The sequence below is a fragment of the Oryza brachyantha genome, chromosome 2, assembly GCF_000231095.2.
Source record: "Oryza brachyantha chromosome 2, ObraRS2, whole genome shotgun sequence".
Taxonomy (NCBI): Eukaryota; Viridiplantae; Streptophyta; class Magnoliopsida; order Poales; family Poaceae; genus Oryza; species Oryza brachyantha.
The window spans coordinates 16595777-16705526 of NC_023164.2; the positions used below are offsets into that span (position 1 = coordinate 16595777).

General features: G+C 40.9%; 14 protein-coding genes across 17 annotated transcripts; 8 read left to right on the forward strand and 6 right to left on the reverse strand.

The window, feature by feature from the left end:
- Positions 1 to 2028: 2028 nt before the first annotated feature.
- Positions 2029 to 7470, reverse strand: LOC102714157 (CTL-like protein DDB_G0274487). The gene is made up of 7 exons (XM_006648722.3): positions 6858 to 7470; positions 4351 to 4534; positions 4036 to 4260; positions 3826 to 3942; positions 3330 to 3563; positions 2542 to 3165; positions 2029 to 2407 (listed from the first exon to the last, which is right to left on the reverse strand). The coding sequence occupies exons 1-6, from the start codon at positions 7448 to 7450 to the stop codon at positions 2956 to 2958; spliced, it is 1563 nt and encodes a 520-aa protein (XP_006648785.2). The 5' UTR covers positions 7451 to 7470; the 3' UTR covers positions 2029 to 2407; positions 2542 to 2955.
- Positions 7471 to 8584: 1114 nt separating this feature from the next.
- Positions 8585 to 9551, forward strand: LOC102706074 (transmembrane protein 234 homolog). The gene has a single exon (XM_015833632.2). It carries the CDS (start codon positions 8817 to 8819, stop codon positions 9219 to 9221), a length of 405 nt encoding a protein of 134 aa, XP_015689118.2. The 5' UTR covers positions 8585 to 8816; the 3' UTR covers positions 9222 to 9551.
- Positions 9552 to 18188: 8637 nt separating this feature from the next.
- Positions 18189 to 23006, forward strand: LOC102706631 (14-3-3-like protein GF14-E). 2 transcript variants are annotated; one of them, XM_006647358.2, is made up of 6 exons: positions 18189 to 18283; positions 20557 to 20999; positions 21086 to 21164; positions 21547 to 21669; positions 22420 to 22536; positions 22637 to 23006. In XM_006647358.2, the coding sequence occupies exons 2-6, from the start codon at positions 20599 to 20601 to the stop codon at positions 22694 to 22696; spliced, it is 780 nt and encodes a 259-aa protein (XP_006647421.1). In that variant the 5' UTR covers positions 18189 to 18283; positions 20557 to 20598; the 3' UTR covers positions 22697 to 23006. The 2 variants fall into 2 exon arrangements, with proteins under 2 accessions (XP_006647421.1, XP_040376198.1); XM_040520264.1 differs by lacking the exons at positions 20557 to 20999; positions 21086 to 21164; positions 21547 to 21669; positions 22420 to 22536; positions 22637 to 23006 and adding an exon at positions 18584 to 20222.
- A 944-nt stretch (positions 23007 to 23950) lies between these two features.
- Positions 23951 to 25200, forward strand: LOC121053431 (non-specific lipid transfer protein GPI-anchored 3-like). Of its 2 annotated transcripts, none has more exons than XM_040520266.1 (2): positions 23951 to 24544; positions 24723 to 25200. In XM_040520266.1, the coding sequence occupies exons 1-2, from the start codon at positions 24121 to 24123 to the stop codon at positions 24863 to 24865; spliced, it is 567 nt and encodes a 188-aa protein (XP_040376200.1). In that variant the 5' UTR covers positions 23951 to 24120; the 3' UTR covers positions 24866 to 25200. The 2 variants fall into 2 exon arrangements, with proteins under 2 accessions (XP_040376200.1, XP_040376199.1); XM_040520265.1 differs by having other exon boundaries at positions 23952 to 24548.
- Positions 25201 to 25550: 350 nt separating this feature from the next.
- On the reverse strand, positions 25551 to 27490 carry LOC102706913. The gene is made up of 2 exons (XM_006647359.3): positions 26880 to 27490; positions 25551 to 25727 (listed from the first exon to the last, which is right to left on the reverse strand). The coding sequence occupies exons 1-2, from the start codon at positions 27294 to 27296 to the stop codon at positions 25566 to 25568; spliced, it is 579 nt and encodes a 192-aa protein (XP_006647422.2). The 5' UTR covers positions 27297 to 27490; the 3' UTR covers positions 25551 to 25565.
- Positions 27491 to 29149: 1659 nt separating this feature from the next.
- On the reverse strand, positions 29150 to 30460 carry LOC102714435 (prohibitin-3, mitochondrial-like). Its single transcript, XM_015833797.2, has one exon. The coding sequence runs from the start codon at positions 30389 to 30391 to the stop codon at positions 29540 to 29542; it is 852 nt and encodes a 283-aa protein (XP_015689283.2). The 5' UTR covers positions 30392 to 30460; the 3' UTR covers positions 29150 to 29539.
- A 3496-nt stretch (positions 30461 to 33956) lies between these two features.
- On the forward strand, positions 33957 to 44655 carry LOC102714709 (flavin-containing monooxygenase FMO GS-OX-like 8). Its single transcript, XM_040520627.1, has 8 exons — positions 33957 to 34593; positions 34681 to 34751; positions 34842 to 35396; positions 35509 to 35669; positions 37954 to 37955; positions 43147 to 43578; positions 43665 to 44056; positions 44146 to 44655. Exons 1-8 carry the CDS (start codon positions 33957 to 33959, stop codon positions 44170 to 44172), a joined length of 2277 nt encoding a protein of 758 aa, XP_040376561.1. The 3' UTR covers positions 44173 to 44655.
- A 3785-nt stretch (positions 44656 to 48440) lies between these two features.
- Positions 48441 to 50483, reverse strand: LOC102707188. Its single transcript, XM_040520914.1, has 3 exons — positions 50190 to 50483; positions 50009 to 50078; positions 48441 to 49617 (listed from the first exon to the last, which is right to left on the reverse strand). Exons 1-3 carry the CDS (start codon positions 50262 to 50264, stop codon positions 48704 to 48706), a joined length of 1059 nt encoding a protein of 352 aa, XP_040376848.1. The 5' UTR covers positions 50265 to 50483; the 3' UTR covers positions 48441 to 48703.
- Positions 50484 to 54196: 3713 nt separating this feature from the next.
- On the reverse strand, positions 54197 to 59914 carry LOC102715271 (protein NRT1/ PTR FAMILY 6.4). The gene is made up of 5 exons (XM_040521363.1): positions 59656 to 59914; positions 59387 to 59498; positions 59059 to 59276; positions 58406 to 58959; positions 54197 to 55324 (listed from the first exon to the last, which is right to left on the reverse strand). Exons 1-5 carry the CDS (start codon positions 59656 to 59658, stop codon positions 54403 to 54405), a joined length of 1809 nt encoding a protein of 602 aa, XP_040377297.1. The 5' UTR covers positions 59659 to 59914; the 3' UTR covers positions 54197 to 54402.
- A 5695-nt stretch (positions 59915 to 65609) lies between these two features.
- LOC102715547 (GPI ethanolamine phosphate transferase 1) lies at positions 65610 to 73773 on the forward strand. Its single transcript, XM_006648726.3, has 18 exons — positions 65610 to 65923; positions 66080 to 66271; positions 67237 to 67392; positions 67683 to 67976; positions 68167 to 68384; positions 68489 to 68563; positions 68642 to 68708; positions 69234 to 69553; positions 69960 to 70193; positions 70291 to 70478; positions 70654 to 70789; positions 70883 to 70991; positions 71766 to 71868; positions 71970 to 72156; positions 72245 to 72343; positions 72447 to 72505; positions 73063 to 73168; positions 73282 to 73773. Exons 1-18 carry the CDS (start codon positions 65701 to 65703, stop codon positions 73444 to 73446), a joined length of 2931 nt encoding a protein of 976 aa, XP_006648789.3. The 5' UTR covers positions 65610 to 65700; the 3' UTR covers positions 73447 to 73773.
- A 1037-nt stretch (positions 73774 to 74810) lies between these two features.
- On the forward strand, positions 74811 to 75387 carry LOC121053588 (photosystem II 5 kDa protein, chloroplastic-like). The gene has a single exon (XM_040521151.1). It carries the CDS (start codon positions 74826 to 74828, stop codon positions 75165 to 75167), a length of 342 nt encoding a protein of 113 aa, XP_040377085.1. The 5' UTR covers positions 74811 to 74825; the 3' UTR covers positions 75168 to 75387.
- A 7350-nt stretch (positions 75388 to 82737) lies between these two features.
- LOC102707464 lies at positions 82738 to 83474 on the forward strand. The gene has a single exon (XM_006647361.3). The coding sequence runs from the start codon at positions 82876 to 82878 to the stop codon at positions 83128 to 83130; it is 255 nt and encodes an 84-aa protein (XP_006647424.1). The 5' UTR covers positions 82738 to 82875; the 3' UTR covers positions 83131 to 83474.
- Positions 83475 to 89194: 5720 nt separating this feature from the next.
- Positions 89195 to 93752, reverse strand: LOC102707745 (ASC1-like protein 1). Of its 2 annotated transcripts, none has more exons than XM_006647362.3 (6): positions 93373 to 93752; positions 91292 to 91521; positions 91052 to 91207; positions 90679 to 90864; positions 89976 to 90157; positions 89195 to 89789 (listed from the first exon to the last, which is right to left on the reverse strand). In XM_006647362.3, the coding sequence occupies exons 1-6, from the start codon at positions 93538 to 93540 to the stop codon at positions 89758 to 89760; spliced, it is 954 nt and encodes a 317-aa protein (XP_006647425.1). In that variant the 5' UTR covers positions 93541 to 93752; the 3' UTR covers positions 89195 to 89757. The 2 variants fall into 2 exon arrangements, with proteins under 2 accessions (XP_006647425.1, XP_015689609.1); XM_015834123.2 differs by lacking the exon at positions 93373 to 93752 and adding an exon at positions 92675 to 92791.
- A 2177-nt stretch (positions 93753 to 95929) lies between these two features.
- Positions 95930 to 108490, forward strand: LOC102708030 (protein PHYLLO, chloroplastic). The gene is made up of 26 exons (XM_006647363.2): positions 95930 to 96120; positions 96204 to 96321; positions 96780 to 96896; positions 97027 to 97128; positions 97739 to 97795; positions 98277 to 98345; positions 98566 to 98676; positions 98740 to 98934; positions 99259 to 99357; positions 100062 to 100628; positions 100728 to 100952; positions 101347 to 101649; positions 102015 to 102082; positions 102312 to 102470; positions 102707 to 102832; positions 102906 to 103037; positions 103407 to 103515; positions 104825 to 104977; positions 105052 to 105294; positions 105403 to 105570; positions 105728 to 105871; positions 105953 to 106414; positions 107163 to 107459; positions 107537 to 107694; positions 107812 to 107919; positions 108147 to 108490. The coding sequence occupies exons 2-26, from the start codon at positions 96292 to 96294 to the stop codon at positions 108391 to 108393; spliced, it is 4449 nt and encodes a 1482-aa protein (XP_006647426.2). The 5' UTR covers positions 95930 to 96120; positions 96204 to 96291; the 3' UTR covers positions 108394 to 108490.
- The last annotated feature ends 1260 nt before the right edge of the window (positions 108491 to 109750 follow it).

Consider the following 109750-nt stretch of genomic DNA (forward strand, 5'->3'; position numbering starts at 1 on the left):
ATTATTACTACCTCGCTCCCAAGTCCCAATCTGATCATTAATTATAGGGAGGGGAAACAGAAACCACAGTTTGATCATCATGTAAAGGAATAAACCTACTGTGTCTTGATTAATATGCGCAGCACATAGTCATTCTGTTTACACGCATTAAATGCTTAATGCAGTCCAACCGCCTTCCATATGATTTATAATTTTTTGTTTTGTAAGCATGTATTTTGGATTTGTGACCTTCCAACTCTTTTAATACAGATTAAATACATTTTTTTTGTTTGTAACCTTATATGATGATCAAATTTGAATGAAGTTTTATTATCCAAAAATGATGATGACAACGATGCACGATATTTGCTAATAAGGTTTAGTCGTAGCCTAATTCTTGGATACTAATTACGGTTCCTTCTTGGTCTAGCATATTTACAGTATATCAAGTTATTGACGACCATTATCGATCGACATTACTATCGGCTAACCAAATCCTCACCTATACTAAAAGTGTCTTAGTCATCATATGGTTACAATAATGGGTGCCTATCTATTTAAGAGAGCCTAGGATAGTTCAACTCTATTGCTAGCACAACTCCAGCTCCTTTACCGTATCCAACTATGCATATATATTCGACATAAACTCTAACATAGGTTGAGAGCAAAGATAGTTTTCAACTGATGAAAGCTTACATGATGCCTTCTACCTCTATTGGTCCAACCAAGAGAGAGATGGAGAGAACCCACCGGTGAATAGTGTTAGTGACTTCCTTGTCGAGCCCTTAATGCTAATTGCATCCATTTTTCACAAGTTTTGCTGGATTCGATATTAGAGTTCATGGCAGTGAGATGGTGGTAGAGAATGGTAGGGATGACTTTAGCATGAAGACCAGCGAGATCAAGGATTGAAGGTGGGTATGCAATGAGACAAGGATAATGTCATCAGAGCCACGCGAATGCAAGAAGGTGGCAGTAGGATCAGCTACAAGTCCCATAATGCCATGTTGTTAGAAGGTGGGTTGGTGGCAACAAATCCAACTACACAGGCCGCTAATGACAAATGATATGTACGGTGAAAAGTAACCAGAATTAATGAGTGTTGGTGATGACGATGACACTAAGGAGGATGAGGAAAGGAAGACAAGGTCACAAGTGTCGAGGCTCACTAGCAACTAATGTTGTGTGTAAATGCTTGAATGGTTGTAGGGACTATAGATTGAACGGATGAAAAATAAGAGGATCAAATATAGATAGTTGGATAAATCTTAAAATGATCTGGATCATGAAAAAAAGGTTGATAATTTTTTAGGGGGCCATAGGTCCGATAATTTGAAACCCTAGTGGGAAAGATGGGTGTGGTCACGTATGCTAGGGACACATTCTAAAATTGGCTTCGGACTAGGGTTCCCTAATGTGCTCGCATTCACATGACATGTTTTCCACGAATGTAAAAGCCTATGTGCATCCCTCCATGGTCAGCTCATCCCATGTCCTTTCTCTGGCGTTGATTCTGTTGTAGTCCTCTTCTTCCACTCTCCCCCAAATCAAGCGACCTCGAATCAACACATAGACTCCAACTGCGACATTGGTGACGGCCTCCCTCCATCCACCTAGCTCACCCCCACCATCCATCTTGTGAGATTGTCCCGCTAAGCGCAAATGTGATATGACAACCTCCCTCCATCCTCTAGTGGGATTTATTCACCCTCCTAGTGCTCGTCCCTAAAACTATGTGTATCTTGTCCCACATCCTATCCCCTACCTATATAGGCCAGTGGCGCCACATCGCCCCCTTCCTCACCACCACCCTCTACCCTGCATGCCCAATCTATGTATGGGTAACATTTTTCCACCGTCACCGAACCCACTCACCGCCCTCTCACGACCCTACAGCTTCGATGGCACACAACCGCCTCGTTGTCCACCCATTTCCACGTCCCACCACCAATCTGCCAACACCACAACCATTCCTCTAAGCCTAGAATACCCCACTTCCCCTCCCCAACGCAGCCCTCCTCTCCCCAACCTCAAAACCTAACTCCCAAACCCATTATCACGTCGTACCACTGTAGAAGACGGTTAGCGCATGCCGCCACTCACGAATTAGGACAGCCAACTGACGTGTGAGAGGCCGAGCCCTCGGGGTGCCTGCACAGCTGCACCACCAAAGTAACATTGTAAAATCATGTGACATGCGTTTCACAATCCTATTTAATTCTTAAATTTTTTTAGCTCAAAACTCTACACAATTTTATTTTTAACCTATTTTAAACCAACCCTTAAATTTGATAGACAAAAATGTTAGTTTCATTACCAACCCTAGGCATGCGCATACTAAACTTCCATGTTGCAGGCACGACGTCCACTTCGCACCGTTTAGGCTCAAACTGATGCCGTCATGCCTCAGCCTCATTCAACAGAGAAACTGAAACCACGAAAACAACAATAATTAGCAATTTGCCACTTGACTGCAATTCTGCAAGTCCATAAGAAATGGTACGCTGACTGAACTATAGCTCTGTAGGGATCATTGATAGGTTCATGGCTACGAAATTGTACCTGTAATTCTTGCACACTGAAGCATCTAATGCTAGTAGAAAAGAAAGCTCAGACTTGACATGACGAAATGTTTCCATTCACGAGGCTGGGCCGCATGCTCACTCAGTCAAGAAATGGACTTTTCTTTTTACTGTTTTCCCTAGAATGCTGCATACACAAAGAACGAAGAAGGCCTGGCATTGCAGTTCTACCCAATAACCCAAGTATGAACATCTGGCTGCTTGACCGGCAACATCGTGTTGTTTTGAAGGCCACCATGATTGCTGGGGCACTTCATTCTTCTATATTTCAGAGGCTGAAAAGTTCGTACATCTATACTTCGATGGCAGGAAGTTCCAGAACTTTTTTGTTCTGGAAATTCCAGCTGCACTTTCAATGGACCGACAAAAAATGGTCAAATATCTAACATGTAATTCAGATACTCGAGGTATTTGGCAACTGATCAAGCCGACTGTTCAGTATTTGGCGAGCTCGTGCACTTCGGTATTGCAGTCTCTGGTGTAATGCTTCTGACATTTGATCGAAAAATTCCGGATCCCATCTTTGAATTAAACGGGGATCCTCAGCATAGCATATGTATATTGATGTAACTGCACTTTCAACAACTACAACAGTTACCCCGACCTGAAAGGGATTAAAAAGGCAATCAACTCAACATGGCATGATTCAATATTGGTCATGGTAGATAAGTCGTTCTGTGTGACTCCTATCAATATCTATTAAATTGTACAGCAAGACAAATCCTAGTTTTCTCATGAATTTCAATTTGCATGACCACAAGCACTTACCAGTATCATGCCCATCAGCATAGAGGTTGATCCAACCATAATAGCTTTATCACTTTGTTTAAAATATGTCCAAACACCCGTACACGTTCCTGTAATTAATCCACCTAAAATGGTGCTCATCAGAAGGACAGCACCTGAACAGTCATAAGCAACAAGTGCTTCAATGCCTGTTGATTGAAACAACTCCCAAGCATCCCTAGCTGAGCGATTAAAACTCTGGCCATTGATAGCTATCTGAAAATGAAAATTATGTGAGAAATGAATGCAAGCAATTGGTATATCAATAATTGATACCTTAATGTCCATATTGTGATGTTAATTCACAAATCATCCACATTTGTGTAACATCAATCTAGGCATGCATGTAAACTAATTAATAGCTTAAGAAAAACATTTAAAGTTCTGTCAGTGCAGAACATAAATGATAAAGTGCCAAACACATCGAATATGGACAGTTTTGGCATTAGCTCCACAAAGATAAAACATTGTCACTGACCTGTACATATGCATATTTGTTGAAGAAGCGAACAAGCGTTTCCACAATATGAAACAAAAAGTCAACACAGCACAGCAAGCATTCGTTGTTTCCTATTTTAGACCGAATTCCTCGAATCTGAAAATTAGTTAAAATATAAGAAAAAAATAACACTATAATAAAAGAACAACAATGAAACATAATTAACTGAAAATTTCATGAGGTACAAACCTCCCATCGTAAAGTCCTAATAGCAGCTGTAAAAAGAGATCCATAGCAAATGCTTCCAAATGAAGTTGTTACAGCGTACTGAAGTGATTTTAGAAGTGGTTTTGGGGGCATCGATGCAGCAGCTTGGCCACCATGAATGAGAACAAGAAAAACCATCCCTGATACTATGACATGGACTGTGTTACTAAGGACAGCTCCAGTCCAAAACAAACTGACTGAGAAAATCTACATATTACACAAGAAAAAAATCAGAAAATATAGAGAAACAGGAAAGACATTGAAATTTGATATAGAACAAAAAACTTGCCCGCTCACCAAAAGCGCCCACCATTGCCCACCATTAGGTATGTGAAAAGCAAGAATGCCGGACACTCCAAAGGACCATAATGCCATCCAACAAAGCATGACTAACACAAATGCATATGCTATCCTCATCACATCAGGAAGTTCCCAGACCATTCTTACTGCCTTCTGCAGGACAAGCATTGTGAAGGGGAACCTAGCAAAAGCCAACGCGATTAGTGCCATTGAAAATAAACGGAGTATATAGTTTTCCAGCAAATATAATGTTCATGAGGATGCAAGGGGTTATTTCTCGGTGATTTTAGCATAGAATGGAAGGAACAATCTAGCAACTAGTCCAATTTAAAGTAAGAATATTGTCAACGAACAGAACTTGATGCATGTCTCTGAAATGCAAGGTTTATTGCAGCAGAAGCAGGTTCACTAAGTGAAGATGTAACTTCTATTACCTAAAGAAATAGTTACTGAGAAGTTACCGAGTCCCAAACTAATTATGACAACCAACATACTACAACAGCATTGAACAAAAACATAAAAGCCATCTTCAACGGCAAGTGCTAAAATAGGCTTATAGACAAGAAAAAATTAAGCATCTTTCACAAGAGCTTTGTATTTCAATGCAAAGGAGTAAGATGGATGCTTGCCATTACATGTATGCAATATTCGGTGGAGTTTGTTGTGCCGCTGCACGCATGTACCTCTTACAAAGAAAAATCAATTACGTAATTAACAGCGCCTAAGCGTCGATGCCAAAGCAAGCTGTGCGGCTTGGGATAAGCATCTCCCAAGTTCTCGCGTAAAAGGAAAAACAGGTAATTTTCCTAAGCGTTTATTTAAGCCTCCTGTTGAAGGTTCCCCAAAGGAAGATAAACTGCCAATTGCAATAGTACAATAACAAGGAGAGAGAAGGGGAAATAGATAGATTCTGCACTGTTCATTCATGCATAGTTCTACTGGACATCACACACTCCAGATTTTCTTTGGAAACCAGAAAAGATTTAATTTTTTGTTTTTAAAAATATAGGTTTCTTCCACACAGTCATGACATGCAAGGTTACAATATCACTTTCATGTTAACAGCTAATGTTCACGATAAAATTTTACCATTCCTACAAAGTTTTGTAAAGGCTGGCTGAACTCTATGAGGTAAAGAAAAAAAAACAGTTGCTGTCAAACTTTCTACTAATAGCATGCCATCTGATATTGGATGACAAAATATCAATAATCAATGAGCACATTTACACACTACACACTACAGATATGGTAATATCAAGTTTAAAACTGGTTTAAGAGACATAAGCTGATTATTGCAGAGTAATAAACTATAGAATTGTTGAAGTGACGTTGTCCAAACTAAATTTGCATTATTTTCCCACATATACAAAGCTTTAGACAACAGGTTATCAAACTAAATTTGCACTTTGATTTGTATCATTTCTTTGGTGAATACTCAAAAAGAAAAAGAAAAACTTGATCTCTACCAAAAAAGAATTGTGGAAAATCCATTACTCTCGTCATATTTTGATGTAGAAAAGCTATTTAAGCATTCACTGTCATATTGGTAAGCTTCATTCACATCATGGTGTAGAGTGCACTACACTCTGATAACACAGAAAATCAGCATCATCCTATCTCCATGTTCATGAGTTTTCACCTCAAGCTACACATAGTTTCTATGCAAATTTCCATCTAACACAAATGCATTACAACTTGTTCCATGAACAAAGCAGCGGTCAGAAAACATATTGGCATGAATATTAAATCAATTCCTTTTCATTTTGTTCATATCTGATGTGCATAATTAGTACCATAGTCTTTCTAACATAAATTCTGCTGAAATTAGCCATTGTTAAATCAGTTAAGTACAATTTAACTCACATAGAACTATAAAGGGCTGAAAAAACTTTTGGACAGACTTCACTTGAACTTCTCACTTAATCACCTGATCAGCATTTCAGTTTTGCTACTATACTCGAACAGAAATTATATCAAACAATTCAAACATGTATAATCCTAACGGATATACAGAATAGTAGACAATCCGCAGGATCTGGTTAAATCTTACTATGTAGACATGCACCAAAATAAATGACAGGATCCTAAAATTCTACTTTCTTGTGCATCTTACAACTTACTTTTCTAGGCGCTACAGGCTAAAAGCAGCACAAATCCCTGCTTAAATTTTGCACTTCCATCCAAATCAAGTTAATTCTAAAGGAATGTGAAGAAATAAAGCACTACGCACTAGCAAACACCCAAACATATGTGACTACGAGTGCACCTGTTGGTAATGGGAACGGAAATGGACATGCACCGACAACCTAGTAAAATTTTGATAAAACTGAGTTGCACAATTCATCGGTTTTCCTAGTGGCAAGAATTTAACTTATGTCGTTGTCAGCCTTATATGAATCCTCACCTACTAAAATCCAAGTTTGCCTCAAATTGTATCAAATTTCTATTTTGTGCAGAACATTTGTGTGAGGAAAAAAACGCTGTTGTTTTGTTGTGAGCCATACCTATCAAGTACTGACATGACGTAGAGAAAGTGCAGCGCTCCGCCGACGGCAAACGCCACGCCCCAGAAGAAGTGCTTCCCCCAGAAGCAAAGCACGCTGACCACAGCGAGGTACGCGGTGAGGCTGTGCACGGCGGCCCTCATGACCACTCTACCCCCGTCTTTCCTCCCAGCCGCCGCCGCCAGCCACGCCCACGCGAGGACGGACCCCACCGCCCCCGCGGCGCCGTAGTAGGGCCAGTACGACTCCGTGAGCTCGGACTTTGGGGTGACCTCCTCAGCCTCAAGCGACGGCGGCGGCGGGGCCTGCGCGGGCTCCGGCGATCCGGCGAAGCGAGGGGCGGCGGTGAGGTTGGTGAAGCGGTCGATGTTGAAGCGGTCGGCCTGGCCGAAGCGGTTGAGGCCGGTGACCGCGAGCGCCCCGCCGAAGACGAGCAGGTGGAGCAGGAACACCACCAGCCAGAACACGTCGCGGCACCGCCGCCTCGGCCACGCCGCCGCCCCCACCGCAGCCGCGGCCGCCGCCGCGGGCGGCGCCGGGGGGCTAGGGTTCCCGCTCTCCCCAGAGTACGACGACGACGGCGACGCCGCCATGGCCCCGCCCCCCCCCCCCCGGGCGACTCCCGCCTGGATCACAAGCGACGGCCTAGCGCCTGGAGCGAATCGCGACGCGGAGACCGGAGGAGGCGACGATGGCTTGGAGAAGGAGAGTAGGAGAGTCGCAACCGCTCGCCAGCAGCAGCAGCAAGGCAGCAGTAACCGTTTCTGGTCATGGAAGACGGCGACGACTCCCGCGCGAGACTGAGAGGGAAGAAGCGGATGGCGACGTCGCGGCGCGGCGCGGTGGTGGTGGTGGTGCGTGCGTGTGGGGTTTGGAATTTGGGGGATTTTCGGGGTTTTCCTGTTGGGTTTGGTCGTGGCTTCTAGAAGAAGCGAGCAAAGGGGGAGGCGTTCGTGAGTGCGAGTTCTGAAATTTCTGATGCGCTCCGGCAGAAGATTCGGCCGTCCATCGTTTGTTTCGGATTCCGCGGCCTTTGCTACTGGGATGTGAGTGGAATCCAACCGCGCGGCTTGCGTTCGTTTTACCCGCAGGGCTCCGACGGTACATGTGCCTTTCTCTCTCGTGTAGCAGTGCCGTTTCTATGTGTGACTGTGTGAGTGACAGTGTCAATCCGTTATAGACTCGGTGTCACCGTCGAAGAAGCTGCGGTGAAGTTGTGGCGACATTGATGAGTTTGAAAAAACGAAGAGATTTTAGCTGCGATAGCGTCAACCAAGTTTTGAATTTATGCCCAGACAGAGAAGAGAAGTGAGAAAAAATAGGCTCCCATCGATTCGCTTTTTTTGAGGAATAAGCGAAAACGCGTTTTCTTAAACAAAAAATGATTTACACGTAAAACTTTTATATACATGTCCATAGCGACTTAAAAGCGAAATGTGTAAAATAAACTATGATAAAAAAATTACAAAATCAAGTCCAAAATTAAGTTCTAAAATTCAAATTTTAGCTTATAAGTAGTTACAACTGCGAAACGATCGGGTAGGTGCTTATGAGGTTTGAGACATTGCGTATATATAAGAGACGTGCTTATGAGGTTTGAGACATTGCGTATATATAAGAGACGAGCTAGACATCATAATGATGTGCATTATATATTTATACATAACTATTGTATAGGTATGCTATTAGATTAGTATTAGATGATGCGTTAAAATTTATTAGTGACGTTTGTTTCAGTATCTTTGAACAGTTTTAGCTTTAGTTGTACTGAACTGAAAAATGTAACAGAAATGGTGCAGAGTAAAAATTGTGGGGGAGGAGGGGGAAATAAAAAAAAGGAAAGAAAGAGCCAATTGACAAAGCGAACGCGAGATATTCTCTAGCTGCGGCAGATCAAGCAGCGCTGGCGCAGCTCCACGCCCAGATCCACCCTGCGTAGTAGGTAAGATCGCGCCCGCCATGGCCATCGGCAGCGACGCTGCGAGCATGGTGGCCGTCGGCCTCGTGTGGGGCGCCACCAACGCCCTGATGCGCCGCGGCGCGCTCGTGTGGGACCGCCGGCTGCGCTCCCTGGCCCCCTCCACCACCTCCTCCTCCTCCGTCGCCGGCGCGTTGCGGCGGTGGGCGGAGCTCCTCCTGACGTGGCAGTACTCGGTGCCGTTCGCCGCCAACCTCTCGGCGTCCGCCGCCTTCTTCAGCCTCCTCGGCGCCGCCCCGATCTCCGTCGCCGTGCCCGTCACCAACGCCACCACCTTCGCCGCCACCGCCGTCGCCGCCGCGCTCCTCGGCGAGGGCACCCGCGCCGCGCCCGCCGCGGTCGGCACCGCGCTCATCGTCCTCGGCGTCTGGGTCTGCATCTCCTAGCGCCTCGAATTGTAAAAGTAGAGAGAAAAAAAAAAAGCCCTTTCTTGATAATCTCTGTACTCTTTTTGGCAGAGAAGATGGAAATTTGATGAAATGGTCAAAAGCTTCTCGAAATGAATGGACTATGCTCATGATCTCCATATTTCTCCAAAAATGCATCTCCGGCAATGACCTTTGAAATGTCTTTTGCAAACACACAACTTCATATCTGAAATTGAGATGGAACAATAAGAAATCATAATGCACGCAGATACCTGAAACCATGCGCGGTTTTGGTGAACACGATGCCAAGAGTGAACCTGAGGCGGTATGTTGATGTTGCACAGATAATCCAGAGAAGCTTCAGATTTTTGTCCAAGTCATTAGATTGAACAGGAGCATCAGAAATTGAGGATTCTGATTTCTGAGGCTAAGTTGGATGCTCACACTCGGATCATCTTCTGAGCGCAAGACCCCCAAAACGACACGAGTAGGAACGGCGACGACGACTCCAATTCTGCAGCCTGCAGCAAAACTGCGATCAAACAAATACATAAGCAGCATTGTTTTTTCACTGGGTTAAAGATTGGATCTAAGGCTTGTTTAGTTCCCAAATTTTTTTAAAAAAAACATCCATCGAATCTTTTGACATCTAAATGAAGTATTAAACATAAATAAACTAAAAAACTAATTACACGTTTATGTGAGAAATCATGAGACGAATTTTTTGAGACTAATTAGTCCATAATTAGCCATAAGTGCTACATGATTAGCCATAAGTGCTACAATAACCAATATGTGATAATAACGGTATAATTAGGCTCAAAAGATTCGTCTCACGGTTTCCAGACGAGCTGTAAAATTCGTTTTTTCATTCGTGTCCAAAAATCCCTTCTGACATCCCGTCAAATATTCGATGTGATATTTCTAATAAAATTTTTGCCATCTAAACACCCCTAACTGCCAAACCCTATACAAAGCCGGCAAACCATCGGAAGAAAATTGTTAGCTTCTCCACAAGCAACTGTCATGTTGTCCATGATTACTCCACAGGACCTCCGACAACATGATTCTCAACCGAAAGACCATAGGCGGATAGGACCTATAAAGTACTTAAATCACTCGAAGAGTTTACAGGATGATTTTATCTAACGATATATTTGTAAATAAAAAATAATTTATAAATAATTTTTTATAAACGTCTACTTGGCGATCAAAAACCAAAGGTGATATAAACTTTGATATTTGATAAAAATATCTTAAAATTAACTTCAAAATTTAAGGTTAAAAATTTAAATTTTAACATATAAGCAAAAGCATACTATGGGTTTGATATTTTACCACCAAATCGTTTCAAACCTTCTGATAGACCAAAGTAAGGTCGAGCTCTTAGGGTGTGATGTTTACACCTACCGTCGGTATTCGCTCTATTTCGTATTATAAGACTTTCATTAATCTGTATACTAATATATATATATGGATGAATCTAAATAAATTCAAAGAATTATAATATGAAATAGAGGGAATGGAATACATGAAACACTATTTAGTTAAATATATTCAGAATTACGCAGATTGGTGATAATCCATAAATTAATTCAGAGCCCACTGTGCTTCGAAAAGAGAGAAGCAAAGTTACGGGATACAGTAATAAGTAGTGTCAATCAACAAACAATAGGCAACTGCGATAGTAGCCGTAGTTGCAACCTCCACTGATGCATAAGTAGAAACCTGAAGTTTCATAGCATAACAAAAGCAATTACTGTTGTAAAAAGAACCTTGTGATATATGGCAAAAAAAAAGGAAAAAATTGTTCACTGCTTCGCTAAGCAGCTTATTAACAATTAAAAAAATAATTTATGGGTAAACCTTTTATATATCTGTTATTGGCGATTTAAAAACAAAAGCTGAAAAATAAACTAAGATAAAAAAACTCCAAAATCAACTTTAAATTTAAATTTAAGTTCTGAGTTTGGCTTATAGACCACAATATGGTCTGTCCAATTTACATATTATTTTAAGACCATAAATATGGCATGCCAATATATAGTTGATTAAAAATGCATCGTGATACGATACGTTAGTAAAACGAGTTTTCTTAAACATACATGGGCCTTGGGCTAGGGTAATTTTTGGTGGTCCAGGGTCCACCACGAGTCCAATACCATCCTCTAGATGTGTCGAGTCTTCCCAGCAGATACTTTGTATCTTCCATTCAGAAAAAAGAGTATGTGTGTGAAAAGTTACTACAACATACTTCGTCTCATTATCTAAAATTAGATCATCCTCCATATCTCAACATATAATCTCAAAAGAACATAGCAAGAACAACATGAAAAGAGAGATGGTTGTAAAATATTAATATAATATATAGAGGATGTAATATAAATGTTGTTTTGGAGTGATAATTGATATGAAAAGATAATTTATTTTAGATGATTATTCAAATGACAATATGGATGATTAAATTTTGATGAACTGTTGGGATGCTTTCAGCGTCTACTCCCTCGAATGTTGATTAGTTAAACTCTAAACTAATCAACGTTAAATAAATAAATAGGAGTATAATTTTTTCTCGAATCTCGAATACGCAAAACAGAAGTTTAGGAAATCATTACCCTTGAAAAAAATGCAATATAAGAGTAGACAAAAGGGGTGATTCCAAATGGTATATTTTCAAACAAAAAATAATTTGTAAACAAAAAGCCAAGGCTAAAAAATAAACTTGGTAAAAATATCCTAAATCAATTTTAAATTTAAGATTAAAATTCAAATTTTGGCTTATAAATATAATAGAAGCGGAAAGATGGGGTGCTATCAATGAACTGCACATTTAGTTCAGTCAGAAACACTAGAAATGTTCTAGCAACGTAAGATCGCATCTGAAATCGGATGGGGTTCATAGACATGTCAACATAGTTGAGCAGTTTAAGCTTCCGTGGGAAATAAAAGACATGTAATTCTGGGACAAGTCTCCGTAAAAAAGAAAAAAATCTCTAGCTTTCTTATACTAATAGGCTATTAGTTTATCACCAGCCAAAAAATCTGATAGGTTTATGTAGGGAGCTTTTTTATCATACTTGAGTAGGTACCGAGAGTACCATCTCATAGTACCTAAGGTACCAAGAAATATCATAAATTTTGATACATCTTGATATCATCTCAAGTACCGTAAAATTGCTATTACGTAGAATGTTGGTGCACGATTACTCAGCTCAGACCCAAATGATATACTAGTACCTACGAGAGAATCACTAACTATAAACACCGTAAATTTCATAACCAGGATCTTTTTATACTGATGTAGTACAAATTAACCAGAATGATCATTCTCTGTATATAACTAATACTCGTTCATGTTTGAAATAGATAACGTTTGTCATCTTTTAAGCACGCATTTAACCTTTCATTTTATTAAAAACTTGTATAGTTATCATTTATCTTGTTATGATTTAACTTATAATTAAATATGTTTTAAACATAAATTATATTTTTACATATAATTTTTAAATAAGACAAATGGTTAAACACGTTCTAAAATGTTAACGACACGATCTATTAAAAATCGGAGAAAGTAACATGTAGTGCCCACCCACATTCAGTGAGGATAGATGAAAGAAAACAGATAAACATGACAACAAATAATTATTATTTGGATTGTTGAGTAGAGCATTACTGAGTTTCAGCCCCATTTTGATTTTTGACATATTTTTTTAGGGAAGAAGTTTTTAGTTGGGGCTCTCATGGTTCTAACGGGAGTAGCGGGGGCTCGAGCCCCCCCCTGCTAGATGTACTCCTGCCTACTCCTATATAAGTGTGCAAAGCCAATGATAGGACTCCCATGATTATCTCAATAACCATTCTATGGTGCGGCGGTTTTAGAGAACTCCAATATCATGGCCTCTCATCGGATAGTTAGTTCATCACCGTCAAGAAAGTACGATGACGTTGAGACAGCATGGATGGGCTTAAAATGACTTCGTTCAAATAAATTATGTAGGTCGGCCCATGAGCAGCGGTTTACATGCTATGATCTACCCGAGCATCAGGCCCTTCAGTCTAGACACATTGAAGCAGCAACCATCATGAGTTCGGTGCAGGCGTCACAGGGCCGGTCTTATGCAAGCGCATTCACGAGCCTCTTATACCAGCAAATTAATATAAACTTTATAGACATCATTTTATACATATAAACTTTACGCATAAAATGTTATACATATACATTAAATATTATACACTGACTTTATACACTAAGTATTATATATATAGTTTTTACACATAAAATATTATACATACAAATTTTACATAATAAAATTATATGTATAAACTTTATATATGAAATGTTATGATATAAACTTCATACATAAAATATATACACATAATTTTATAAATACAAAGTTTATACATTTAATATTAAATACATGAATATCTTATGTATATTTTTATATTTAAATATCACAAAAAATAAAGTGGTATCAAAGGGCCAAGGTTACTAATCTTTTAGAAGGTGATGCTAATACAAAATACTTTCAGCTTGTAGCTAATGGTAAACATAGAAAAACGAGGATATTTCAGCTGCAGGATGGAGAACATATAATAAGTGAGGATGCGAATCTCAAAAAGCATATCACATCTTATAATAAAGATCTTTTCGGTCCTCCCAAGTTTTCTAATGTTTGTTTAGATGAAAATTTTACAAATAATATTCTTCAAGTTTCGAAATTAGAAAATGATGCATTAACAATGCCTTTTACTGAAAATGAGATTAGAGATGCTATTTTTCAAATGGAATATAATAAATCCCTGGGTCCGGATAGATTTCCAGTTGAATTTTATCAAATGTTCTATAATACAATTAAACATGATCTTATGGGTCTCTTCTTAGATTTTCATTTAGGCACTTTACCTTTCCATTCTTTAAATTTTGGTACAATTATTTTATTGCCAAAGTGTCGAGAGGCAATTAGAATTCAACAATACAAACTGATATGTTTATTAAATGTAAGTTTTAATATTTTCACTAAAGTGGCAACAGATAGAATAGTTTGTGTTATTCATAAAGTGATAGGGTCTTCACAAACATCTTTCTTATCTGGTAGGAATATTATGGAGGTTGTGGTTAGTTTACATGAAACTATTCATGAGATGCATAAAAAAGTTGAATGGATTTGTTCTCAAGATTGATTTTGAAAAGACAGATGATAAGGCTAAGTGGTCTTTTGTACAACAAACCCTAAGAATGAAAGGCTTTTCACCTAAATGGTGTGATTGGGTAGGTTCTTTTATTCAAGGTGGGTATATCAAAGTTAATGATTAAATTGGACCGAATTTTTAAACTAGGAAAGGTATCAGACAAGGAGATCCGCTTTCACCTGTTTTATTTAATATTGTTGTTGATATTTTGGTTGTTTTAATTAGAAGAGCAAAGGAGAACGGTCAGATTTCAGGTGTTGTACCTCACCTCTTTGATGATAGGTTATCTATATTACAATATGTTGATGACACTCTCATTTTTATGGATCATGATATTGAAAAAGCAAAGAATATGAAGTTATTATTAAGTGTTTTTGAGAAATTGTCTAGTCCTAAAATAAATTTTCATAAAAGCGAGTTATTTTGCTTTGGCAAAGCACGTGAAAGTGAACAACTTTATTCTCAATTATTTGGTTGTCAATTAGGTTCTTTTCTAGTTAGATATCTTCGTATTCCAATGCATTTTAGGAAACTAGGAAATAAATACTGGAAACATATTGAGGAAAGAATCGAGAAAAGTCTAAGTAGCTAGAAAGCAAAGCATCTATCATTAGGAGGTAGATTGGTTCTTATTAATTCTGTACTTTCAAGCCTTGTAATGTTTATGACTTCATTTTTTGAAATTCCGAAAGGAATTCTTCAAAAAATTGACTATTATAGATCAAAATTTTTCTAGCAAAGTGATAGTCATAGAAAAAAAATATAGGCTGGCGCGATGGGATATTATATGCCAACCAAAAGACTAGGGTCGGTTTGGTATTTAGAATATACAAATACAAAATCAATGTTTCTTAAGTAAATGGTTGTTTAAATTAATTAATAAAGATGGTGTTTGGCAAAATGTACTTCATAAGAAATATTTTAATACTCAAATAATAACAGGAGCTATTAAAAAACCTAGAGATTCTCACTTTTGGTCAAGTCTCATGAAGGTCAAAGAAAAATTTCTTAATTTGGGAATTTTTCAAGTGAATGATGGGACACAAGATTTTGGGAGGATAAATGGATTGGAAATCGTTCTTTCAAATATCAATATCCTGCTTTATATAATATTGTTCGTCGGAAAGGGGCTTTACTAGCAATATCATGCTTTATATAATATCCGCTAAATGTTTCATTTGGAAGATCTTTAGTCGGACAAAATTTAGCCAATTAGTATAACTTAGTTGCTAAAATTGTGCATATTTGTCTTAATGATCAAAAGGATATGTTTAAAAGGGATCTCCATCAAAATGGACAATTTTTGGCCACTTCTATGTATTTAGCTCTTATTAATAATGGTATTAGAGATACAAATAAGCATATTTCGAATTTAAAGTTGCCCCTGAAAATTAAGATTTTTTGTGGTATCTTTATATGGGGGTGGTCTTAACAAAGTATAATTTAGCAAGACGGAATTGGGAATGTGATAAAAAGTGTTGTTTTTGTTCTAATGAAGAAAGTATACAACATCATTTTTTTATTGTCATGTTGCTAAATTCCTATGGAGAATCGTTAATGTATCTCTTGGGTTGAATATACCAACGAGTTTTGCTCATATGGGTGGAGGATGGTTGAATGGAGTTCAATCAAAGATTGCAAAAAAAATTCTAGTATGGGCATCTGATTTATGTTGGGCTCTATGATTGAGTAGAAATGATATATTTTTTTTGATAAATCTCCATCTAAAACATGTATGTAGGTATTATTCATGGCAACATATTGGCGCTAGTTTTGGACGCAACTACAAAAGTTTGACGAGACTAAGGACTTGATCTATGATGCATGCCGGAATCTTGAATCTACGGTCATGCAACTCTTTGTGAATTTCTGTTGGGGATTTAGCAATATGATTTCTTCTTGATATATTATTCTCTAATTTGTTTATATTTAGAGTCTATTGTCTTATTGTCATTACTTACGTCTAGAGACTTGGCCAATCTTCTGTTGCTTTTATGTGTGAACCTTGGGTTGCAATGAGTGGCTGTAGCTTCTTTTGAAGTCAAAACTGGATTATCCATTATCTAAAAAAATACATCATAAGAAAAATCTCATATATATTAGACCAAACCAACAAAATAAAAAAAAAGAAGTCAACGTGAGAGAAAAAAAGAAATAGAAAACAATCCACCTATCGTCTATTCGTGCAGAGTGGGTTCAGAGAGTTTGTTCGGGACTATACATGTCAGTCGTAAAGTAACATGAATGCAAAAATCGACGATCCTAAGGGCATCCATAATGTGCTATAAAAGTGATCATTAGTCCTATATGGGCTATATTTATACGGTGTCAGAATGGTTATTATAGCATTAATGGCTAAAGTAGTCTAAAACCATATGGGCTACTCATTAGAATAAATGATCTCACATTCTTTTCTCATTTGGGACCCGCTTTGTTTTCTACTCTACCAATAAATATTATGGAGTTTGCTACCACTAATAGCACCTGTGATAGGTCTTGCCTATATAGGCTACATGATCTTTATACATTGTTTGTGTCTTTATTGGTGTTCACGCATATAGCCTTCATGGGTATAATCTACCTCTGACTGGTAGGCCCCACCGCGACATCATCGACTAGACGTAGTCTTATCCATTGTGGTTGCCGCCGATAGGGGCCTCAACCTTTTAAAAAAACTCTTGATCGACTCGACCTCCACCACGACCACTACCACTATGAGCAGGCGCTATCAGATTATAAGACAAATATATTTTAAAAAAAATAAGAGACAAGAAAGAAGAACAGTGAGCTACAGATTTATACTCAGCTGCAGCTCGGACTCCAAGACACAATATATGTATGATGGATGGGATATGGTAGTATATATTTTATAGGTTACTATTGTATAAATTGACTATTAAATTAACTATAGATAAATTAAAACTAACAGTTAGCTATACTATTATATAAATCATGAGCTTCGAGCTTTTTTTTGACAGCCCTAGCCGCAAGCGTCGACTGTCGTGCCGCATCCGTCGACCGCAAACTGAACATGCTGTAAAAATGTGCATTCAACTAGTGCTCCCATCGTACACGTCAACATCTTCCTGAAGAAAACATGATTTGATTTGTGCTGCCATCAACTAGTGCATCCATCTGAACTAGCCAATTGATTCTGGGAGCAACTGAAACACTGAAAAAAACAGCAGCTCGCCACCATCTTCTCTTCAGCTCGATGGTGCGGACAGTGGAGGGGGAGAGTTGGGATGACACTCGGGCAGTGGGATGACGCTCGCCGCCGGGATGACGCTCGGACCGACGGCGCTCGGTGGCTACGGCAGGGCGCTCTTCTCTCTCGGTGCCGGAAGCGTACCAGAATACGAGATGCATCCGTGTCTCCGTCTTTCTCTGTTTCTCTGTTTGTTTGGTTCATAATTGTCCACATGCCTGAAAATAGTATAAATAAAAATAAGAAATACATGAAAAAGGAGCAAGTGATATCAAATACATTAATTAGCAGTCAGGTTACCGAGGACGTAACGGTAAAAACGCGAATTCGATGGTAATTAATCTAAATGCCCTCATTTTCCCGACGCGTCTAAATCGGCGGGGCCCACCTTATCAACCCGACCGCGGGTTGTCACCCGAGTTCCACACGGGCCCACATAGTATAACATCGATGACATGTGGGCCCACGAGGCGAGAGCCTTTCTGTGGGCCCATGGGAGCAGTGGGTGAAGGAGGGAGAGCCGCGCGGTGCGTGGAAAGCCTTTGGACCCGCCTGCCAGCCTGGGTGACCACCCCTTTCTACGGGGTCAGGAGCGCGTCCAGAAATAGAAACAGCTTCGCTGAATTTTGAACTCGCCTGAGCTTGAGGAGCACGAGGAGAAGCCGCAGCAGCAGCCGCCGAGGTAAACTGCTCCCTCCTCTCGCCCGATCCCCCTACCTTGCTCTACCTACCAAATTGCTCGCGGATTTTGTTGGATTGGTCCGCTGGTGGTGTGGTTGCGCCAGATCTGGCGTGTTTGAGGGGGAATTCGAGGGTTTTTGTTTGTTTGGGTGGGGGTTTGGGTGGAGTAAATCGGACGAATCTTGGTGGTTTGGGGGGCGAGGATTATTTTTGAGGGGGGAATTGGGTGTTTGTTTGTGTTGATTTGGTTGCGTGAATGAATGATTCCGTTGGATATTGATAGATCCTGGTTGTGATCCAGAAGTGACGGCTCTACCTTGCTTAGCCTCACCAATCCTCCGCCACCGCAGCCATGAAGCTTCGCGCTGATTCGTCGGGCGGTGATGAGCAGCGCGCTCCGGCTGCTGGTGATGGCGATGGCGGCGGCGGTTGTGGAGAGCCGGCTAAGAGGCAGCGGACTGATCCGTCCTCCAGTTCGAGCCATGGCGAGGCCTCCTCTTCGTCGCAGCCCCCACCGCAGCAGCAGGAGGAGGAGGAGGCGGGGCAGCCCCCGGAGGATGCAGGGGAGGGTGAGCAGCCCAGGGTTCCGGATCTCGGGGAGGACTTGGTGTTCGAGGTGCTGCGGCGGGCGGAGGCGCGGACGCTTGCGGTCGCGGCGTGCGTGAGCAGAGGGTGGCGGCAGCTCGCGGAGGACGAGCGCCTCTGGGAGGCCGCGTGTGTGCGGGAGTGGGCAAACCTCGGGTTTTCCGAGCAGCAGCTCCGAGCCGTCGTGCTCTCGCTCGGTGGATTCCGCCGGCTTCACGCGGTCTACATCCGCCCCGTCCAGCGCCGTGGTGCCGGTGTGCCCAGACAACAGGGGAGGCGGCAGCTGCCGGTGAGGTTGGGCCGGGACCAGGTTCAGCTCTCGCTATCGCTGTTCTCCATCGGGTTTTTTCAGAATATGCCTGGGCCACCTCCGCGCAAGAAAGACGAGGGAAATGACAGTGATAAGAATGGAGGGGGCAAATGCGGCTGATCCAGTTTGTGAAACAAGTTTCACTCCAATTAGCATTGTCTTAAGCTGTCATGGCAGTTGCTGTTTGGCCTGCGTACTACTTACATGCTGGAAAGACTGGAGGTGTTACATGCAACAGAGAGTTTCTTGATTGGGGATGAGATTAAGTAGAACTGCAAGATTTAAGGTGGTCAGTGGTCAGATGGATTGCAGGAAAGTGAGTGTTATCAGGATTTTATGTGAATGCTGATGGCAGGCTATTTACTTGAGAAGGGGAGAAATGGCTGGCAATACATTTTGCTGTGAATGGCTGGTTGCTAGTCTACTTTCTATCAGCTACTGTAGTACTGTGTCAACTTGTGCCCTCTTGCTATGGCATGCCCCTCATGGTTGAGAAGGAATGTTGAAGGCAACCAGTTTTCTTTGGCTCGCATTACTTTTGTCAGTTAGGGAACAAATTTCTCATATTAAGCATCAGAATATTGTGAATGATCTGAGATATTGATTGCTGGTGCGAAATAATCGCTTTGATGTTGGATGTTGCATTTATTTACATTTTAGTGAGGATTGTAAACTGATCTGGCTACCATAAAATGATGTACAGAGCTTGACAGCAATCAGCATTAGATCTTTCTCAACTTAAATATGCAATAAATTGGTCATTTTATATGTATTTGTGTGTGGACTATGGAGATGTTGAATTGTGGATCGTGTAATGATGTTGCATTGTTACCACTTAATGCATCCACCCTTTTGGATGTGACTTACATACACTTACGTAAATCTTGGATGTCCTTTGATCTTTCTCTGTTGATTTCTATGGTTTAGAATTACTTTATATGGTATTAATGATATTTTGTAGTAAAATGTTTTTCTCACATGGATTGTCTTCAATCCATTATTTCTGGATCTGAAGTGTGGTAACTGTCTGAAGCTTGGGGCAACCAGTTGCATCTAAACTTGTGCATTTCTCTGGGTGAGGACTCAGAGATTTATGTGGTGGTTTGATGGGAATAATCAGAAGAGGAGTCTCTATATTAGCTATTTAATTATTTGTATAATCTATCCAGAGTTTATGGTGAAGCAGAACTTTTGGGATGAATCCCTTGTTAATCGTAGGTTATGAGATTCGTGCTTGTTACCTTTTTCTTCTGAATATTGGATCTACATATTGGTCTAATAGATATAATTTGGTTAATATTTAATAGATATAACTTGCTTCTGGTGGTGGGTGTTGTGATGGGCGTTTAACTAACTGAATTTTTTCTTGAATCTTCCAGATTTAACCTTCTGTAACTACCAGAAAACCACAAACAGTGAAGATGTCGGAGCTTTCCCGTGAGGAGAATGTCTACATGGCTAAGCTTGCAGAACAGGCTGAGAGGTATGAGGAGATGGTTGAGTTCATGGAGAAGGTGGCTAAGGCAGTTGACTCTGAGGAGCTCACTGTAGAGGAGCGCAACCTTCTATCGGTTGCTTATAAGAATGTTATTGGTGCTCGCCGTGCATCATGGCGTATCATATCCTCCATTGAACAGAAAGAAGAAAGCCGTGGCAATGAGGACCGTGTCACTCTCATCAAGGACTACAGAGGAAAGATTGAGACTGAGCTATCTAAGATCTGCGATGGCATTCTCAAGCTTCTTGACTCCCACCTTGTCCCGTCATCCACTGCTCCAGAGTCCAAGGTCTTCTATCTCAAGATGAAAGGAGATTACTACAGGTATTACAATACTTGCTGGCATAATATTTCTGCAATTATTATTTTTCTATATATTATTAAATTGGTTTGTTTGAATATGTGTGTAGGTACCTTGCAGAGTTTAAAACTGGAGCTGAGAGGAAGGATGCTGCCGAGAATACCATGGTGGCATACAAAGCAGCGCAGGTGGTTTTCTTTTCTAAATTTTTCATTTATCTGTATTATTTTAAATGTCTCTAGTGGTGGTGGCAGTGAATCTGCTACCCCACTGATTTCTACAGTTTTTTTTTTACAAATTACCCCTGATATTTTCTGATATTATGGAATAGTCTATATTTGGTTCAAACCAGTGATCTTAACATAGTTGATAGAAAAATTATGACATTTTGTAATATATTTTCTTTTGCCTATACCAAAGCATGGGCATCTTGCTAGTGACAGTGAATTTTCTTGTGAGGGGATCATGCTTGCTTGTGCCATGTTGTAGTTTTGATTTTGGAATTTGATTAAATTTATTTATCCTGTGTGCTCATTTGATGTGTTACTTTTTGGTGCTAAAATTTTTCAGGATATTGCCTTGGCAGAGTTGCCCCCAACTCATCCTATCAGGCTTGGACTGGCTCTCAACTTCTCAGTATTTTATTATGAGATCCTCAACTCTCCTGACCGTGCTTGCAATCTCGCCAAGCAGGTTTTATTTCTACTTTGTTTAATATCTGACAAGTTGTGAACTGAATAGGAACATGTGGCTAGGGGCTTGAAAAGATATTTGAAGTTTAGACGGTTGCAAAATATCCTGTCTTAGGGATTGGGATTAAACATAAAGTATGTGTTAATAATACACCAGGCACAGGTTCTAATTCTACATAGTTCTGTAAACAAATAACAGACTAAGTGATCTTAAAGGGTTGATAAGTTTAAGTTAGTGTAACTACTGTTGAGATGAGATGATAAAGAAAACAAAGAAAGTGTAGGCTCCTTAATGCATGTAGGCAGAATAAGTTAGGTGTGTTACCCTGATCTGTTTGCATCTAGGTATACTGCATATAAAATGATGAATCAAATAACAGTTGTAAGCAACTATAGCCTTCAAATTTACCCACCTTGAATTAAATTTAGTGCTTCTGACTAACTTATGAAGTATGGGCAATCATACTGGTTAACTTTCATACTTGTGATGTGGATCAAATACTAAGCTTGTATCAATTGAGAGGTCTGCCTGCATGTTATGATAGTGTTAGATACTTGATGTACACATAGAGAGGTTCACCAACATGTTTGCTACAAGCTGACCGACTGCCTTGTCCAAATGTAGAATTGATCTTGGACTTGGAGTATGCCCGCGTGCCCTTATTATTTTGTTTTGTTTTATTTTGGAAACTTACCTATACTAATATTTTCCATTGTAGTAGAATGTGACTATACTCTACTTCTGTCTCAGGCTTTTGATGAGGCTATCTCAGAGCTGGACACTCTGAGTGAGGAATCCTACAAGGATAGCACTTTGATCATGCAGCTTCTGCGTGATAACCTGACACTCTGGACTTCCGATATCTCGGTACTTTCTAGACCACTACCATAAATTCATAATCCCACTTGAATCCTATTATCACTTGAGTCTACTTAAATTTTGTAAATTTTCATGTGCGTGGCTTTAGGAGGACGCTGCTGAAGAAATCAAGGAGGCTCCGAAGGGTGAATCTGGAGATGGACAGTGAAAGATGATCGGTGTGCCAGTTGCCCACAAACTAGTAGATCCCTAGTATTTCATCTTCTAGTGACGCTGCAATTTTCTGTGGGTTGTTTCTTTTTTTCATAGATTGTAATGTCTTTGTGATTGTCGGAAACGGGAGGTATTCCCCATTTATGTTGTGCTAGGAGACCTTGCAGCCGACTCGCTGCTGGGCAGGTTGGTTCCCGAGCTATGCTTTTATGGTTAATTGGGGGAACCTCAAGTTGGAACTTTTATGTTATTTTTCGATTGATTGTTTCCGTCAGTTAATTGTGAGCATTTGCCCCTTCAGTCCACAGTCCCGCCAACTTGAGTTTTCTGGTTTCTTCAATGCATATCCGCGGTGAACATGACCGATTAAGCAACGAGTGGCGTCTGGAGTTGTAAGTTCATTCAAAACAATCCCTAGCATTACTCAGTCAAGAACCCAAACATTACCCAAAACAATCCCTAACATGACTGATTAAGAGAGATGCTTCAAGAATCCAAAAACTTCTGAGAAACATTACTCCGTCAAGGCATATGTACGTTCATTCAAAACAATCCCTAGCATAAGAAAATTCCGTCCCAGTTCGGAATGGAGGAATTTTGTTAGTACTGAATTAACCCTTAAAATAATCGCGCGTTTCAAAGGGGTTCTCGTGTACAATTTAAAATTCGTGCATTGCGTTGCCAAGGGGTTCTCAAGTGTAATTTAAAATTTCTCGCGTTTCAAAGGAGGTCCTATGCTCTCCATTTAAAAGAAAAGATGAAAAAATAATCTCTGTTACAAAATGGGTTCCTCCACATGTAAGATTTTTACTTTGGCATATCACCTATAGTCTCTGTTGGTCGGCAGGGATTCTGCGCAGTACTATTTATGCAATGACAATAATTGATATTTTCTGTCTTAAAATATAATTATTTTTAGCATCAAATCTCGTTCAAAAATATAAATATTTTTAATATTATTCACATTATTACTTGTCACATCAACAAGCTCTTATATAAATTTTTATTATTTATTCTCTGTCTATCCTCCTATTCTTATTCATTTCTCACTATTATAAATTATACTGTAGTTTTTTTTCCAATCTTAATCTATGCTAAGATTATTAAAACACTTATATTTTACGACTTAGTGATGTAAAACAATACTACAGATCATCCAAACCTCACGTACAACGCATATCCAAGCTGCAACTGCAAGTCTCCCGGCATCGCGTTGCCCGCGGAGATAAGCTCACTCCATAGCGCGCGCGCGCCCGCTGAGGCTTAACCAGTCAAAATAAACCCAGGCAGGCAGGCGGATTGCATGCATGCACCAGCACCGATCACAAGTTCACAACCCCTCGCATCGCCACGCACCGGATCGACGTCGATCGACTCGTTCGTTCCAGCACAGAGCCCAGTCGATCGGATCGATCCACGATGCGCCTCGCCGTCGTGCTGCTCCTCGTCCTCCTCCTCCTCCTCTCGGGGCCTCGCCTCGCCGCCGCGGGCCGTAGCGCCAAGGGTCCCGTCTCTGCGTACGCCGTCGACGGCGCCGCCGTGGAGTTGGCGGGCGCCCCGGGCAGCGGCGGCAGCAGCTTCCCCGCCGACCCGCTGCTGCCGTGCATGGCGGAGCTGCTCCCGTGCACGGCGTACCTGAGGTCCGGCCGGAACCCGTCCCGCACGTGCTGCACCGCGATGCACGACGGCGCCGTCGACGAGATGCAGTGCCTGTGCCGGCTGCTCGCCGACCCGGAGCTGCTCCACACCTTCAACGTCACCAGGGACCAGATGTTCCGCCTCCCCGCGCGCTGCGGCCTCCCCGTCGGCTGCCGCGCCGGCGCCGCCGGCAGCCCGGAGCCAGGTAGGTAACGATCACCACCAGCCCCCGCACTGGCCGGCCGGCGTCGTGCCGACCCGCCGATCACCGCCGCGCCCATCCGCATCCACGGCCACCATACGTTTGCACCAACATTGCACCGTTCGATGCGCCGTGGAATGACGCGATGTTTTGCTTTGCTCGTGTGCGTGCGTGCGTGCAGTGGTGGATGCGCCGCCGCCGCCGGGCGACACGGACCAGCAGCCACCCGGCGATCCGTCGAGCGGCGACCGGAGCAGAAGCAGCACCGCCGCTGTGGTTTTGGCCGGAGCAACCTCCGTCGCCGCGCTGTTCCGCTTCTTCTGATAATCCCGCAGTGCATGCAGGCCGGTCATTTTCAGCTTCTCTAGACTGCCTCAGCAATTTAGCGCTCAAGAATGCACTGTGACCATGCAAATGAACGATGAACGCTAAAGTTTCTTTCCGATGTAAACTTGCTTATCGATGGTAATTAGTTTCTCGCGTAATCAAGTTAGATGAATATGTCAGTCGGCTTGTGATGCGTGTCAGCATTCCAAATCCAGAAATATGCAGAAGAGCTAAATATTTCAGCCATGAGATCGAAATTGGGAAGCAGCACCAGACTCGCTATATCTTCATGTGAATTTTCAGGTGCTACAACTCACGGGTCAGGTTTCTAGATCGTGCAAAGTACTGACCAATAAGAACTAGGACTGAGATCCTCTGTCTTCAAAGGCATGATATCTTTGTCAGTAACATGGGAGCCCATGGTTCTTAGATCTTTATGTAATGACAAAGTCACGTGACTTCGAGGGTAAAAAATCCTAATCCAAGAACCAGATACAAGACATTGTCGGAAGCAAAAGCTAGTTTTCCTCATGCTGGAGAAGCTAGCAGTGTTCATGGACGCCAAGGTTTACATCGGTTACATGGAGGTTTGCATGAAGAGTGTTCTACTCTCCTTAACCTTCTACATGTTCAGACACTTCGACATCGGATAGAAGCTATACAGATTTTTTACTTGGTAATAAACTGATCATCAGGCTCATTGCGGATGGGCTAATGGCTCGACTGCGGTTCTGAAGAGTAGAATGTAGACCTTGTCGACAGAGAAGTACAAGAAGCCTCCCACGGAGTGAGTGACATAGGAACCAAAGCCTGTGCCAACAATGCAGTGCCAAGCAGGACCATATGATGCATCAAATTCCTGCAAGCAAATCGAAATATATTTAACTATCATGGGAAAACGATATTAGCAATGTAGACGTTTCATCCTAGTTGGCTCAGCGAAAAATAATCCCAAAGGTAGTGTTCCGAAGAAAACAAACACTAGGGAAGTTGGTACGTACTTCAACCTTAGGTGCATTGCAGCCAATATTCTAACTAGTCATCCATTAAAACCCACACTAGAACCACTTCTACATAGCCAGTTTAGGAGCATTGAGGATCAGGTCTTCAGCTTATAGTTACAGGTTTTTTTTTCTTTTAGTAATCAGTTACAGAACATGCTGAAAAGCAGAACTCAATGGACGGTGCTGGCAAATATTAGGACTCAGATTGTGCCCAGATTATAGCATCTGCCATCCAGGGATATCTAGATCTCATATAGAGTTCTCCATCCGATATAGAAACAAGTATGAGCAAACTAGAGGGAGTAAGAATGTCGACAAGTAGCAGGTTGAGGTCATTAACAAGGATAGGCAGACTGCCAAGTCATAGAAGTCAGAAGTGAAAGCAAAAGCATACCCATATCAAGGGATACATCCGTTTTCTTATGCAACCTGTTTTGCCTACCCCTTTACATGATGCATTCTAGTAATCCACCATTGAGCACAAAGCAGCCTAGATTTCTCCCAGACCCTTGAGATCAACAGATTCCTCAAAGATATGTGGCATACTTACCTGCATAGGCAATGAACTACTCCATCTAGAATAGTAAAACCAAACAGATCAAAAGAACGGATAGTGTGAAGGAATGGGTCTAAACTCTAAACTAGCCCACCCCTATCAAATGTTGGGACCAAATGCACACCTCTAACAGAAACCGAACATGATCTGGTCTCTTTCTTCAAGATATCCCATTCAGTTGGTTGAATATATGCTGCATTGCATTACACCTGGTCTATCTGTTTTTGCTAAACTACACCCAAGATATCATTTTCCTCTCCCTCTTTTTTTCATGGTCATCAGTAGCCACCTCCATGTTTCTGAGGCTAAATAACTTACAAAATTTTCTCAATGAACAACCATATGTACTACTCCACAGCTGCATTTTGTAATCTAAGTCTACTAGTAATAACATTCTCAATGCGATCGAATAGCTTCAACAGATTGTAGGCATTTGCCCGACGGATGGTACCTTCTTGAGCGCAAGGGCGAGGCGCTTGCTGTCGAGCCGCGGCATGGAGACGATAGCCTCGTAGGCGAGCCTGACCGCGCGCCGCTGCAGCTCCAGCGGCATGTCGGCCGCGCGCACCCGAACCGGCACTACCTTCCTCTCCTCCCTCCCCTTCTCCTTCCCCTTCGCCTTCCCCTTCCCACCTTGGCCGCCGCCCCCTTCCTCCTTGACCTCCCTCTTCTTCACCACCGCCGCCGCCGCCGACGCGGCCTCCTCCTCGGCTCTCTCAGGCACCGGCACTGGCACCACCAGCTTCGACTCGGGCTCCGGAGGAGGAGTGGGAGGTGCGAGCGCCGGCGCGGAGTTGAGCTTGGTGCGGCGGATGAGCGAGCTGAGGTACCGGCTGCGCTGCTCGAGCTCCTCGGACGCCGGATCCATGGCGGGCGCGGGCGTCCGCGTCGCCTCCTGCCTCCTTCTGGGTGCGGGGCCGCGCGCGTCGTCCTCACCGGCGTCGACGGCGGCGCGGGGTGGCCACCACCATCGTTGGTAGCTGCGGCGGTGGTGGTGGTCAGTGGGTGGCGCGCGCGGCGGGGCGGGGAGAAGCGGCCAAAGGAAGGAGAGGTCGTGGTCAAAGCACAGGACTACGAGCGGCTCACGAGGCGAGGCGGGGAACGAACGATGCGAATGCGACGGACCGGGGGTAGGGTCCTTTCCCTGGCTTTTTCCCGATGGTGATACCTGACCGGCGAACGTGGGTGAGTGGAGACCGGTTTGAACTTGTACCGTCATTCGAAATCAAAAGGGAGAAAATTCTGAAAACCCAACCTAAATTTTTTGTCCCTGTTTAAGGTTATTCATATAAATTGATTTGTTTCAAATAATTCCCTTTCTAATCACTTCGGTTTTGGTATCACATGTATTCTCTTTTTACAAACGTTCCATATGACCCAGCTAGTATATTTTATGGTCAACCTTGTTACGAAGCTTTCTACAATAGTCGATCTTGACCTATAGTTATCTCTCTTGCTATTGCAGAAGCTGCTGAAAGCAGCTGTCACGCATGTTGAGCTACTATCATGGTGATGTTCGAATGATCGAGCGACACCCACGATGTTACGTACGCATTAATCTCATGTTCAATGCTTGTGTCCTGCGACATTGTCATGAACGTGGTCGATTTACAAACTTAGTATTCAGCTGTGACGTCAAGAGATCATCTCCATCGATATGCTACCATCGGAGTAGGAGTTGCCTAGCTCACTTGTGCAAAGCTCGTGAAGAACAACCATGGTTGTCTTATGCTTGTTTGTTAGTGTTTATTCTCATCGAGAAACGCATAACGGTTAACTCGTTAAACCCATCCTACGTACGCTTACGTGGGTTAAATTGAGTTACGTTAGAAACCATATCAAACCTTGAACAAAACGAGCCACAAGAATGGGTGAGTGGTCACAATAGAGAGCAATTTCGAACTAAAATAAATTAAAACGGAGGTATTAGCAACAAATCAACTTATATGGAGGAATATCAAACAAACAGTGATATTTGGGAGTTCTCTTTTGCAATTTACGCAAATCAAAAAGGTGTTTTGAAGTATTATTTTTTATTTAAAATTCAGTACTCTAATTCTTAAATCGGCCAACCGCTAAAATGCGTACCGTCCTCTTTTCCATTATGTGTGGACAAAATTGCCCACGGCTTTGGATTCAAACACAAGCAACGATCATCGCGGCAAGAGTAGGATATGGATGTGAAGTGACTGGCTATGGGAACACATGTGAGGTCGCTGCTAATAAACATAGCAGTTAGTTAACAGCGTACTGCATAATAAGGAAACAACAACAAACAAATCATAAACGAAATACATAACAGAATCAATAGGAAGCTTACAAACAAGTTCGAATGAACTTGGAAAAGTTACAGACCAGCAAACTCTGAGGCCAGTTCACTAACCATGCTAATGGCACTAAAGCATAATGAAGCACACCATAGGATACAAATTCAATGGCACATTACCATAATTCCATTCATTGCATACCCGCGCAGCAATCGGAGTGGTGATTTACTTATTTTTAGACTGGCATAAAAGGTTAACTTCAGACCAAACAACCAAATGCTTCTGAATAAACAAGAAACAGGGGCCCTCAGTTCTGACCTCTTCCACATTGTTTAAAAAAATTACATCGTATAGTATGGAGTGATATATTTTGAATAGTTCTGATATTATAATGACATAATGACATATTTCAAAACTAGCAAATTTATAATGGCATGGATCTAATTAACCCTTAATTTGTGTTCAATGACAGCAAAACCAGAAAAATATAAACCGGTAAAACGGAACAAGACATCAAAGGCAATGTAGGGCAGTAGCCAGACAAACACAAATTTGTAAACAAATAATATGCTTGAATTGCAATAGTTGAAGGATCACAAAATATTCAACATATTGCCAAAGCTAATGAGATCATTGTTGAAGGATCACAATAGAGCATATTTTGGGAGCATAAATTGCATCAATCTTCGGATCGCATTAGAGCATATTTTGGGCACATAAATTGCAGCAATTGTTCGACAAAGCCTCCTCCGTCAGTGGAAATTTATGAGCATTGTATCATACCATGATAAAATCTTAATGTGCTAATAGAATGCAATTCACTAAAGAGAAATTGACGATTCATTCACCGAGCGCCACTGAGGCCAAGAAGCATCTGGCTGCTGTCGCCGGCCGGGATGTACGAGATATTGGGCGAGCGCGCCAGCACCCCGGCGATCTCCTTGGCGGCCTCGATCCTCCTGAGCTCGATCAGGCCGGTGCCCGCGGCAGCAGTGGCCTCGGAGATGAGGCGCGCGGCCTCGCTCTCCCCCTCCGCGCGGACGACGGCGGCCCGCCTCTCCTGCTCCGCGCGCGCGACGAGGAACTTGGAGCGCTCCGCCTCCTGCTGCGCGACCTGCTTCTTCTCGACGGCCTGGGAGAACTCCGGCCCGTAGGCGAGGTGGGTGATGGCGACGTCGTCGAGGACGATGTTGAACTCGCGCGCGCGGCGGATGAGGGAGTCGCGGACGAGCGCGGAGACGTGGGGCCGCTCGGTGAGGAGCTGGTCGGCGTTGAACTGCGCGACGACGGCCTTGAGCACCTCGTTGCCGATGGAGGGGAGCACCTTCTCGTCGTACTCGAGGCCGAGCGAGGTGAAGATGTCCGGCAGCCGCTCGACGTCGGGGCGGGCCAGGACGCGGAGCGTGAGGCTGACCATCTGCAGGTCCTTGGTCCCCGAGGTGGAGGAGAAGCTGTGCGGCCGCGTGCGGATGTCGAAGATGTAGGGCTTCTGGAGCCAGGGGACGATGAAGTGCGTCCCCTCCGTCGAAGTCTCCGGGAGCACGCCGCGGAACCGGTCGAAGATGACGGCCCGCTGCCCTCCGTCCACCGTGTACAGCGCCGTCGACGCCGCCGACGCCGCCAGCCCCAGCCCTGCCGCCGCCTGCGCCGCCTTCGTCAGCAGCGAAACCGCCGCCCGCCCGCCGCCGCCGGCCATCGGATGGATTGGAGTTTCGGTGCGTGTTGGATTTGTTTCGTTCCGGTGGCGGCGGCTGTTTGTTTTTTTTTTTTAATTTAAAGCCGTGCACGGGTTTCCGCATTTCTTGGCGGAGAAGAAGAAAGAAACTTCCAGTGCGGGCGTCGCGTGTGGATGGCCTATGGCTGGCACGTGGCAGGGGATTAGCTTTGAGATTCGTGCGCTGCCCCCCAGGTGGGCCGTGGGCCTGCTCCGGTCGGGTGGTGCTTCTGGTTGGGGAATGTGGCCTTGTCGGCCAGAGAGCACGTCTGTGGAGGCACACTGATAGCATTTTGTATGGAACTTGGTCAAGTGATAAATACATTTGTCGATTTGCTTTTGATAATGGAACGACAATATGACATCCTGCTCTTCTCAAAGAAGCTACAAGCAATATATACATGTGTGGTTCAAGGACTTTTGGTATGGAAATATCTGTATGGATGAATGAATGGATAATGTATCATGCATTTGCTCTCTCTTTTCTTTTCCTTTTTTTTTGCTTGTATTGAAGTGTGGATTATGGAGTACTTCATTTGGTTATTCGATTCAATCACAATCTGTCTGGATGCATTTATTAATGTGTTCTCTAGTAAGCCTAACGGGCAGAGCCGAGTCAAGCATCTCGCAACCCATCTTTTTATTTATATTTATACTTAGAAGCTAAAATTTAAATTTTTAATATTTAATTTGAAGTTTTTTCGCCAAAGTTTATTTCCAGACTTAACTTTTATATCGATAAAAATACACACATATATATATATTTATATATATTTATATTCATAAATTAGTCTCTTCGTAGATATGTCAGATCACCCCCTGGCTCTTTACGTTAACGAGCCATACCAACCCGAGTAAGGATGGACATGGATCGACCCGTGGATAGTTTAGGGCCAGCTTAGTTCAACAAAATGAACTAAGTTTTATCTTAAAATGAAATTTAGTTTATTTAGTTGAACTAGAGTCGACCCTAAAATATCCACGGGTCGACCCATGGCCATCCCTAAACTCGAGAGCCAAGATGGTTGATATGTAGCCCTACTTTGCATATCTTGAATATTACGAAGGATTGGCATTTGGATCTATGTAGGTTTGTTATATAAAATGTGTATCACTATGCAGCTTTTATTTTTTACAAATGCTTATATGACATAACTTTATCAGTTAATAATAGTCAAAATCACATTTGCAGAAACCAATAATAACAAATAAACATACAGAGTTATTATAAGTTCACTTCTTTTTTTCTTTCTTGTTTATTACTCATCATTCCCTGTTTTAATAAATAACATAATTTACACCTGGTTACGTTTGATTATTTGTTTTATTCAAAACTTTTGTGCAAATATACCAAAATATAAGTTATAATTAAAATACATTTAGTAATAAATCCATTTTGAATAAAATAAATGATAATTATGTAACTTTTTAAAATAAGACAACAATCAAACGTGTGTAAAAAAATTAACAACGTCATGTATTAAAATACGAAGAAAGTACACCGTATTCGTTTAAACTTGTACCAAAAGATTACGAAGATGCTATTATAATTTTGTGAAATTGAAGATATCACATCCTGACCCACATATCATTGACCCATACGGGTCCTACATATCATTGTGATATCAATGACATATCTTTAACTTTGTAAAAATATATACCACGTGGTAATCTTCCCGAAGATTAGCGACAGTGGACACTTTTGAAATGCTTGTGCTTGGAAGGGCTGGGGATGATGCTTGTGTTGCCCGTGATCCAAGAGAACGAGGATCCACATAGTACAAGAAAACAAAGATATATACAGACCGCCAGTTAACTTTAATGAATTTATTTCTTTGGAAAAACAATTTAAGTTTTGTTACTAGCAACAGTTGTATTGAATGATGTTTTTTGCGGTGTTGCGAGAAAACGGCCGTACCCACCGTAAATTCGTAAACGGTAGGGAAACCGTTCTTAGCGTGCTACAAATACCATTTTTAAACGTTAAACCTCGCCGTTTTAGCGATCAATCGGCCACATTTTGCAAAATCATCCAAAATGGTCTGTATATTCCTCTTGATAATCATTTAAAGCAGAAGATTGATCTTTTTACAATCATATTTAGCATTGTTGATGCTTTGCTATTTTACTTTTACTTTTGTTATTTATCCAATATGAACCAAAACCTATGAGTGTTCGGTGTGCAACTGTACGCATCAGAAACTATATTTTGAGTAAAATGACAATTTAGTGTTGTTCAGTTGAAAGTATGAAACTATTCAATTTATACAGCTCCATGCATTGAAATATTCAAAGAAAAGCATTCTATTTATGACAGATGTACATTTTTATAAATGCAAAAAACGTTCATTTTTTAGTAATCATTCATATTTGGTATTTCAATTAATTGGTGAACGGCACCCTCTCCGTCCGACAACCGCATTCACACCGGCTTTTTTTTTACCAAAATAAGCGCCTGTTTGGGGGAGCATCTCTCAGCTACAATTTTTTTTTTCCAAAAGCTGCTTCTGCTGCCTCAAGTGGCCCACAACTTCTGAGGATCTAGAGTTATAGATTCTAAAAAATAAACCAAGAAGCCAAAAGCTGAAGAAGCTGAGTTTCAGACGTTTTCTAGATTCTTAAAATTTGACTACCAAACAACTACTTTTTAAAATATAAGGCTCCACCAAACAAGCTCTAATGACCGAAACAAAAGGTAGCATGACTTACGCAGTCAGACCTCCTAAAAGAATTGTCACTATTTGTCACGTTACTTTTTCTTAGTTCATACAAGGATGATATGCTTGCATTACATGTAGGCTCTACATCCTATTTTCGCTTCTATTTATATTTATTAGTTAAAATTTAAAATTTCAAACCATAAATTAAGAATTGACTTTGGAGTTTTTTTACCTATATTTTTTAGTCTTGACTTTGGTCTCACTGCATATGTAGAATTTTTATTCACAAATTATTTTTCGTTTGTAAATATACCATTTGATTTTTTTTCCACGTTCACCCAATCTAATATTCTTTGATTATCTAGACATATTAAGCACGATAAGTTAGCACATGATAATGGTACGGAAATATACTGATTGTACCGATACCGTTTCCAAAAATAATAATGTAAAAATGAAATCTGTTTTTAAAATTTAACAATTTCAGTTTCTGTCCGAACTTTATTGAATTTCACACTAATTAGTGCAATTCATAAATTTTCTTTAATATGAAATTTTCCCAACCGTATCGACACTATTTCTAAAAATATTATTAAAATATTATACCGTTTTCGACCGGTTACGGCCCTTTCATCATCACGTTAGAATGCACTTCTCTCCTTTCCAGTAATCCAGTGCAGAGACATCAAACATATCTACACGTCTAAATGGTCCCCCACACGACAACACCACACACAGTCGCACGCTTCCCCTGAGCTGCACGCACGGCCTTTTTCCTTGCGGCAACGCTACCACACACGGTGCATGCATTGCATGCAGGCACAGCAAAGAGGGATTGAAAGTCCCTTCACGCTCTCCAGCGCTAGCTGTTCGATCGAGGAGGCGACATGGCGGCCTGCGTCGACGGCACCGGCCCTCGCCCGCTGGCGTCGAGGAAGGTCTGCGTGATCGGCGCGGGCATGGCCGGGCTGGCGGCGGCGCGGGAGCTGCGGCGGGAGGGGCACGCCGTGGCGGTGCTGGAGCAGGGCGCCGACGTGGGCGGGCAGTGGCTGTACGACCCGAGGACGGACGAGTCCGACGACGACGCCGCCGCCGCCGACGACGCACCGGTGAGGGTGCACAGCAGCATGTACGCCTCGCTCCGGCTGCTCGGCCCCCGCGAGGTCATGGGATTCTCCGACTTCCAGTTCGTCCCCCGGAAGAGCGGCGGCCGCGACGCGCGGCGGTTCCCGGGCCACCGTGAGGTGTATCTCTACCTCAGGGACTTCTGCCGCGCGGCCGGGCTCGTCGACGCCGTCAGGTTTAACGCTAGGGTCGTGCGCGTCGCCATGGCGCCGCCGCGTCGAGGTGGCACCGGCGACGCCGACGCGCTGCAATGGGTAGTGAGATCCATGGACGCCGGCATATGGAGGCAACGCGCTGATGATGATCGGGTGGCCGAGGCGCAATGCGTCGAGGAGGTGTTCGACGCCGTCGTCGTGGCCACCGGTCACTACTCGCAGCCAAGGCTGCCAAGCATCGAAGGTACGTGGCCGACGAACGAGCGAGCCTGTTCGTCTCAAGCAGAAATCAAATGCTAATCTCGCCGCTAATTCGCAATTTCTTGGTCAGGAGTGGAGGATTGGAGAAGGAGGCAGCTGCACAGCCACTCGTACCGGGTCCCGGACCCCTTCCGCGATGAGGTTAATTTTTTTCCCACCATTGCTGTCTAATTAGCTGCGATTTGTGCCCGTTAATCTCGGATTAATCGATCATGGCGTGCAACGCTGCAGGTGGTGGTGGTGGTTGGCTGCGGCGACAGCGGCATGGACATCGCGCTGGAGCTTCGCGCCGTCGCGAGGGAGGTGCACCTCTCCGCCAAGTCCGTGGAGGCGGCCATGACGCCGGCGATGTCCAAGATGCTGGCGAGGCACGCCAACCTGCGGCTGCGCCCGCAGATCGAGCGCCTGTGCGCGGACGGCCGCGTGGTGTTCGCCGACGGCACCTGCGTCGTCGCCGACACCGTCATGTACTGCACCGGGTACCGCTACTCGTTCCCGTTCCTGGACACCGACGGGAGGGTCACCGTCGACGACAACCGCGTCGGGCCGCTGTTCGAGCACACCTTCCCTCCGTCGCTCGCGCCGTCGCTGTCGTTCGTCGGGATCCCGAGGAAGGTGATGGTGCCGTGGTTCTTCGAGGCGCAGGGGAGGTGGATCGCCGGGGTGCTGTCCGGCAGGCGGGCGCTCCCGACGGAGGAGGAGATGACGCGGTCCGTGGAGGACTACTACCGCGCCAGGGAGCTCGCCGGCGTGCTAAAGAAGTACACCCACGACGTCGAACCTCATGTAAGCACACATGCTTAATTAATCCACTCTCTTCTTGATTTTGTTTGATCGTCAGCATCGATTGCTCGATCTGTGCGTGTTCATGTTTGATCCTCTCTCATTTGGTGGTCAGAAAATGTACGAGTTGGGGGAGAAGTACTGCGACTTCCCGCGCACGGAGGACTGGAAGAGGGAGCTGATGGCGATCATCAGCCGGAACACGAGCGACGACATGGAGACCTTCCGCGACCGCGACGACGACAGCGACAACGTCCGCAAGTGCATGCAGGAGTGGTACCGCCTGGCAGAGCATCAAGCTCAAGACGACGACGAAGAAGAAGACCCAGCTGCCGCCGCCGCCGTCGTGCACAGCTCGCTCTGAAGACAGAACTGAAACAGAAACAGCTGTGCTAGCTAGAGGTTCAGTTGCATCAATTTGTTCTGTTCTTTTCAAGACCAGAAAAAAGCATGCGAAAATTTGAGCTTCCGCTTGTGCATTTTCTCTCTCTTTTTTTTGGGAAAAAAAGCTAGTACATTATTCGCATCTCCACAATGGGTAGGTAATTTTTACTACAATTTTAGAGGAAAAGAAAACATTTTTTCTACAGATTTGCTAGTCCATTAGGTAGTTGTAGACGGACCAGAAATCGATCATCGGCCCACTAGGCCCAGCCCACCACATGGTCGCTATTTGCCACGTCACTTTGTCGACGTGACGTGAGTACGTGACACAGCCTCGCCCTCGCGCGCTCCCGCCGCCTTCCGTCGCGGCCGGGCCGACCAGCCGCTGACCTCTGGGTCCACCACCACAACCGGCGCCAGCTAGATGGGCCCCACACACAGCCACGCTACTCACGCGGCGCGGGCAGCCTCCGTCGCTGCCAGGTGGGCCCCACGGCCGAATAGCCCAGGCTTACCGGGCGCGCTAGCCTCCCACTGCAAGCTGGGGCCTCCACCTTGACTCAAGCCAGCGAGCCAACCGCGGTCAAGGGCTGGGCTCACTGCCGCCTGTGCTCCGAAACCGCGCTGCTTTCAAGCCGTCCGATCCGTCCTCGCCTCGATTTCTGGGCCGTCCGATGGAGCGACGGGCCCTCGCGTAACCACCGCCGTGGCGGAATAGGGGCGAACGGGGCGCGCGCAACCGAAACGGAACGGTGGAAAAATCGGGCCCCCAACAAACCCAAACATTTTTAGCCGGAAGGCCCTTGGATTTCACCGTAATTGGAATTTGCGTCCACGTCACTCACACAGGGTTGCATATTCACGTGACCAGTACCATGCCCATCGTGTCTCCTCCCTTTCTCTTTCGAATGTTAAAATTGAGATTAAACGACTTGCCATATAGTATAGTTTAGTGTTTTAGGAAAAAGGCATGGTTTGTACTATGTAAATATCATTACTTTGTGATTTTTCTATACGTGATTTATTTTCATCACCGTTTGCGTTTTCCCACATTCTACCATAGTTGCATTCATAAAGACTATAGATACATGTAACAACATTAAATAATGATGGAGAATATATGTGTTCCAAGCTTTACACGTAACGACAACAAACGTAATACCACTTATATAAGCTATCAGTTTTATCTGGCTGCCATGGATAAGAGATATATGTCAGCCTTTGAACTATAATACATAAAGATAAAACCGTCGTATCAAAATGTTTTCAGTTAGTCTCTATGCCATCAATAACTTTCTTTTCAAAGTTCCTTTTATCAAACCCCCTATGGGTAAATAACGGTTGTATTGATAATTTTTTGGTAAGTACTGCTATATTCATTTCATATTGTTAGATTTTTTAGCTCTGTCAGATCCATCAATTGATAAATATACATGATTTGTATTTATATTTGTATTTATACAAATCTTAGAAAAAATAGAGAAGTAAAACGTAAATATGCACATCGACACGCTAGTAAGCATATAATATAGGTATCATCTAAGTATGATTTGAGATGCTATGCAGTCGACTGCAGAGAATGTCAGTCACTGGTATGCGAGCCCAACAACCCTATGCCCACATGTTAGTGATGGCTGCAAGGGTCCGTTCCCGTAGATATCGCATTCGAACTAGATGTTCCATACCCTAGCCAGCCTTGATACGAAATATCTCCAAACCCGAGGGTCGTAGCGGCAACGCGGAGGACATTTTAGGGAGGTTGGGCTTTCCGCACCCCGAGGCTCAACAGCGGAGGAAAAATTGGAAACGAGTCCCCCAACCCCACCCCAACGGACGCGAGCGAGCCAGTGAAAAGGCGAGAAGCGGGAGCGCGGCCGCCCCGCCCCGCCCACCCGCCCGCCGCCTCCACACCCCCCATTCGATTCCCCCTTCTCTTCCCTTCTCCCCTCCCCTCCCCTCCCCTCCCCTCAACCGCCACTGTCCCCCCCAAATCCCCTCGCCCCCCGTCGAGAATGGCGGACTCGCAGGTGAGTGGAGTAAGAATTCCGGAGAGGAATGGACTGCCGCCGCCGCCGTTGGTGGTGGTGGTGGGTGTTTTGTGGTTTGGTTTGGTTTTGGTCTGGCGCTGATGGTGGTTTTGGGGGGTGGGTGTTTGCAGGTGGAGGGGATGAGGAAGGCGTACGCGGAGATCATGCTGAACATGGCGCAGGAGTCCGCGGCGCGGGTGCTGGCGGCGGAGAGGCGGGCGGCGGCGCTCGCGGGAGGGCTGGCGGCGGCGAGGGAGGACGGCGTCGCCGCGCTCGTCAGGCTCAAGGCAATCATGGAGGCCAGGGTACGGCGTGCTATACCGGCCTCCATCCAAATCCCCGCTCGAAACGCTTGCTTCGTTTTTCTTCTTCTTCTTCTTTTCGCTTGCTCCTCCCCCCCGTTGGTTGGTTGGTTAGTTGTTCGTAGGCGTGGTTGCGATTTCGGCTTCTTTTAGGGATTCGGGGTTTGCGCGATTTTAGGGGAGGTTTTGGGCGGTGGTATCTCTCGGAATTCTGGTGGATACAGATTTCGCCTTTCAATGCCGGGATTTCTAGTTTGTGTTCCCCCGTGTCAAAGGGCTTTCGCGGTTCGGTTTTCTACCCAAATGCTATCTGGGAAGCGGGAGCTACCCAAATGTTCGTTAGGGAAGCTGGAGCTCACGCTTTTTTCGTGCTGCTCCATTTTGGATTGTGCATTAGTGTTGTAGATTTTCGATGTTGTTGTATGCTTTTAAAAAGTGAAAATTTTGCCCCGTTCCTCGGTTGATTGAATCAGCCTTCAGCGCAAAAGGAGAAAATTTTGCCCCCTTTCGCGGCTGATTAATCAGCCTTCAGCTGAACCAGGAGGATCCCTTGTGGGTTGTAGCGGGGGAATCGAACCATAAGTTTTTGTGTGCTCTCACCCACCATCTGCAGATATTGGGTTTATCAGCTCTCGAAGGCATGCCATTGAATTTACAATGAATTGTCAAACATTAGCTTTCGTTATGATAAGTACAGGATGTTCCTTTACTGCACTGATGAATCACATTTCACTTATTTTATCTTTTTCCTTTTTCTGAAAGTAAATAAGGCCAGGGAAGAATCACAATTCACTTATCTCTACATATATTTGCGGGTTGTTTTTTTCTGTGACAGGAGGATGCATGCTATTTCTGTTTGCTGTTGTGTAGCTTGAAGTATAGTGAAAGTGAACTATCTAGATGGCGTTGGTATTTTTGCGTTCGGCCAATTTTTTGTGTACCGGGAGCAAGAGCAACAATAGAATACTATATAATTTATATTTTTGTTTAGAACCAGCTGATAAACTATGCACCTGCAAAGAGTGTTATAATACAAAAAGAGCACTAGTGCAAGATAAGCTACCATGTCGGTTTATGCAATTAATTTATGGGGCAATTGAAGTGCATAATAATATAATTGCAATGGTGTGCAATTATGATTCAAATTGAGTTGAACTATTCTCTCAACTTTTAGTAAGCCCTCATTTGTAAATTTCATTACCATTTTTTTTCCTTCTTGGTTGATTGCTGCATTCTTGTAAAATCGTATTTCCTTCGTTCCACGTTATAAGACTTTTTGGTGCTGACTAGATTTATATGTGTGTTAATGAATCTAGACACATGTACAAAACATATACATTTGTATATGGATGAATCTAGGCAAACCTAGAAAGTCTTGTAATATGGAACAAAGGAAGTGTGTTGCACTTTTGCTTGAACTTTTTAGTTAATTTCACATTATCTTGCGCACATTAGGTTTTATGTATGTGAAATGCTTGAGTTTACATTATCATTCCATAAATGTTTCAATCAGTCACTGTGACCATGGTACTTTACTGTATTTTAAAATGGAATTTAAGGTGTTTCTGTTTTAACCTAATCTATAAGTTTGACTAAGTTTATACAAAAACATAGTAGCATTTTCAAATGAAACAAACATATTATAAAAAATATATTCAACAATGAATATATTGAAATTAATATAGTGTTGTAGATGTTGCTACTTTTTTCTATAATTTTGGTCAAGACTTAGAACAAAACAAAAATGATTACTTTGTTTTTTCTTTGCATGCAAGTCATCAAATTGATAGTGTTATTGACCAAGTGCCAGGTCTGTACTGGATAGGGTTTCCTGCTGCTTTCCAGTATCTTTAGTCTATTGTTGCATACTTGCATTTCTGTTTGACGGATATGAACAGTATAATTTCTTTCAGTTTGTGTAAATCCCAAGGTTTTTATTCGGATTGTTATTATACATATAGCAATGGCAAAAAGTCATCATCTTTATAGAAGTTAACTGTGATAAGCTAACTGCCTTGTTGAGACCTTTATTTGTCATGATGGTTCTAAGAATGCTTCACAGTTATTTCAAATCTTATGATTTGAGGCAACAACGGATATTTGGTACACATCTATTGTGCTTCATATTGACTTGCTGTTTGTGAAGACAACATATTTCTGATATGCTGTGTATATTACAATAACTCCATATTCTGAATCAGGACTTAGGGTGGGTGCAGCTTACCTGTAGGTACTCTCTGTCCCATTCTGGACCAAATGAACCAGATTTCATTTTTGAAGTTTTCAAAAATTAAATATAGTTCATTTAGGTGAACTAGAGTGGGTCAAGAAGTACCCATGAGTTGGCTCTTGCTCATCTCTACTTACTAATTTTGTGTCATTTCAGTCTTTCCGAATCATTCTCCGTCTGTTCTGCCTTGTATTCAACATTGTGGTGAAGACAATAGATAAAAGAAAAATCTTATCCAGCAAAGTACTTAATATGTTGGAATGGTGAAATGCTCCACAGGGCACTTGTAATTGTGATATATTTTCCTATAGTTTGGGACTTTTGTTCCATTTGTTTGGAACATCCTTTTTCAATTAACCAAGTAACCATGAACTCCTGTTTCCTGTTCTTTTTTGTTCCTTTCTTTTTTGGTAGGTAAAACCTTGGATTATGTAGTAGGATTATTCTATTACTTGAAAAATAAGACTATGGTTGTCAAAACGTCATTCTGGAATCTGGGCTTATATCATTGACAGTCACTGATTCCCGTAATCAATTCTAGTAGTACTGGTGGTAGCTTTCATAGTTCCATTCACTGCATATAAACATGGGCATGCATGTGTTAAGGAATAAAGGACAATGTGACTGTAATCCACTTCTTTTACCAGTCAATCTAACAAATTTCCAAATAAACTTGATTTGTTTCCCATTCACTAAACAATAAGTCATAACTCATAAAACATTCTCTTGTCCTGGTCATAGTAGCATGAAATTTTCTAATCTGGCCAATTTAAATGCACCCAAATGAATCATAATATTTAAGAGGATGGACCAGGTGTTCACAAATAAAATGGGAAATGCAGTGTTCTAAAAAGGCGACCACACCAACCACCGCTTAAGCAGACAAGATTGCCAAACCTTACCAAGTAGTGTAACTGTGTAAGCGCTTGGTTTACAAGGTTAAACTGGCACATACACGGATATGTGGCCCGCTTACTGCGTACCAGGTCGATTAGGCGATTAACAGGGCCATATATGACTTTCATGTATTAAAAGGCCCATTTGCTTATGATTTTTATCCTTTAAACCTATATTTACTTTTCATAAACAAAGATGGGTAGATTTTAATACTGTGCTGTATTGGTGTATAAAAATATACATATAAGCTCAATATGTGTGCGTATATTTAAAATATGTGCTTCACTTCTAACTTCTTAGATATAGGAACCTTTAAAAACTGCTTACAAGGCGGTTTTCCGCATAAGCTCTGCAAAGGCGGGATCTACGTAGGGGTGATAATGGGCCAAGGCCCTTGGGTCCTTTCACAACCTATTAAACCCTTAAATATTTTTAGCTTAAAAACTTATAAAAATTTCAACCCACCCCGTTTTGGACCCCAACCCATAAATTTTGTATAGAAAAACTTAGGCCCATTACCACACCTAGATCTACGTAGTTAACCTAAAAAAAGTTGAATACTCATGAGTATCATTTGAAAAGAAATCCTTATAGCCTCTTCATTCAATGTCATATAAGTACTTAAAAATTGCTGGTAAAACGGCAATAATGATCCCGTTTTAACCTGCATCAAACCCTGCCAAAAAAACATCAAGTTAGTTTGAGTTACAGTGCACTTATCTGCCATTTATATCCTACCATCAAAAAATCATCAAATTATTTCATTGTTAATGGGTAAGTAATTAGGGAGAGATGGAAAAGACTGCCTTCCATTTAAATACTCTATATCTTCTATATTTTCCAGCATCTATGTCAAAAGAGCACGACGGATTGGGTCAGATTTAATGCTGGGCCCATGGAAGGTGGACTCACTACCGTGGACAGGGCTGGGTGTGCTAGTTAGATAAGGGTTCCGTGCACGATTTTTATTTTATACCAGGAAAAAAAAGACACTGAGAAGGGGCTAGGGTAAAATGTATCGGTCAATTCGATTCACATGCTGGCAACAGCTTATGCGAATTTTATAAAAAATACTATCTTTTTATACATCTAGCAGCTTAGTAATTTGTCATTTGAACTTGCCTTGCTGCCATTTGCTTGCTCCAAATGTTTACAACTTTAAACATGCCCTTTCCTCTCATATGGAATTGATGCATGTTAAAACCTGTTTGTACATGTGCAGATAAAAGAAGTAGAGTCGCAATCTCTGGCACACATTAAAAAGATTAAGGAACTACAAGAACAATTACATGGTGCTCAAGATACAGTGGCCTCCCTTCAATTTGAACTGCAGAGATCAAATTCTGAACTGGAGCAAGCAAGGAGCACTTTGGCTGAGGAAAGAAGAAAAGACCTTCGCATCTCTGATAAGATCAGTTATAACAAAAACAGCAGCTCTGCTTCTAAGAAGCCTCTACAAGACAGATTATCCTCAAAGAGTAAAAGTACAGCTAAGGAAGGTGGAGCTGTTGAAAACGTGGAAATACTGTATCGTTGTGATTCTGATCTTGGATCATTCATGGCTAGAACTAAGAATCCTGAGCTGTATCGTAATGGGTGTACACAGCGTATCCGTGCAATCAAACAGCGAAGTCCAAGTGCGGATACATCCAATAGCAAGCAAATTAGTGCGGTGAATAGCCATTCTAAGACCGGAAAGACTGGTACCGATAGGAACCCCTGTAGCACAAGGTCCATTATGGAACAGATACTTCAAACAAAATTCCTAGCCAACTGCAAGCGAAAGAGAGGCAGACGAAGCAGGCCAAGTTATATGCATGATAATTCTGTTGAGCATGGGCAAACAGAGTATAAGTCATCTGATACATCTGGTGGAAATGGGTGTTTGCTGCTACTTCAGGCTCTTGAACAAGATCTTTCACCTCTAAAGGCGTCTGCTGAACATGGCAGTGATGGGTTAGCTGACCAGAAGGATGGATTGGCCATTGATGGGAAGGATGCTGACTGGAATCTTCACCCTGCTTCCCCTGGACCAAATGATGTACTTTCAGTAAACAACATGCAGATGAAAAGGAGGAAAAGGTCTAAGACCATCAGAGTTTTCGAATCTGAATTTGAGGCAAAAGGTATCCCTGAGTTAGGCAACACCCTGCCAAAATCAACTAATAACATGTTCATTAGTGAACAGAGCTCTGATACACCTCCTGGAAACACTAGTTCTGTTTTGCAATGTACTGCTGAAAACGTCATGCACGTGACTGATGCTGCAAATACTGGTCAATTGAAGTACGAGAACAGCTCTCCGTTAGTCTCTCAGCCAACAGAAAGTGAAATTGTAGATGAAGGTATCATTCAGAAACCCTATTTTTTAATTTACAACATATACCTCTGTCACTTTCTAAAATGTGTATTGAGCCTTAACATGATGCAGGTAACTCGCAAGTGGATCGCCAAGAGTGTAGAACACCAAATAATAATGGAGTAGACTTGGAAGAAATGAATGTGGATAAAAACTGCATTTTAGCTTCAGACGGAGCTGACTCTTCAATTGTGAGCACCCTGGACAAAGAAGAAAATGCAAAAGAAGCACCTTCTGGAGTTGCTGTGCAAGCTGAACGTGCCAGATGTATCAAATACACATTCAACCGCAGGAAGCGCAAGACTGCATCTTTAGACAGCACTCTTCAAGTTGCTGTCCCTGAGAAAAGCAGCAGTCTGGTTTGCCCAGCTGAGAACCATGAGTCTCATGCAAAGCCTGAGACGCAAGATCTTTTGATAGAGTCAACTCCAGGTGACAATCAACTAATCCATGTTGCCCAACAGGTATGTGTGATTCTCTATATTTGGCACCATGTGGGTGCACTTAAAGACTCATTCAACATCTCACCGTGTGAAACTGTCCTGTTTTTCAGCTCATAATGCTGTCAGCGCAGAAATAATAAAATTCTGTGATGCGTTAAAGCGGAAGGAATGATTGGTTGGTTCAAAAGAACAATGCTGGGACGGCTTCAATAAGTGGATCATATATTTCTTCAACGGAGTGGGAGACTTGTGGTGGTGGGGGTGGCAGAGAAAGCAAGAAAGCCTAGCTCATAGTGTAGTTACCAACAATATATCTCTACCTAAGAGGTCATATTATAATAGTGTATAGATTAGACAAGAGTTTTTTTATATATTTAGTCGATAAATTTTGAACTATTGTTTTGAAGGAGGTTATAAATTCTGTAGCGGCACTCTGTTATTAGGTCGGTTCAAGGTTCAAATTCAGAGGTTAAACAACTGCTCCATGGAGCAAAGAGACGGCGTTAGGAAATTTAGTCTATGTAAATCAACTTATATCTCCCTCCTAGCTTGTGGAAAAATTTTGCTCATTCGATTAGAAGATTGGCTCCTAGCTTTTGGAAAAATCTTGGTCATTTGATGAGAAGATTGGCGCAGATCGGCTGCTGCAGGATGCGTGCACATCGTATTCTGTACTTGCTATCGCATAATTTCTTTAGTGTAAGTGTATATGTGTATGCACCAGGCGGCGAAAACAGTCAATTATTGCGTAAAAGCTGCGCCAATTTGAATCAAGCTGTCCGGTTTTGGAATCGTGACGATTATCATAATATCAATAATCATGATACTATTGGCGACAATCACGACGGTTTTGACAATCTTGATGATCACAATTTTGGTGAAAAAGCCGTATGATATGACGTGATTATATGATATATCACCGCTTTTACTTTTTTTAGTTTTTCACAATATTTTTTTAAAAAATGTACTTTAATATTTACCGAATGAAACCACAATGATAATCAGCACATGGCATAGTTCTTGTGCAGGTACTCCCTTCGCCTCAAAACAATCTAATCTTTCGGTTTTCGTGTCCAGTGTTATCTTATTTGAAAAAAATTTAAGAAATTGAAAACAAAAATAGTCATACATAAAATTTTATTCATGATTTATCATCTAATAAAAACAAAAAATCTTAATCGTAGAATTTTTTTGAATAAGACAAAAAGTTAAAAATTATAAGTAAAAAGTGAAAGATTAGTTTTTTCTGGGACCGAGGGAGTAGATGATTGGCGCCGAAGTTCATGGCTATAATCCTCCGTACAAATCGCCGTATAAATTGGAAACAATACGGTTAGACATGTTAATACAACTAAATTCTAGTACTTCGTATTAGTTTATAAAGTATTACATCAGATTTATGTAAAACTTTCTGTTTTTATATAGATTTATTTATATGCTAATTAATCTAGATAAACACATTCTGTCCATAACAGCACGACACGACACTTTCATCTGGGAGGCAGTATCTGGCTATCCGCGCAACGATAGTAGCGTGGTAGATGCTGAAACAAACGGCGCGTACGTGCAGGGACTTCAGACGATATGTATTACACCAATGAATTACAACTTCGTCCTTTTTTTATGATTATGGTTATAGACCAAAATTTAAATTTTCAAAACTTTAACTTTTAAATCACAAGCAACACGTATATAAAAGTTTTACTCGTAGCTTATATTTTATTGAAAAAAGTCTAGAATACCCTCTGAGGTTTGGCACCCTAGTTAATCCACCCCCGATCTTTAAAACCGTTTAAACAACACCTTATACAATACAAAACGTTAAAAAAAACCGTTAAAAAACCATCTGGCCGGTTTTGGGGTGGTTTTGCTCAGCCAAAAAATCCCCTCTCTCGCACTCTACGTCGGCCTTTCTGATTAAGGTTAAAACATCTCTTTCTTAGTTCTAATTCTGTTAGTAACGGTTTAAAAAAATTTTAAAACGTGCGTTGTAGAACGTATATAGTAAACTTGGTCATGGTTTTTTATTAGTTCTTTACAAATTTCGTCAAGTGCTTGGTTCCATGCCACTGCCATACAGAATCTGTAGTATGCATGTGTTTTATTCATCTTCGATAACAATTACAGAATAACATATGCGTGAGCATTTCGTTTGTTTTTTCCCTTGCCTTTCACTCTTAGGACTGGGACTAGAATTGTCATTTTTCTATATTTTGGTTAAAGAAGAGTTATATTTTGGTTAAAGAAGAGTTGGGAGTGGGATCGTCATTTTTCAGTTTTTTTTTTCGAAAGGTTAGTAAGAGTTAAGAATTAAAGGAGGGAAAGGAGCTTTGTAGCAGTTTTCAATTTTTGGTTGCTTCGTAATTTTCGGGTTTCTTTCTTGTCAGTTTTATTTTTTCATCTTGTAAACTATTCTTTCACTTTTGTGTGAACGACTTGTCTAGTTCATAGAGACATGCACTGGTGAGGGCTAAGAGAGAGCATTTTTGTGGCTGCCTCTCACCCGAGAGCCGGTTGAATAAAACCACAGCAACAACCACCCATGGGGGTAAATTAAACCACCAAAAATAATACCTAGAGGGTAAATTAAACGGTTTGTGAAAGTTTAATATGTTTCTTAGACTATTTTAAAGCTTAGGGAATAGATTAACCAGGTGCCAAACCTCAAGGATGGTTAGACTTTTTCATTTTTGTTTGTACATGTCACCTAACTGTGACTTTTTCCACGAGAAAGCCTAAGAATCACCCCCTTTAATTTATAGGTTGTTGATAAGCCGCCAGGAAATTACGCTACTGCTTTGTAGTGAGTGACATCGATTGCATTGATGAAACTGTAGGATGGGTGTTTCATTTTAGTAATCTAGATATCTTTCTGCGCTCATAGATAAGCAGCAGCTTCAACTGAAAACACCACCGTATCATACAGAACATATTAACATCACAGATATATAACTCAGCCTGGAAAATCTTACTGAACACCTACACTACGCCTTAGCCCACTAGATTACTTCAATCTGAATTTGATATAATAGAAACATAGAGTACTTTCATACAAGGCATGCTTGCTTTTAATGCAGTTTTCGATACTAACTTTAACCACCAATTTCTTTCACAATGTTTCATGAATAATTACGAAATCAACATGATATGAAAGTATTACTCAACATCTCAAGGTACCACTTGTGTCACTAAATATATAGTATGAATATTTTTTCAACAAAGGAAGTACCTTGAATATGGGAGGTCCTCTACTAGAAAAACTCCTCTTGACATTCTGTGCATTATGAAATCACACTAGAACACCACCCTTAGTTTCAACCCATAAACATTGACTGTAAATGTATGTACACAATCCACTGTTCTTATGGTATGGAAATAGAGCACATACATGGTAAAGCACAACTAATGCGCATGGAAGCACCTAGCTTATTTTCTCGACCATTTGCTACACACAATTTATAGAAAAAGTGAGTAGATTAGTTCAACAGAAGCAATAGTGCATGAAATAAATCAAGGAATGTACAATTTCAATGTGGTCACCTAATTAGTACAAGTACTCACAATGAACAAGACAACTTCATCACATATTCACATGACTCAGATAGTTTTGAGTTGTTGAGTACTAGCAAGTACAGCGAACATATAACAAGCCACATTTTATGATATAAAATGAAATACTAAAAATATCTTGTGTAAATAGCAATGTCAATATCAATATACTGCCCTATGTGGTAAACAAAATATTCTTTTCATAATCCAGAACAACATGAAAGTGAAAGCCAAGAAAGAGAATGCACCATATGGAAAGTATGCCTAGCATCTTTACTACTACCTGAGTTTCCAGTTAAGTTCAACAAAGCCTGATCTTACAATATAACCCCCATTTCATTGGAATTTAAGGTTTATCACCGTTCTTGCATGGTACTGCTATCTGATGGCGCTTCTGCATTCAATGAAAGTAAAAAACTAAAGACCAGGAGGAGAGGAGCAAGGTACCATACACACTTACAATGAGATTTCGTTCCTTGGGGTAGATATCTTGAGAAGATGGAAGGAAAGAATTACTGATGAAAAGCCTGAAACATGAGCCTGGTGATATCGAATAGAAAATAGTACGACCAATAACAAAACAAGTAAATGTTGCACTCTAAAACAGAAAATAACCTAGAAAAGGATGCACTTGTTCCTAGATACCATACTACTAGATAAATCCAATTAAGTATGCCCACAGACAAAGGCATGCATAATTCATCAATCATAAATAAAGTTACTCATTATGAAAGACCAGAAAAATGTAAGTAGAAAGTGCAGAAGATTGAAAGTGCCATACAGGGTTTAAAAGTTAATACTAAACAATTAGAAGTTACTTAGTAGATAATGTAGAGAAGAAATATCAGATTTCACAAGTAGATAACAAACACACTGTATAGCTATTATTTATACTCACACACCATGAATAACAAAGGGTCCTCTCAGCAACATATGCAACATACACAAAGTGAACTCATCATAAGACAACAAATTTCTGGTGAACTTTCTATTGCGATTAAACAGCCTATGCCGATATTCACATTTCTTTATATCAAAAGGCAAACGTAGGTAACATACTAAACAGTAGCATGCATAGAGAAGAACTGTAACGATTATCTAGGTCATAACCCTGCCAATTTAGTATCTTGGACCCATACTACAAGAACGGGACAGACGCAAATTCCCCATCTCACATTCATTTCCAATTGTTCCTCCACCTGAAGATGCTGGGGTGTACTGCTTCCTACAGCCAGGACATCGCCCATCCGCCTCGAGAATTCTCTTGTGGCAGAAGAGACACAGATGAAAACCACAGGGGCAAGGGAGGAAGCTCGAATCTGTTGGATCAAGGTCCTCGTAGCATATAGGGCAGGATATCGGCAATGAAAGGATTCCCTTTTGTGCAGATCCTATCCCCATTGCCACCCAGCAATTACCCATGCTAGCTGGGAAGCTGACTTGTTTGGAGAGGCTGGGCAAACTCTGTGGACGAAATACATCATCTGGGCTCCAAGCTCTTGTTCTGCTCTTGATTGGTTCTTGCCTTGTTGCTCCATTAGCAGGTTCTGGGCATGATGTAGGTATGACTGGTGGAGATGCTGGCATTGGATCCTGGTGGTTATGATTGTCATCCACTGAGAGTGCATCAGCAACAGCCTCCCAATCATCCAAAACTCCATCATCATTCTCTGGGCTATCACCAGTGTCATCGTCGGAATCAGTCCCACTTCGAGAGCTGGACCAAGCACTGCTGCCGCTGCTGAAGCTACGGCCGCCACCATTGCCTGAGCAGTGCTTCTGCTGCAAGCAGCCAACAGGGGCATTGCAGGAGACAGGGCTGTGCAACGGGGAATCATGATCACTGCTACCAACATCCTGGCTAGCACCAACAGAATCCTCCTTGTAATCCTCTGGCTCCCCTTCCCTTGTCCGTATCTCTGCACGACGGCGAGGGAGAGGAGGGTGTGGCGAGGCAAGTATCGGTGACCCAGAGTTAGCTCCTGCCGCTGTTCCAGGGGATACCACAGCCTTCACCTCCTTCCCATCCTTCACTAGACCAATCCAAACAGAAGATGGATCAGATTCCGAGCAAAGTGGCGTAAATGATCAACAAATGATTGAAACTTTCTCATCCAGATCACAAATCCAGCAAAACAAATCAAAGGGGAACCAAAAGACCGAAATAAAGATCCCAACTTTCTTACTCCGACAGCCAGAATTCATCAAAAGCATCGCCTAAAAACGCACGAAAGCCAAAAATAGCTATCCTAAGGCATTCTCCACCAATAACAAGAGCACGACCGATACAAGGGACCGAATTTGGGGCCGATTGAAACCAAGATCCCAATTCCCCCCCAACCCAGATCACCTAGGTCGACCCCAAAACATCCAAATCGCACATGATTATGAAACAAAAAAACAGATAAGGGTGCGAGATCAGACCCTGCGACAGCCACTGCTCCCGCCGCACGTCGAGCTTGCTCTGCTTCAGCTTCGCCGCCGACCGGTTCCCCTGCAAAACAAAACACCCACCACCACCACCACCCAAAAATAAAACCACACGGATCAGCACCCCTATCCCATCCAAACCAAATCCAAACTCGAATCGGAAGGAACCCCCTACCCGCTTCTTCTTCGCGTCCCGCGCCGCCGCCGCCGCCGGGGAGGACGCGTCGTGGGCCATGGCGTCGTATCCCATCCCCCCGCCTTCTCTCTCTTCCTGCTCAGTCGCTCACCCCGCAGCACGCACAGGTCGCCGGAAACCACCCCGCAGCCTCGCTGGAAACGCCGGAGGAGGAAGGTGGGGTAAAGTAAACCCTAGCTCGAGAGAGAGAGAGACGATGCGACGGAGGAGGAAGCTGCAGCAGCGGATAATACGGTGCGGAGAAAACGAGTCGATGAGCTGCGATGGAGGAAAAAAAAACTTATTTTTTTAGAAAAGAGAAACGTTTTCTGTTTCCGCACGGTTAAACGAGACGACGACGATGGACGGTGGTGAAATTACGAGAATGCCCCTCCTCACCGGCGGTGGGGGGTTCGGTTGGCGCGGGACACATCTGGGCCGTCGGTTTGATACGGTCGGTGCCCTTCGTGTGGTGGACGGCGTGCCACGTAGGCCCGATGATTTTAATCAACCGTGTGTTCGAAGCTACGGCTGATGCGTCCCAAAACAAATCAACTTTTTTGTCTTACTCAAAATAATTTATGATTAATAATTTTATTTTTATTAGATGATAAAATATGAATAATATTTTATACGTGACTAATTTTTTTAAAAAAATAAATTTTTTTAAATAAAACGAATGGTCAAAAGCTTGGCACAGGAAAAAAAAGTTGATTTTTTTCGGGGCCGGAGGAAGTATATGATTTTCGAGGAGGTGTGTGCTTTTTTTTTTCTTTTTTAGATTTTATTGCCACCTGTTTATGTAGAAGGAATTATGGAGGGGTTGACCTAACGTAGTGTGTGATTAGATTAATTGATACTCCCATGCTGAATCCGTCATAATACGCTTCTGTTGCTTCCTTTTGTTGTTATGTCCTAATACACCTCTTACAATATTTTGGATGGATATGGTTTGCTAGTGTATGCATTCTTATATTCAAATGAAGATGAAATCTCGATGACTTCCGTTATATGATGGATGTCTTCCGAAACAATTCAATCCCCACCAACAAATGAAATAATTCATAGGGTTATCAAATTTTGCATAGATACTGATACGTCCGCTTTAAAATAAGTTTATTTTTCAGTTTTTATATAATATTTTGACTCTTTGTCTTATTTAAAGTTTTTTATAATTAATATTTTTATTGTTATTATATGATAAAACATGAATATTACTTATGTGTGACTAATTTTTTAAGGTTTTTTACAAAATTTTCAAATAAGACGAATGATCAAACATTGGACACAGAAATCGAAAAATAAAGTTGTTATATGACGGAGTTAGTATATGATTATCTGTTTTTGGGGCCTTAGAGCATCTCCAAGAAAATGACTAAATTTTGATTATCCAAATCGAAATTTAACTATTCATTTTTTTGATAACTCAAATTCTGAGAGCATCGACTCTCCACCTCTACTCTCCAAATCCTAGCAAGGGGAGGATGACAAGGGGTCTCATCCACGTAGGACCCACAGATAGCAATTTTGCTAGTAGGAAATGAGTTACCATATTTGGCTATTGAGGATTCAAGTTTAGCCACTCAAATGACATGACAGTCAAATAGACACCCTCTTAAAGGATAGTTTTTATGCAAAATTATCAAATTTAAATATGTCAACTGAGATGACCATTCTCTTGGAGATACTCTTAATTTCTACGTTTATTACTAAATATTTTGTACTCTATATGTAATGAAGATCGAAGACCTGAACAACCACACACCTTGCACATATCACTATATGGAATTGGTCAAGTGAATAAGCCTAAAATTTGTGATTTTTTTTTACCATAATCATATCGCCGTTATTTCACACACAAAATTATTAAGAGTAAGTCACAAAATTAGATACAATTTAACCAAAGTATTACAAAAGTACATATTTTAAGTTGGCATATCACATAACTACAAATTTAATTTTGAGTTTATCCCAAAATTACAGGTTTAAGATAAAGTATCACAAAACTATTGATTTAGTATAAAAATTATCACAAAACTATAATATGCATAGCTAAATAGAACTTATGTGGTTGGGATTTCAATTCCAAAACCTGTTGTTTTATGATATATTCAATATTTAATCTATAGTTTGAAACTTGGTCTTAAATTTTTTCTTACTATGCTACTAATATATACAAGCATATTACGTATTAAAGTAATGCCAAATTTCAAGTATACACTAAGGATCACCGCTTAGTTTGATGGCGGGTTACTTGCATAACCCCAGAATACATCTCAGCGTGCATCATTGTCTTCCTGACAAGCTGGGTAGTATATACCTAATCAACGTGCCTTGCTTAGTTATTCTCCTAATATGCAACCACCGATTTTGGTTGCATAGTGTGACCAGAAATGAAAATTCTGACCACCTTGCACCCCATGATTAAACGGACGAATGAGCCATTGGAATAAACCAGTTGGCTAGCGAATGGATGAATGGTGGCCAGTTGAAACATCGACCTTGGACAACATGTGGATGAGATATTGAGACCTTTGCTCGCCTTTGCTTCCTGTCGTATGCGCGGTGCGTTGAAATCAGAAATGGCGATTGCTATTCGGCTATTCGCTTCATCTTCAACATTGCAACTGCGCTAGCAGCAACGTGTTGAGATGGGTTGCTCGTTGCTGGGCTAAGATTTATGTGGGGGGCCTCTATGATGCACTACTGGTGAGAAACGCCCAGGGGTCTTTCGGTTAGTTACACGAGATGGTGGACTAGTCGGCTTAGGTCCGAAGTCTTACTTCTACCTATTTAATTAATATTAAGTTGTTCTCTAATATCTAAGTTTTTTTATTCACCGCTCATGCCCCTCCCCTTCGGGGTGGCCTCGGGATAGGCAGACAACATGCATCAGTAATAAGCTAGGAGCCACAGTGTGGTAGCAAGAAGGGAGGGGTGAAGACACCGAGGTTGGGAAATGTTCTCTCCATCCAAATATAAGCGTATTTATAGCAGGTTAAGGTAAATTAGTTACTAAAAAATAACTTAAATGTTACTTATTAAATAAGTAGAGTCCTAGGTAAGAGTAAAATAGATATAGATTTAAATATGAGGTGACTGATGGAACAACCGATACTTTACAAATGCAAATTTGAATTCCAAAAATACATTTGTTATGTGACAGATGGAGTATCATATAACATGCTCCTGCATTTGTGCAAACTTCCTTCCTAGTTAAAGTAATTGACTAACATAAGCCGCGTTCGTTTGAGGGGAGGAGGGGTGTTAGTTATCCGGCGTGTAAAACGTAGTAATAGATTAATACATAATTAATTATTAATTATTTAAAAAAATATAAAATAGATTAAAAATGATTTTTTAAAACAACTTCTCTATAGAAAATTTGCGCAAAAAATTACACCGATTAGCAGTTTGGAAAGCGTGTGCATGAAAAACGAGAGGATAAGATAACTTACGAGGCTTGCCGAACGCAGCCATAGTATTTCCTTCCTCATCGGCAGTTGGAAGTTGAGAAGAAAAAATGTTTATGAATTTACTAGTAGGTTTGAAGGAGAACTAATGAGGTAAGTAGAGAGAAATTAGTCGATGCATCGCTCATATATTTATATATTTATGATAAATGAGATCATAATTGAAATATCATCGTGTGAGAGTAATGCCACCATTTGATCTATATCTACTGATTAATCAGATAAGGAGAATAGGAGAACCGATTTCATGCCACGAGATTAGAAGAAGGGAGGCAGAATTAGGTTTGAGATTTATGGTTTTCTATTGTCTCTTGGATGCTTTTAAAAATCAATAAGGATTAGAAAAAGGTAGGAAGAAGGCGAAGTTGCTTTGAAATTCACGCATAACCATGTGTCTTTAATTTATTTGACATATAATCTTTATCTTGAGCCAACGTATTTGTTTTGCTTTAGTATTTAGGCTTAGTTGAATACATTCGTATAAACACATACAAAAAGCTAAAACAAAAACAAAAATAAAAAACTCCAGGGAGATTCACAAAACAAACTCGTTGATCTTCACTTGACAAACATCTCACTCAGCTCATCGATCTCCTTTTTAACATTTTACAGGAGATCGAAGCTATAGCATCATGCCCTAAACGAAAATTAACTGCTATTAGCACATACTGCAGTAATACACACTACCTCAAAAACCCAAACCTTTATGCTACGACCACACCTACATACGTACACAGACACTACACGTCCATCCCTTCGACGGCCTCCTTGACCACGACGACGTCGTCCATCTCCTTCTCCTCGCCGCCGCGCGCGCCGTCGTCGGCGGCGGGCGCCACCACGGTAGCCGCGCCGGGCTGCTTGTACTCGTGCCGCCTCGCGAACGCCAGGAACGCCGCGAAGTTGACGACCCCGAGCACGGCCAGCATCCAGTAGAAGAGGTCCAGCCTCCCGGCGTCGAGGTTGTTCCGTATCCACGCGCCGCGCGTGACGGCGTCGACGACGAAGACGAGGAAGCTGCTGAGGAAGAACCCCATGGACAGCGTCACCAGGAACAGCCCCGTGCTCATGGACTTCATCCGCTCCGGCGCCTCGCGGATGAAGAACTCCAGCTGCCCCACGTACGCGAACGCCTCGCCGGCGCCCACCAGGAAGAACTGCGGCACCAGCCAGAACGCGCTGACCATGGCCCCGCCGTTGTTAGTGGCGTTGCGGCGCTTCTTCTCGACGAGCGCGGCGACGGCCATGGCGACGGTGGCGAGGAAGAGGCCCGCGCCGACGCGCTGGAGCGAGGTGAGCCCCTGCGGGCGCCGCGTGAGGCGGCTGGCCACCGGCACGAGGACGCGCTCGTTGACGGAGGTGAAGAGGAGGATGGAGAGGAAGAGGAAGACGGAGAGCGAGCCGGCCGGGATGGCGAACCCGGAGGCGGCGCCGGGGCGGAGGTGGCGGTCCATGCGGGTGGCCTGCTCCACGGAGAAGGTGGTCATCTGGGAGTACACCGTCCAGAAGAGGATGCAGGTCGACCAGATGGGCAGCAGCTTCACCACCATCTTCACCTCCTCCACCTCCGTCACCGTCATCGCCGACGCCGACGACGACGCCTGCTTCTTCGCCGGCGACGCGGCCAGGTCCGCCTCCACGATCGCCGCCCTGTCCAGGCACCTGCAGCATGGAACAAAACCAGTCAGCAAAAGCTTGGCAGACGTGTCTGCATATGTGGCAGATGCCTTTTCAGCTAGTGTTCGTGTTAGCAACAACAGAAATACCAAATGGATGCGAATGCTTGGCATCTGTGTGATCAAACAGAGAAAATTTTACGGCTATTAGAGCAAGTTCAGCCAACTACTTACTCTAATTCATCTATAGCTAATTTAATAGTCAATTCATATAACAGTTATCTGTAAAATATATACTATCATGTCTCACCTGTCATACATATACTATGTCTTGGAGTTCGTGTTCCAGGTGGCTACAAATCTATAGCCTATTGTTTTTCCTTTCCTCTTTTCTCTCCTTAAAATATGTCTACTATTGTATCTGCTCTTAAAAAATTATCTCGAGCTACCTCTTTGATAAAATTTTTTTTTGCCATTTAGAATAATATTTTATCAAACTTCTAAAATTTTGAATAGTTTTGTGTTATAATAAATTTATAAAATCTAATAAATTTATGATACTTTAATAGTACTTTTTCAAGGAGAAAATGTGTGCATCATTTATCTTGTATTAAGCTAATTATTTTTAAAAATATTGATGGTCAAAATTTTATATCTTTGCCTAAATCTTGGTATAAAAGACAGATTTTTTACAAGAGGAAATACAATTTTTTTCGTACCATCATATATTGGGTGGTACCAAACCAAATTAAGCTTTACTTTACTTTACTTTTTTTAAGCCCAACTTTTACTTTTCTTGTATGAAGGATGGATAAAATTGCCCAATTAAACTGAAGTGAAAACTTGAAGGCTCTAGCGATGTCATGCACGTAGCTAGGCCGGCGCACCAGTACTGTGACTGTTTGAGATATGCATCGATCTATTAAAGCCTCACTAAATGCAATTTGGGAGTGTGCATGACTCAACATCCGTGTGTCATAACCCAACAGGACTAGCGGCCGCAATGATGTTTAGCCGGGACAGCTAGGTTTCATCACCGGACTTTACTGGCTAGTACTGGAAACTCAGATCCCTCCAGGAAAATATTGGATTTTTGGGTATGCCCTTAGTTTTTTCATGACAGTTATAAAAAATTAAAAACAATACTAGTATATATTAATATGTGATATATGGCTGTCCAAATTCGTTCTTTATAATTTACAACAAAAATAACACATTAAACTTTGATGTACACCTATTTAGTAATATTTGTTTTTATTCCCTTTATATTTTTAATAAATGATGTCCTTGACTGGCCGTTTATTTTACTAAAAAAACTTACTTAATTATCATTTATTTATTACCATATGCATTTTTAATTATAATTTATATATTTTTGCACATTTTAATAACCAATGATTAATCGTGTGTCAAAAATCAATGAGGACATCTGTCAAAACACAAAGAGAGTAGCTTATAAAAGTCAAATTCAATAATGCATGCTTACGTGACACTACATCATATATGTCAGAAACGAGGGCATTTATTCCGAAGGATTTAAAAGAGTTTCCGCTCCGCTCGTCCAGAGATTGTTGCCACTGAATCTCCGATTAGCCGGCCGGCTAAAGATTTATGGGCGCACGCATTGACGCGTATATATTCTAAATTAATCTGTTCGGTATATCCTACACTAACCGAGTGTTCTAACTTGTAATTACTTTTGATGTCTCACTCACTTTTGATCACTAAATTCATTTCATCTGGCAATTGGCACACGCGTGCATGATTTGCTCTTGCGTGTTGCACTGGCATGGGCCCGAACTGGAATGTCGTCTTCAGCTTCTGTAGCCCATCTGCTCTTGTCCCTCTCAGCCTTGACAGGGACCAAAGTATACTTACCAAACAGGTAAAGGCAAGTAGCATGTTATAGCCTCGTGCTAGCTAAATTAACCCTCAAATTAACCTAGCTATAACTAATTCTCTAAGCCCTAATGACGAACGGTGGTGACGACCCATACTAACCATGGAAAGGCTATGTGGCTAGGGCTGAAAACACGGCGTTTTTGAAAGCTCAGTCCCATGTATTTTCAAAACGAGATCACAATCGATCCATTTATTTGATTTAAATAACGAACGAGCAAAATGTTTGGCAAGCAAATGTAGCAGCCACGAGAATGCAATCCTGAATAATCCTCCTCTGCACACACACATCGTGTCACGTAAAACTCTGATGGAACTGATGGCATTTTGTCATCTCGTGTACTCATCCCTGGGGTTGTTTAGTTGGGGAAATGAAAATTTTTGAATGTCACATCAGACGTTTGATCGGATGTCGAAAGGAGTTTTAGACATGAATGAAAAAACGAATTCCACGGCTGGCCTGTAAACCGCGAGACGAATTTTTTACTCCTAATTAATTCATCATTAGAGCATGTTGGTTACTGTAGCACTTATGACTAATTACGCGCTAATTAGGCTCAAAGATTCGTCATACGATTTCTCACATAACTGCGCAATTAGTTTTTTATTTTATCTATGTTTAATACTCTATTTAGGTATCTAAAGATTTGATGTAATGTTTTTGGGTGAAAATTTTTGGAACTAAACAGCCCCTAAGATGTAAAATGTGCAACACACGCCAATATATAATGCCATTTTGCAACCCAACCAACATATGTTTGGACTAACTATGATTAATCAATCACTCCAAAGTAAGGACAGCAACGAGTTAACTACCGATCTGCTCGATCGATCGATGATGTCTGACGACAACCAAGAGTGTATCTGAAGCTAATTTTCTAGTCGAGAAGATCATATATCTAACCGAAGTGTGTATATTAGGAGTATATTAATCGCAGAAAGAGAACATGCGGCGATTATATATTGGATGGTTAAGATTGAAATATATACTTCATAGTCGTACGTCCTAAAATAAATTTATTTTTCGATTTTAGATATAATGTTTGACTATTCATCTTATTTAAAATTTTTTTAATTAAAATTTTTATTATTTCTAAATGATAACACATAAATAATACTTTACAAGTGATTAATTTTTAAATTTTTCTACAAACATTTGACACAGAAGTAAAAAAATGAAGTTTTTTAATGGCACCAAGGTAGTAATTAAGACTGTGTTGTACGTTACCTGAGGCGGTCAGTGTAGGCCACCTTGGACGTGTGGTAGCCATGGAGCTCGCCGGCGTCGGCGGGAAGAGGCAGCCTGCGGTTCGTCCACGCCGTCAGAAGAACCCTACCGATGACGGTAAGCGGGCTCCCCTCGGGGCGGCGGTACCGGTACTTGGGCGTGCCGGCGACGAGCACGGCGACGGCGAGGACCATGGCGACGGCGGAGACGCCGTAGCCCCACCCGCGGCCGACGTTGTCCTGGACGTACACCAGCACGGTGACCGCGAACAGGGAGCCGAGGCTGATGCAGAAGTAGAAGCGGTTAAAGAAGAAGACCATGGCGCGCTCCTCCCGCGGGTCCCGCCCGTCGAACTGGTCGGAGCCGAACCCGGAGACATTCGCCTTCAGGCCCCCGGCCCCCGCCGCGACCGTGTAGAGGGCCGCGTACAGCATCGCCAGCTGCCCGCCCCGCGCCGGCACGCACCGCATGTGCGCCCCTGCGCCGCGCGCGTCCTCGCACGGCGGCGGCCGCATCCCCGGCAGCATCGTGTCCACCGTCAGCAAGCTCACGCCCTGCACGAATACACGCGACGTCAGTCAGAATGGCTGATGAAGCGGCCGGGGGGACGACGACGACGGTGCTGCATGGCGCGTGTTCATGTGCGTGCTTACGGTGGCGGCGATGGTGGCGGAGATGGCGATGGTGAGGTAGCGGCCGAGCTTGGCGTCGGCGAGGAAGCCGCCGACGAGGGCGAGGAGGTTGAGCGTGCCCATGAAGTTGGTGACGATGTTGGCGGACTTGGCGTTGGAGAGGTGGAGGTCGCCGACGAGGTACGTGACCAGGTTCATCGAGATGCCCATCACGCACACCCGCTCCGCCAGCTCCGTCCCTGCATGCAAGCCACGCCGCCGCCATGGCCGCACAACCTCGCGTGTCACGTCGAGTTCTAATGCTCAAAAACAGCACGTCGAAACAGTGCGGCTGTGAGCGCGCGCTTACCTAGGATAAGCCCGGCGCCGAGCCATCCACCGGTCTTGGACTTATCGACCGGGTTACCCCGGTAGTCGATGACCGTGCCGTCGTCGGCGCCGCCATGACCTCCGGCAGAAACCTGCAGCACACATCCACACACACACAACGCAATCAGCTCAGCAACCGTACCATATCCAAATCCAAACCACAGCAAGCATGCACACATGCTGCGCTGCATCTCATGCTCTGATACAACAACTAACACGAAAAAGCACCAACTGTTCATGCCGTGTTACCATATTGCTGATCGATTCTGTTGAGCTGGCCTGCTGCTGCAGGCAGATCAGCAGAGCAGATCGAGGAGGCAGGCAGGATAGCGATGAGAGGAGATCGAGAAGGCTATGGCTCCCGACTCCGCCGGAGGATTTATAGAGCGGAAAAGCAGTGTACTCTAGCTTGCTGCCTTTTCCGTCTCTGCTTGCTGCTTTTCGGGTAAGGTGAGGTGGACGAGATCGATGATTAGAGTGAGAGGAGGAGGAGGAGGAGGCGGTGGCGGGATGGAGTTGTTCTGTACGTTGGCTTACCCACGGCTTTGGCGCGGAATGGACAGGTCGACGGGCGATGATGATGATCTGGCGGGTTGCGTTGCGTGTGTGGAGGGTGGCCTGGCAAACATCTTTCGGGTGAAGCGGAGTTTTGGGCCACAGATTATTGCATAGGAAATTTTGGGCCACAGGTTGTCCTTGGCGGGATCCTATTCAGTAACGCAGTATGCTAGTACGCACGTATTTGGGCTGTTTTGGTTTGTACAGCTAATCCTGCGGGTGGTTGTTTGGCTTATTCAGTAAAAAAATATATTTATTTATATTTATAAAAAATAATTTATATTATATATATATATATATATATGTATTCTTGGTGATTTAAAAGCTAAGGATAAAATATAAATTATGATGAAAAATGACAAAATGTTTTCTAAATTTATGGTTAAAAATTCAAATTTAGGCTTATAAGCATAATAAAAGGATGAGGTTGTAGCTTTTGCACGTATGATTCTCAAACATTTTAACGGTATATTTTTTAAAAAAGGTTTCTACAAACAAATTTTAATTTTATAGTAGTTAATTCTACTGTTTATATCATTAAATAACTATAAAAACATAATTTCATAGGTAAAAGTTTCTTGTTCATAAATGTTACAGCAAAAACATTTTCGTTAAGTTTCTTTTATGAATCGTTATGTTTATATTACATCTATTTCACATTATATTATGGTCATCCCTGGATTCATATTCGTGTAGATACTGATAAATCTGGATACATGTATAAACAATATTTATTGATGTATAAATAAATCTAGATAAGAACAAAATAACTTATAATATAAAATGAAATGAGTAGTTTAGCAAAATTATATCATGCCCTCTTATGGAAGCGGTATATTTAAACTATTTTAGGGTAGAAGCTGGTTTATAATTATCAAGAAATAGATTCAAGATTATGATAGGATGGCAACTGAAAGGTTTTTTTACATTCAGGCTGTACTCATCTCATACCCATCATGTTTTCTCATTAACGCCCTTAACTTTTAATCAATCTAAAAATCAATGACATCCGATAAAAATAAACCGGAGAGTACCGTGAGAAGCACAAGTACCCAAATCGACATCCGTTGTTAGATACTTGTGTGTTTTGATTGTTTGGAAAAAAACAGAAGGTATTCACTGGCCCAACATGTGATCTTCGGCTCGACGCCCCGTTGGACATGGACGATCTGCAAAACGGGGGAGACGGCGACACGTACGTACGGGCCAGACACCGCGCGGCTCCGCTGTAGACGGCGGCCGGCGGCCCACACGCGCGCCAGCCGCGGGCGGACGGTACCCCGTACTTCACCACCCACGTGTCATCCTCCCGCTGGCGGAGAGGCGCTCGGCCCGCCGCAGCCTGCCCAGCTGGCTCCCCCGGCTGCTGTACGGCTGGCAGGCAGGTCGTCCACAGTTGATAGTCATGCGATAAGAACTAGTATACGCTTTTATCCTCTGTGATCTCTGTTTTTCTTTCTCCTTGTCCTTCGCTCTCTCTAGCTCGCCGCCATGCACACCAGCTCGTTTGTTTGTAGCCCTAGACCGCACGTTGCTTGGATTTCGTTGACCACCGCCATCGCCGCTGGAGCTCCAGGCTAGATCGGCGTCAAAATCAGCCATTTATTTTACTTGTGACTTATTTTATTATTAAAAGAACTTTAAGCATGATTTATTATTTTTTATATTTATACTAAATTTTTAAATAAGACGAATAGTCAAACGCTAGAATCAAAAAAGACAAACATCTTAATTATTATGAAGCGGAGATAGCAGTAGTACATAAGCCAAACACATAGAAAAATCACCCTCAACGTACGTACTTGCGTAGTTGCGTGCGTGCGTGGTGTTTTCGCCCTCTTCCGCCCCGTGCACACTGCAGGGTAGTCACCAGCATGCATATGTACGCAGAACATGTGAGGCAGAACCGTGGAAGCGTATAGCCACTACTCCCACGTACCGCGGCTGTACGAGCAGGGCCAGCCGCAACCGTAACGTGGAACGTTACGTGCGTGCATGCCTCGATCCTGTGGGTGTGCACGGCCGCATGCAGCCTCGCTCTCAAGACGAGCTCTGCACCTCAGGATCGCCGGCCAATTCCTCACCGTGTAAGAGTTCAATAGTATAATCAACTAGTCTAATTTTTTTATAGTCAATCTAATAGCTAATTCATAAAATAGTTGTCTATAAAACATTAATACATGGTTTCACATGTCATATACACATGGCGTCTTGGAACCCATGCTGTAGCTACCTACAAATTAGTAGCATACTCTCTTCTCTCTCTACTCTTATCTCTTTAAAATATATTTATAGCTGTTAACTGCTCTAAGTACCTGTACGGGCGTAAACCTAGGTTAATTTGTCGGTAACCTGCTGGTGCCGTGCATGTATAAAAGATTTGTTGAGTTCTACTCTTGTTATTATTTTTAGATTTTTACGGGCATGCTTTTTTAAGCTTTAAACGTGTGCTTAGTGCAAAATATTTTTATAAAGTTTCTTTATTGATATTCAATTTATAATAATTAATTTAGTTATTTTTACTCTCAAATTGCTATTGAAAAAAATAAGATAATTCGTCGTTCACGAAACATCAGCTATCTCACACACCTTAGATACTCGTAGCATAGATACGTCTATGAATTCAGCGAAACAGTACATTGATACAGTTTAATTTGGCGAACAGAATTAAGAAGTTCGAGTAGACACTATCATGCCAAGTATCACATGATGTTGCCGAGTCGTGCCCGATTTTTCTCAAGGTTGGGTACTATATATATGTCGTTTTGGAGTTGGAGGAAGGCACATATATCACCCACATCGGGAGATTTTTCTTAAAAATCTTAAATTTCTTTACTGTCTTCTTCCCTTCAGCTGCTACCTTCGTGATTAGACTCGGATGATTAATTCATAAAACGAACAAGAGCAATTTTACGATGCTTGCTTTTTTTTTTATATAAGTTTTGGTAACTCTGGTTACCTTAGATATTATGCGGTACTAAATTTTACACTAAGATTTAAATATCTCTTGATATCTACTCACGGACTATAAAATTGCTCTGAAAACAACACCAAAAAGTTATCCTCGTTTTGTTACGACGAAGACGGCACACAGCAGCACGTGTATATCACGCACATCGCAAATGCGACGGTTCGTGCGTACCGATCTCTCTCTTGTACGTACGTGCCGATCCTTAATTATCACGTTCCTGTTTTATGATTTCCCCTTGGGTCATCCTCGAGATGGAATCATGGAGTAATCCGTAATCATGAGATGTTCTTCAATATTAATCTCAAAATGGACACACATTACCCCATCCAGAATTCTAGATCAGGTCTTAAATTACTGCTACTGTAGCATGAATTTATTTTTTTATATATCATGTCAGCGCATATGGACCGAAAATATGAATATCTCGGATTGCTCGGCAGTTTTTATTGTGCAGTTCTAGTTCCAAATACACTTGATCTAAAATCCCTGTAAACTGGTTCGGAACCTATTCATGCAAAGGGACTTGGTTGATCAACACAGGGTACCAATGGTGCCGTCATGCTGGATCATCAACTGTAAAACAACGTACTCCCCTGTCTCTAAATATTTGACGTCTTTTATTTCTTTATACACGTTTGACTATTCATATTATTTAAAAATATGTAAAGCTATATATATGCATAAAAGTATATATAACAAATAAATAAAATGATCTAAAAATGATTAATAATTATATAAATTTTTTGAAGAAGATGAATAGTTAAACACGTATAGAAAAGTTAACGGCGTCGTACGGAGGCCGTCTAACTACCCACGAACCGCTGGGAGCTCAATTGGTTATGTCCCTTGCAGGACGCAGGTAATTTGAGGTGATTTTATTGTTTTCTCCTTTTCTGTCCCCTTTTCTCCATGGATTCATCATTGGCTCTTTTCGGCGACAGACAAAGTATCATTGCAGGATGTTCGTGGTAACTTCATTAATATTTACAGCAACCGGAAAAAAAAACTTCATTAATATTTAGATATGTCAATTCATGATATATACACATAATATTATCCTTCTATTGTATATCTAAAGGGGTGAACATGCACATGTTTACGAGTGTTTGTATTTGTACTGTTTTGTCAGAAACAATAAAACTCAAAACCAGCACGGAAGGCTAGCAAACATTTGCTTCATTTGCATAGAATTTTTTTCGGTCATCATATATCGTTTATTCGTTTTCAGTAGGATAACTCAATTACATATATGGACCCAGCTACATGAATTACACATCAAGTTTTTCTTAAATAAATTATTAAAATTAGTTATGTGTTTTTATTTACTAAATAATGGAGATGGCCTTATTGACTTTGACTCACGTACCCTGGTTTCTAAGCTACGATGGGTAATAGAGATGGCAACAGGACGGGTCGGGGGCGGGTTGAACAAGAATGGACCCGAACCCAGACCCGAATAGAGAAGCGGGTCAGAATCCATCCCTGTACCTAACCCGACCGAGGACCCGCAACCCGATCGGGTGACCCGCTCACCCGCATCGAGTACTGCCTCACTTCAATCAACACAAGAAATAAAAGACAATGATGAATTTAACAAGAACAAAAATTAAATTGGATGGATGCACGGTACTGCAGTTGAGTGGATTGCAATAACAATGATGGAATCAACAAATAAATGGTTTGCCATGATAGAAATGTGGGTTTAGGATTAGGCTTTTGCACCTTATATAGGCTGTAATTTAATGGGTCATAGTTTAATATACCCCTCTCGGGTCCCCGCGGATTACCCGCGGGTAGAACTCCATCCCCGTCCCCTTACCCGCCCAAATGCGGGGCTCCGGACCCATGGGTCAAAATTGGGACCCGTCCCCATACCCGTAGGGGTGGGTACCCGTCGGGGACCCGGCCCCGCGGGTGAAATTGTCACCCCTAATGGGTAATCTAAAGCCATTCACAAATATTTTTTAGATAAGATAAATGGTTAGAAGTCATATCAAATATCAACGGTACACTACTAAAATAATGAGAAGAGTATTATGTGATTAACTAAAACAACAGTATACATACAACTGAACCGAAGAACGATGATAGCCATGATTGAGGACCAGTTTGTTTCTGCTAGTGATTATTATAATCTAGATTATTAAATCAGATTACTGTAGGCTGGATTATTATAACCTAAAGTAAAAACAAAGATAAATATGAATAATTATTTTAAAGTATACTATGTTAGTGGGTCTAAAGCTACCCAATAATCTGAAAAAAAACATGTTTGGATGAGGTTATCAGATTATATGAATCTGAGCTCTAGATTATAATAATCTGTCTGTCTGTTTCAGCTTACTTTTAATAAGCTAGATTATAATAATCTTAAGCTGAATCAAATAGGACATAAATAGTGCAAAATCACACTAAGTATTTTAAGTTTTAAATTGATTTTAAAATTTATTTGAACTTAGCGTGGTTACACTGTTTTATCACTGCTCCCTCAGCGGTAGCGCGGTAAAACCACACGGGCTCGTGAACCGTCCATCAGAAATATTATATTTTGAGACATATTCAAATCGTATGGTCGCATTTTGGAACGGATGGGCTAAAAATTGGGAGAAGCAGAATAAAGTCCAAACCTGCCCCCAAACCCAAACCCAAGTGCTCGAGACCGTCAGTCCAACCTCCTCTGCGCCTTCCCGCTCCCCTGATCCCGTGCCACCAGATCCACCGCCGCCGCGCGCGCCCGCGACGTCGGGCGCGACCGCGCGGCGGCAATGGCCGGCCGCCCCCGCGCGCAGCCGCAGCCGCAGCCGCACTCGTCGTCGGCCGCCACGCGGCGGCGCGAGCGGTGGCTGGTGGTCCTCGGCGTCGCCCTCCACGCCGTGTACATGCTCAGCATCTTCGACATCTACTTCAAGTCCCCCATCGTGCACGGCATGGACCCCGAGCCGCCGCGCTTCTCCGCGCCGCCCGCCAGGCGCCTCGTCCTCCTCGTCGGTGCGTCGCGTCGCGTCGCGTCGCTTCTCCCTCTCCCTCTCCCTCTCCCGCTTCCGCTCCCCCGCCTCGCTCTGATCTGGCTGTGACCCTATTTTGGTTGCGATCGAGTTTGATTTGGTGAGGGTTTCTGGTGGGTGGGTGGGTGCGTGCGTGCAGCGGACGGGCTCAGGGCGGACAAGTTCTTCGAGCCGGACGAGCGGGGGAGGTACAGGGCGCCGTTCCTGCGCGGGGTGATCGAAGAGAAGGGCCGGTGGGGGGTCAGCCACGCGCGGCCGCCCACGGAGTCTCGGCCGGGGCACGTCGCCATCATCGCCGGCTTCTATGAAGACCCCAGCGCTGTCACCAAAGGTGCGCCCATTTCAGCTCTAGTTCTGTTACTGGAGTTTTTTGTTTTTTCATGTTTGATGCAACTAAGATGAGTTACTGGCTACTCCAAACCATAACTAGTTCACATAAATTATCGTGGTCTAAACTATATAGGAAAAAAAACAACAAAGATGGCTTTGGTGCTCGCTAGAGCCAAGTTTCACTAGGAGTGTAGGACTAGGGGGCGGTGGACCGCTGCTCAGACAAGCTGCATTTCAATTACATTTTGGTGAAGTTTTGTTAGTTGCTATGCTTCTTCCAGAAAATCTAATAGAGTTTGCATGTAGGTTAAATTCCATTTTGGTGACTACTTAGCCTTTTATTTTCGGAAAAAAATATGGCTAAAGTTCAGTTACAATTACAAGTTACAGTTAGTTCTCCACCTCATGTTATTCCACATTACACACAGGGACATGAGCAGATAAAATCTTATGGCAGTTGCTATGATTAGATTCCTAATGAATAATAGGACTAATATGGTCAAGGTGTCGAAAATAAGTCATTCAGAGTACTTCAATTTTCTAATCTACTAGATTTAGTTTTATGTATTCTTTTACAAGACCTATTGATATGCATCCATCGGAGTGTGTTATTGCATTTTGCGGGTAATGTATAATTATAATTATGTTGGTGGTTCTAATTTCCAAAATCCTTATGTCGGTCAAAACTCATGCACTATCTGTCAGTGACAGTTTTAGCATGGCTTAGAGTAGTATGATTGACTACCTTCACAGATTAACAATATATAAGAAATTATGAGCATTGTTCTACCTGGTGATGTCTTATTTTAGCTTGTGCTAGCTACATGCTACCTTTAGTTGAGCTTTACTAAGGACCTTTGAAAATTTGAGATACGGAGACATTTCAGATGTTATTTAGAAACCGATGATATGTTTTAATTGAATAGCAATTGTCTTTGATATTCACAATTTTGTTACTCTTTTTAGGATGGAAGGCCAATCCCGTGGAGTTTGATTCCGTATTCAATCGAAGTAGACACACTATCTCGTTTGGGAGTCCAGATATTGTTCCTATATTCTGCAGCAGTCTACCTCACAGTACCTGGGGTTCTTATCCCCATGAATATGAAGACTTTGCGACAGGTCAGGTTTAATACCAGTACATTTAGATTGCTGGAGTGTACGATTATTATCATAAAATTTTTGTGACTTGCCATAGAATCGTTTTTTAGATATGAATAAACTCTTATACTTACTCACAAATCATATTAATAATTCACACCTGTTCTGAGTACTCCAATTACTCTAAAAGTTCATTGGTAGACTTTCTGATGATAACATAATATTAAAAAAATGGAAATAAGGTTCTAAAGCTTTTAAATTTAGTTTGCTTTGGAACATTGTGTTTACTTGTTCAGAGACCTTGATTGCAGATGCATCTTTCCTGGATCAGTGGTCATTTGATCAGTTTCAAGGTCTTCTCAACAGGTCTTTTGAGGATGCTAAATTCAGGCAGTTGCTCCTACAGGACAAATTAGTCATATTTCTGCACTTACTGGGTTGTGATACTAATGGCCATGCACATCGACCGTATTCAAACATCTATCTTAACAATGTTAAGGTTGTTGATCAAATAGCTGAAAGCGTGTACAATCTGATGGAAAGCTACTTCAATGATAACCAGACTGCTTATGTTTTTACTGCAGATCATGGAATGAGTGACAAAGGTACAGATACTTACAATGATATCGCCATTAATATCGATGTTTTTCTTTTTGTTGAGAACCAGCCTTATATGGGTTTTTTTTAGAAGCCTTATATGGATTTTTGATTTGTTACTAATAAAAATAGCTTATTCCTACACCTTATTATCTGTTGTTTCATGATGCCAATGTAATTGGAAAATTCTACTAATAGGAAGCCATGGAGATGGACACCCTTCAAACACTGATACTCCTCTTGTTGCATGGGGGGCTGGAATTAGAAGTCCAAAGTTCTTGGACTATACAGATAAACCTGATGATGGCTTTCGGTTTGTTGATGACCACAAACATGATATGCCCACACCACAAGATTGGGCCCTTGAAGGATTTGAAAGAGTGGATGTCAACCAGGCTGATATAGCTCCTCTAATGGTTTACAAATTTCCCTAGGCAAACATTTTATCATTTTTCCTTCAGCATCATCTGCTTTTCTTAAACATATTGCCTTATTCTCAGTTATTCATAAAAAACTGCAGGCTACACTTGTGGGCCTTCCATGCCCATTGAATTCTGTTGGAAGCTTGCCTACTCATTATTTAAAACTAAGCAAGGTCAGAGAATAAACACCGCAATACTATGAAAAATATGTCTAAAATTTTATGTTTATTTACCCATTATTTCTGCTGCAGGCTGATGAAGTTGAAGCAGTTCTGGCCAATACAAAGCAAATTCTTAATCAGTTTCTTCGAAAGTCGCGTATCCTTTTATAACTTAACTAATTAATATTTTGCTTATTCTAATCTTGTAAGGGACATCCTGTGGACGTGAGTGGTTTATGAGACACTAATTAATCTGCTATTGAAGCCCAGAGGCCACAGTTTAAAGTAGAACACTGGAACTAACTATCTGTGAATCTCGTCATGTCAATTTACTTTCTAGTTTTGGCCGGTTACTAATCCTACATAAGAACACGACCTTTATCTGCTATTGAAGCCCAAAGGCCACAGTTTACAGTAGAACACTGGAACTAACTAGCTGTGAATCTCGTCATGTCAATTTACTTTCTAGTTTTGGCCGGTTACTAATCCTACATAAGAACGCGGCCTTAATCTGCTATTGAAGCCCAGAGGCTACAGTTTACAGTAGAACACTGGAACTAACTAGCTGTGAATTTCGTCATGTCAATTTACTTTTAGTTTTGTCCAATATTGTACCACCTCTGAGATGAATATGCTGGATCATATTCTTACTCCTGCACATGTCTTCCCTAATCTATCTCAGAGATGAAACAATCAAGTTCACTTTACTTCAAGCCTTTTAAGCCATTGGCAAACTATTCTTCAGTCCTTGATGAAATTGAGGATCTTATATCTGCAAGAGACTATGAAACTGCCATGACGTATTCTGAAGAACTCCGAAGTATGGCTCTTGCTGGTCTCCATTATTTTCAAACATATGATTGGTTAATGTTGATGACAACAATTACTCTTGGATATATTGGATGGATGGTGAACCTCGCTCTACATGTGCTACAGTCTTATACATCAATTCCTGCTAATCTAAAGAGGACTCAGCCATATGCTAAGAACACCTCAATAAAAGTAAGATGGCCTGCCTATGCAATCTTCACTTTATGAATTTATGCCTAAACTACCTGATGTCTTATGTGTGTATGGTTTTGTTGCTATGTTTTCCAACTTATTCAATCTAGAAGGTTTTCAATACATTTTTGTTCACTTTCCATTTTTCAAGAAACCTGTTTCTAACAGAAATCAGAATTTATGAGCTGTAAAACTTCATGGCATATTTTAGAGGCTTGCTTCTGTCTAGAGCTATAGGCATTAGATATAACTATGTTCACACAACAGTATAGAATTGTGCTATTTCGTTCTTGTGAAACATTCAAATCTTCTTCAAAATTACACAATTTTATTGGAGTATCTTTTCCACTAGTCTGATGCGTTTTTCTTACACTGTTCTGGTCTATTTCTTCTCTTCTGGTTACAGGTGTACATAGGTGGATGCTTGATCATGGGGTTTTCATCCATTATACTACTATTGGAGAAATCTCCACCTCTTTACCATGCTTATGTATTTATGACAATATTCCTCTGGACAAGAATTATACAACATATAGAATTCATAAAGGCACTATGGAGAGAATTATCTAATGCGCCATTCAAGTATATCGTGAATCTCCTGAGTATTTCAGTTATTGCGTTATTCATACTGGAGTTTCTGGTATTTGCGAATCTCCTGTACATTTCAGTTATTGCATCTCCAAATGTTTGAGGACTACATTTATTAATTTGACATGAAATCTGATGCTTATGTGCAGGTTATGAGCTTTTTTGACAGGAAGCTTTATACTTGGTGCTTTTTGATCCTCGGAATACTTGCTTCAACTTATGTAGCAATACTAATACAAACTAGCTCTGCCCTTGCAGTATACATATGGTTTGCATGCTGGTTCTTGTCTTTATTCACATTGATGCCAGCTGAAATACCAGAAAACAACAATTTGGTGTATGCTTCTTTCGCTGACTGATTTAATGTGTGTTTTTAATTCATTTTTTTCAATATTACCTTTCTTTTGACCCTGTCATCTCAATTTCTTTCCTTTTTAGAGCTAATGCAGCTGCTAGCTTCTTTTGTGGGAGTTCACTTGCAAATTTTTGTCTGATGAAGCTTATATATGCAGAATTTTTAGTGGGGCATTGATAATACTGGTTGCAATGGCTTCTAGATGGATGGCTACAAATAATACCAGCTTTTGGCTGTATCTTACTCGAGCAAATAAACGGGATCCTCAATTCTCGAAGCTATTTTTTGTTCAGGTGAAAAATGCAAGCAGTGCTTTATTGGTGTTGGTATTTGTTTTATGGAAGTTGTATTTAGAAACAATGTTGACAGCTATTACAATGCTGTAGGTTACATTTGTTGCTATATCTTCTATAATGGTGTGGCTATCAACCTCGCATCGGTCTCGGAACAAAGAACTGCACCCATTGCACCAGCTGATCAACTGGTTAACAGCTGGTAAGCCATTGATGATTATCATTGCTTCCTATGCTGCTAATTTCTCCAATGTGTCGTGCATGCCCCTTATCAGTTCTTCAGGACAATATCTGATATGTTAACGTACAAGTCAAAGTGGCTCTTAAACATCTAACATTGTCTGTGTTAGTTTTCTAGCATTGCTGCACATTGCACCAAGCTTGAATATGGTTTGTTCAGAGCACTGACAACTATCAACATCCCTCAAAGCTAAGCTAGCATTGTTGTAATAGAAATACTCTGATTTCAGGTATAAGTCATCCAAGAGCTTCAAGGCAGCTCTTGCTCTTTTTCCCCCTTCTTTGCACTTTATCCATAAATGGCACATCTTTTCCGATGTGTTATAAATGGAGGGGAGCAGTCATTTGATCACTTCGTCAACCTTACACACATTATGCATCAACAATCCATTTAATCAGGATAATCACAGAATCAGGAACTTTTCCAGCCAACATACAATAACCACCTTTCAGGATAAGAGTAGGGGAGACTGATACGAGCAAAACTGAGGTCACAGGAAGAGGCCAAGCTGAAAGTTCCTGTGACCTCAAGCAGGGAGATTTTATCTTCTGACAAGTCTATGTCAGTTAAACAAAGATTATTTTTCATCTAAAATCAAGTTAACTGACATCTTATATATGAATCGATTTGTTTGAATTCATAGGCTGCCTTTACTCCTTAGTGTTATGGCCTGCTCTACTGCTCTTGCTAAAATTATGTGTTGCCTTTATTGGGTTACTGACCATGTTCTGACAGGTGTTGCTATGGTGCTACCACTTTTTTCACCACCCAGTGTTCTCTCTCGTCTTACATCTATCTTCTTGGGTTTCGCTCCTCCATTTCTGTTGCTCTCTATTGGGTATGTTGTTGACTTCTGTAATGTTCATATAACCATACATATCATGTTTTGGTGCTATAGTGTCCATATATTCATATATTATCAAATCTCGATTTCTGCAGTTATGAAGCGGTTTTCTATAGTGCTTTTGCAATGGTTCTCATCGGATGGATATTTGTGGAATCTGCGAACTTGTATTGCTCAGAACAAACTGGTCCTGCACACCGTAGTAGCGTTGTGGAGGGCTCAATATTTGGCTACGATGAAAGATGCTTACACCTATCTGATCTACGGATCCCTTTGTTATTTGTAAGTCACGTCGCCCCCTTTTTTTTGTGAATTTCCATATGCTTTAGGTGAAATAACAAATAAAATTATGTACCTTCCTTCCTTGCAGCTGATCTTATTTAATGTTGCCTTCTTTGGGACTGGTAATTTTGCGAGTATTGCAAGCTTTGAAATCTCATCTGTCTACCGGTTCATTACAATATTTAGTGTAAGTGTTTGTATTATATGTTTTTCTTCTTTTTCTAAAATATATATATATTTTATTTTTAGTTAATTCTATTACTGATACTTTCCATCCTTTTCCCTGACAGCCATTTCTTATGGCAGCACTTCTTATCTTCAAATTGTTCATTCCGTTCATGCTTGTCATGTAAGTTTTTTCAGTGTTTTACTCTTGTATTGAACCGTCATATAGTGAATGGCTGATGATAAGTTAATGTTGATGTGCTGAAACAAATATTGTAGCTGTGTTCACAAAGTATAATGTTGAATCATTTTTAGTAGGTGATGTTTTACGATTAAAAATAAACAAAAAATGCCTAGTCTGTTTAGCGAAACTAAAATGTGTAACCGTAATATACTTTTCTTTTTGTGGGAGATAGCCTATTTGAAGAACAATATTTAGAGTTTGGAAAAGATTGCATATCAACAACATATATATTTGTCTTGTTCCTTGATTCATGCTTTTGTTTTGTAGGTACTAATATACCGTTCCTGATGTTACCTTCATTTTGATATTCTATTGAGATTAAATATTACTAAAACGACTAATGTTTAAATTAGTTATTGGTTGATTAAGATTGATGTGGAGTTCCTTTTTAGTCCTTACTCTGACCTCTGGAGCATAACATTAAGAGAAAACATAAACAGAGATGAGCCGCCATATTAGATGCTATTGCTGATTCATTCTGTTGTGACTTATTGCAGATGTACATTTAGTGCCATAACCAAGATTATGCGTATACCACGACTGGGCTGTTATTTCCTTGTAATACTGCTGTCTGATGTAATGACGATTCATTTCTTTTTCCTGGTATGTATGCTTTTCCCATGGGTAAATTGACATTTTGCTCTAGTACTTTGTGTTGTAGCTCTTGCTAGTACAGAAAAATCGTAAGCTAAATATTCTGTTCATTTTACCTGCAGGTCCGGAACACGGGGAGTTGGATGGAGATTGGCAATAGCATTAGCCATTTCGGAATCGTGAGCGCCCAAGTAGTCTTCGTGTTGCTGCTGTTCGCCCTCACAAATATATTCACAAAAGATATTGTCGTCTCATCTAGGCAACTGAACTCAAGGAAAGCGATGTAAAATCTGCTACATTTGTTTAGGGATTTACTGTACATTCAGTTTTGTTAGAGCTAACTTTCGGCATGGTTTTTATTTTTCTGCCCAAGTTCTGTAACTCAGCTAACTCTTGCAGTTTACAGGTGTTTTTTTTTTTTTTTTGGATTAGATTGGTTCTAGCTATTCTATTTTACAGTTTCCACACGTAAGAGCATTAGGAGCATCTCTAGTAAAAACTTTCTTATCGGGGTTCACTTCAGCTGTCTGACAGTGTGAAGTCAGTACTCCAGTAGCATTTTTGTCCGATATCTTCCTCGAATAAGTCCATTTTCTATTTTTTTTAATATAATGTTTGACTCTTTATTTTATTTGAATTTCTTTAATCAATATATTTGTTGTTACTAGATGATAAAACATGAACAATAATTTATGTGTGACTAATTTTTTAAAAGTTTTTCTAGAAATTTTTTAATAAGACGAAGGGTCAAATGTTGGATACAGAAATTAGAAAATAAAGTTTTTTTTAGACGGAGGTATTTCACGACATCACTCGGTTGAAGTGTTGAACACAATAAATTAGCACAATTAGTAGGGGCTTGGGCTTGGACTCCTGTACGATTGAAGATTTCTAAAGGTATTTTAATAACTACTGCAACTTGAATGATTTTTAAACAAAGCTAGCACAATAAATTCTGGGATATGTGGCTCTGCCACTAAGTTACTCGCCCGCTATTTCAGATTACTTGGTTATTGTAGCATTTAGTTTCATTTAATAAAAAATATCTGTCATTCTGTATTTTGAATTATTTTTAGGGTATACGTAGAGACAGAGCTATGCATAATAGTCTCTTAATCAATACATATCACTTACAATTAGGGTATAATTAGGATATGTACAACGACGAAGATAATAAGATTTATAATTAATAATACATAAAAAATAATTTTTATTCTTCTTTTTCTCCACTATCATGCAATAAAATTTATCCCAATAAATACTACGAATTAACTCTACACCCTTGTCAATAACTTTTTTCCTCCCCTCTCTCTCCAATCTTATCAAATTTGTTTGCATGGGAACGAAATTACGAAAAGAACAGCAAGCTCAGTAACGGCGATCTGGTCGGTCCAGGAGCCAAAAATGCACCCCTCCGTCCGGTCCGCCCGTTCGTTATCCGAATCCAACACCATCCCGCGTTATCCAGCCACGGCACCCTCCGGCCCCGCCACGTCAGCCTCTACCGCCACGTGGCCCCGCTCCACTGGCCGCGCGGCGCCCACGCGGGATAAGGCCTCCCCCCTCCCAAATCCCCCACCTTAATAGCCACACCGCACACCCGCGCCGCCGAAACCCACCACCACCACGACCACCGCGACCGCTTCCACCCACCGCAGCAGCAGCAATGGCGTCGCTCACCATGATGGCGTCCCTCTCCGCCGTGGCGCCGGCGTCGGGGCGCGTGTCGTCGGCGGCGCCGCGCCGCGGCGGGCTGGCGGTGGCGAGGGCGGCCGCCGGCGGCGCCGCCGAGTGCCAGCGTGATGAGGTCGCCGCCGTGGCGCAAGGCGCTGAAGGCCGCCGCGCGGTGATGTTCGCCGCCGCGGCCGTCGCGCTGTCGGCCATCGGCGGCGCCGGCGCCGGCGCCGCGTTCGCGGAGCCGGACGTGAAGAAGGGGACCCCCGAGGCGAAGAAGAAGTACGCGTCCATCTGCGTCACCATGCCCACCGCCAAGGTCTGCCACAACTGAGATCGAGCTAGCGACGATCGAGCCCGACGTGGTTGAGAGGGTGGGCAGCATTCAGATTCAGTAAATATGTACCGGTTTTAATCTCCTGTCCATTTAAAAAATTCGAGCTTTGATTAGAGCCGCCGCCCCCGGATTGTCGCCATGGACGGCCTCAAAGTTTTACGTTGTTGTAATATGATCGTTGCGAATTCGGGGTGAAACCGCTCTCTTTGTTCCCTTCCTTGCTGCGCTGCATTCCGGAATAACGCCCCGTAACACGTGCATACTCATGTCTACGTGCACACCTCGTGTACAGCGAGGTTGCGTTTTTTTAGACAGAGACGAATGATCAATCTGAATTTGTGATAGCTATTTTATATTATAAACGATGGAATTAATTATTATAAAGTTAAAAATCTATTTTTTAAATGTGAGATTACCAACTTGTATATAGTAACTTGTTTTTTTTTCAAAAGATATCCAATTTAGCCGTTTTTCAAACGTGCCAGCAATAGCCAAGGAATAATATGAGAAAAAAAAGGCAGAGTTGATTTATGTTGAGATCGAACCACAGAAAACTTACCATTAATATGGACATTTTTTTAAGGTACATTAAAAATATTTTACACCATCCACTAACTATGGATCCAAAGGCTAGTGTTACTGTTACTTTATAGGTGGTAAAACATAATTTATTATAATTTAAATTCCATTTAAGGTAATTATTGTAGATTAATAAGGAATGATGAATGTTCCCTTAATTAGTTCTTAAAAGTTATAATTCTATAAAAACATACCTTTTGTGAATCAAAATTTCAACATATTTAAATCGGAAATGCTACTACAACTCTGAATTGCATATAACTTCAAATTTTATTTGTCATTTTAAAATTAGTGTTATTGTGTGAAACGTAATTTTAAATCTTCAAAATCATATATTTTAAAATTAGTTTAATCCATACCTTAAATGTGAACTATTTAAAATATATGCTCGCACCCGTACAATTCAAATTTAATGATATATATACATAATTTTTTTGACAAAAAAGATATTCAAATATTTGGAATTCAAAACATATTTTATTTTTATCTCATATCTTAAATATGTGAATTTAAAAAACACATTCCTTAGATGCATGCTTCAAATTTAGAAAGCACAATTGCGAACAGTAATGCTTCCCTGAGGTACTGTGTTTTATTTATTAGGACGTGAAAATGAATAAATAAATCAATAGTAAAGATTAATTGTTAATTCTTACCTCTAGATAGGTAAGATGGAGCACTCCAAAAAACTCTAAATCTAGACTAAACTATGAACGCTGCTGATCAAATCTCTACGTAGACGGGCAAAAACGCAGGGATAAAAGTAGGCGTCGTTTGGCAAATCCCGGCCCATCCTGGAATCGTCAAGAATCTACTGTATTTTTGCCTTTACCAACAGGACCTCAAAGAGCACATCAAGTTCAAGACCTCCAGGCCTTTTTTGTTCTACACAATAATTTCTTCTCTTCTCTTAGATCCTTCTGGAATTAAATCAATTGACCGTACAATCATTCCATTCCATATTATAACTCTATCTAAATCCATTTATTGATACACACATATATATATGTGTATATTTATTAGTATCCGAGAGGGTTAAAATATCTCATATCATGAAATAGATGTAATAGCTAACCACCGTTTTTGGTTAGGCCTCGAGGGACCAGACATGCTAATATGCGCCTAACTTGTGGGTGTGGCCACTAATTTTGTTGCTACTATGCAATATGACCAAACAAAATGCACACGGCTACACTAGCCCGTGCCTACTCGACTACTTCAAAGACATAATTTTGATGGATTAATTCTCATGTAAACACCAGAACAAAATGGACAAAGGTCCCATGGTCCAGTCGTTCAGGGCATTGAGCGACGGCCGGAGCTAGGCATGTTTGTTGGTGTCAGACGACCCCAACTAAATTTGTAAAATTAATACTAAAGCACTCTTTCGATCCATAGTTTTCTGTGTTTTAAAATGGCGATAACCCTGGCTACATTTTTGGTTGGCCTCGCGCTCTGCATTGGACTCTGAATCCAGAACAAACTCACAGCATCCGTATAAACGTTAGCCTAATTAACCGCCTGACGGCACGACACGTTTGGCCTCTTGAATGAATAATTTAATTAGCAAAACTGCGCGTCTCAACAAGTTTATAGCGTTGTACCTAATTAACAAGTTCGCCTCACATACGGCGCCGAACATTCTTCCAGCTATACATATATTCAAAGCTCCAGGCTGATCATGGTAGGATTTAGAACTGGTTAATTAGGCAGTAGCAAAGTCTTTAGAAAAAAGAAAAAGTGAGCGTTCAGCTGGAGCCGATCGATGAACGATCCATCGATGGGATTCCAACAGTATGCCTCGACAGATTTGTAATGACCTTCCTACGGGACATTCCGACACTGTGTGTTATTCCAAGAGTATTCTGGAGCACTCTTGAGGATCGTATTGTATGCTTCTTTGTCTCCACACAAACTTTAGTTACAACTAGTTATGCATAAACCGATCGTATATATACATCCACACGTTAGAGCAGGTACAATAACAGGCTATAAGTAAGCTATAAGTATCTTTTAATGAGATAAGACAATATATGTATGACATGTGGGGCCATGTACTAATGTTTTGTAGGTAACTATCGTATGAATTGACTATTAGATTGACTATAAATGAATTAAAGCCAGTAGTTGGCTATACTATTGAACTTGCTCTTAGATTAACGGGGCTAACTCCGGTGCATTTTACTAGTAATAGAATTTAATCTATACCATTGATCTATTTTTATTGGATGGTTATGATAAAATTATACTACCAACAATATTAGATTGAGTAGAAATTTGAAGAGGTAATATCATATTTTTTACTGTGATCTTTATTAAAAAAAAACAAAATTACAAAATAGTACTAATAAAGTATTTAACACAGTGAAAAATACTTTTTTTACTGGTAGTATAATACTACCAGTAAAATGTACCGAGAGTTGTCCTAGATTAATAATTCTATGTGTTATCATTAACTTAATAAAAAGTTGACTCTGCACCTGTATTATTGTTCGGTGGCTAAAACGATCAAAAGATATAAGAATTAGGAGTATTAAAGAGGTTATAGTGAAGCTCAGTTTAGAGATACACAAATTTTTAGATATTTTAGAAACGGAGGGGTAAGTGTTAATTAGCTGTATTAACCTTTGTTTTGTCGGAATTAATGCCTTTACATCTGACGACCGATGAGCCTGCATATGTAGCACACACATATATCTGAGTTCTTTTATACCTTTTGCTCTGTTTAAACACAGGAACATGCGAGCAGTTAGCTAGCTAGCTGCATCAGCTTAATTAGAGAAAAAATCGTTATGTTTATTAAATAACTCAGACCGACTCCAGAACAGAATCCTGTTCAGACATGATAAATTATGAACCAGATATCATTTGATATCATCGCACGACGACAACGGCACAGAGGGCTCACACGGATTGTAGGGTTGACGAAGATCGACACCTACGACGAGGTTGGAGGAGGGGAGCAGCGTGAGACACAGGCAGAGATATCGGCAGCAGATGTTGGAGGAGTACGGAGGAGACACTATTCTACAGCATTTCTGTAAATGATTTGTTGTAATTGGTTGGGGAGGAACTGAAAAACAATCAGGAGACGTCGGCCTAACCAGGAGAAAGTCTTTCTACATCTAAAAGCTAGTTCAAAAAATAAAAGACTCTATCTAAACTTTTAATATGAGACTATTTCAGTACTTGTGCGTTTCTGCTCGATTGTTTAAACCTTTTAGTGAGAGATCAATATCCTATATATATATATATATATATCAACATAACCACACTCTGATCTTATCAAAAAAAAAAATCTTGATTAATTTAGAAGCTTCACGAGAGATCAGGTTGGTGAGATAACAACAGTACAAATAAAGTTCCTGTTGCGTCTCAATTAGCCGGTCGATCGGTCGATATACGATGCAGCAGCAGACGATCGACGACAGAGACAAAGACAATGCACCTAATCAAGCCAACAAGCCCCAAAGACACGCCTTTAGATTGCTGCTAGTAGCTTTCTGGGATGCTATACGGATGTTGCCTGCACAAAACAGCAGCTAGCTAGCATACTGTCTGCCAGTGCATACATGTAGCTTTGCTACTTTGTAGCTTAGCCTTTAGTTTGGACTTTGGAGAGGAGAGATGATCATCTGACTTGTAGCATGCTTACGGCTTAAGGACATGCACATGTTTATGTATACAATGTACGGCAAGGTCAATCATGCTACGCGACTTACTTAGAGGAAAAAATCAAACGATAAATTTGCAAATAAAGAATAATTTAAAAATAAAACTTTTATATATTTGTTGTTAGCGAATAAACTATGATAAAAAATTTCTCTAAAATCTATTTCAAATTTAAAGTCAAAAATTTAAATTTTGATTTATTAAGTTCATGCAGAAGGAAAAAGACTGGCTTGATGGCTAGGATAGCTGTCACTGAATTTTACTCCTGCTTTTGATACCTATGCTTGTAGCTATAGCTGATGACATATATATAGAGGAAAAGCAAGAGCAAGCATCAGAGGAAAAAGTAACTGATGGTGTGTGATCTGATCTGATGAGATGTTGCTCGTTCTTTCCAGTGGCTGAGATGCGTTCCGTAGAAGGATTATCACTAGAAAATTAAGCTAGGATTACATACATTGCTCCTTATTCCTTAATAATTTGCTCCTTGTTTGTATATTGTTTTCATGTTCTTCCTGGTGGCTTCGTGGCCCAAGGGGAAAGGTTGGCGAGAGCATTTCTTTTCGCCCAACTGAGCTGCCTGCAGCCCACAGATCGACGGTTTTGCCACCTGCTTTGGAGCCGAAAAACTTATCACTCATCTTTTCGCTTGATTGTGTTTATATGTCCAAATTTTAATTTTTAATATTAAATTTAAGTTAACTTTAAAGTTTGTTTCACCGAAGATTATTTTCTAGTCTTGGTTTTTAGATCACCAGGAATACACGTGTAAAATTTTTATTCACAAAATATTTTTTTCGTAAATTTGCTATTTGACTTTTTCTTTAAAAAAACAAACAATCAACCTGTATATGGATATTAATCATTATGGACGCGTACAACGTCAGAGAGAGCCTGACATTCAGAAAAGGAGGCTGATCACTTGATCAGCGATCGCCATGTTGACTAGCTTCTGTTAGTCAAGTACCTTAATCGGTAAGCATATGTATAAGCACCACAGCTGATCAAATATGGAGATATGACAATATATACCGTCAAGCCGTAGCTCGTCGTTTTAATTAGGTTTATACTTATAAGCTAAAATTTAAATATAAAAACTTAAATTTAGAGTTTTCTTTGTTTCATTATTTATTTTTAGACCGCAATAACACATATATAGCTTCTACTCTCACATTCTTTTTTCTATCTTTAATTAGCCATTTCGCATATGCTTCAGCACAGGAAATATTTCACGGTTTGATTTTTATTCTAATTTTTATACACAGGAAAGTTGCTTTAAAAATCATATTAATCTATTTTACATTTTTTATAATTAAAAATTAATTAATTATGTACTAATCTATTACTACGTTTTTTATGCGGGATATGTTACCGTAGGCCGAACGCGGCCTACATATGGGTACACATGAGCCTTGACAACAAATTAGTTCAGATCAGACCCTAACTTATCAATGACGGTTATTTATCCAAACCGATCGATGCTGGTGAGTTAGGGTATCAATGCCGGGTTTAGGCGGAGAATAACACAAGACTGAAGCTAAATAGGGGGGGCTGCTATATATGCCGAGTTAGTTATGTTTGGGCACTGATATATAGTACTGTACATGGTTAGTCCGTTAGTGTCGGAGATCCAGTGTTGGTTCTACATATGCCCGGCACGTATGGGTCTGAAGAATGAGCACTGATGAGGGGTTGTATGCTAATGTGATTTGATCAAACTTTGAAAGATTGTCGGCCGTAAATAAGTTCTCAAACGCTTAATTTAAGAAGAAATGGTCCATATATGAGTAGATTTTCTTTAAAAAGTATTATCATAACATCATGAAGTCATCATAAAGTAGTTCTAAAAATCTAATATAATCATGTATTGAACATTAAACATCATTAGCGGAGGTAGTAAATATAGTACTCGAGATTAATTGTGGGATTAAAGGAGAACACAGCTTGCAGTAACCCGGCCTTAAACAAGTAGGTGCATCCTTAGCTGCATGCCTGCATGTAAGGTACAGATTCAAAGAGTAACCTATTATAAGTTAACTAAATCGATCATATTGTTAATTTGAATTTTAACCTCCTTTCCCTTTTGAACGGGGCAGAGCAATATTCTACTTTTGCGTAGAGAACGAGCATGCACGCAGCTGCAAACTAAACTATTATTTCACCTTTTTACACACGGCATGTTATACGTACTTAATTAAATTAAACTGCAATTAAGCTTTAGTGCTATACATGTTTAACTGCAAGTTGTTGCAAACTGCAAACAAAAGCCAGCCGAAACAAACAAGCCGGTACCACATACATGCAGCATTTGCAGCTAGCTTAATTAGCAACGCCCATGAGATATTCCTTTTTGGATATTTATCATATGCCCTTTCTCTGCATAGTGCTCTTCAAAGCTCTCTTGAGAGCGAAAGATGGCGATAGATAGATATATGCTGCCAATGATCATTGGGCACGTACGTATTCAATCATGCATTGATCATGCAAATCAAGCTGTGCAGCATCAAGGACGGCCGAGAGAGAGAGCTAGAGAGAGAGAGTTCATCGATGCATGCATATATCGATCACCCGTATTTTCGTTTTAATTTATGCTTCCAACATTTAAATTTCTAATTTTAGATTTAGAGTTGATTTTATGGAGTTTTTTATTAGGGTTTATTTTTCAGCCATAGTTTTTAGATCGCTAATAAAATATATATAATAAATTTTATTCACAAATTATTTTTTACTTGTAAATATGTTGTTTGTTTTTTTCACATAAAAACTAAACAATCATCTCCATAGCTTTTCCAAGTTCTTTTTTCTCCGCTAGCTTAGCTAGATAGGGTTGGAGGCTGCACATCTGCAGGAGTAAAACTAAAGCAGAGGCCTGGAAACCATGCTGCCCTTTTCCGCCATAGCTAGCTAGCCAAGCTTAGCTCGCCGGTTTCGTCATCAATAATCTTCGTCTCCTCCCCTTCTAATAATCCAGTTAATTAGAGAGAGAAAGAGAAACATGTGTGCATGCATGCGCGCGCTTTAGCATCTTGCCCTTTTTCTTGGCATCGCGTTTCTCGCGCGCGCGCGCGGGCGATCGATCACGGCCGTCCAATGCGTACCGCCCCTCCTGCCGCGCGCGATCCCCTGCCGCGTATACGCGCGTACGCGTGCTCCTTAATTTAGTAGAGCCCTAGCTTAATTAATTAGCTTAGCTTGCATCCACCACACGGCCGTCCGTCGTCTTCGTCTCGGTCGATATGATCGATCTCCATCGCCGTCTATAAATTGGGTTGTGTTGCAAGCCGCCAGCAGCTCACTTGCATGCTAGCTTACTAGCTGCTTAATTAGCTTAGGTTGTAACACTAAGCTTGCTTAAGTAGCTTAATTGGTCTCGGTAATTAGCAGCAGATCGAGAGGAGAGTTGGGTAAGAGGAGAAGAGGAGCTAGCTAGCTAGCTAGATAGAGAAGGGGGGATATGGGAGGGAAGTCGTCGTTCCTGTGCCCGATCTTCAGCTTCCTGGCGTGCAAGTCGAGGAGGTACGACGGCGAAGACGGCGAGATGAGCGACGAGTGGGAGTACGGGCGGCCGGCGGCGAGGTACGGGATGAGCAAGGTGAGGTCCAGCGACGAGGACTACGGCAAGTGGTGGGTCGGCGAGCGCGACGTCGACCGCAAGGCCTCCGACTTCATCAACAGCTTCCACCAGAGGAAGCAGGTCGCCGCCGCCTAGCTTGCTATCTAAGCTGCCGATCGACGCCGCGCGCGTCTACACATATCCAGCCATCCACGAGCGAGCTCAGGGGTATCAAATCTATATTTGATTGGATCGAGGGGGTGTGTACGGCTTGTACGCGACGACGATGACTGCGGCGGCGGCGGCCGGCCGGCGCAGCTGTGTTCATGCATCTCCGGCCGGCCATTTGTGTGTACCGCATGTACGTACGTACGTACGTAGGGTCCTTCGTTTATGATTAAATTCTTCTCATATACTATGTTAAATTATGTATGTTTGATGTCGATTATATTATGTTACATATGTTTATTTGGATGAGGAATAATAATAATAATAATAATGCTGGTACGCAGATCGATCCAGATCTTCATGTCTGGTCAGTAAGACTGCGTGTGATCCGTTCGTTAATATCTATGGATGTATATATCATGTGTAGTGTATGTGTGCATCACGCAGTGGCACACACAAATCATACTCCACAGTACTCTTGATTCAGTCTTTCTAATTTCTTTTTTTTTGGTTGAATTATCGTAGTATCAATGCATTGATTTTCATATACACTAGAGAAGAAAACAAATGCACATACACGTACTCGAGTTGCAGTTTATCCACGTTAAAAAATGGCACGTTAATTAAAATTAAGCTAGTCAATTCATCCCAAAAATATAGCAAACTCTCTCGTAAACGATTTATTAGACACCACTTAGTAGAAGGTGATTCTAAAGTCACGTGCTATATTTTGGGTGCAGGGATTACTACTGAGTGTATATATAAAACAAGAAATTTTATGCCTGCCTTATTCCATAATACATAGTCTGGGCCTAAAATACACGAAAGAAATTAGCACAAATGTGAAATATCTAAATTAAACAACACCAGATTAATTTTTACTTTATAATTATTATATTTGAATATCACACTCACCTATGGAATTCATCTCTTTTATATACCGCCTCATCCCAAAATATATAGTGCACCCTTGTTTCTAGGAAAAATCAACTTTGTTAGCGTTTGTCTAATACCATGAATGCGATATATCACTATATATATATACTGATTAGAAAGTGCATTCGCAATGCTAATTTCATAGTGTTGATAATATATCATGACAAAAAATTATGATCAAAGTATATAGTATAATATTAGAGACCATGTAAAAATATGTATGCCTTATATTTTTGGAATAAAGGGGACTAAATATCTATTAGTTTATTCTTTTTGTCAAATATTTATCAAAATCGTCTATGTTTTCTATAACTAACTGTCATGCTTTCATCCCTCTTCTTCGTCTACATTTATTTCTTTTTGTCCGCTTCCTCTTATTGTGACTGCTTCATTAGTTCAATCGGTCATATTATTGTTCAAAAGAAAGTCAATATATACCTTCAATTCCTGTCAACCAGCTGACAGTTCGATGTGAATAATCCATATCTTCTTCTAGGTAGCTTTAGCATGCATATAGATATATATCTTCTTTGCTAGCCATTCATATAATCAGTGATGCCGAATAATCGAATCCATTGTGAAAGCCCAACCAGAAAAGACTTTAAGGCCCTTTTGGAATAAAGGGTCTCTGTGAAAATTTTTTGGGGGATTCAAATCCTTCAGAAAATTTCCTTATATATATTTGGCTCTTTGGAACAAATAATTAGAGCTTTCACAATCCTACTAAATTTCTTTGGAATGGCTCAATCCCTATAGATTTTGGAGCAAACAAGTTTGTGTATAACTATACACCATTTCCTTCTGAATGCTTAAATTTCTGGACTGGCGGAGTATAAGGTTTGTGCATTTGTCTCGTCTAATTTTAGTATTTTGTCTGCTGCAGCTTATACGAATGGATATTTTGCAGTGTTTTGCAATTCTGTATTCTGCATATATAGAAAATGGTGTATTTTATTTATATGTTTTAGTGTTGTGCGTCACGAGGGAGTCCTACCACTCATTTTTTTTCTTATGCTTATAAACCAAAATTTAAATTTTAAACTTTAAAGTTGCAATTGATTTAGGGTTTTTTAATTACAGTTTATTTTCTAATTTTCTAGATGTATTTTATAATTTATTTTTCGTTTACAGATATAACGCTGAGATCTTCTACTAAGAAACTAAACAATCACATTTTAATAAAGTGGTTTAGTTTTTTTCCGTCAGACCTATATAGTTTTTTTTTTCGGTAAGAACCTCCTCAGAGCTAGGGGTGAGAATAGGCCAAGGCTCATGTGTTCTTTTACAATCCTATTTAATTCTTAAAAAAATTTTAGCTTAAAACTCTATATAATTTTATTTTAACCCATTTTAAACCTTAACCTTAAATTTTATAGATAAAATAGTTAGGCCCATTACCACCCCTCCAGGCCTATAGCGGATGCATGGCAAACATCTCCCTCCGGTGGATTCCTCCAGGGCGCATCTTTTGCAGAGACACGTACGGCAAAAGGGGAGCGAGCTATATACAGCGCGAACCTTCCAGAAAGCGAGGCGTACTACCAATATATACGTAGTTAAGTACATGCATGCACGGTGGCTAGCTTTCCCACGGGAAATTACATGCATGTCTCAAAGCGATGGTGATGAGCCGCAGCAAGCAGATCGAACAACCCAACGTGATCTATGTCTGAATCCGTCTCGATCCTCGTTACCCAGCTGCCTGCACATAGTGCCCAGAAGGAAGCTACGTACTCCAGCTGGCCGGCCTGGCTAGCTAGCTAGCTAGCTAGCTTCAAAAGCCGATGCTTTCGGCCTCGCGGGCTAATTAATCGGTCGACGATTGTGATTACTCAGGTGTCTCGGGAAAAAACCAAACGACATATTTATAAACGAAAAATAATCTATAAACAAAATTTTATATGCATGTTTTTAGCGAGTTAAAAGCCAATGATGAAAAATAAACTTCGACGAAAACACCTTAAAATCAACTTCAAATTTAAGATTAAAATTTTAAACTTTAGTTTAATTATAAGTATAATCATAAGCAAAAATATGGGACGTAACGTGGTTTTATAAGCCCCAGCACAGAGTCTCCAAAATCTTGCTCAAAACGTACGCTTGATGCGATGAGAGCTTCTCCTCCTCTCCTTTACTGTTCATAAAGGTGGCAATGAGACCCATTACCCGATAACCGACGGGTATTTACCCCATTAAGATGACTAAATGGGTTAAATTTTATACCTACGGATATTTTGGTGAGAAATCTTTATATCCGATAGGTAATTGGGTTTAGGTATGAGTAGGTAGTATCCATACCCATCACCTAATGGGTACCCACTAAAAATAAATAAAAATAAATTATATCATTCACCCCTAAAATTCGGCCCAACATAAAAAAATTCTAATTATGTGGTAAACTATTAGCCAACTACTTTTGTGGTACTCATTGTTTATTGCTAAATTATAGCACAAGACTACAATTGATATTGATCTTGTACTGTTATTTTTATTGTATTGTAGGTAATAATTGGGTGTGGATTATCCGTGGGTAAAAAATAACCACGTGGATATGAGTATGAGAAAAAATTATACCTATGAATATAAATGGATAGTCCAATGAGTGGAATTTTATTTTGTGAAGGTGAATATAAGGTCGTGGTATCTATTGGCTAACTGCCAATTGCCACCTTTACCTGTCTGCCCTGTAGCTTCCTTCGTTCAGCTTGCTGGTTGCTAAGAAGAGAGGGATCGAGGAATAGCTTTTGGCTTTGCTAGAATTGAACGGCGCAACAACTGTTTAGCTAGCTCAAGGAGCGGGAGGCCCAGCTGCCCGAGGGCCGAGGTTGTGGGGGGCATGTGGATGTGGGAGTGGCCCTCAGGTGGTGCCTTTTCTCCTTGAGCTGCCTTTTACCCATGGGCGATCGGACGTCTGGTTAGTGGCGATGGACCAAGACATATGAGTCGCTTATATTTAAGACTACCTTGTGTATATATATAGTTTTAGCTCAAAAGTCTATAAAAATTTAAGTCTGCCTATTTTTATACCTAACATTTAATTTTGTAGGGTAAAAAATTGAACTGATTACCACTCCAATATATGTGGTGTGGTGGTCACAGTGGCACGACGGATGGAGAAGTGGATTTTCATTCTCAATACAATACTTAGACGGGTATGTAGATAGTAATAAAAATATATCTATGAAAATTTTGTTCTTTGATTGTGACTCTAAGTCATGCCAAGATCCAATTTAGTTTTCTCCTTAGGACATTAAAACCCCCAAAATCAAATTCCAAAGATATGATCCAAAATAATCTCGAAGCTCAACTTGTTATATTCGAACTCTCTTCGAAAAACTTATCGGTAGATCACAGGATCAAACTCAAATCAAGATCTCTCGCAAAGATTCCCAAATCTCATATTCATTTTCTTTGCACGAATCCATCCCAAATCTTCTCCCACAATCCATACTCAACTCCAAATTCTTTTATGAAAATTTCCACTGCTTAAACCTTCCGGGGCTTTCTCAACCCTATCCGAGTTCAAAACTTCGTCTCGGTCTCGTTAACAAGCGTACAATCAGATACTTTCAAAACTTGGAAATAATACTGATTACAACAGAATTAGCCTTCACTTCGAGCTTGCAATAAATATCTAAATTCCTCTGGCTTGCTAAATACATAAGTACTCACTCCTGCTCTCTATAGAGTTCCTCCACTAACAAATTGAAGTTGAAGTGAAGTGAAGATTAAGGTTTCATCTTAGTTCCTAGCTTGTCTATGGTGTTGGCCTTAGTCAGTTGGTTTCACTGCTGCTGCTTCTGTGCTACCGGTTGCATTCTTCGGTGGATAGGTTTTAATGTAAAATTATAGTAATCTATAAAAACTATAGTTTTCGGTGAAGGCTGGCGCCCAGCTGCCACGCACGCCCTTTACTGTTACACTGTTCATATAATGTACATCAACTGTTCACCTACGCTGTTCATTTGCTTCTTTTTGTCTGATTAACCGTGCACAGTTCATCTGCTTTCCCTATTTATCTGAGTTGATTAATTAGTGTTTCAGAAAACATTCTTCACAAATAGTGTTTTTTCTATATATATTTTCCACGCATTGTTCTCACAGCAATGCACGGGGCCGTCGGCTTATTTATAACTATTACCGTTGATTGCATCATGGTGCTTTAGGACTGGTATATATAAGAATTGCGGTTCTGTTGGATAGGTTTTGTGTCGTTCTTCTACGGCATGTTATGTTTGGTGCTGTTATATGGTACTACCTTCGCCTCTAAATGTTTGACGTCGTTGACTTTTTTATGCACGTTTGACTATTCGTCCTATTCAAAAAATTACATAATTATTAATTATTTTTATATCATTTTATTTATTGTTAAGTATATTTATGCATATATATAGCTTTGCATATTTTAAAAAAATTAAATAAAACGAATGGTCAAATATATATAAAAAATCAACGGCGTTGGTAATAGATTGGGGTGTGACACCTTAACTGGGCAAATATCATCAGCCAGCCCGGGCATCGATTTGGATGAAAGGAGAGATGCAATGCGCGCACATAGGTACTAGCACGAAACTTGGGGTTCATTATCGATTCTAATCCGGTTTTTCTGCAAAGCTTATAAGGTAGCCTGCTTTCGAATTGCACATCAGCATTAGGTCACGTTCTTTAGTCATTATCAATTAGTATAGTATGAATTGTGCATACTTTTTAAACTCCTAAATATTTTGTACAAAATTTTTACATGACTTTTCTCAAATATAAGATTTTTGCTTTGTAGTAGTTCATCTAGTCATTTATATCTTTAAATAGCCATAAAAAATCATAAAATACAAAATCTTTTTGAGAAATGAAGGCCGCCTCAGCTAGCCTGCTAAGTTGGCTTGCACAGTTCGAGTTTTTAGCCTAACAGGACTATAGTAGTGAAATATTCCATATACTTACTCACAGAACCTACTCTGTTTTACTCTATCTGTGTTTTATTATTCATCTTATTAAAAAATTTATGCAACTATATGAAAATATAAGTTATGATTAAAATATATTTAATAATAAATCCAATCAGATAAAATAAATAATAATTACGTAAGTTTTTGAATAAAACAAACAATCAAATATATGCTAGAAAACCAATGACATCATGTATTAAAATACGAAAAAAATACAATGAAAAATGGGAATAGTTGTTTTACAGTACCGGATGCACCCCCTAGTCGGGTCTTAATTATCTAGCACGATACAAAGCTGCAACCCCCGGCACAAAACGATCATGGGCAGCTCTAATCTTGTTTAATTACTAGTACTACACAGTTTCAGATAATGGTCATATGGTATACATATTCTTACACATAGAATATATATATTTGGAATAGTATACTAACATTTTCGTTATTGTTACATTTCATTACATTTCAATCTCTACATAATTGAGCACTTACTCTGTGATGATCAGCCAGAAGGCAGGCTTCGGGAGCAACCTCTCGTGCTACATCCATCAACACACAGATATCCTACCGAGACAGAGGAAATGTTACGTCTCTTTAACGAATACCATGAAGAATAGTGCTCATCCCCAAACAATATGCACATGTTTCCACAGCCGGGAAAAGAATTCATAAGCCGAGGTATTTGCGTTGGCGTTCTTGGCACCATGTCAAGATAGAAACCAGGTAGCTTCAGCAATCAATCTTCATGCTCGTCTTCACCTTCGGAATCTGCATGCAAAGCAGAACAGTTTCAGATGGCAGCAGACTCAAAATATTTTCACCTAACAACCGGTTACTGGAACAAATTATAAGCTGACTTTGTCCCCATGCACATATGAGACTGAAACTAAGATTATGCAATTTCGCATGCTCATCTTATGCGAAAGTAAAATTCTAAGGGGACAGAGAGCTTACCAGATCGAACATCGTCTCCAACATTTCTTGTTTTGATTTGTCTCACAAGCATCCGATATATCAGAACCCACCAATATATGTGAAGAACAAGGAGTGAAAATAGGAGAGAATTGAACACGTAGTAGTAGATAGGACCATCAAAATTGTGCTTCTTCTTGTCCAATGTCAACAAGACTTCATAGCTGAAACAATTGGACTTAGTCAGCTCATGCAACTTTATAGCAAATCCCCAACTTTATATACACCATTTTGTCACTGCTGGGACAGTGGAACTACATATAATCCCCAACCTTATCATATATTTTGTACAATAATAGGATAGCAAAGAAAGGATTGGGAACAAATCCCCAACGAACTGCACTAAAATTTTAGCATGCGATGGTGTGATCTAGATAAGTTCTTGAGAGGCATAAGGCATTATAGTAACGTTCAAAGGTCTTTTCCCTACAGGAGATCACTGCCAGCCTGCCACTTTCTAACTGAACAACTTGTTGAGTTGGATATCTTCTCCCCACTAAAGCGAAGGCTAGCTAGCAAGAGAAGTGGAATACGCCATCTAAAGTTCATGCTAACAATTTCGTAAGCAAATAATATCCTTGCTTTCCACAACACTAAAAAACCATCTTTTCTCAAAAACTCTGGCAAAATCTTCTAGGCATATATCTCAACACGGTCTGAGGGATTAACAGTAGATCACATTTACCTTGTACTTCTGAGAATCCAGAATGGAAAATATGTGAGGCGGAGAAGGACCCATGAAACGACAAAAAGAAGAAATGCAACATTGGCAAGCAAATCACAATGGCTATACTTGGCCATTTTCCCTACTTCCAGGAACACGTCACTTGCATCATGAATTGCCAATACTACCGAACCAACTCTAGCAAACCTGGTTCATGAAGAAAATATTTGAAATTGTATTTGGTTAATGTTCATGTAAATGAGTGAAATAAAGTAATAAACCCAATGAAGATAAATATTAAGGCATGTGTGCTACTAATGAAATAATGCTAAAATCAAGGGAAAAAGGTGCATATTCATGAAACAACAAAAATAGAAGTTAGACAGAAAGAGACCTGAACACATAAGATAAAACTATCAGCACAACAGTTGCAACATGATGTGACATTGACACACCAAAATCTGAACGCCTTGTTTCCCAAAACATAAGTGCAAATATGGAATATGTGTAGAATCCAGCAGCATACATATAGACAGCCTTAAGTTTCCATCTGTAGAGAAGGGGATAATTGTTAGACACAGATCAGCTTGAGAACTAGTAAAATCTTATGCGATCATGGAATAGTTCATATTACTTTATCTTTTGGTCAGGCCAAACTTGTTCACCAGGTCCAACCCAGAAATATTTAGTGTTAGTGAACCAAGGTTCATTATATGTAACCGACAAAGATAAAATCTCTCCAGATAGGAAATAGACACATTTCCAAGCTGATTCCTTGAATTTTCTTATCTTCTTTTTTGCTTCCTCCTTTTCAAAATCAACTTTATCCTGTTCCTTCCCAAATATAAGTTTCCTTCCAATCCTCTGAAACAAACACAAAGAAAAAACAATGAAATTACACTGTCAAATGTCAATACCAAGCTTTAGAGTTGCATTAACAATTGAAAATGTTAAAACAATAAAAGTCAAATATACATGGTAGAAAGTCTATTACAACTATACAAGAATGAAAGTAACTGTTCCTTTTTGTTCGAACTACAGAGTGAAAGTAGCTATTGTGCTCAACCTTTCCCCAATCATGTAAGCATAAATTACTTTAGAAACATAATAACCCTTATATTGAAGCAAATGATCTTATCTGGACTCTGGCAAACAAACATGTCTCAAAAAATACGGAACAAATGGTAACCTGGTAGCCATGAACCATACTTGCAGAATCCTGATGTCTGTGTATTGTGGTCATGCATCTCTGTCTCGGTAGTTTATCACAAAAAGTTATATGTAATTAATTTAGGAATTGCAATCCAACCTAGCCTTCAAGTTAGTAAATATTAACAAACAAGGCATTGTTGTGCGCCTGTGCAAGTCCATCCATATTAGAAGTGGAAGAACTCTTGATCATTAGTGCTTAGTTCACTGTCTTGATGATTTGTAGTGGTCAGAATTACCTTTTAGATAGCACAATAGTACCTAAGGTAAATGACTAGCCTGCTAGCATATAAATCCAACATCTCAGAAAGCATCACGCACAAATGCTTTTCTGGATACAGACAGCCCAGTGGAAAGGCATACTACTGACACCGCAAATGTGATGGCTGCAACTAGCCAACTACTCGTACAACAAATGGGATGGTTGCAAGTTCATAGTCCCAGAGAATCTGTAGTGTATCCAGGGATATAAATTCCATCGACCTTGCCCAAGATACTCACCGAGAGAAGTCTTTCTTTTTTATGCCAGAAACTACCCAGATCTACTCGTGGCCTGTCACTGCACTGACAAGCGACAACCACAAACTCTGGACACAATGCTGCCTTATATCACTGATAACCAGTAAATTGTATTGTGGAGTGATAGGTTATCACCTTAGCTTGTAATCCTTCTCTGCTCATCAAACCCTTCTCCTTTTATATGCTTTTAACTTAATAAACTTGTATTCAGGGTGAACAAGAAAGTCTGCTGTTGTTCACCTCAAAAGATACACGATATTTGTTTTATCTTAATGAAAGACAAACTAACCCAGGAAATCACATGCGCAGACCCTGACTGCATCTGCACAAGATCACATCTTCACTTCTTCTGGAAGTAGGCAATGAAAACCAGCCAAATTATGCTGCACTACCCAGATCAAGAACCGACAATTGCAACGCAAACATGTTTCCTCAACATCTAAATTACATTGTTTGCGATGTCGCCGATGTTGAAGCTGTCTACCATCATGGTTGATGCACCTCTGCCTCAGAGATCACCAGTCCCCAAGGAACAAACCTCAAACGTTGAACCCTTACCTCCACCAAGTAACCAATGTAGCCCGAATTCCAGGGACACCGTAACCAAAACTAGATTTAGAGTGCCGCACAATGATTAGACACGAGAAGCGGAGGACTCCCCAATACTATGCTATGATTTACTCATCTTTCCTAGCGTTTGATCTGTCCCTAGGTCCACGAAACGCTAAACGCATGCCAAGTTAGCCCGACAAGCAACTATTGAAGCGCTAAAAGTAGCGTTCCTTTTTTATTTCTTTCTCGCATAAACTAAACCAAGGCTACTCCCCGAGGCGATCGGATTGGTTGCGGTTGGTTGGATCCCAAACGCAAATCGAGCCCGGGGAAAAAAAACAGCCACGCTTGCTGCTCTCCCCTTTTTTGTTTCGCACCAACAAGCAACAGTAACTCAGTAAGAGAAGGCCGGCCATGGCTGGATTCGATTACTACCTCGAAGACGAAGCGGTCGAGGAGGTAGCGGACGACGAAGAAGAAGACGGCGAACAAGGGGAGCGCGACGAAGTCGCCGTACGCCGGGTAGGCCTCGCGCTCCCACTCCCAGTCCACCACCGCCGCCAGGAGCTGGCCTCCGGCTCCCGCCGCGGCCGCGACCCCCATCGCCCGCCTCCGCCGCCGCCGCAAGGCCGAATCGAGGAGGATCTCGTCTTCCGCCCCGTCGGCCGCGAAGGAAGAAGGATCGAGAGGGGGAAGGAAGAATCGGGTGGATTCCGATTGGACTCCTCCGCCCCCCGCTTCTTCCCGCTGACTCCGTCCGCCGCTGCGGGACGCGTCAGCCGTCGCCTCTGTTTTACTTCCCCACTTGTTGCTCTTTCCCTTTTTTTCCCCATTATTTATTACTCATACACACTTTTTATTTTATCTTTTTTAGATTTATATTTGATCAGTTTTTATTTAAAATATTTTATAAATACATATATATATATATACAAAAGTATAAGACATTTCCTAAAGTTTATATAGTAATAAATTAAATTAAAAAATAATTTATTATTATATTTATGATCTACTTAAGAGCAAACGATGTCAAATAAAATAATACGGATAAAACATCCTATTATCGTTTTAGTTAAATCGAAGTCCCTCTTGAGTCTTGCCTTTGTCTGCAGTAGTTGTAGACTCGCTGCAGGGACATCAGGGTACATGCTGCATAATTTATTCTCTGATCTGAAGAAGTTGGGAGCTGTAGCGAGGTGGATGACGTTTTTTATTGGAGTATACTGCAGTAGTTCATCACGAATGATGATTGTTATATTGTGTTAAAAAGTTAGCAATAACCAAATTATGTATAATCTAATATAGATGAACTGAATATTATGAAAACCACCAATAAAATCGAGTAAGCTAACTCATACAAAATGATGCTGAAATAATTTGTTATAACTCTAAAGGTTTATTGGCCCCTATTTAAGGGGGTGTTTAGGACAAGGGGCTAAACTTTAGCCCCTCGTCCTATCGAATGTTTGGACACTTATTAAACGTAGACTATTAATAAAACCCATTCATAATCTTGGGCTAATTCGCGAGACGAATCCATTGAGCCTAATTAATTCATAATTAGCTTATGTGATGCTACAGTAAACATGCTGAATTAATTAGGCTTAAAAAATTATCTCGTGGATTACCACTCATTTATGAAATTAGTTTTTTATTAGTCTATGTTTAATACTTCAAATTAATATCCAAACATCCGATGTGACGTGGGGTTAAAAAGTTTAGCCCCATCTAAACAACCCCTAAATTCTAGCGGCACAGTTACCCAAACGCACTTTATTTCTATAGTCTATTTCTTTAATTATTTTTGTACACTTCACGCTATATTTTAGTGTAGGCAAAGCATTTATGTGCGCTCTAGAGATTAAAATTAGTTTGGAGATACTCCCTCCGTTTCATAATATAATACTTTATAGGATTATCTAGATTTATATGGATGCTAATTAATCTAGACATATATATAAATTATATATATTTATCAATTAATAAATTTAGATAAGACTATAAAAATAAATTTAGATAAAACTATAAAGTTCAGTAAAACGAATGATTGGCTAGTATTTTGGTGGGCCCACCCTAACAAGGGAATGATTAGCGATGTATGTGCGTGTGGCCAGAAATCTGGATTAAATTTCGGCCCATCCTAACAAGGGAAGAAAAACTAAGCCTGTTAGCTCCGGCCCAACAAAAGTGGGCCCAAAACCTTATCCCCTTCGCATCAAAATCTTCGAACACTGCGCCCCTCTCACCCCTCCTGCGGGTTCAGTCTCACTCCACCTCGCCGGAATGCTCGCCGTCTCCTCCGCTCGCCGCCTCCTCCCCACCACCACCACCCCACCTCGCCCCTTATCCCCTCGCCGTCCTCCTCCTCCTCCTCTGTTCGCCTTCGCGTCTCGCCGGCGCCGCTGCCTATGCAGCAGCAGCAGCACACGACGACCCCGCGGCGGCGGCCTCGTCCTCCGCGCCGTCGTTGCCGGGAGGCGCGCGGGCATCGTGGTCGACGTCGACGAGGTGGACGAGGTTGGGGACCGCGACCTACCCGTCGACGTGTCGTTCATCCGGAGGCTGCCGCCGGTGCTCACCCTCGGGGACGGCATCGCCGCGCTGCGGCGGGCGGGGGAGGAGGTGAAGGCCAGCCCGCCCGCCGCCGCATCAAGCGGCGTCATCCGGTTCGAGGTGAGCCGCCCCGCTACCGCGAGGCTGCTGGAATGATGCGGTCCGCTAGTTCGCAATTTATCGCGTTTCGCGAATTTGCAGCTGGCTTCGTTAAGAGCAGCCGCTGCATTTCCTGCCCGGCGGCGAGGCGACATGTTCCCTCTACGAATTTTAGTTCAGCACTTGAATCACTGCTCAACTCCTTGACGCAATAGGCGTGATCGAGCTCGCGTCTATCTCATTGTTTTTGCATTGCCATGGATTTGGATTTGTTTATCCCGTAGTCTAAGCAACACTGAAACAATGATGATTAATTCACCACGCAACGGTGCAGGTGCTTGTTCCACCCAGTACGAAGGCGCTCAAATGGCTGTGCACGCAGTTTAAGAGATCAACATTGTTTCCTCAATTTTACTTGTCGAGGAAGCCACCTACCTATTCATCAATTCAACTTGAAATCGCTGGCGCTGGCTCTGCTATTTGCTTTCACGGGTCCTCTAGAGTAGATAATGGTTTTGGTTTGATATCAAGGTGCCTCCTCTCCATTGCTTTCCATAGTGTACATCTGGTGCATGTTTTTTTTTAACTAACTTAGGACGTATTTGTCCCTGCAGATATCTTTCGTTTAATTCATGCTTTATTAGAGCTTATGGATCAATTGGTGTGAAGTATGACAGGGAGCTATTGTCTATAGAGGAGAGAATGGGTTCATTTTACTTCTTTATTCCCCAGGTAACAGTTTTATAGTGTATTAAAACATCTACACAAACAATTTACAAAAGGACCACGATGGTTTATGACCAATTTTAACTGATAAGTTACCAAGCATTCAGCTTACGAAGCCTAACTCAATGACTGGGGTCTCACAACACTATGAGAGTAGTAATTAGAATGTTTGATCTAGTATTAAAGCCACCAAACAATCCCAATGTTAATTTTGTTAATATCTCGTCCTTCCACCTCACCTTGCTTTTGTTTCAGCACTATTGCATGCAAATTAATAAAAATGCGAAGGGTTAAAACTTAAAAGCGGAGATCAACTTGGTTAAGGATTTTTTCTGCATTCCTGCATACAAGTCACATAAGAGGCAATAAGCATTTACATAATCCTTTCTTGGTTATCTTATGCAGGCATAATGTAGAGATTTGATCTTGTAGCATCGTGATGATCAGCCAAATTGAATTTACAGGTTGAGCTGAGTGAGTTTGATGGCTATTCTATGTTGTCGTCAACTATTGTTTGGGATGACTCTTTGTCTCATACATTTGAGGATTCTGTTTGTTCATTTGAATCTTGTTTCAGTCAGGTATGTGAAACTAACTAGATTAATAAAGAATCTTTAAGGTTGCTTAACTTTCTTTCAAAATGATATAGCATTTCCATGTTCTTTTAAAATAATAATAATTATTGTTTTTTTTGTATTTTGCCCTTGTAAGATATGGAGTAGCTATGATTCTTCAGCTACCATGTGTTATGAAAACATGGTATCAAGATACATTGGAGAATCACATATGTTAGAGATCAGGAATGCTCAGTTGGTACGTATTTCTATAAGTCTTAATCACTTTGTTGATTTCATGTATCTACCCTTGTGCCATATATTCTCCACTTCACAAAATCCATCTGTGATGAAGCTTCAGTTGTATCAGGTCTTCACACCAACGTTCATATTTTCACTATTCCAATGTTCTTAATTCTGTTTCTTAGTTAGTTCACAAGGTTTTGAGGCTGAAACACTGAGGATTGTAGGAGCAGAGTTCTACAATGTGCTCTACTTATTGTTTTAAGTTTTCAACAATTGCTCCTCCAATCTCTAACGGCCACTGTTTCCACTGATCTTTTTGGGAGTATGACCCTCTTTTTTTTTTAAAAAAAACTTTAGATAAATGAAACGTCTGTCTTTTAACAGAGGGATAGAACATGCTGGCTTCCTAAAAATTAGCTATGGCTAATGAGAGAAATTGATTGTTCATATTGTATACCAAACAAAGTTTTGGCTATTCATCTTGAACCAAATTGTGAATTATGGAACACAGTTCTAGTTTGCGCAAAACACTCTGCATAGCTGTTTATATATCTCAACTGTAATCTGATATCCCTATTATCATCTGACATCAAAGCGTGATTTTGTTGAATTCACCATTCCAGGTATACTTGGATGCTGAATTTCTTGCTGTTATAGATGGCAAAGCTGGCATGGAAAAGGTATCCTCTTAACCTTGGTAAGCTTCTTTAAGCTATTTCAGTACTTTGCATGGAATATCATGTTTATTTCTTTGTGGTTCATGGATATTTTGCCCGTACTTTGCTGGAAGGCACATTCACACATATCACAATTATAATAGTAACTCGAGATTTAGTCTATTTCTTTATCCCTGCTGTCCTGCACATTGGACATACTTTCAGAATATGCCTTCCATTAAAAAACCGATGAATCCATAGAATTATCCTGGTTACTAACAAGTTTGCCCACCTGGTTATTTGAAATGCTTTTGACCAACTCCAGAAATTCACAGACCAAAATGGTAAAGTCAAGAAGCTCATGCGTACACTTGGACCTTGCCACAATGATGGGAACAGCCATGATTTTCCTATGATTTCTAGTTCATGTACCCTGTTAGGGCTAGTTTCGATAAATTCGAAATTATATCCTGATCAGATCTGGCACTTATTCTCTTGTTTGTAGGAGATCTGTCCAACTTCTGATCAGTCATTTGTTCGGTTTTCGACGCAGTTCTTGTTTTGTGCAAACATGGTAATATTCTCCACCCGTATTTTTTTCCATTCATAATCACCAAATTGTTTTGTTAAAATACAAACCTTCTGTTCCAGTTAAAAAAAGAATGATGCATATAGTTGTATAGCTTAACTAAAATATGAAAGAATTGATGAGTAAGATTGAAAAGAGATAGTACGTAATATTGTAATATGCTCTCTGTAATTGAACTGGCACTTATTTAATGTTCTTTTTGTAGGATTTATGTTTCAGAAGTAACAAAACTGAATCTTTCATCAAGAGCAGATCTAACATTAATTTGGCATGGGCATCCTTTATAGTTGAAGAATTTGTCAGGCTTGGTCTTACGGTAAGCTTAACTGAGTACATAGCTCTAGCATTTCTACCGTGCATCTGACTTGGTTTGCTTTAGTACTTCTGTATAGCTCCAGGGTCGAGATCATCCCCACTTGCACTTTCTGCTTCAGGCCATCCTTTGACAACCTGCATATCATGTTATGATGAGCGTTCACTTGGATTTCATGCTCTTGGCTATGGGAGAGGTTCCCAGAAGCCCGCAATAGTAATTACATCATCAGGAACTGCGGTATCAAATCTCCTTCCTTCGGTGAGTTGGAACTTGGACGTTTCTATTTCTTAATACTACCTCTGTGCCAAAAAGACTCTTCAAATTTGACCAGAATCCTCAAAAAATGATGTCCTTTTGGGACAGAGGTAGTATTATTTATTTCCTTACTGCCAGCCTTTACACAAATACCCACCATTTTCTGAAATCACAATTCAATGAATTTTGTTGCTAGAATTTCTTCTGTATACCCTTATGAAGGCATAAAATATGATCAGTATGTGCTACTAGAGGCAACCTATGCAGTAATTAATGTATCACCTGTTGAAAAATAGTCTTTGATGTTTAATCGAGTTCCATATGTAGGTGGTGGAGGCAAGTCAAGATTACGTACCACTTATTCTACTTACAGCTGACCGTCCTCCTGAGCTGCATGATGTGGGAGCCAACCAAGCCATCAATCAGGTACTGATAACTGAATCAAAAACTAAAAGTTCTCGACAATAACTCCTATTCTGAAAAGAACTTCCAATTGGCACTAATTCAGAACTTTTGGCTACCTTTTAATGGCCTTAAATTGCTTGTAACTTACTGGCTAAATACCTTGCTTTGCTACGGAGAAATATGAATTATACGCATGTTAGTATTGTTTAGAACTTGTATTTTGGAGATGAAAATAGAACCAATATATAGGACTATCTAAAATATTTTATATACATAAAGAAGTAGTTGGTAAGACAATAATATAGTTGGTGGATGACAGATTCACTGCCACCACCATGAATTTGCCATCCACCATTACCTTCTTTTAGAATAGTATAGTAAATATTGTCATGCACATGAAGATATGCTATCATATTGATTTTATATCTCAGCACCATCAAGATTTATGTTGTACCTGTACAATCCATTTATATTCCTCACAAAACATATTTATCCCAGTCAAGCAAAGTCAAACACAGAACACAAGTCAAAGCCATACAGTTCCTCACACAAGTAAGACCCATACGGTGAACTTGGAATTAGCTGGCTTACCATTCCAGTTTATGCACATCATTTTTATGTCTTTCCTTTTAATGCATACAGTTTCTATAGCATATGCAAACTCATTTGGTACGGGTCAATCATTCTTGTGAAGAACTTGTCTATTTTTTTTAAAATATTTTCAGGTCAATCATTTTGGTGGTTTTGTACGCCATTTTTTTAGTCTCCCTCCACCAGATGATCAGATTTACGCAAGAATGGTTCTTACAACAGTTGATTCAGCAGCCTACTATTCAATGCAAGCACCTCAAGGCCCAGTGCATATAAACTGTGCTTTTAGAGAACCACTAGACTACAGACATGAAGATTGGAATACTGACTGCTTGAAAGGGTTGGACAAATGGTTTATAAATGGAGGACCATATACTAGATACGTAAGAATGAAAACGGTCTCTGCCTTAGGTAATTTTTCTTGTTCAGTAATGGAGGTTCTGGAGGTTATAAAGAATGCAAATCAGGGGCTTTTATTAGTTGGTGCTATTCATTCAGAAGATGATATTTGGGCTGTAGCTTTACTAGCTAGACACCTTTCCTGGCCAGTTGCTGCTGATGTTCTGTCTGGACTGCGCATGCGGAAAGTACAGAATTCATTTCTAGGACTAGATAAGAGCATTTTGTTCACAGACCACATAGATCAAATTCTACTGTCTGAATCTGTTAAAAACTGGATAAGTCCAGATGTTATTATCCAGGTTTACCTCGCCGATTCTTCTTTTTATTATTTACCTTATCATTGCAATTCCTTTTCATCATGTGATATTTTTGTTATGTTGGTATTTTTGGCTCGACAGATTGGAAGCCGGATCACTAGCAAACGAGTGGGAACATATCTTGAGTCCTGCTCCCCATCTTCTTACATCTTGATAGATGCACACCCATGTCGCCATGATCCTTCACATGTTGTCACACACAGAATCCAGGCTACTGTAGTTGAATTTGCTACTAGTTTGTTCCAGTGTAATTTCCAAAGAAAGACAAGGAGATGGTCGGATATTTTGATGGTTCTGAATTCAGCGGTATGGCCCATAAGCGTGTAGCTTTAGAAAATGCGCAACAAAATATTCTGATATCATGGGTAGGATAAAAATTTGTCTTTTATGTCAGCAACCCTTGAACTTTAGTTAATTGTTCCAATCATGTTTGATATTATACACCCTACACCCAGGTTATAACAATGGGTAAAAAGGTCATCACTTATTAAAAATTTGAAATAGTATTGGCATTGAAAGTTGAAAACTTTATTGCTATTAATATGTTTCTTTCTAAAAATAACTACATAAGAAATTCAATCATGTAAGCATGCCTTGAACAGAGGTATCATGGAAGCTCCATTACCCTGGAAATAACTAACAAACATCTTTTGTTGCCATTGTCTGCCTTTTTTATCCTGATAATTGCTGTTTATCCCAGGTTTCAGAGGAGATAATGTTTCAGGTGCATTCAGAATGCTCCCTTACAGAACCGTATGTTGCACATGTAATTGGAGAAGCACTTTATGGTGATGCTGCTATGTTTGTTGGGAATAGCATGGCCATCCGAGACTTAGATATGTTTGGCGAGGGTTGGACTGACCACAGTAAAAGTCCAAATAATGCTATGATGCACCATTTTCCGGGCTTTCTTGGTTCACCAGTGGCTGGGAACAGGGGAGCAAGTGGTATTGATGGTTTGCTTAGTACAGCAATTGGATTTGCCATTGGATCAAACAAGCATGTAAGTCAGTTATTTACTACGTAGCTCATATTGTACAAGCATCTTGATTTCATGGGTGCCACATGTGAGGAAATATGTTATCCTAGACATGGAGTGCATAAATGCGTTTGCCGCACAAACTTGGGGATGAAGAAGAAATGAAAAACACTATGCTCCAAAGAGAATATTCTTCATTTTTATCATAGCCACCTGCAGTTCTCAAACTATTCTGAGTATCTTATAATATTTTATTTTGTATTTCCTAGAAATGGACATAAACTTAACTGCAAATTTTGTTAGTTGCCAATGCATTTATGTTGTACCAATTCTTGAGTACTAATATATGTTTGGCTTCAGAACCTTGACTTTGGCTGCACTATTTTCAGGTATTATGTGTGATTGGTGACATATCTTTTCTTCATGATACCAACGGATTGTCACTTCTGAACCAAAGGTTTGCAGTTTGAACCTATTCTATGCCATCCTCAACTGTTAGTTTTTCTGTGAGTCACTGACTCATTGTCATTTCCTTAATTTATTTTTCATTTGATCCAAGCATTTGTTTTAGCATTAAAAGTCAAAGAAATTAAAAAGGACTACAGATACTCTGCTGAGAAAGCTACTGTATAACCATCTACTTAAATGAATGTTTATTTCTGATAGTGCATTTCACATTCCTGAAGGGTGCATAGGAAACCCATGACAGTAATTGTCATTAACAACCATGGTGGCGCAATCTTCAGCCTTCTACCAATTGCAAAAACAGCTTCACCACAAATTTTGGAGAAATTTTTCTACACCTTGCATGACATATCGATTTCCAAACTCTGTGCTGCACACAGGTAAAAGAAATTTTTGTACACTGGTGCTTGCAGACCTTGATCTTGCTTTTAAAAATACATCTTTAATAACATGTCTGCCTGGTGCTAACATAACATCACTGTTGCTGATTCTGGGAATTTTTATATGCTTTCTGCTCAGACTTGTGCCTGTTACATTATTGGTTATGGAGTCAGCTGTGGATACAACAAACAACTTGCTGATGGAAATTTTGCATCTCTGACGGTTTGTATTTCAGGATAAAACATTTTGTAGTTCAGACAAAAACTGAATTTCGTGATGCCTTGGTGCAGTCCCATGCGGGGCATGTTGATTGTGTTGTCGAAGTGGAGAATCGCATTGTTGATAATGCCAACTTTCATAGGTTTTATATCCTAACTTGTTCTTTTGATAATTTTGGTCTACATCACCTTTATATGTTCATTCTCATTCTGCAGAACTATAAGCATGTTCACAGACCATACTGCAACCATACATCTGGATTATCTTCTGGGAGCTCCATATTGTAAGGATGAGTTAGATGGCTTGTCTGTTGGCCGAATACATGCAGCAGAATACATGTTATACAGGTATATCCTTAACCAATCAATTCGCACCTGTCTTCTGCACAGGATTTTGCAGCTGTACAAAATTCATGGAAAAAAAGCATGTAGGGGGCATGCTACAATATGTGCAGGCAAATTGTGCAAAAATATGATCAAATGTATTTTGTAGCATATACAAAAGACAAGAAAGTTATCATTTTTCTGCAAAAGTTGACCGGTTATTCATTTTCCTTTTGGTACAGTACAATTATTAATTTTTGTAGATTTTTTTGTGAACTTATTTTAACATAATTTTTTTGCGAAATTTCAAAGTATACAATGACAAATTAAGAAGTGCATAACACTAGTTGGAACTTGGAAACTCTCTTATTTTAGGATTTATCTTCTATGCAGGATCCAACTTGCTGCACCACGTACATCTGGGAGATCAGAAAGCAGCTTCTCTCACGAAGGTTTCATACTGAAGTTGTGCGTAGGTGAAAACATTGTGGGGTTTGGTGAGGTTTGACTTTATCACTATTGTAATCTACCTGATTTCTCTAATTCATTGTGGACCTTAGTTGCCCTTTTTCTTAATTTTTTGCAACTTTTTAATAGTTATTTTTAAAAACAAATTGTTCCAAAATCTGCACCATTTGACCATGATATCCCGTCTGTCATGGCAAAGTAACAGTGTTATGTTAGTGTTGACTGGCATGGCAGTTTTGTCTTGCCATGCCAATGGGAGTGACGTGGTTAAACGGTGAAGTTTTAAAATAAGTTTTGGGACGGTTATTTTTAAAAATAAATATTAAAAAGTTTTGGGACTGTTATTTTTAAAAATAAATATTAAAAAGGTGCAATACATAAAAGATATTCTTAATTGCTATTCTTGAATTATGTTGTACTTCTAAAATGTCATCTTAGTTGGCTACTCACGTTTTTCAAGTAGGAAATGCACTGGTCCAGAGCATTTCTCCTACATTACAAATTTTTGACCTTGATCCTAGTGGATTTTGTTAAGTTGCACCTAAAAGCCTAAGTTGATAGGGAAAGGCGGGCAATTCACTTTATACACTCCAACACTCCCCCTCACGCGAGACCCCCTCAAGTCTCAAGCGTGAAATATTGGAGTGGGCTGCAATTATTTTATCTAATTGCGCGCCAGCCAGGATTCGAACTCGAAACCTCTGGCTCTGATACCATGTTATGAATAGCACTTGTATTCATAACAGATTTACTCATGAAGGCATGGAAGTGGGTCCAGATCTAAACTCTGGCTTTAATACTAGAAAAACGTCTGAACAGCAGAGTGGGTGAACAGTTAACATAATCAATTGACCATGTATATTATCTGAATATGTTATCCTAATGGTTTAAGGTTACTTTTCATGCTGTGCTCCAACCAGAATTTGTCAAACTTGTAGTAGACAGGACACTTCTCCGTCTGCAAATTAATTTGGTATAAAATTTCCTTACCTCACAGTTGTATACTTGAAAAATGATGTTATCCTTCAAATGGATAATACAAAAAAAAGTTTCTTATATATCCTTGTTGCACAGAAGGAATATTGATCTATATGCAGCATACTGCTGGAGGTTCGGTGTTGGTATATAGTTTTATGTTATGTTTATTGGCTTCTAGCATTTGCAAACTTAGTTGAGGCTGGTTTGTTATTTCTTCATTCCTCTTAATTGATTTGCAGAGGTCCTGACCTTGTCTTGTCTAAAAATATATAGCATGTTGCACAGTGCATTTATTTAGCTTTTATTCTCTTAAGTATTACATTACTGTATTATTTGGTATTGTTTTTTACTCTTCTCAATAACAGGTTGCACCAATTGAAATTCATGAGGAGGATCTGTTGGATGTCGAAGAACAGCTTAGGTTTCTCTTTCACAGAATGAAAGATGCTAAGCTAGATGTTGTTCCTTTGTTGAGAGGATCCTTCTCCAATTGGATATGGACAAACATTGGGATTCCTGTAAGTTAACTTTAGAAGATTAGCTGTAAATAACATAGGAGAGACTGATATTGTCCTCACGTTCTTCTTCACAGCCTTCTTCGATATTCCCTAGTGTTAAGTGTGGTCTAGAGATGGCCATTCTTAATTTGCTGGCAGCACAACGGATGGATAGATTATATGATATTTTCACTGGATCCAATGTTGTCGAATGTAATCAGAGCAGCACTGCAAGCATACAAATTTGTGCGCTCGTGGACTCTAACAGGACTCCAATGGAGGTAGCACTTGCTGTTGTCAAACTTATTGCTGAAGGTTTCACCACAGTTAAACTGAAGGTTATTCTTCTACCAGTTCAGTAATTATAGGAAGTTGAATTTATTAATTTTCAAAAGAATCTGTACATTGAGTAATAATTAGGAAAGTTCTTTCTAAATCTGCCAAAGGTTGGGCGTCGTGAAAGTCCTGCTGAAGATGCAGCTGTTATTCAGAAGATTAGGGAAATTGTAGGATACAAGATCAATATCCGCGCTGACGCAAATCGGATATGGACATATGAGCAGGCAATTGATTTTGGATCCAGGGTGAAAGACTTATGTTTGCAATACATCGAGGTAATCTACCTTTTATTCATATGCCATGCATTGGAAAACCTAAAATAGATAAATCATGAATTTTGCATGTAGCATATCATTATACTGGTTGGGGAAGAGCCTGTTTTTCATGTAATTCTTCCTTGAGAATCTTTGGGTTTTTTTTCTTAACCCACAGGAACCAGTGGACTCTGTAAATGACATCATCAGGTTCTGTGAAAATACTGGCTTGCCTGTTGCACTAGATGAGACTATCGACAACCTTACAGGGGATGTAATCCCTAAGCTACATCAATTTTCACATCCAGGAATAGTTGCTCTTGTGAGTTCAACCTTTATGGGCTAGTTTTCTAGCTGATTCTTCCTTTTCTAGATTTGACCTTATTCTCCTATTGATATTCAGGTTATAAAACCCAGTGTTGTTGGTGGCTTTGAGACTGCAGCTTATATAGCAAAATGGGCTCACATGCATGATAAGATGGCTGTCATCAGTAGTGCCTATGAGAGTTCTGTAGGTTTGGCAACCTATATACAGTTTGCACATTATATTGACAGACAAAATGCCATAATATCTAGAATAAAGAACAAAGGTTCTTGTGGAACCGTGGTGCATGGACTTGGAACATACCAATGGTTGAGGGAAGATGTTTCAGAACAAAAGTTAAAAATCCATGTGCCACCACTTGGTGATGGAATCAGAGCTTCAGCAGAAGATGCCCATGGCTATCTCCAACATTTAACAATAAACAGCAAGAAGATAGAAAGAACTTATAGTGAAGAAAAACTACGGTCATATTTCATGCAAGTTGATGGGGATAATTTTTCTTATCAAGTTAAGCTTCGAGAGGCTGGTGATTGCAAAAATGTAAGATTTTCTTTATTTTTCTTTTGGCAACCAACAGTTTATTGCCAGCTTGTTATAAATGTGGGTTTTAATTAGCGCTTGGTGTCTGACTTGAGATCCATGGCTAGAGATTGTCATTTATTTTTGTAACATGAGAGAAAACTAGAGGATTAAATTGAAAAACAGAATGAGCTATTGCTGCATATTAATTGGAATATATTGCTAAGCATATCATAGTTTCAAATAATGAAAATCTTTTAGTCAACATGTATCTTACTTTACTGGGAATTAAAGGTCAAGGTTTTTGGTAAGGAGGTGTACTGTAGACTGCATTAATAATACAAAAGCCTGCAGAAATCCTTGTTCACTTCTTGAAGAAATTACATTCATAATTACATATATGCTCTTGAGTGTGTCCTTCTTCCTAATTGTGATGTAATCTGTTTTCTATTCACAACATTCACTCAATTGACAATTTTCTTACATTCTGAGTGCTTTGGCGCATTTTGTGTGCCTTGTTCCCACTTTCAGCAATAGTCAATTTCTGCTTGTGTTTGACTCCGTTGATTGTGATTGTCCACTTGAAGACCATATATAAAATATTCTCACTCCATTCTCTTTTGTTTGACGTCAGCGTCAAATAAAAAAACAGACGAATTGGATTATCTAAGTTTTACTTGCATGATATACTTGAAGATACTGTTAGTTTCTCTGTATGTAATAAGATGGTGCTGCCACAGTAACTACTGTCATGATTTAACCAATGCAGGAAAAGGTTGTTCTTTTTCTTCATGGATTTCTTGGTACAAATGAAGACTGGGTTCCTATGATGAAAGCTCTCTCCCCCAGTGCACGGGTTATTTCTGTCGATCTTCCTGGCCATGGCGAGTCTGAAATTCTAGAGCATGATGTTGAAAACTCCAATCAAATCTCTATTACAGTTCAATCAATTGCAGATTTGTTACTGAAGTTGCTAAGAAATATAACTGATGGAAAGGTGCTGGTTGTTGGCTACTCAATGGGTGCAAGGATTGCACTACACATGGCACTAAACCAAAATCACAAGGTGAATTTCTCAACATTGTACCTTTTGTTTTTATTTCTTTATTTTTGTGATTCTAAGGCAGTCAATCATCAATACAGATAAGTGGAGCTGTTATAATTTCGGGTAGTCCTGGATTGCGAGATGAGGCAAGTAAAAGACACCGTAGTGCTGTTGATAAATCAAGAGCCCACTTCTTGTCATATTGTGGACTGGAGAGTTTTCTTGAGACATGGTACTCTGCGAAAATGTGGGCCAGGTAATATTGTTATGCAGTGACAAATATACCTTTGTTTTGCCAAAAATGTATTGACATGGTTTTTTTTTGTTTTCTTTCTCTGGGACATTTTCTGTTGATGGATGACCAAATTTCCAGTCTACGAGAACATCCTAAATTTGATTCTCTAGTGAGGACACGAAGGAAACACAATAATATCAAAACTCTATCTAAGGTTCTTGCTGACTCAAGCATAGGGAGACAAAAGTAAGGCTGTCTTCCCATGTTCTCTATTATATATTTTTTTTCATTTATAATATCCATAAAATCATTTTTTCATCCAGTTCCTCAGTAATTTTGACGTTGATAAGTAGGTAAAAAAAATACAGTGGGCCAATGATATGTATAGAGCCGGTGAACATTTTTTATGGTTGCATTTGTGTGATACGAAAATCATATGTGACTCGATCTCATGTTAATTTCAAATGTTTTAGGTCCCTATGGGAAGATTTGAAGCACTTGAGGAGTCCGCTCCTCATTGTTGCAGGTGAAAAGGACCTAAAGTTTAAAGAGATATCACAAAAAATGTGCACAGAGATAGGAAAGTACAGTCATTGTGAATCTGATGGTCTATGTGAGATGATTATTGTTCCAGATAGCGGTCACGCTGTGCACGTTGAGAACCCTCTTCCTTTAGTTAGAGCAATCAGGAAGTTCTTGCTAAAGATATACCAGACGTAATACCAAGTAGATTACGAAATGGCACGCCAGCTATCCAAAACAAATGTTCGAAGGCAGCAGATCATGAGTTCAGGACTTCCAAATCACGCCAGTTGCCTCTTCTGTTCTGCTCAAGTCGGCCAGCAGAGTACCTCCTACTTTGGTGCTTATGGGTGCAGTACCTCTTGAACCATTCCCATCGAAGACTGGTGAGAGAGTTGTAGATCCAGAGCTGCAAGGGGAAGGGCGAAGGGATATGACTTGATTATCGTCTTAGCCATGTGAGACTTGGAAATAACTCGATCGAGGATCTTCAGAGATGTAAAATTTTCCACTCCAACAAGTGGAAGGAAAAATCGTTGAAGAGCTTCACATATGGTGCCTATCTGGGAAACGTAGCCTACGAAAAATCCTTTGTTGGAAGTAATTCCAGGTGCTTTTCCTTGTGCGGCAGCCTTGTCCGATATGCATAATTCTCTTTTCAGTTTTGTTGATCATATACTGTTGGCTTGTTGCTACTTTCTCTCGTCGCGAAACTTATCTTCTTTAATACGAAAGTCATAGAAGTCCTATACATATCCGCGAAAAATATAGGGCGATAAGTTTGATTTACACCCACACATTCAATGGACGAGCGTTTGGTTTCCTGCATGTCTTCCGGGGCACACATACAATGGACGAGCGTTTGGTTTCCTGCATGTCTTCCGGGGCCTGGTTCCGCCCATGCAAAATCGTCTCCCCAGCCAGGCCGAGGAGAAACGCTCAGGTTGAGCTTCCCTCCCCGTCCGGGCTGGGCGCATGCAGCTCGCGGATGCAAGATGGGAGAGGGGGTCGCGCGTCCCTTCAGCTCCCTCACCCTCATTTGCTCTTGCTAGCACCCTCATTTGCTCTTGCTAGCAGAGCGTTCGTCGTCGCCTCTCCGTCTCCGCACGGCCGTCGTCACCTCCGCCGGCTCCAGATCACTGGCCTCCTTCACCCATCGCCGGCAGTCCCCTGATCCAATGCCTCCCGCACTCCGTCGCCGGCAGCTCGTCGATCCAACTCTTCCATCGCCAGATCTAGCGGGAGGAAGGAGAAGCCGAGCAACCGAGAGAGGAGCAAGGAGCGACAGAGGAGAGGGAGAAGCCGAGCAGCGAGGGGAGAAGCGGGCGGCGCCGGAGGAGGAGAGGCGAGATTCACGCCAGAGGAGAGGGAGATGTGGGAGGCGGCGGAGGACGGCGGTGGAGGGGGCGGCGGCGGAGGGCTGCGGCGGCACCGTCGCCTCTCGAGCTCACCGTCACCTCCTTCACGTCGCCATCCACGCTAGATCCAGGCGCGCGGTGGGCGGTCGTCGCCAGGCGTGCTGCCTCCGCCTCCAACTCGGTCAGCACCACCTCCA

What these genes read in the sequence shown, in the direction of transcription:
- LOC121053588 (XM_040521151.1), top strand. Translation starts at nt 74,826, where the DNA reads ATGGCGTCGCTCACCATGATGGCGTCCCTCTCCGCCGTGGCGCCGGCG.
- LOC102707464 (XM_006647361.3), top strand. Translation starts at nt 82,876, where the DNA reads ATGGGAGGGAAGTCGTCGTTCCTGTGCCCGATCTTCAGCTTCCTGGCG.
- LOC102714435 (XM_015833797.2), bottom strand. Translation starts at nt 30,391, where the DNA reads ATGGCCGGCGGCGGCGGGCGGGCGGCGGTTTCGCTGCTGACGAAGGCG.
- LOC102708030 (XM_006647363.2), top strand. Translation starts at nt 96,292, where the DNA reads ATGGGTTCATTTTACTTCTTTATTCCCCAG. An exon ending in GCAAAGCTGGCATGGAAAAG is followed by an intron (nt 97,796 to 98,276) that starts GTATCCTCTTAA and finishes TCTTGTTTGTAG; the next exon opens with GAGATCTGTCCAACTTCTGA. An exon ending in TGATGGTTCTGAATTCAGCG is followed by an intron (nt 100,953 to 101,346) that starts GTATGGCCCATA and finishes TGTTTATCCCAG; the next exon opens with GTTTCAGAGGAGATAATGTT.
- LOC102714157 (XM_006648722.3), bottom strand. Translation starts at nt 7,450, where the DNA reads ATGGCGGCGTCGCCGTCGTCGTCGTACTCTGGGGAGAGCGGGAACCCT. An exon ending in GTCATGTCAGTACTTGATAG is followed by an intron (nt 4,535 to 6,857) that starts GTATGGCTCACA and finishes GGCTTTTGCTAG; the next exon opens with GTTCCCCTTCACAATGCTTG. An exon ending in ACAAATATGCATATGTACAG is followed by an intron (nt 3,564 to 3,825) that starts GTCAGTGACAAT and finishes TTTCATTTTCAG; the next exon opens with ATAGCTATCAATGGCCAGAG.
- LOC102707188 (XM_040520914.1), bottom strand. Translation starts at nt 50,264, where the DNA reads ATGGGATACGACGCCATGGCCCACGACGCGTCCTCCCCGGCGGCGGCG. An exon ending in GGGACGCGAAGAAGAAGCGG is followed by an intron (nt 50,079 to 50,189) that starts GTAGGGGGTTCC and finishes TTTGTTTTGCAG; the next exon opens with GGGAACCGGTCGGCGGCGAA. An exon ending in GGAGCAGTGGCTGTCGCAGG is followed by an intron (nt 49,618 to 50,008) that starts GTCTGATCTCGC and finishes GGATTGGTCTAG; the next exon opens with TGAAGGATGGGAAGGAGGTG.
- LOC102706913 (XM_006647359.3), bottom strand. Translation starts at nt 27,296, where the DNA reads ATGGATCCGGCGTCCGAGGAGCTCGAGCAGCGCAGCCGGTACCTCAGC. An exon ending in TCGCCCTTGCGCTCAAGAAG is followed by an intron (nt 25,728 to 26,879) that starts GTACCATCCGTC and finishes ATTTGCTTGCAG; the next exon opens with GAATTTGATGCATCATATGG.
- LOC102715271 (XM_040521363.1), bottom strand. An exon ending in CGGCGCCGGGCTTATCCTAG is followed by an intron (nt 59,277 to 59,386) that starts GTAAGCGCGCGC and finishes GCTTGCATGCAG; the next exon opens with GGACGGAGCTGGCGGAGCGG. An exon ending in GCCTACACTGACCGCCTCAG is followed by an intron (nt 55,325 to 58,405) that starts GTAACGTACAAC and finishes TCCATGCTGCAG; the next exon opens with GTGCCTGGACAGGGCGGCGA.
- LOC102706631 (XM_006647358.2), top strand. Translation starts at nt 20,599, where the DNA reads ATGTCGGAGCTTTCCCGTGAGGAGAATGTCTACATGGCTAAGCTTGCA. An exon ending in TGGCATACAAAGCAGCGCAG is followed by an intron (nt 21,165 to 21,546) that starts GTGGTTTTCTTT and finishes AAAATTTTTCAG; the next exon opens with GATATTGCCTTGGCAGAGTT. An exon ending in TCTGGACTTCCGATATCTCG is followed by an intron (nt 22,537 to 22,636) that starts GTACTTTCTAGA and finishes GCGTGGCTTTAG; the next exon opens with GAGGACGCTGCTGAAGAAAT.
- LOC102715547 (XM_006648726.3), top strand. Translation starts at nt 65,701, where the DNA reads ATGGCCGGCCGCCCCCGCGCGCAGCCGCAGCCGCAGCCGCACTCGTCG. An exon ending in GCGCCTCGTCCTCCTCGTCG is followed by an intron (nt 65,924 to 66,079) that starts GTGCGTCGCGTC and finishes GCGTGCGTGCAG; the next exon opens with CGGACGGGCTCAGGGCGGAC. An exon ending in CTAAGAACACCTCAATAAAA is followed by an intron (nt 69,554 to 69,959) that starts GTAAGATGGCCT and finishes TTCTGGTTACAG; the next exon opens with GTGTACATAGGTGGATGCTT.
- LOC102706074 (XM_015833632.2), top strand. Translation starts at nt 8,817, where the DNA reads ATGGCCATCGGCAGCGACGCTGCGAGCATGGTGGCCGTCGGCCTCGTG.
- LOC102707745 (XM_006647362.3), bottom strand. Translation starts at nt 93,540, where the DNA reads ATGGGGGTCGCGGCCGCGGCGGGAGCCGGAGGCCAGCTCCTGGCGGCG. An exon ending in TCGACCGCTTCGTCTTCGAG is followed by an intron (nt 91,522 to 93,372) that starts GTAGTAATCGAA and finishes TGTTTGTTTCAG; the next exon opens with AGGATTGGAAGGAAACTTAT. An exon ending in TGGCCTGACCAAAAGATAAA is followed by an intron (nt 91,208 to 91,291) that starts GTAATATGAACT and finishes CCTTCTCTACAG; the next exon opens with ATGGAAACTTAAGGCTGTCT.
- LOC102714709 (XM_040520627.1), top strand. Translation starts at nt 33,957, where the DNA reads ATGGCGGCCTGCGTCGACGGCACCGGCCCTCGCCCGCTGGCGTCGAGG. An exon ending in AAGGCTGCCAAGCATCGAAG is followed by an intron (nt 34,594 to 34,680) that starts GTACGTGGCCGA and finishes TTTCTTGGTCAG; the next exon opens with GAGTGGAGGATTGGAGAAGG. An exon ending in CGGACCCCTTCCGCGATGAG is followed by an intron (nt 34,752 to 34,841) that starts GTTAATTTTTTT and finishes GCAACGCTGCAG; the next exon opens with GTGGTGGTGGTGGTTGGCTG.
- LOC121053431 (XM_040520265.1), top strand. Translation starts at nt 24,121, where the DNA reads ATGCGCCTCGCCGTCGTGCTGCTCCTCGTCCTCCTCCTCCTCCTCTCG. An exon ending in GGCAGCCCGGAGCCAGGTAG is followed by an intron (nt 24,549 to 24,722) that starts GTAACGATCACC and finishes GCGTGCGTGCAG; the next exon opens with TGGTGGATGCGCCGCCGCCG.